Below are 144179 nucleotides of genomic sequence, written 5' to 3'. Positions count from 1 at the left end.
ATCCGTGGAGTGGCACAATGAAAACCAGGTGGAAAAATTTCCTACGTGAGCATCAAGATGCTAGCTACATAGGCCAGGAATGAGGGAAAAGCTTTCCCTACTTATAAAGGGGAAGGAGACAGCATTCTTGAAAGGGTCTCTTCTTTAATCCAACTTTTGGTACGCAATAAAATCTCTAAAGGAGCAGAGTGCAACTTTGATTGAGAAATGTCTCCAAGTTCCAGGGCAAATTCATCCTTAAAATAAAAACACCTGGGAAGATTGAAAACAGCTAGGAAGATTGCCACTCCACTCTCCCAGGTACCCTAGGTCATAAGCTAATGTAGGCCATAACATTCTAATCCTCTGGGGAAAAGCTAAAGAGAAACTGTATTAACGTTTTGAATCTGAGCAATTAGCTAGACAAATGACTACAGACCTAATTCTTATTGATGTAAAGTCTCAGGAGACCAGGACTTTTTACAGGAGAACTGATAAATCCAGAAGTTTTATTTCCCCACATAATCACCACATAGAATATTATTCAGTCATTAAAATAAAGGAACTTGAGCTATTTACCAGCTGTATTTACAGGATTCACAGAGGTGCAAAAATGCAGAGTAGTGCAAAGTGTGACCTCAGTTTTACAACATAAACAATACACTTATGAATGTACATTACATAAAAGTGTTTAAGCATGACAGAAGTATATCAGATATTTTTAGCTAATTAAAGGAGTGTGTAATATACAGTAAGGAGAGAGGAAAGAAACAAACATTCACATACCAAACTGCATTTTGAAAGAATGACAGTATGAAAATTCTCTATGATATAATACCATTTTTATAAACACAATGCTATATCCATGTGTAAACATAAATATGTTTAGATATGTCATATTTGAATTTATGAGTGTAGTTGTAGAACATTTATATTTGAGAGTGTGTATGGACATGAAGATGTGCAAATGGAGTAACCAATATATTATTGGTGGGGTTTTTTGGGTAGTAACATTTCAAAAGCTTACCATTTCTTCCTTATGTCTTTAGGAATATATCCTAACTTTAAACATACAATTAGAACTTACTCTATTTACACTACTGTTAAGTATGCTATTTACACTACGTATAAGTGTTTTTTGTTTTGCTTTGATTTTTTTGCAGTTTCCAGGCCAAACCCAGGGTCTCATGCTTGCTAGGCAATCACCCTACCACTGAGCTACATTCCCAGCCCATACAGCTATTTTTAATTCTTGAAAATATATTTCTTTAATTTGAATACCTTGAGATTACTCTCAGACTCTGCCGTTTGGAGTTGGCCTTCCATAGGCACCCCTTCTCACAATTACTTTACCAACCTGCCCTGAAATATTTGTTTATTCCATGCTCTTTTGATCTATGTGGTATCCTGAACTCAGGGAAAGATATATTAAATTCCACCATGAGACAGAAGATTTGTGACTATTAACTTTTATTTTGTATAATTTAATGCAATCAATTTCTGTATGTACTATCACTATTACATCTTGTATTACAGATCTCTAGACTTTAAAAAATATTTCAATGATTTTTTTTTTAAATATTATGGCCTTGTGAGAAAAGTCTCAATATTCCAATTGGTTAGTTAATTCTCCTTTAATTAACTAAAAGCTTAATGTAGTTTCGATTTCACAGTTTCAAATATCACTAAGATTTCTTTTTACATTGCTCCCTTTTTCCTTCTTTTTTGAGTAGAAGTTTCCTCTTCTACATTTTTTAAAGAATTTAACAAGGCAATATTTTGTTAATACACATTTAAGAATAACTGAGGAAATGCTGAAAAATAGCAGTGATGAGGAAGAACTAGATCTACAGATCATTATGGTAATACACAAAATACTAAGTTCCACCATGGAGAAGAAATAGATCTCTGGAACCAAACAGAGAATTCCAGATTCACCTTGACATTTTGCTTATAAGAAAGGAATTTTAAATAAATGTGGAAATACAGAATACTTAATAATATATTTAAATCAATGTCTAACACTTGAAAATAATAAAGCTAGAGCCTTGACTCAGTCTACCCATTAAGATGAATTTCTGATGAATCAGTGAGAAATCAAAGGGCTGAGGAAAACGCATGAGTTCATTTTTTGCTTTACTTCTCAGAATGAAGTCCTTGAAAAACATAACACAAATCCCAGAAACCATTTAGAAAAATGCTGACAATATTGAATGTGTTAAACATTTATATAGTTATTCCAGAAGAGAAACACTCTCAGTTCTTTGCTCCAAAGGTAAAATGTCCTCAACAGTTTCTAGTGTATCTTTCCATTGAGACACTCACAAATGTCTGTGAGTCTATCATGTCATTGTCCTCTCTCTCTCTCTCTCTCTATATATATATATATATATATATATATATGTATATATATATGATTCCCACTACAGACCTACCTAAAATTATAGTCCTATCTGAAATTTACTCAACTGCATTTTTTCCTCTTCCCTCAGAAAAGGAGGAGGAAGTTAGCAATTGGTTCATCAAGGCTATTCCTTAGGGCCCACATGTCCGTTCATAGGCTCAGATATGTTCTACCTCTTCATAAGCAGGTAAACAATTTCTTAATCCTTTTGTGATCACACAGGATTGAACTTATTCAATGAAATCCTATAAGTCCTCCAGGTAGTTGAGCAGTAAATCTGGATTTCCCTAAAAGCACTTTCTTTGTGGAGAGAAACCAGATAATCCCTGCAGGTGTCCAAGTGGTAAGGTGATACATGCCACAGGTGTCTCCACTGAAAAGAGGTCAACAGCAGGGCAGCTGAGTCTGTGACTTATCCTTTCCCAGTGGACAATGCAAGTCTGTAATAACATGAAATAGTATTTGCCAGAGCACACGTTCCCATAACCATTGCCAAAACATTACATCCAGAGCGAACTCTGAGACCTGAGAGAAACTACTTAACTGCAGAAGCGTTCCTGAGCTGGTCTCTCCATTGTCATTCCTGTCCCTCACGAAGGACTCTCCAACAGCAGACAGTGCACCATCTGCCCAATGGAAATCAAAACCCTGATTTTAAGCAAGGATCTAAAGCCTTCTAAGGGCTCCTTTTGATTTAGAATAAAACCCAAACTCTCACCCAGCCAAAGTGTATTTGGACTGATCCCTTCCTGCCATTCTGACCTCACCCTGTACCACCAACCCCTCAAGACCATGTAGATTTGAGCCCCTTATGATTCCTGGAGCAGATCAAGTCCTAGGTTTTGGAACATGTGGTTCCCTCTGCCTAGAAGACCCCTGCCAAGGCCTTTGCCAGCCTAGCACACCAGATCTAAATTCAACCTTCCATCAGCCTCTGAGAAAATTTCCATAATTTATGGGTGATCACTCACTGGTTTCCATCACTAGCTCTCCTTATTTTCCTTGTAACATAACACTTGATGAAATCTTGTTGTTACCTATCCCCTTGCATCAGATTGGAAGCTTCTCCACAACACTGACAATTAGGTGGTGCCTAGCACATAGGAGGTGCTCGGTCACTGTTGGATGGATGGATGGGTGGGTGGATGGGTAGGTGAACAAATGAAGCCACCCATCTACCTTTGGCATTCAGACAGAAGACTCGAGCCACCTATTTTTGAATCACCTGAATAAATGCCTATGCTCACTCCACAGTGTACACATACTCATTTGCTGTTTTCAAATGTTGAGGCCCATATGTGAGTAGCAGTCTGGTCTCCTTTTGTCATCTTCCCTCTTGGTTCCCCCATCCCTCCCATTGGCTAGTCTGGTTAGAAGTCCTAGAGCATTTGCATATGGACAGCAGAATCAATACAGCTATTGAATATTTTGTAGGTAATTTGCAATAAACATGCCTTATCATTTAAGTTCAAGGTGTGGGCCTTCGTAGTTGATGAATATTAGTAGTTTCCATAAAAGTTCAGAACGTTAAATATCCAGAAATTGCCAATAAAAAATATACTATTTCTTCCATTTTGCCTTTTTCCCTCAGAGCAAACAGTAATTGGAGTCAATTGAGGTCACAACATAGTATTTACAATTTAGAATCTTATTACTTAGAGCAAGTATCTTTAGGAGACACTTAAAATAGTTTAAAATGTGTAATTATATGCATATTCATAAACTTGGTAGGCTTTCACTATAATTTAACATAAAAATCTGAAGTATAGTTTACTTAGACAATTATATATTTTCTAATATAATTTCCTTCAAAATAAATGCTTCAAAATCTGGAGAATCCAGTAGATCAACTGGATCTAATTTTGCATATTTGAAGTAGGCATTAAGTTGCCCAAATCAGCTTTGCAGTTGAGATCTCTCTTTCTACTCTACACTGAACCACATAGTAGCTAAAAGATTTTAGGCCTCAACTGCCTGGATTCAAATCCTTCACTAGCCTCTGATTCCAGATGGGCTATTGATGCTCTCTGGACCTTAAATCCCTTACCTATAAAATAGGAAAATGATAATACCTGTCAGACAGGACTCCAGTAAAGATTTTTAAATTAGTATACTGGGCTCAATATCTATTAGCTTTTAGTGAGTGTCAGGGGATTATTGTTTGGCTTATTTCATTTGGAATCTGCAAGTCCCTGGCTATTTTTTGCTGCCTGTCAGTCAGGAGCCTGTCAAACTTTTAGAGGTGGCTGCATTCCCAGGCCCACACTTCAAAGGCACCACCAGCAGATGAAGCAGTGCTCATACTTCAGATCTCTCTGAGTCTTCTCTTGAGCCTTACCCTTCTGAAGCCTTTCTTCTTTCACATTGTTCTGATTTCTGCCACTTCTTTGGGCCTATGTGATTACATCGGGCTGCTTTGAATAGTCCAGGAAAATCTGCTTTCTATAAAGATGGATGATTATCAAAGTTAAAAAAAATGAACTTGTAAAGCCTCACAAATATAATTTTATTTTTTTGAATGCAGTTTAAACTGCATGTGGAACAAAAAACATATATAAAACAGCACTAGGAAAAAATAAAATACCAACAACAGATTTAGCAAATGTGTAAGAGTACCATGCAGTGTGTCTATGGGATATTTTATGGCAATAGAATTATATAAGACACCCAGGTAATTAAATTAAACAACAAAAAAAATTATCGGTGAGAAAATGAAATAATAAAGAAAGAAATTAAGTGTTTCACTGCATCTTTAACCATTGGCTCTCATACTTCCAAGAATATCATGTATGTCACAAACCAGGGATGACAAACAGGTTTTATCTTTTACCCAACTCTTATCAGTTGGCAGTGACTCTGATGGATGGATTCTGTGTTAAGAAGGATTCTGAGGACACATCAGGGTTCATTGGGAAAGATTTCCTAACCACTTATTAATGTACACTACACATGCAGAAGGGAAAATGATGCAGAACACTTCACATAATTACTACCTGGCTTATAATTTCAAAACCTGTAAATCAAAGTGGTTTGCCAGTACCAGGAAAAAGCAGCTGTAGGTCAGAATAGTTTGGAATCAAGGACCAGGCTGTGCTTTCAGGAAATCCCGAGTTCACAACCAGGGTTTCCATCTGTTCCTTCCTTCACCTCCCTCTTCCATTGTTCAGTGCTGCGGTTGCTTGGGTAGCCTGATCCCCGGCACACCTTAAGCAGGTCCTATATCTAGGGAAGGAAGGGCCAGGATTAATGCAAGAACTGCTCAGCAGGCCCTCCTCTGCAGGTGGCTCACTGGGGCTTTGGAACTCATGAGCTACCCTGGAAGAAGAGCTTAAAGACATCAGGAGAGTCAATAAGCAGAAAGCAAAGGTCAAGGTCTTGAGAACCACCACCTGGAATCTTGTGAGTACTGGCTGAACATCCCTAGAGTGAATGACCAGAACAGCTTTCCTCAGGGAGAACAGACAGCAAGGTCAGAAAGAAAGGAAATAATTGTTTACTTTTCAGTATAGAAGAGAAAACAATTTTTTTAGACATAAAAGAGGGAAAAAATATTTTTCTGCCTCTTGTGCAAAATTTCCCAAGGCCTCTTTCCATTGTTCTGTGGTGAACTAATCAGATTCACCGCCAAGTCTTTCTTCAAGGGTCAACTTAAGGGTCTTCTGAGCAAATCACTGCCAGGTCCTTGCCCTCCCTGTAGGAGGGAGACACCCCAGCCTACCCTCATGGAGGAAGCTGGCCTCCCAATTAAAATGTGTCTGCTCTAAGATTAGGCCAGGATCTCTTCAGTGGAGCCCACACGACAAGGGCAAGGCCCCATCAGGGTTCTCCGGCCAGCTTGCACTGCCTGTTCATAAGGATCCTATTGAGAAGAACAGAAGCATAGCCAGACAGCAGATTAAGGAGCCCAGGTAAGCAGATCGCAGAATCTGAGGACCAGGGGTTGATGGCCTTCCTTCCTTTCCTCTAGCTAGAGAGAGGGTTCCTTCCTCTTCACCAACGTTCTCAGATGAAGCTTGGGCTACACAACCACAGACACTTGCATCTAGCGGTCTGACTTCATAGGTCTCACAAAGCTCTTACCCAGGTGCACAGGAGGGCCATGCTGCAGGTGGGACCCCAGCACCTGAAGTCTTGACCCAGTCTTTATACCATGCCAAGGCCTCAGGAGAGGCAGAAGGAGGCTCTTTTGGAACTGTCAGGATCTCAGATGAACAAGGCTCAGAGGTCCCTGAAACAGTCACCCTTCACCCCAGTAACAGACTGACATGATATGAAAAAACCCCTACAGGCACTTAGGCATGAAATTGGTTTGTGGAGACAGTACCTTGTTACCTGGCAGGATCAAGTGAGTGGACTGTCCTGTGACCTCCTGGCACTCTCTAAGCTCCACTGGAATGAGAACCTCTGAGCTGGGACCCACCCCTCAGGTGAAATTGTAATGTGTAAGAAGGGACCAGGCCCCAGGGACCTCCTTGAGATCATTCCTCCAGGCCACAGCAGCAGTGTTGGCTTCTGTGGCCATCACCCTGCTTTGGAACACAGCAAAAGTCCACGAGGACACAGTAAGCATATGGAATGTGAAACAAGAACATCCCTGACCCAGTAGGGCACATTCACACCCCCAGGCGGGTGACCCGGACCAGGCCTTCTGCAGAAAGCACTCTTGTTCCCTAAGAGAGTCCTGTCTCACTCAGACCTCTACAGTCTCAGGTGTGATAGAGGCTGGATCTCGGGGGCTTGAAACACCCAGGCAGCCCAGGATGAAACCCTCTCCTTCCCAGAGAACGGGGAGCTTGCCATGTGCCAATTTCATCTTCCCATAGGGAAATCTGCTGGCCAGGGCTGTGTCCACAGCGATGATTACATGTAGCTCATTAGGCCTGGCAGGAAGCAAGCTGTAACTCAGGAAGAAAAAGATGCTCAAAGTCACTTAACAGTGACAGAAATCAGGTGTCCACTCCGTGCTGCCATAAGACCCGCCACAGAAGGACCAAGTTGCAGATGTGGATCCTGGAATTGAAAAGCAGAAACTAGTTTGCTTATAAATTTTTGTGGCCAAGTTTACTAAGTGTCACTGTTTTCCTATGTCATTGAAATTATTCTTGCTAAATTTAATGTGTTTAGAAGCACATTTAATTTAAGAATTTATTTTTAGGTACATGTTATTTATATTTTTACTCAGTCTAATAGCTTTAAACCATTTATGCAGGGAGATCCTTTCCATCAGTTTACAGACTAAAGTTTTGTTTGCTTGTTATTTTTTTTTTCCCTGAAGCCAAAAATAACAGATTAAGGAACTTCCAGTTCTGATTTTAAAAATTGGCAAGAATATTTGAAAAATCCTCCCAAGACAAAGACCAAGAAATTCTAGATGCATAAAACCATTTTTTGAAATGTGGAGTTGAGTGTAGAGGGAGAGAAGGGAATTTCAAAGTGCCCAGAATGAAGACTCCAACATCCGGGCACCGCATGGCTGGACGGGCTGCCCCACCGGGTGGGGCGGGTGTTTCATGCTCCTGAAGGTGAGGAGCGTGGGCCCTTGCAGTGAATGGAGTATGATGAGCAGCCTCGTACAAATGCAAATTCTAGAAAAGGCTCTAGAGAAAACTGGCTCCCCCACCCAATAGGGGAAAAGTAGAAATGCTCATCTGTGTAATCCTGGATGGTAAATGAAAAAGTCTGTGCTCAGAAAATGCAAGCATGGGTCTGTGCACAGATCAAATCACCAAGCTCATTTAGATCCAGCAACCCCCAAGACAATAAATTAACACACAAAAAAATCACAAGTTAGAAACATCCCTGAGCCACCTGGTCTGGTGGAGACAGAAGCCCTCAGCCAGGGCATATAGCATTCTGACTTATGTCCCCACAGAAAATGAACTTCATCCAAAATCAAAAGCCCACTCAAAAGCAGAAAGAAAAACAGCATATTGAGGCCTTCTAAAATGTCAGGCAAGGTAGCACAGATATACAGTCATTAATATTGTAAAATGTAGATTAGGCAAGACCCAAAGGAGAAGTAAGTATATGGAAAAGTAGATATAGCTGCAGAAATATCTTTTAAAAAGCTGAGCTGGCAAAACTGTAAGGGAAACCCAGAGAAATGACAAGGAAGTGAAAGTTCCCAGGTAATAGGAGGGTTCTCACTCATATAGCCAGAGGGACCGGGGGCCAGGAACCAAAGCCCAGGAGCCCAGAACATGTGGAGCTTGCTAAGGGACCAAATCCAGTGAAAACCCACCTGGGAAGAGAGGTGACAGATAGTCTCCCTCTGCCTTGGTGTGCATTTTGGAGGGAAGGAGGAAAATTCTCACTAAAACTTTGAATCATAAGCTGCCTATCCCGTGTGTAGGCAACTGACGTAACATAGTAGTCTGACAACAAATGGTACTTAGTTTTTCTCTTACCTCTTCTTAAGAAAAGTTGGGGGCAACGGGGAGTACAAAGAATACTTGTGAACCCTCTCCCAGATTTGCTTCTAGGTATTTTCTTCACATTTTCCCCTTCTGTGCTTCCTTCCCATAGTTAATGTGCGTATGTGTGTATTTGCACAAGTAAGCAAACATAGATAGGCACTATTTTACTGAACCACCTAAAGGCACCGTCAGGGCACTGCGACATTGCAGCCCTCTGCAATTCAGCTGATATCTCTAAGAGTAAGGCCGTTCTCCTCCCTCATCCTAACACTAAACATACAGTGGAGGTCTCATTTTCCAAAGTCTTCTAAAACTTTTTTTCTATTTTAGAATCCAGGACATTTCTTGCATTGCCTTTGTGTACATCTCTTTAGTCTTTCTAACCTAGGACTGTCTCCTCTGCCCAAGCCATTTTGTCAACTTTTGCTGCTTGTTGCTACATGATGTTGATTCTTTTGAAAAATCCAGGCCAGTTGTCTCACAGGATGTCCCATTCTCCAAGTGTATCCGATTATTTCCTCAGGATTAAATTCAGGTTAAACATCATTGGTAGAGCTCTTGGCATGTCCTGCTCTTGATCTGTGGTTGTCTGAAGCAGGCCCAAAATGCCAAGTCTTCCTGTTATCCAGGTGCTAATTTAAGGTGATTGTCCCCATACCTCTTCCAGAGGTTCTAGAATAGAATCTATTGCCTTGACTTTTCCAGCTTCTAAAATTCTCCTGCATTCCTTGGCTTGAGGCTCCTTCCTTCATCTCCAAACCCAGTGCCACAGCATCTGCAAATCTTCCCCAACACACACAAACCTTCCTTCTGTCTCAGTTCTTCATCTCTGTTTACCTTAACTCTGAATCTGTCCTCACATCTCCTTTTCTGACTCTGACTTCCCAGCTACTCATATAAGGCTTGTGCCCAGGATCAGCTCCTCATCTCAAGATCCTGAGCTTAATCACATTTGCAAAGCTCCTCTTTCCATGTGAGGTGACATATTCACAGGTCCGAGAGTTATGATCTGGACATCTTTGGAAGCCATTATTGTGTTCAACACTCCACTCTTCTCAGTGCTGTGGGATTGCAGAAGAAGCCATTGAAAGCACTTCCTGTTTTTTTCCTATTCAGAAAGCCAGGGCGAAGTGTGTCCCAGTGAGGAGCCATAACAGTCCCTGGCAATAGCATTCCCACCCTACAGCATAGCATTGGAAGTTCAGTCCTGGATCAAAGAAGTTATAGTGGTCCTAGGGTGAGGGGCACCCCGAGGTAATATTTATGGACACAAGGGCTCTGCTTAGTTCCATTCTTTTTATTCATTTATTTAAGATTTAGGTTACAATTTATTTAGTTTCTAAGCACATTCATGGTTAAGCCTATGTACTATACATTCCTATAAAGCATGTAGACATTGTTAAGGTGGCACTAACAATATTTTTTATAATTTATTTTTTTTTATTTTTACAGACTGCATTTTGATTCATTGTACACAAATGGGGTACAACTTTTCATTTCTATGGTTGTGCATGATGCAGATTCATACCATTTGTGTAATCATACATGTACATAGGGTAATGATGTCTGTCTCATTCCACCATCTTTTGTACTCCTGCCCCTTCTTGCTCTCACTTCCCTCTACATAATCTAAAGTTCCTCCATTCTTCTCTTATCCCCCCACCCCTCCATTCCCATTATGTATCATTATCCACTTATCAGGAAAAACATTTGGCCTTTGGATTTGGAGGATTGGCTTATTTCACATAGCATGATATTCTCTAATTTCATCCATTTATCTGCAAATGCCATAATATTCTTCTTTATGACTGAATAATATTCCATTACATACCACAGTTTCTTTATCCATTCATCTGTTGAAGGGCAACTGGGTTGGTTCCACAACCTAGCTATTGTGAATTGAGCTGCTAGAAACATTGATGTGACTGCATTATTGTAGTATGCTAATTTTAAGTCCTTTGGGTATAAACTGAGGCATGGGATAACTGGGTCAAAAGGTGAGCTCATTCCAAGTTTTCTGAGGAATCTCATACTGCTTTGATAGGCAGAATTAATATTGTCTATATGGCCATTCTACAAAAGGTGCTATACAGATTCAATGCAATTCTAATTAAAATCTCAATGATGTTCCTCACAGAAATAGAGAAAGCAATCATGAAATTCATCTAGAAGAATGAGAGGCCTTGAATAGCCAAAGCAATCTTGAGCAGAAAGAGTGAAGTAGGAGGTATCACAATACCAGAACTTAAAATATAGTACAGAGCAATAGTAACAAAAATGCCATGTATCTGCACCAAAATAGACAGGAAGACCAATGGTACAGAATAGAAGACACAGAGACAAACCCATGTAAATACAATTACCTCAAACTAGACAAAGAAGTCAAAAACATACAATGGAGGAAAGATAGCCTGTTCAACAAATGGTGCTGGGAAAACTGGAAATCCACCTGGAGTAAAATGAAATTAAACCCCTATCTCTCACCCTGCACAAAATGCAACCCAAAATGGATCAAGGACCTAGGAATTAGACCAGAGCCCCTGCACCAAATAGAAGAAAATGTAGGCCCAAAATGTAGACCCTTCATCATGTTGGCTTAAGACCAAACTTCCTTAACAAGACTCCCAAAGCACAAGAAAAATCAAAGTAAGAATCAATAAATGGAATGGATTCAAACTAAAATGCTTTTTCTCAGCAAAGTAAACATTTAACAATGTGATGATAGAGCACACAGAATGGGAGAAAATCTTTTCCACATGTACTTCAGACAGAGCACTAATCTCCAAAATTTATAAAGAACTTACAAAACTTTACACCAAAAATACAAAGAACCCAATCAATAAATAATTCCATTATTAAAACATACAAGAATTGTGAGTTGGGTCAAAGGAGATGGACAGATAATAGGTCTACATTTTCCAAATGAACAGGGTAAGTTCTTTGTGTATTCTGGGCTGCCTCCTGGTAACAGATCATTTCTGCACATCAACATGGCCTGAAACAGATCAGAGATTTTGACATCTCTGGGGATAAATGAATAATTTTGACCCCTTCAAGAACATGGTATCTGAAGTGGAAATAAAGCTATAACTGGATGACTGGGCATTAAAGACATATGGTCAAAGCTCAGTGAAGTTATATTTTAGAGAGTTTTGAAGAATGAGTTAAAGCTTGATTACCCACGAGTCATGGCACAGGCACACGCACACAAAACTAGGGTCATTAGAAAGTCTGTTTAAGACATGGAAGTAAGTTTAACGTGGGCAAAGTGTGGACCATGGGGTGGGAGTGAGACCACATGAGATGGAGTGTCTGCTGGGGACCAGAGTCTCTCTTCTCCCAGAGGCTTTCTCTAGGATAGTTGGTAGCTTGCACTTCTCCAAATTTGGAAAATTATGTCATTGTTAATATGTTAAACTTCCACTCAAACATAGAACAATTTCTAAAAGAATTCAGTTAGGATGTACCCTCCAGGGTTATGGATTCAGCTCAGTGGCAGAGCACTTGCCTAGCAAGTGCAAGGACTAAGTTCGGTCCTCAGACCTGGGGGAAAAAATGTACCCTCTATTTAGGAGGAAGAAGTAGCACTAAGGAGACATTGTCAATGGCTACCTATGTCAGCTGTGGTGGCACACTTTGTGCCTTTGAAGCCACTTCTTTTGAGATCTGTCTCCATCACCTAATGAAGCCATCCTGTCAGGGTCTGGTGACCCATTAACTTTGGCCTTAAGTAGGATCATGGAAGACTCAGAAAATATGTGTAGTGGGGCTGGGTGCCCTGAATCACACTGCCTATTTCTGAAGCATCAGTTGTACTTGCTGGTAAATATTAATAGCTATGTCATGAGGAAGACTAGAAGACATTTCATTTTTTGAAATACACTTTATTTTTAAGAGAAGTTTTAGGTTTGCAGCAAAACTGAGCAAAAAGTACAAAGAACCACATGATCCAACCCTCCCCAACCCACACCCACATGCACATCTGCCCCTCATTATCAACAGAGCAGTGCACTTGGTACAACTGACAAACCTGCCCTGATGCTTCACTGTTACACAGAGTCCGTGTTTACTTTAGGATCCACTCTGCATGTAGGACATTCCATGGGTTCTGACAACAGTGACATGGATCCACCATTGCTATATCATACAGAGCAGTCTCGCTGCCCTAAAAACCCACTGTGCTCCACCTATCTGATCCTCTTTCCCCCAATCACAGACAACCCCTGATCTTTGTGACTTCTTCACAGTTTTGCCTTTTCCAGATTGTCATAAAGTTGGAACCACACAGTGAACCGCCTTTTCAGACTGGCTTCTTTGACCTAGTGGTAAACATTTATGATGACCACATGTCTTTTTGTGGCATGATGGCCATTTCTTTCGATCATTCAATAATATTCCATTTTTACATAAAAGAAAGTTCAGGCTTTAGGTCCCTCCTCCAACTGTCCCTTCTCCTCCACTGGTGGTAAGTCTCACCTCCTCTGACCTTAGTGACGTGGATTCCTGGGAATAATTTAACACACATTAGAAGGGAAGAACAGTATCTTCAAAAGGTAGTTGTCAAGATTGGTTTTCATCCAGTCCAGAGTCCTTTTTTTCAAATGTACATGGAAACCCCAGATAGAAGACAGGTAAAAATGAACATGCTCAGGTCAAAAGGTGTTGGGAGGGCAAGACAGAACCAATCAGCTTGGGACACATCATCCAGCTCTCCCAAAGGAACTAGGGGTAGTCAGTGTCCCCCAAGCAGCTGCAGCTGCCTAGAATGACTAACCCTAAGGAATGGAATCCAGGGCTGGTAAACTTGGACCAGGAGATAGAGGCAGACTGAGGCGAAGGATGGATGTGGAGTGCCAAGACAACAAGGGAACAGCAAAAGGTGGCAGGTTCCAAAGCCAAGCTCCATTGCTCGCAGTTGCTCATGTGGGTTGACTGCTCTAAATGCTGTGATTGGGAGAAGAGGCCTCAGAGAGCGAACATCTCATAACTGAGTGGCCGTAACTCAGGAAACTGTTTATTACATGTGCAATAGCTAAGTCATAGAGAAATCCGAGTGTTAGCCTGATCCCTCATGGTGTAGACGAGAAAAGCAAAACTCAGAAACAGGAAATGAATGAAACGCCTAACACCACACCCAGTAACCTTCTCCCACCTCAAAACCCCTCTAACTAGGCAGAAGGCTATCAGGAGAATTTGGATAAAGATTTATCCCTTAAAACCTTTTAAAATCTACTTAATACAATCCTCCTCAATATTTTCACTTATATTTAATTTAATGCTCTTTTTTAAAAATCACTTTGTCTAACAATAACAAAAAGAAAAATCTTAACTATTAATCCCACAGATCTAATAAACAAGCTTATGAAGATGCTAACTCCAGTTCTTTTTAACGCTTACAAATCTGGCAAAATTGAATGAACTTTCAACCCCAAATTCTTAAATATTAAATTCTTCAATAGCATGTTGACTTTTAACTTCAAATTTCATCCATAAGACATTCCAACATACTGTTACTAAACATGACAAGAAGATTCTTAAACTTACAACAAAAATAGTAATGCTATAGTTTGATTTTCTTTATTACATTTCTATAATCAATTTAATTTTGAGATTTATGAGACTGAAACAAACTTACCTACCATAGAAACAAACATCATATCCCAAGCAAGTCAGGGTTATTCCTCCAAGCAAATAGAGGTCACAGGCTTAGCTGTTTTGGGATTTGGTATACAATCTGCGATTGTAGATATTCAGGGTGATTTCTGCCATGCACTCTGTCATGCTGTTGATGGCCACTGTCTAATGAGGAACCCCAAGAGGAGCTTGAATAATTTCTCCAAGCTCTATAGTTACTCAGGTCAAATGCAGCTTATTCACCCTCTCCCAGCCTGCCTCAGTGACAGTCAACCTAAGTTTTTATTTCATTCTGGCTTCTATGTGTTGTTCAAACCTGACAAGAGCCCATGACCTTTTTGACCCCTCTGCCATGGGCTCCTCATATCTCCACTTGTCACTCAGGCCTCAAGCAGGTAGACTCTGAAGAACCAACCCAAAGCAGCCACTTTCCCAGATCTGTTTTCCTCCCCCGTATTTATCTCTGTTTGAGATGCATTTGTGTCTTTATTATTGCTACACCCTGAAATAAAGCTATTTTAAGTGCTCTATACTTCCACAGTTTTGACTTTTCTTACTTACATGAATATTAAACATACTCATAGGCTTCTATCATGCACCTCTCCTGACTTTCTCCAAAGAAAAAAATTAAGAAGTGACTGTTCTAAGTATTAGAAATGACAAAAGTATACCTTTCTTTTAAGTGCCTGTCAAGTCCACATACTAAGATGTCCTTGGAGAAAATGAAAGATCTCCACCTGGAGGAAAAATACCTACAACCAGAAACCACAGAAATCAATGGAGTCCTCATGACCAAGATGATAAGTGATAACTGGAACAAAATCTGGAATTTCCAAGCAAAACCTGATGATCTCCTCATTGCAACCTATGCAAAGGCAGGTGAGTGTGCAGAAATAGCAGTAGGTGACATCACCTTTAGTAAAGCAGGGATACTGGAAGCTGGACTCCTAATTTTAAAAACAATGTAGGGTTTCTCCAGGACTGGTCCCTGGAAAAAATGAAAACAATGCTTACTTATGAACACAAATGCACTAGCATCCAAAGATCCTCCCTTTTATGTAGGTCCTTGGTAAAGAGCGAGATGGTCAGAATTGCAAAGGAATAGAAAAAAATTAAAAATAATGTAAGAGCACAGAATCTAAAAAATAGCGTGGAAGCTCTTCCAGTAAATCTTGGCAACCCAGGAACTCCTTCTGTGCTATTAAACTCTCCTTGAATGAACAGCAGCCCCTATCCCTGAGATATTCCTCCTAGGGAGAAGCTGACAAGGAAATGAATCCTTTCTGCCCAATAGAAACTGTGCTAAAAGAGCTGGGTCTAAAACCCACATGAGTATGGTGGGATGCATCTGGGAAGGGGCAGGTGATGTCCCCAGACTCATAAAATGAAGTGGACTATGTGGGGAAAAAATGGTCAGAAAAGGCAAAAGATACCTCAGGATTGTGCAGAGTACAGAAATAGGAAACATGGCCACCAGGAAAGATGTGATGAGGTGACTGATGATCTCCTGCATTTTCTAAATTTATAATTCCACTCTGTGTGACCAAGTGAAGCAAAGAACTGTAAGCTGGAACCAGTTTGAAAATGCCAACCTCCTGTGAGCCTTTTTATGCTTCCCAGCATGGGGAATATGCTTGCCTCTCCCCTAGCTCTTGCAGTTTCCACTCTTGGCTTGCCCTGCCTCCTCAATGGAGAGGCACATTCCATTCCCGCTTCCAGTTTTCATTCCAATTCTTACGCTTTTCTCCTCAATTAAGCCTACCGACCCGCTGCAGTAAGTTAGCCTTCCTCCCATAGTTTAACTTTCGCCTGTCCATATGTCTATTTATATCCTCTTCTATATCATTTAGAATTCAATTTGACTGCAAATGTCAGAAAACTCAAAGTAGCACAAAAGAAAAGTTGTCTGTACATTGGTAGTCCAGTACTGAAATAGTGACTGCACTCGTCATCAGCAACCCTGGCTCCTTCTAACTTTCTACTCCACCATCTTAAGGTGTAGCTTTTGAGTCTGTGGTTCTGTACAATTGCTGGAGTTCCAACCATCACATTCCAAATGGCATCCTTTAAAGACAACTTGCCAGAATTTAGTGCCTTGGCCATATCTACTTGCAAGAAAGGTTGAAAATGTAGTTTTTTACATAAATAGAGATATGTCCAGCTAATATTTGAGGATCTCTTAATTTGAGAGAAAAAAATGAATAGTAGCTAGACAAGCAGCAGTCTCTGTCATATCTCCTCTGATAAACATCGTAAGCTTGTTAGAGGAGGTTCATTGGTTAATTCATCTTTATGTCTCATTACCTTTGATTCAGTATTTATACAACCTACCTAGGTCTATCACCTGCAAATCCCTACGCTAAGTACTAGTACTTAGTACTTAATGCAGAGAACAGAAGGTGTTGCAAGGAAGCACATTATGAGCAGATTGTGGCCATGAGTATGGAGGGGCACCAGTGCTCAGAGGAGAGCCCCACACACTTTGGTTGGCACAGAGAGAAGGTGACACATGGGATGATTCTGCTCAATATTCAGAAAGAGCAAATTTAATGAATATATGAATAATCAAGGAAAATGGACCAAATTGTGCCATGAGTGGATGGAGTTGAGAATGATTGATGCCCTTAGGTACAACCTGGACACAGGAGATTGTGGACATGATCCAAAATGACGGGGATGTGCAGAAATGCCAGAGGGCCAACACCTTTGACCGGCATCCTTTCCTAGAGTGGTCATTACCTCCACCTCTCAATTCAGGTAAGTGTGCCCAACTGGGACCTAAGAGGTTGTTACCACTGTGCAGGGTCAGTGTTCACCTAAGAAGAAAATCCTCTCCCCTAGGCCTCTTAGAAAATATTTCCAAATGAAACTGAGAAGTAATTTGAAGATAATCTAAGTCAAACAACTAGGAAAAAAAGACTTCCAAATTTCTTTGCTAAGATATATGATTTGGCAGCCTCAGATGCACATTCCCTCCTTATGCTTGAGCATTTCAATGTAGAGAAGGCACGTGCTATGGTTTCGGTCAAAATGTCTCCCCAGTGTCCACACAGTGAAGGCTCGAGCCCCAGGTGGAGCTGAGAGAAGGTATAGGATCTTTGGTGGGCAGGGCCTAAGTGGGTGTGCCCTTGGAAGGGGGACCGGCCCCATGCTCTCTGTCTGGCACTTCCTGTCCACGAGGTGAGGTTTTTATGTTCCGTCACACACTGTCACCATGAGATGCTGCTTCACCACAGACCCAAAGCAAAAGGGCCAAATGGTCATGAACTGGAACCTCTAGAACTGTGATTTAAAATAAATCTTTCCTCTTTATAAGTTGATTATCTGAAGTATCTCTTTTCATGATGGAAAGCTGACTCACATAGCAGAATTGAGAACCCATAGCCCCCATTGATTAAGAACCACAGTTCTTGGTATATAGACACTGAAATATTATTCAGCCATAAAGGAGTGAAAGTCTGTCATTTGCCTCAACTTGAATGTGAACTGAAGAACATTATGTTAAGTGACAAAAGCCAGACACAGAAATACAAATATTGCATGTTCTTGCTCACATGTGGGAGTTAAAAGTTGATTTTGTAGAAATTGTAGAATACAAGTCACTAGAGGCTAGAAGGGGAACCAGATCAGATACTGAATAAGGAGCATCAAAATACAGTTAAATAGGAAGAGTTTCAGTACTCTATACAGTATAGTAGGTCATCTGCAGTTTACAACAATTTCATTATGTATCTTATAATGACTATGAAGAGTTCAAAGTTTCCAAACACAAAGAAATGATAAATTTTTAAGAAGACGGAAACGCTAATTACTTTGACTTGATGATTGCACATTGTATACAATGCTAAATTATCATAGGACCCCGTAAGAATGTACCATTTTGTGTCAATCATGTCAATTATTTTAAATGCGTTTTAGAAAGCTACATTCCTATGTCATTCTGCTGCCAGCTCATGGAAGGATTAATTCAAATGTATTTTATCTAAAATCTGTCTATCAAAGAAATGTCAAATTTATATTATAACATTATCAAAAAATGATCATGCTTCACAACAAATATACTAAGAAATGTAAGACACAGCACGCTGGAAGAGTCTGTAATGAAGTTGAGAATAAAGAACAAGTTTTATTTTTTATTTTTTTGATAAATTAGACTTTATTAAAATTAAAAATTTCTGCTCTGCTAAAGACACTGTACAGAGAATGAAAAGACAAGGCTTGGACTGGCAGATGATTTTTGCCAAACACATATCTGACAAAGGAATTGTAACCAGGATATATAAAGAACACTCAAGACTCCATTAGAACAAAGCAAACATCTCTCCCCATATTTAAAATATTTGCATGGACATTTATATTCTTTAACATTTATTTATTTAATTTATTAACTTTGTTTTTTGACACTGATAAATATTTTAAAAAAATTTTTTTTCATACATGTATATAGGGTAATGTCTGTCTCAATCTATGGTCTTCTCATCCCCCCACCCCACCTTTCCCCTCACTTACCTCTTTACAATCCAAAGTTCCTTCATTCTTCCCTACCCACCCCATTATGGATCATCATTTGCTTATCAGAGAAAATATTTGGCCTTTGGTTATTTGGGATTGACTTATATCACTTAGCAGGATCTTCTCCAGTTCCATCCATTTCCATGCAAATGCTGTAATTTCATTCTTCTTTAAGGCTAATGTTCCACTGCATATATGCACCACATTTTCTTTATTATTCATCTGTTGAAGAGCATCAAGGTTGGTTCCATAGTTTTGCTATCATGAGTTGAGCTGCTATAAACATTATGAGCTTGCACAGTATGCTGATTTTAAGTCCTTTGAGTATAAACTGAGGAGTGAGATAGCTGGGTCAAATGGTGGGTCCATTCCAAGTTTTCTTAGGAATCTCCATACTGCTTTCCAAAGTGGCTGCACCAATCTGCAGTCTCACCAACAATGTATGAGTGTGCCTTTTTCCCCCAACACTTATTCTCATCAACACTTATTGTTTGTATAATTGCTATTCTGACTGGAGTGAGATAAAATCTTAGAGCATTTTTTATTTGCATTTCTCTAATTGCAAGAGATAATGAACACTTTTTTCATATGTTTGTCGATCAATTGTATTTCTTCTTCCATGAAGTGTCTGTTCAGTTCCTTAGCCCATTTATTGATTGGGTTATTTGGGTTTTTTGGTGTTAAAATTTTTAGGTTCTCTATATGTCTTGGAGATTAGTGCAGTATCTGAGATGAGTGGGGTAAAGATTTTTTCCCATTCTGTAGGCTCTCTCTTCAAATAGTTTATTGTTTTCTCTACTGAGAAGAAGCTTTTTATTTGAGTCCATCCCATTTATTGATTCTTAATTTTACTTCTTGTGCTTTAGGAGTCTTGTTAAGGAAGTTAGATCCTAAGCTGACATAATGAAGATTTGGGCCTACTTTTTCTTCTGTTAGGCACAGGGTCTCTGTTTTAGTGTCTACATTTTTTATTCATTTTGAGTTGATTTTTGTGCAGAGTTAGAGATAGAGATTTGATTTTATTTTGTTACATATGAATTTTCTGTTTTCCCAGCACCATTTGTTGAATAGGCTATCTTTTCTCCAGTGTATATTTTTGGCACCTTTGTCTAGTATGAGATAACCATGTTTATATGGGTTTGTCTATGTGTCGTCTATTTTGTACCATTGGTCTACATGTCTATTTTGGTACCAACACCATGCATTTTTGTTACAATTGCTTTGTAGTATAATTTAAAGTCTGGTAGTGTGATGCCTCCTGCTTCACTCTTCTTGCTAAGGATTGCCTTGGCTATTCTAGGTCTCTTATTTTTCCAAATGAACTTCATGATTGCTTTTTCTATTTCTATGAAGAATGTCATTGGGATTTTTAACAGGAATTGCATTGAATCTGTATAACACTTTTCATAGTGTGGCCATTTTGACAATACTAATTCTGCCTATTCAAAAGCATGGGAGATTTTTCCATCTTCTAAGGTCTTCTTTAATTTCTTTCTTTAGTGTTCTGTAGTTTTTATTGTAGACATCTTTCACCTCTTTTGTTAGATTGATTCCCAAGTATTTTATTTTTGTTGAGGTTATTGTGAATGGAGTAGTTTTCCTAATTTCTCTTGCAGTGGATTCATCACTTATGTATAGAAATGCGTTTGATGTATGGGTATTGATTATTTATCCTGCTACTTTGCTGAATTCATTTATTAGTTCTAGAAGTTTTCTGTTGGTATTTTTAGAATCTCCTAAATATAAAATTATGTCATCAGCTGATAGTGATAGTTTGAGTTCTTCTTTTTCTATTTATATCCCTTTAATTTCTTTGGTCTGTCTGATTGTTCTGGCTGGGATTTCAAGGATGATGCTGAATAGAAGTAGTGAAAGAGGGCATCCCTGTCATGTTCCAGTTTTTAGGGGGAACGCTTTCAATTTTTCTCCATTTAGAATGATATTGGCCATGGGCTTAGCATAGATAGCTTTTAACAATGTTGAGGTATATTCTTACTATCCCTAGTTTTTCTAGTGTTTTGAACATGAAGAGGTGCTGTATTTTGTCAATCGCTTTCCCTGCCTCTATTGAGAGAATCATATGATCCTTGTCTTTAAGTCTATTGATGTGATGCATTACATTTATTGATTTCTGTATGTTGAACCATCCTTGCATTCCAGGGATGAACCCCATTTGATCATGGTGCACTATATTTTTAATATATTTCTGTATGTGATTTGCCAGAATTTTATTGAAAATTTTTGCATGTATGTTCATGAGGGATATTGGCCTGAAGTTTTCTTTCCTTGATGTGTCTTTGTCTGGTTTTGACATAAGGGTGATACTAGCCTCACAGAATGAGTTTGGAAAGTTTTCCTCCTTTTCTATTTCATGGAATAATTTGAGTAGTATTGATGTTAATTCTTCTTTGAAGGTCTTATAGAACTCGGCTGAGAATCCATCTGGTCCTGGGCTTTTCTTGGTTGGTAGACTTTTGATGGCTTCTTCTATTTCTTTGCTTGAAATTCATCTGTTTCCATTGTGTATGTCTTCCTGCATCAGTTTGGATAGATCATATGTCTCTAGAAATTTGTCACTGTCTCCAATATTTTCTATTTTATTTGAGTATAAATTTTCAATATAGTTTCTAATTATCTTCTGTATCTCGGTAGCATCTGTTGTGATATTTACTTTTACATCACAAATTTTAGTAATTTGAGTTTTCTCTCCTTTTTAGTGTGGCTAAGGGTTTATCAATTTTATTTATTTTTTAATGAACCAATTTTTTTGTTTTGCCAATTTTTTGAATTGTTTCTTTTGCTTTAATTTCATTGATTTTGGATCTAATTTTAATAATTTCCTATCTTTTGCTGCTTTTGGTGTTGATTTGTTCTTTTCTAGGACTCTGAGGTGTAATGTTAGGTCATTTATTTGTTGACTTTTTATTATTTTAATGTGTGAACTCAATGCAATGAACTTTCCTCTTAGCACTACCTTCATCCTAGTAGAAATTTTGATATGTTGTATCAGTGTCCTCATTTATTTCTAAGTATTTTTTATTTCCTCTTTGATTTCTTCTTTTATCCATTCATCATTCGATAGCATGCTATTTAGTCCCCAGGTGTTGAAGTATCTTCTATTTTTTATTTTATCATTGATTTCTAGTTTCATTCCATTATGACTTGATAGAATCCACGGTAGTATTTCTATATTTTGTATTTCCCAAGAGTTGCTTTGTGGCATAACATATGGTCTATTTTAGAGAAGGATCCTTGTGCTGCTGAGAAGAAAATGTGTTCACACATTCAGGGTTATTATTGAGATATTATTTGTATTCTGGTCATTTTTGTTTATTTTTGGTTTTTAACTTGACTTAGTTTCTCCTTTGATTGACTTTTCCTTTAGTATAGTTTCTCCTTTTGCTTTTTTTTTATTTCCTCCTCATGGGATATTTGCTGAAAATGTTCTATAATGCAGACTTTCTAGTTGTGAATTCTTTTAACTGTTGTTTATCATGGAAGGTTTTTATTTCATCTTCAAATCTGAAGCTTAATTTTGCTGGATATAAAATTCTGAGTTCAGATTCATTTTCTTTCAGAGCTTGATATTTGTTATTCCAGGATCTCCAGGCATTGAGGGTCTGGGTTGAGAAATCAGCTGAGATCTGAATTGGTTTCCCCCTATATGGAATTTGGTTTTTTTCTCTTACAGCCTTTAAAATTCTATCCTTATTCTGTACGTCAGTCATTCTCATTATAATGTGCTGTAATTTTGTACATTTGGGGTCTTATAAGCCTCTTGTACTTGATTTTCCATTTCATTCTTTAGATCTGGGAAGTTTTCTGGTATTATGTCATTAAAAAGATTGTGCATTCTTTTGATTTTATCTCCATGCCTTCATCTATTCTGATGAATCTCAAATTTGGTCTTTTCATGTTATCCCATATTTCTTGGAAGTTCTGTTCATGGTTTCTTACCATCTTCTCTGTGCGGTCAGTTTATTTTCAAGATTATATATTTTATTTTCATTGTCTGAGGTTCTGTCTTCCAAGTGGTCTAGTCTGTTAGTGATACTTTCCATTGAATTTTTTATTTGGTTCATTGTTTCTTTCACTTCAAAGATTTCTACTTGATTCCTTTTTATAATCTCTGCCTCTTTATTGAAGTGATCTTTCACTTCCTGTATTTTATCTCCAATACCATCCTTTATTTCAAAGATCAATCTAACTATGTATTTTCTAAACTCCATCTCTGACATTTATTATACTGTGTTGTCTATGGATTCTATTGTTGGAACACCTTGGTTTGTTTGAGGCACTTTGTTCCCATGTGTTTTCATGTTGCTTATGTGTCTGCTCATCTAACAGTATGGAGCTGAGGCAGTACAGATTCTACCCTGTAGCTGTTTAATGTCCCTGAAGTCTTCCAGTACCTCACCTTTAAGGGGCAGACCAATATTAACAGCACCCAATGCAAATATTATACCACTTTAAACCAAATGGCTCCTCTTAAGGTGCTTATAGTTTTTTCACAATAAACAGAAATGAGGTTTTCAATTATTGTCTACAATATAAACGGTAAGTTTGATAAAAGGGTTTACTGTTTTAAATGATGGACAATGAGGGAACAGAAGTAGTGTAGGATGTGATGTTTATGCAGAAGAGGGAGAGAAGATAGAGGTGAAAATTTATAGTAAGAGTGAGGGAGGAATTAATAGAGATGGCTTTAGTATGAGAAAAGTGAGAAAGAGAATCTAGGGAGACAGGTAGGTGAGAGAAAAAATATGTACAGGTTTTTTTTTAAGTAAAAATATAGGAATATACAAAAATATATTGTATACTATTCAGACATCCCACTCACAAATTGATGTATAAAAAATATTTGACTGGAGGAAGGAGGGACTCTATAGAGGGAAAACAGGTGGGAGGGGTGGGGGGAAGGAAAAAATAACAGAATGAATCAAACATCATTACCCTATGTAAATGTATGATTACGCAAATGGTATGCTGTTACTCCATGTACAAACAGAAACAACATGAATCCCATTTGTTTACAATAAAAATAAATCAAAATTTAAAAATATTTGAATTCAGAGTTGGTAGAGATGTGAGACAGAGGGCCAAATAAAAAAGAGGAAAGACTCAATGGAAAATTGAATTATTGCTTCCATTGGCTTTCAAAAATGTTCTCAGCTTCCCTTCTCCACAGATAGGTGGGATTGTCTGAAGTTTGATGTTAGCACCAGTCCAGTGGGTGCCAGACTGTTTGGGTGGGTTAGCTGATAGCAAGATGCACTCACACCCTCTTACCGTCTTCCCACCTGTTGTAGCTGGCCCCTTCCATCCCTGTGTACGTCAGGACTCACTCAGGTGGAGAGAGCCCAGTTTTCTTCAGTTTCTTCAACCTGTGCTCCCCCAGGGAATTGCCCATAATCTCTGACTTTCCACAGACTTGCCAGACCCAGACTGGCCCATGCAAACCCATCTGCAGTCTGATGGACCTGGGCTTCAGCTTCCCCAGGCCCTCTCTTGCTGCAATCACAAGATCTCAATGCCCTTTCAACTTGCAGAGAGGCCACCAGGCCTGTGCTCACACAACAGAGTCACCCTGAAAAGACGCAGCCAGATGGTGGCCACTACCACACCGAGCAGATAGATCTCAGGTGCAGCCAGACCTTCAGGTACCCCAATGTATCTCCAGCCCTGGCCTGAGTCTCCAGACCAAGGTGGCCATGCCCTGAGATTGCAGTGGCCAAGGCAGCAAACCTGCAGACCCTGGATGTTGCCCCAAATGGTGGCAGCCACATGTAACCAAACCTGCGGGTTCTGTGCAAATGGACTTCCAGGCAACAGCAGACAACAGGTGATCTGCTGGTGGTCTGCAGGTGTTCTGCGAGCTAATGGTGGATGGTCAGCAGGTGGATGTTGGGCCATGGGCAATGGGTAGGTGAATGGCAGGTGATGGTCAGACAAGAGACAAGCAAATGGGCAAATGGCAGATGATAGATGGCAGTCTGAGCAAACTGCACTCAAAAAGTAGGTGATATGCTGGCAGATGGCAGGTGATCCCTGTGGATAAATGGGATAAACAGCAAGGGGGTTGGTGAGCAGTGAAGACTGTCTCACAGAGAAACAGTATTTACTCTGCTCGAATCTTGAGTTATGAAGTAACAAAGAATGCAACCTCCCTCTAGTCCATCATCTTGGATCCTCCAAGAACAAGTTTTAATAAAGTACACAGTAATAAATGGGAGCTTTGGCAATAGAAGATAACCCAATGGTGAGAAGACAAAGACTTGGGAATCCAACTAGTCTGCTGAAAATGCCGGTTGAGATTCTTGATCTTGAGCAAGTTATAAAGCATCTCAAAACCTAATGCTTCTTTATTTGTAACATAATAATACCTAGTATTTATTAGAAACCTATTTATTGAGCCAATTATTCCAACCCTTGTTGAAAACCTTGTCTTTCCTTCCATTCATTTGCCTTGACCCTTTTGACAAAATCAGTAACAGTACAGCATGGCTGTATTTCTAGATTTTCCATTATGTGTCTTTTCTTTGTGTGTTTTTATTTCTGTGTTACGTGTAATCTCATTTTGATTCCTGTAGCATTATAATAATCTTGAAATGAAGTTGTAGGTCCTTCCAGGCTTTTCTTCTTTAATATTGATTTAACTATTATAGGATCTTTCACTTCCATATAAATTCTAGAATCAGCATCCTATTATTAATGTATTTCTGTTTCTCATTACATCTGTTATGTTTTGTTTTTTATGAGTGGTTACTCGGTTATTTGGTACCCAGATATTTGTTATTAGATTTTATTAATTTAACAGGGTCTTTAGTGCTATCAAGCTCCTCCTCCTTTGTTTCATATGAGAATTGAATCCTGCTTTATCTAATAGCACCACAATCCCTGCTTCTTTCGATTTGCTTGTTTTACCTCTCTTCATTGTGTTATTTTGGCCTTTAATAGTTTGTGTATCTTAGAAAGTTCTCATATTCCTCATATAATTAGATTTCCTTTTATGAGCCAATTTGAAAAATCTTAAGACTCCTTAATTTAGAAGCACTGACACTTATTGGTATGACTGATAGGTTTGATGATAATTATGTCAGAGTCAAAAATTTTATGTATTGAAATTACCATGTATTTATTATATTTGCTTTGTGTGATTTTTTCTTCTTTTAAAGTTTGTATAGGATAGAGCACTAATCTCCAAAATTTATAAAGAACTTACAAAACTTTTCACCAAAAATACAAAGAACCCAATGAATAAATGGGCCAAGGAACTGGACAGACACTTTACAGAAGAAGACACACAGGCAATTAATAAATATATAAAAAAGTGTTCAACATCTCTAGTAATTAGAGAAATGCAAATTAAAACAACTCTAAGATTTCATCTTACTCCAATTAGAATGGCTATTATCAAGAGCACAAACAATAATAGATGTTGGCATGGATGTGAGGAAAAAGGCACACCTTTACATTGCTGGGGGAGTTGTGAATTGGTGCAGCCACTCTGGAAAGCAGTGTGGAGATTCCTCAGAAAACTTGGAATGGATCCACCTTTTGACCCAGTTATCCCACTCCTTGGTTTATACCCAAAGGACTTAAAACCAGCATACTACATTAACACAGCCACATCAATGTTTATAGCAGCTCAGTTCACAATAGCTAGATTGTGGAACCAACCTAGATGCCCTTCAACAGATGAATGGATAAAGAAACTGTGGTATATATAAACAATGGAATATTATTTGGCCATAAAGAAGAATAATATTATGGCATTTGCAAATAAATGGATGGAATTGGAGAATATTGTGCTAAGTGAAATAAGCCAATCCCTAAAAACCAAAGGCCAAATGTTTTCCCTGATAAGTGGAGAATGATATATAATGGGGATGGAGGTGTGGGGAGTGAGAGAAGAATGGGGGAAATTTAGAATATGTACAAGGAAATGAAAGGGAGGAGGGTGTGAAAAATGGTGGAATGAAGCAGACATCATTGTCCTGTGTACACGTATGATTACATGAATGGTGTGAATCTACATCATGTACAACCGTAGAAATGAAATGATGTACCCCATTTGGGTACAATGAGCCAAAACACAGTCTGTAAAAAATGAAAAGATAAATTAAGAAAATGTGTGTGTAGGACTTTTTGTTTGAGTTTTTATTGTTTTGTTTTGTTGATGATTAGTAAAATTTCTGTCTTTCTTCCCAGTGGTTATCTATCTATAAATTTCTACCTTCTGTAAAATGTTAATTCTCTTTTCTCTTACTTAATCTTTTATGATCTGTTATTCTAGTTTCAAAGGAATTCTCTGATGGAAGCCAGTGATATTACTCAAATTTTTGAGTTGCATTCTTTCTACTTCATTGTAATCTATAAGATTTACACATTATTTTACCCAGGACTTCACTTGTATTTTAGTTCTAGTACTAAATAATGTGAAATATTCCCCATCAGTACTTTCAACAGTGTTCTGGGTCATTTCTTGGTTTAATGAAACTTATTCTAGAAGATAGTTAAGAAAAGGCTCCTGTGTGCTGCATTTACTGACTTCTTGACATTTAATCATTTATTCTACAACTTTGGTACTTAAAGCACAGCTGCACTGGTTACAGTATCTTTTATTCACAAGTTCTTTCCTGAAGCCTCTTTAAAATACCACGTATAATTATAAAGTCCTAATAAAAAAGTAAACAGAATTTTTTTAAAGTAAAAAGAAAATGTTGTTCCACAGTTTCCTTGTTTTTAATTCTATTTTTAAGAAGTCTGATGCAAGCTTTATTTTCTCAACTTAATGAATTATTTCATCTGTTGCCTGGAGGCCCTTTTCTTCAAATGTCATAACATAATGTTGTTTCATAATTGATCACTATAAATCTACTTCCCTGATACCCGCGGCTAAGATGTAAATTAAAGTCCTCTTTCCAGAAAGTTTGTTCAACTTATGAACTTAAAAATTAATTCCATCCCACCAGTTTTATTTACTTCTCAGGAACTCCAGTGCAGGCCAGTGTTGAAACGCCGTCACCTGTCTTCAATTTAAGTTCTTTTTACTTCTTTCCTTTTCTCATTGTCATTCTCTTAGGTATTTTCTTGTTTCCCTTCAATGACTCCTATGAAGTTTTTATTTCAATCTTTTCTCCATTTTCTACCTCATAACTTAATCTGTAGTTCGTATGGTTTTGTGGTTTTTTTTCTGTCTTTCTTGAGTTCTATCAGATCTTTTTGCATTTGTCTATCCTTTTTTTCATTTCTGTTCTTATTTTTGTATTTCTGATTTAACACATATTTTTTTAAAATTCTCAAATTTTTGTTTCAGAATATTGAAGTTAGTCTGATGGGGTTGTGACAGGGTTTTCAGCTTTCTAGTTGTTTTGGGAAGGTGTTTGGTTTGCCTTTTCTGACTTTTACAGTGGTTTGGTGTCAATACACTCAGCCCTTTTCTATATATGTTCATTTCAGAGACAGACAGCTCCTGGTTTTAAAGTACCCTCTTGCATCCGTGGTGCCTCTCCTGTGTTCTTTTGTTTGTGGATAGTGGTGGCAATGAGAAGAGGAGGAGGAAGAGGCATGAGCTGCTTTTCTTTCATTTCCATGGGATCTTTACTTTTTCTCCCTTCCCTTCCTTCCTGGATCCTTTCCCTCCATAGCTCCACCTCATGCCTCCCTTTCTCCATAGATCTGCTTCTTTGTCAGAAGGTCTGTTCTCCAGCATGGCCTCTTCTGCTTTACGTGCAAGCCCTCCTCTAAACTTCATGTAGCGTTTAGCCAATCCCAGCCTGCATTCAGTGTTTTGGCACTTAGCTTTGGACTTTCTCTTTCTAGGAATGATTTTGACTGCAACTTACTCCGTCTTGTTGACCTTGCCTGTCTCCTGTTTTTCACAGGAGCGTCACCTCTATGGCCCTCCACGCCCACAGACTGATGACTTCCCATCATGGCCCCCGCATTTGCTAATTTGGAAAAATGACTTGATCACTATAAAACTCCATTTTTCAGTTAAAAACATATCTCTGCACAGTGCTCAGTAAAGGCACAAGACAGGATCTGCTGTGATTCTTGGTTATGGAAGTAAAGTTGAAAGAAAGTTAAAACTCTAGAAAGAGCTTCTGGGACCATCAAGCTGCCCCAGTAACCTCCCTCACTTAAAGGAATAGGCAGCTCTTCTCCATTGCAGTAATAGAGAAGCCCACAGAACCAAATACCTGGAGTCTTGTTCTCACTAAACTTAAACATCCCAAAGCCTTTTGTCTGCCCACCCAAGCACACACCAATGCTCAGCAGGAGAGGGGAGCAATGCTGCCTCCATGTCTTGCTGTGCCTCATTAGTGCTGCTCTCTACCAGAATGAACAGGAAAACTGTCATCAGAGGGAAAACACAGACTACAACAACATCATTCTTTAAGGCACAGAGCCAGTCATGTGGTCAATATGATTCCCAATGTTTGACACAACACTATTGGATCCATGTAGCTGATCAGAACTGTTTGACTTATTTCCCAGGTCTGGACTTGGCCAATAAAATGCCTTCTCCTAGAACTCTGAAGACTCATCTACCTGTTCAGATGCTACCACCATCCTTCTGGAAAGAGAATTCAAAGGTAAGTTTTGCTGGGTACAACCTAAGAATGTCTCTCTCTAAGTAGTAACAATCAAAGACAGTAAAAGGACAATAACCAGAGAACTACATGGAACATGGTGGCTTTATGCCACATTCCCATACCCTCCATTCTGGATCCACCTTCCTTTCCAAACACTATTTCTGGAAATATATTGGGAATTTATTCTGATAGTCAACTAAGCCACATTCAAAGACAGTGATCAATGATCCAAAGCAGGCATTTCCTGAGGAAGGTTGGTATCTTAGTTTGGGTCCTCCAAGAAGCATAGGCCATGGAGGAGAAAGATAGGAAAGAGATCTATTTGGGGAAAAACCTGTGAGGGGGAAAAAGTGGAGACAAAGAAGTATAGAGTGGCATCAGATCATGATGCAGGACTGATCCCACGGGGAAGAGGAAAGTAAGGAACCCTGGAGACATTTGCAATGAAGCCCTGAATAAAACGCAGCCACACTGATGCAAGTCCTCCAGCCAAAGCCAACCTTCAGAGAGTCCCTGATTGCCTAGGTGTCCCCATCATGCTCACTCTTTAGCTAAGAGCAGCCTTTCAGAAATGTGGCCTTTCAAGGAACATGGTTGTGGATTCATAGTACCACAGTTTTCTGTCAATTACACTCTCCACTGTCAAAGATCTGAAGTCCATGCTCATGTTCACTCTGGCTGCTCCAATTAGATCATGCCCACTTTGATGTCCAAAACCTGGTCCCCTTCCTTTCAGGATGAGAAATCTGATTTTCTTATTATATAGAAACTTGGCCCACCCTTAAAGAGAGCATATCTGATGAAGCAAGATTCCAGATACTATTATGTCTTTATGTCCTCCTTTAAAATATTTTTGACAGTTCCTAATTCAAATTCCACAGTGTGAGTTGAATATACCAGTGCTTTCTTTTGATATTTGCTCTACCAGTGAAACTTGAAATCAATGAAATATGGAATGTAAACCAAATATCAACTTAAAATTTACAATAGAAAATACAATCACCTGACAGAATCAAATGCTAATATGAACTGGATTAGACTATTTCCTTTTGGGCAAGATTCTAGGGAAACCCAATTATTTGAAAGTTGCTAATGAAGTGAGTCAATGTAAGTTTCTCACTGCCAAGATAAGCACAAGCTCTTTCACTTTCTGCACTAAACTCAATTCCAAAACCATAAGAGTTATGTTTGTTTAGCCAGGGTACTCTCTCCTCAGTGCAGTGCCCAGATGCAAAATGCAAGTAATTGCTTTCAATTCTATTTTCTGGGTTTCTATGACTCACTGGTTCTTTATCTTGACAATCTCCTCTCTCCAAAGTACAATACCAATGAATAATTTTTCATTTTCAGAAATTCTATCCCATTCTTGTGTTGGGAAAAAGGGAGCAAGACAAAGGAGGGTAGAGAGGCTTAAGACCAGGCTCAGAAATTCTATCCCATTCCTGAATTCTTTCCCTGAGATTATACCCAAGATACTTTGACTTGTGAAAATATTTGCCTTATTCCCACAGATACTTCCATTCATGGCATGCTAATTTTGCTGCTCAAAATCTGTATCATTATCAAATCTTGTAGGCTTAGTGTCACCAATACCTTCTTTTTGTAAACTTAGGTCTTCTGAATAATGTAAAAATATCAATGGCATTATCTCCCTTTATCCACTAAGATTTGTGGGTTTTTTGAGTAGGAATGACTTTAGAGAACTTAGTATAAGCTTTTCATTTTAGGATGGTACAGTCGACTGAAGAGTGGTTGCCCAAAGATATCTGCATCTAATAAACAGTACCTGGGAATGTTATTATTACAAAATGGACCTTGTAGGTGTGATAAAATTAAGGATCTTAAGATAGGTTGATTATCCCAGATTATCTAGGCCCTAGGTATCACCACAAAGGTCTTTATAATACAGGAGGGCATCAGAAGGCAAAGAATGCAGTTACCCTCCAGAAGTCAAAAACAAGAAAATGAATTTTTCCCTAGAGTCACCAAAAGGAACCAGCCTCACTTACACCTCAACTTTAGCCCAGTGAAATCTAATCTATCTACATAAAATAATAAATCTACATTGTTTTAAGGCACTGCATTTGTGGTAACTTGTTTCAACAGCAATTCAAAACTAATACAAATCAACAGACTCTTGAAAATTGATTTAACATTGACTACACATCCCAATCTAGCCCAGGACTTACACTGTTACTCAGACCTTGAAAGCAAGAACCAACATAAGAGTAAAGAAATATCTCACAAAATATATTTACACAAGACTTTATAGTTACCTCAAACATTTTGGTTTCCTACTTACGTTCATGAACATTGTATAGAAATCCAACAGCAAGAAATGGACCAGAAAAACAATCATGCCAGGACAAAGAGAATAGTGAGTGAAATGCAGTTGGTAATGTAAGAGGTAGAACATTTCACCAAGAGGAAAATATGACTGAGTGGTTGGTTATGTTGGACACAAATTCTGTTGACAAAGTGATATGCTGGGCAAAAATGCTTGAGAAAACACTGAGCTTGAATCAGTTAGCTTTGAAATACTATAATGAAATATCTGACACATGCTACTTGTGAAGTAAAAGGAGGACTATTTTGGCTTATAATTCTGAAAGGTCAAATAGAAGACCAGGCAGCCCACTTAGTTATTGCCTCCAGTGAGGGCAATATATGGCAGGAGTGCATGCCAGAGTAAGTTGTCACATCTTTAGCTAAAAAGCACACAGAGAGAGAGAGAGTTAAAGAGAGAAAGGGAAAGAACAAGAGAGACCACAGGGTCCTACAATCCCCTCTGTGAATACACCTCCAATGACCTAAGACTTCCTTCTCACAAGGTTCAACCTGTTAAAAGTCCATAGCACCTCCCAGTAGCACTACCCTGAATACCAACTCTTTACACATGGACCTTTGGGGAACACTACCCATCCTCACACCACAGCAGTGCTCTTCCTCCCAAGCCCCACTGAGAATACATACAGCAGCACAGGTTGGAACAGAAGCCAAGGTGGTCAGAGAAGGAGGGGGACAACAAGACAAGAAGCTAAGTGACCAATTTTTCTTGGCCAGGACAAACCTTTGCCTTTCCTATGAGAAAACACCATCACAAACATCACTAAGGGCAGACTTAGCACTGTATTTAGAGGTTCTCAATCTTATTCATGAATAAAAAGTAGGAAGATAATTCATCTGTAAGCCTGGAATTCATCTTGTAGAAATGGGAAAATAAGCTCACTGCTTTAGCCCTTCCTATTTTATAATTTAAACTTCTTGCTTATAAAAATACAGGGGAGGACATTTTCTTCACATGTTATGACCCCCTCAGGTTCAAATATTGAAATTCTGATCCCCAAAGCAAAGGCTTTAGGAAAAGGGGGCTTTTGAGGGTGATTAGGTCCTGAGGTCCTGAGACCTCTTATAAAACATGGTCATCTTTGAGGAAGCAAGACCTGACCAAATACCAAGTCTGGTTACATCTTAGTTTTAGATGGTCTAACCTCTAGAATTGTGAGAAATAACTTTCTGCTGTTTCTATTGTTGACACGCACCCTATGGCATTTTTGTTAGTGCACCCAGAATGGATGTATATGCCATGGGTGGCCTCCTTATTCTCCAACTTAAGTTAGGGTGAGTACAATATTTATGTGCAAACCAAGACAATTCTAAGATAAAAAAGAGGTGCTTTCAGTAATAATACTAAGACTACCAGCTACAGATCAAAACTATTTCTAGGCAGACTGGAAGAGATGATAGCTTTGTGGGAAACATACACATGTTCAATTACTCCAATAAGATCATACAAGATTCTCCAAATGATCTTTCTAAAACTAAGGACTTCTGCACTGAATAGAGACAATTTTCTATCTTGTTTACTCTCTGCCTCTCTCTCTTTTCTGGATGATTCCAGATTATCTACGTGGCTAGAAATGCCAAGGATTGCCTGGTATCCTACTATCATTTCTCAAGAATGAATAAAATGGTGCCTGACCCTGGTACATGGGAGGAATATATTGAAACATTCAAAGCTGGAAAAGGTAAGTGAAAGGAAACTGTGGGTTCCTATTTCCTTACTCACTTAACTATTAACATCAGAAAAGAAAGTTTTTTACTGAATGATTGTATCTGTCAAGGTCCTGCAAGGAAGTAGATGTCATGAATGAGGGCACCTAGGAAACTTTAACAAACAGACTATTTACAACACTGTGGGTAGAGTTTTGGGAAACCAACAAGAGCTACTAAAGTATTCTTGAGGGAACAACAACCTGAAGATAGGAGAGGTTCCCTTCACATGAGCTGAGGCCTTTAGTGGAGGTAGCAATCAACCAAGTGAGCCAGCAGGGAGACAGCAGCAAAATAAATATATTGTTCTTCCTCTCCTCATGCTTTCAAAAGTCTTCTAATGCTTCTTGAGGTAAAGTCCACCTGTAAGTCTGAGGGAAAAGGAGCCCATGGTCACAGTCTGTGCAGGTGGACTTGCAGAGTGCTTGGCAGTATAGACAATGATAGGAGATAGAGTAGTGCTCAAAGGGACAACAAAAGACACCCAGTAAGCTTCTCTCCCTCCTATTCATCATCACTGAAAACAAAGATGTCAAAGAGCTGGTAATTACAGACTTTTTGAAATAAAAATCTTTTCAAAATCAGCATGTTAGAAACAATATTTATTGATCTACATAAGGAAGACATTTTTATTCCCTGGCCATAGACAATGTTTTATGGAGAAGTAAGTTTAAAGATGGAACTGTAACCCAGGAAATTCAGAATATTTTTCAAACTTTTCCAAACTACTTTAAAAGGACAAGTTTTCTGTCTTCTGCAAATAAGAATTCTTCTGCTCAGTATATTTGCAATTGGGTTGCATTTAGTAAGTGCCCTGTATATTTTATAAGTCATGCTCATTTGATAAGTTTTATATTGACATTGATGTCCCTTCTCTCTCCTCCTCAGTATTGTGGGGCTCCTGGTATGACCATGTGAAGGGGTGGTGGGATGTGAAGGACCAGCACCGCATTCTCTACCTCTTCTATGAGGACATGAAGGAGGTAAGAAGCAATATGATCCCTGTCACATCATCCTAAATCCTGGGATGTGGGGACCCTGGCATCTGTGCTTGACAACAGAAGAACCACTCCATGACACTCTGTCCAGTTGGATTTTCTCCTCAGAAGTTCTAACCACCATTTTTTGTCTTCAAAATTATCTTGGTTTTTGCTCACACTTTTCAAAAGACCCTTCTTCCTCAGGAAATAGCTTGTGCATGCATTCTAGCCAGATCAACTTGTTGAATACTAATACATATGAGCCATGTTTCTTTACCTACAAAATTATATCATCTCTATCTCATGAGATTATTGTGAAGATGTATGCAATCATAATTATGAAGTGTGCATAGTTGTGTTCAAGAAATTTAACTTCCTTCTCCTCTTCTATGCCCCAAACACTCTTCACTACTGGAGGTCCAGTCCATATAAAATTGGCAGAACTAGTATCACACATTGGGACAGTGAAGTGATTTCTCTATTTCATTGTGGATGTGTGGATAGCAGATTCAACCCTTGTTACTCTATAAATTAATGTTCTAGAATTACAAAACTACCTCCTATGATCATGCTAAGAGGTCCTCTAAAATTTAATCAAAAGTTGACTCCTCTTTTTGCAACTTTTTTTTATCAGAAAGAACAAGGTACAAACATGTACATTTCTGGGCTAACTGAATATCCCTTTTATTCATCCTTTTATTGGCCTTCTACTAAACTCATAAACCATTTGCTGCCAATTCTTATAGCCCAGAGACTACAGTTAAATACCACACTAACCAACATCATCCCTTATTTATTATGCCTTCCCTGATTTCCCCCGGAAGATGTCATTGCTCCTTCTCTTGAGATCTCCTGTTGCTCTCTCTGGATGCAGGAAGCATGTACTTTCTCAGTCAGGAACTGAAGTTGGTCTTTTTACACTTGATTCCCCTCCTGCAGGAGATGGTAGAAATAGTCCCAATCTTCTTCTTGCCACACATCTGGGATAGTACAGTGCCTTTCACTGATAACACTTAGGAAATATTTGTTGAATATGTTTGAATTGATTCATCAATAGATCTCTTTACAAATGCAGTTAACCTAAACAGAATATCATCCCTAATGGAAGACTCCAAAATATTTGTTTTGTGTAATTGTTTCACATACAGGACCCAAAGAGGGAAATTGAAAAGATATTGAAGTTCCTGGAGAAAGACATAGCAGAGGAAGTTCTGAATAAAATCATCTATCATACCTCATTTGATGTAATGAAGCAAAACCCAATGGCCAACTATACCACCATACCTACCAGCATTATGGACCACTCCATCTCCCCTTTTATGAGGAAAGGTAGATGAGACATATATCCTAAGAATCCAAGAGAAGCCCTGTAATTCTCATGTCTACTTGGATTTTCCTATTAGTGTTTTATGCTCCATTGCTTATTCTTGCCAGCAATTCCACTGTACGACTTGGGTGTACAGACTTCTCCCTGTACTCCTGCAGCAATCACTGAGATTTTGTCTTGTTTCAGGGATGCCTGGTGACTGGAAGAACTATTTTACTGTGGCCCAAAATGAAGAATTTGACAAGGACTACCAGAAGAAGATGGCAGGGAGCACTGTGACCTTTCGCACAGAGATCTGAGAGCAACGGGTGGGGCAGAGAGTTGCCCCAGACGTTATTATCAGATTGTACCCATTTAAGCCCCATGATATTTTAAACAAAAATATTCTTCCTCCCATCCTAAGCCATTCCACACTATCTGTAGATCCTGTACAACTATAATAATGCTTCAATATAATCAAATCCTGGTTAGAAAGTTTTAAATTAAGTTACATGGTCATTGGTGTGCACACCTGCCACATAGAAATACACTCATCTGTATGAAAGCAAAATAATTATTACTACACTCCATCACTTGTCTATAATTACCTGGTTTCTCAAAGACAAAATTTCTGAAAAGAGATTAAAAAAAATAAGAACAAAATGTCAACACAAGAGAAAAAAAATAAAACAAAGAGAATGAGAAGTACCAGGGAGAATGTGAAGAATTATTTTTATTCTTAACACTTGTCTTGGTTCATTTTGTGCTGTTATAACTGACCTCAATGATTTATAAAGAACAGAGCTTTGTTTCTGAAAATTCTGAAGAGTAAGGAGTTCAGCATTGAAGGGTCCACATCTGGCATGGTGGAAGGTATGAGGGCCAGAGACCATGAGGGGTGGGGGCTTTTCCTTTCATTAGGAACTCACTCCCAAAATAACACACCTATGTGATACCCCCAGTGACCTAATCAGTTCTAATGAAACTCTTCCTACCAATAATGTTGCAATGGGGATTAAGTATCTAACACACAAGTTTGGGAGACACATTAAACCATAGTGATGGTTAATAATGAAAAAAAATGGACTCCGGCGGTGGGCTCCTCCCACAGCGCCAGATTCTCCAGCATCTCAGAGCAGGCCCCCCCCCAGTGAGAGCCTTTCTGCACAGAACCAAGCTTCAAGTCCTTGAACCAGGGTGGTGAGTCCCTGCCCACAGTTGCTTCAGGGACCAGGACAGGGCAGCCAGAGACTTCCACAAGCAGCCCACAGCCCGGCCCCCTCCGGCAGGAAGCGCCTTTCCAGGCTAGCTTCTCGGAGCAGGCCCCCCAGTGAGAGCCTTTCCACACAGAGCCAGCTCCAAGTCCTGGAACCAGTAGAAGACTAGGGGCAGCTTTCCTTGGAAGCACTACATTATCTAGTTACTCCAAGACTTCAGGCTACTGAAGGCAGGAAGGTGATACACTGGAAATCTACAGGGACACTATACGCCAATAGAAGAATTTTGCAATATCACAAAGTCCCACTGACATCTGACCAATATGAGAAAACAAGGGAAGAAAATGTCCCAAACAAACCTAGATACTATATCAATAAAACCCAATGACAGCACAGCAGAAGAAATGTCAGAAAGGGAGTTCAGAATATACATAATTAAAACAATCAGGGAAGCAAACAAGGAGATAAAAGAGCAAATGCAGGCATTAAATGATCGCACCTATCACCAGTTAAAGAAGCAAATACGGGAAGCAAGAGATCAATTCAATAAAGAGTTAGAGATATTGACGAAAAATCAAACAGGAATCCTTGAAATGAAGGAAACAATAAACCAAGTTAAAAACTCCATAGAAAGCATAACCAATAGGATAGAACACCTGGAAGACAGAACCTCAGACATTGAAGACAAAATATTTAATCTTGAAAACAAAGTTGACCAAACAGAAAAGATGGTAAGAAATCAAGAACAGAATATACAAGAATTATGGGATTTCATGAAAATACCAAATTTAAGAATTATTGGGATTGAGGAAGGCTTAGAGAAACAAACCAAAGGAATGAACAATCTATTCAATGAAATAATATCAGGAGAATTCCCAAATCTGAAGAATGAAATGGAAAACCAAATACAAGAGGCTTATAGGACTCCAAATATACAAAATAACAACAGACCCACACCAAGGCACATTATTATGAAAATACCTAGCATACAAAATAAAGATTGACTTTTAAAGGCCACGAGAGAAAAGAATCAAATTACATTCAAGGGGAAACCAATAAGAATATCAGCAGATTTTTCAATCCAGATCCTAAAAGCTAGAAGGGCCTGAAACAACATTTACCAAGCCCTGAAAGAAACTGGATGCCAACCAATAATCTTATACCCAGTAAAAATTACTTTCAGATTTGACGATGGAATAAGATCCTTCCATGATAAACAAAAGCTAAAGGAATTTACAAAATGAAAGCCAGCATTGCAGAACACTCTCAGCAAAATATTCCATGAGGAAGAGATGAACAACAATGATGCAAATCAGCAACGGGAGGAATTAGCCTAAAGGAATAGCCAAATAAAGGAGAAACCAAATCATGTAAAAAAAAAAAAAAATATGAGTCAAATGACTAGGAATACAAATCATATCACAATAATAACCGTGAATGTTAATGGCCTGAACTCATCAATCAAAAGACATAGACTGGCAGATTGGATTAAAAAGAAAAATCCAACAATATGCTGCCTGCAAGAGACTCATCTCATAGAAAGAGATACCCATAGACTAAAGGTGAAAGGATGGGAAAAAACATACCATGCACACAGACCCAGCAAAAAATTTGGAGTATCCATCCTCATTTCAGATAATGTGGACTTCAATCCAAAACTAGTCAGAAGGGATAAAGAAGGACATTACATACTGCTTTGGGGAAGCATAAATGAGCAAGACATAACAATCATAAATATCTATGCCCCGAACATTGGCTCATCCATGTACATCAAACAAATCCTTCTCAATTCCAGAAATCAAATAGACCACAACACAATAATACTAGGCGATTTTAACACACCTCTCTCACTGCTGGATAGATCGTCCAAACAAAAATTGAATAAAGAAACCATAGATCTCAATAACACAATCAACAATTTAGACTTAACCGACTTATATAGAATATACCATCCAACAAAGAACGAATACACTTTCTTCTCAGCAGCACATGGATCCTTCTCTAAAATAGACCATGTATTATGCCACAAAGCTACTGTTAGCAAATACAAGAAGATAGAGATACTACCTTGTACTCTATCAGATCATAATGGAATGAAATTAGAAATAAATGACAGAATAAAAAACAGAAATTTCTCCAATACTTGGAGATTAAATAATACACTATTATATGATGAATGGATAACAGAAGACATCAGGAGGGAAATTAAAAAATTCTTAGAAGTAAATGAGAACAAAGATACATCATATCAAAATCTCTGGGACACTATGAAAGCAGTACTTAGAGGAAGATTTATTTCATGGGGCGCATTCAACAAAAGAAGTAGAAATCAAAAAATAAACGACTTAACACTACAGCTCAAAGCCCTAGAAAAACAAGAGCAGACCAACACCAAAAGTAGTAGAAGACAGGAAATAGTTAAAATCAGCACCGAAATCAATGAAATTGAAACAAAAGAAACAATCGGAAAAATTAACAAAATAAATAGTTGGTTCTTTGAAAAAATAAACCAAATTGATAAACCCTTAGCCACACTAACAAAAAGAAAGAGGGAGAAAACTCAAATTACTAAAATTCGGAATGAACAAGGAAATATCACAACAGACACAAGTGAAATACAAAACATAATTAGAAGCTATTTTGAAAATCTATACTCCAACAAAACAGAAAACCTCGAAGACATCAACAAGTTTCTAGAGACATATGAATTACCTAAACTGAATGAGAAGGACATACACAACTTAAATAAATCAATTTCAAGCAATGAAATAGAAGAGGTCATCAAAAGCCTACCAACAAAGAAAAGTCCGGGACCAGATGGGTTCTCAGCCGAGTTCTACAAAACCTTTAAAGAAGAGCTCATTCCAATACTTCTCAAAGTATTCCATAAAATAGAAGAGGAGGGAACCCTCCCAAACTCATTCTATGAAGCCAATATCACCCTGATACCTAAACCAGACAGAGATATATCAAGGTAAGAAAATTTCAGACCAATATCCTTAATGAACATCGACGCAAAAATTCTCAACAAAATTTTAGCAAATCGCATCAAAAAATATATTAAAAAGATAGTGCACCACGATCAAGTGGGTTTTATCCCAGGGATGCAAGGTTGGTTCAACATCCAGAAATCAATAAATGTCATTCACCATATCAACGGACTAAAAGTTAAGAATCACATAATTATTTCAATAGATGCAGAAAAAGCATTCAATAAAATACAGCATCCCTTCATGCTCAAAACACTAGAGAAAATTGGGGTAGTGGGAACATTCCTTAACATTGTAAAGGCCATCTATGCTAAGCCCATGGCCAATATCATTCTAAATGGTGAAAAACTGAAAGCATTTCCCCTAAAAACTGGAACAAGGCAGGGATGCCCTCTTTCACCACTTCTATTCAATATCGTTCTTGAGACTCGAGCCAGAGCAATTAGACAAACCAAAGAAATTAAAGGGATACAAATTAGAAAAGTGGAAATCAACCTATCCCTGTTCGCTGATGACATGATTACATATTTAGAGGAACCTGGACATTCCACCAGAAAACTTTCAGAACTCATAAGTGAATTCAGTAAATTGCAGGTTACAAGATCAATGCTCATAAATCCAATGCATTCTTATACAAAAGTGATGAATCTTCAGAAAGAGAAATTAGGAAAACTACCCATTCACAATAACACCAAAAAAAATAAAATACTTGGGAATCAATCTCACAAAAGAGGTGAAAAACCTCTACAATGACAACTTCAGAACACTAAAGAAAGAAATTAAAGAAAACCTTAGAAGATGGAAAGAACTCCCATGTTCTTGGATAGGCAGAATTAATATTGTCAAAATGGCCATACTACCAAAAGTGCTATACAGATTCAATGCAATTCCAATTAAAATCCCAATTATGTACCTCACAGAAATAGAGCAAGCAATTATGAAATTCATCTTGAAGAATAAGAAACTTACAATAGCTAAAGCAATCCTCAGTAGAAAGAGCGAAGCACGGGGTATCGCAATACCAGATCTTCAACTCTATTACAAAGCAATAGTAACAAAAACGGCATGGTATTGGTACCAAAATAGACAGGTAGATCAATGGTACAGAATACAGGACACGGACACAAACCGAAATAAATACAATTTTCTCATACTAGACAAAGGTGCCAAAAATATGCAATGGAGAAAAGATAGCCTCTTCAACAGATGGTGCTGGGAAAACTGGAAACCCATATGCAACAGAATGAAACTAAATCCCTATCTCTCACCCTGCACAAAACTCAACTCAAAATGGATCAAGGACCTCGGAATCAGACCAGAGACCCTGCATCTTATAGAAGAAAAAGTAGGTCCAAACCTTCAACTTGTTGGCTTAGGATCAGACTTCCTTACTTCCTTAACAGGACACCCATAGCACAAGAAATAAAAACTAGAATCAACCACTGGGATAGATTCAAACTAAAAAGCTTTCTCTCAGCAAAGGAAACTATCAGCAATGCGAAGAAAGAGCCTACAGAGTGGGAGAATATTTTTGCCACTCATACCTCAGATAGAGCGCTAATTTCCAGAATCTATAAAGAACTCAAAAAACTCTACACCAAGAATACAAACAATCCAATCAACAAATGGGCTAAGGAAATGAACAGACACTTCACAGAAGAAGATGTACAAGCAATCAACAGATATATGAAAAAATGTTCAACATCTCTAGTAATAAGAGAAATGCAAATCAAAACTACCCTAAGATTTCATCTCACCCCAATTAGAATGGCGATTATCAAGAATACAAGCAACAATAGGTGTTGGCGAGGATGTGGGGAAAAAGGTACACTCATACATTGCTGGTTGGCTGCAAATTAGTGCAGCCACTCTGGAAAACAGGGTGGAGATTCCTTAGAAAACTTGGAATGGACCCACCATTTGACCCAGCTATCCCACTCCTTGGCCTATACCCAAAGGTCTTAAAATCAGCATACTACAGAGACACAGCCACATCAATGTTCATAGCTGCTCAATTCACTATAGCCAGAATGTGGAACCAACTTAGATGCCCTTCCGTTGATGAATGGATAAAGAAACTGTGGCATATATATACAATGGAATATTACTCCGCCATGGAGAATGAGAAAATCATGGCATTTGCAGGCAAATGGATGAAATTGGAGGATATCATGCTAAGTGAGATAAGCCAATCTCAAAAAACTAAAGGACAAATGATCTCGCTGATATTGGATGAGGACATATAAGGGGGGGTATGAGGGGTTAGCGTTAGGGTTAGGGTTAGGTTTAGGGTTAGGGATAAGGAGGGTGGTAAGAATGGAGAAAGGAAGGACTGTATAGAGGGAAAAGAGGGGTCAAGGGTGGGGGGGGAAGGGAAAAAAATAACAGAATGAATCAAACAATATTGCCCTATGTAAATTTATGATTTTCAATTAAAATAAAAAAATAAAAAATTTTAAAAATTAAATAAAATAAATAAATAAAAATAATGAAAAAAATGGCCCAACTCTTATATTAGATTATGAGATACAAAGGATAACATGAAGAATGAAATCCAGTGAGCAGGGTCTGATCCAGGCTGACTGAAGTTGAAATGATCCCAGGTCCAAATAGAAAGGCCACTGCTGGACATTGTAGCAAATGCTTAAAAACAGGATAATCAAGAACCTCAGGCAAATTCTGTGACCAAAACAAGGCTGGAAAGCAGAAAGAGATTTTATATTCCAGATGAACATCTTAGAAAAAAAAAAAAAACTGTAATGCAGTCAAGGAAAAATAAAATATCCGGTCCTTTGTCCATTTTAAGAAAAGCTTGAATCTTATATCTCTGGGGGGAAATTTTCACTTTCCATACTTCTTTAATAAAAAATTTCTAGCAAAATTGTTCTTATTGTCAAGTTCATCAGTCACACATAAAATCTTATTCTGTTTTCTTTTTATTAAAACCTGTCTCACAAAAATGTTTGCCATAATTTGCACAAGTTATGCAAACATCTGTTCATTATTTTAAAAGAAAGTCAGCAAAATACATTTTGTGTAAGGGATGATTTCCTGTACCACTAAACAAATGATAGACAATTGTCTCCTCCACCCAGGAACAAATTAGGCCCTATCTGTGTCCTTTCACCTTTCCACTTTCCAAGGGAAACAAATCATTAACCATATGACAAACAATCCAGTAGTGTGGTCATTATGCAGTGTTGAGCAGCATCTTCAGTTCACCTCCAGGAACTTCCTAAAAATTTATGCAGAAAGTGCGTAACAACTCCCTTTCTTAACACCACGTGGGCTTGGTCATATAGGAGGTATTGGTGAAAATATAAGAAATATGTCTGATATTTTCAGCTAGGCAGAACTTACCTTTTATTTATTTATTTATTTTTTTTTTTTGGAATACTGTAAAATTCTTTTTACTTTCATTGTTGTAGAAATGAATTCCACTCTCCTAGTCTTTAAAAATTTCAATTAAAGTATTTCTGTACTTCTTTCTTTAAAAGCTTTGCTATGCCCTTTTAAATAATAAGTACTACAAAGAATAATTATCTGGCTTCCATGTTGCATGATATAATCCCAGTGATTTGGGAGCCTGAGACATTAGGATTGCAAGTTCGAGGCCAGCTTCAATATAATAATGAGACTCTCAGCAACTTAGCAAGACCCTGTCTCAAAATATAAAAATAAAAAGAACTGGCTATATAACTAAGTATTAAAGCATACCTTGGTTTAACCCCTAGTACCAAAAAAATAATAATAATAATTAATGCTTTGATTCAATTTTTAAATATCTGTAGTCCCAACCCTATAAAATAAAGATGATAGAGTCAAGGAACATCCACATAGCCTACCTAACTTAACATGCTCAATGGTCATGGGTACTTTCAAAAGAACATTTATTCTAATGAGACACTACATAGTCTCTCTCTCGGCCCTCCCCCAAAATATCAGTAGTGGAAGATCAAATTGTAAATATTTATGGATAAATTACTTGGTAACCATTCACTTACAATGAGATAAAAAAGAAATAGTAGGAAGTTTGGTCAAAAAAAATTAGAAATAAGATTAGGAGAGTCAGAAATATTTCACTATTCCACAAGCTCACTTTTTGGATGAGAAAACTAAGCATCACAGAGAGAGCAGGAGAGAGATGACCCTCAGACAGGTTATGTTGGATGCAGTTGAATAAGGATTCCCCCAGTACCCAGCTAGTGTTCCATCCCCTCCACACTATGAAAACCAGAGATTAAAAAATGCCTTAAGCTCAAGAGGTTGAAGCAGGAGGATTACAAGGATTACAAGTTCAAAAGCAGCCTCAGCAACTTAGAAAAGCCCAGAACAACTTAGTGAGACCCTGTCTCAAAATGAAAAATAAAAAGGGCTGGAGATGTGGCTCAGTAGTTAAGCACCCCTAGTACAAAAAAAAAAAAAAAAAAAAAATGCCTTCTCTTTGGACAACATTTTTCAGTTCTTTGATTCCTCTTAGCACTTAGAAGAGCACTACCACAATTTGACTGCTCTATGGATCCTTTCTGGTCATGTAACAAATGCCAAAACCTTCCCTGCAAGCTGGCTCTGGCTCTATCCCATGGTTAGTCCCTGAATTTCCCTGACTCCCAAACACCCCTGGGCTTCCACTTAACTACCCCTGAAATCTCTTCATGAAAACCAGCAACCATTTCATATTTCATCTTCACCATAACCAAAGAAAAAGAAGGGTCCTTGCTTTTTGTGAGCAACTTGGTAGCCCTCTTGGAAATCTCTTCCTCCTGGGAAATCTACCTGTGCACTGGGCCACATCTGGCCTTGTACTGGCATTGCCTCATGTTTGAAACTGGTTCTTTTTTTTTTTTTTTTTTCTTATTTAAACAGCCATTTTATAAACAAATATGTGTATAATGTACTTTTGTATCTATAACCTTTAGAAATGTATTCTATGTATGATATATTTGCTTATAACAGCACAAAGGAGGTACACAGGGGTAAGAGCATACTGAACTAAGGAAATAACAACATTGTAAAGTAAAAATTAGAACAATGTATGTTTTTAACAGGCATATATTTTGTTGTTGTTGTTTTAGATATACATGATTGAGTATAGTAGAGTATATTTTGACATATTTACATACATGGAGTACAACCTGTTCCAATTAGGATCCCATTATTGTGGTTGTACATAATGTTGTACACCAGAGTTACACCAGTGTTGTATTTGTTGAACTCAAGGAAGTGTGTCTACACCAACCACCCACACACTCTGAAAAGCAGAAATATTGGTTTGCCTAAATGTCCATCTGCCTTGAGTGACCATCACTGATTTGCTTCATCTGAGCCTCACATACAGAAACAAAATAATCAAAATATATTCAGAACATGGTTCAAGTTCAGAAAAATTTTTTAAACAAAGTCCTATCACCCTTCTCCTCTGCCCAAGAAAGGCAGTCTGGCTCAAGCTGAATTTCTGGGTGGATTCTAGCTGGATCTTCTCTGAAAGGGTGTACAGACATTCTCCAGATCTGTATTTGTGAAGATAGAAGTCCTGGTTGAGGATCACATGGAAGTTCCCAAAATCTGGAATTTATAAGAACTTTCCAATCTCTTTCCCAAAGAGAAAGGAGGAGACCTCCTGCAAAAGAGACTTTCACTAGAGAAGGGACTACCTCTGTGTGAGGATTTTGGGGGGAAACATCCAGCTGTGCAAGAAAAATTAAGGTCCAGGTCTCCAGATCTCTTGAGCTCCTGAGGTGGGTGCTGCTCCTCCATGCACCCCCATCTGGACATATCCCTTTGGAAAAGGTATACATGCCATGAGTTCCAGGAGTAAGGAAGTGGATGCAGAAGGGACCCATGGTAAATGTGGGTCAGGCTGGCAAGGACTCTGTAGTAAGGACAAGGTGTCATTTTCAAGTAGTTAAAAGGAACATGGCCTCCATCCAGGTGAGGGAGAGAATCAAGAAGAGTAGTGAGTAGTTAATGAAGAGCGCTCCATGTATTAGGTTATCCCCAGTAAACCACCAAATTGCTGAAATATTATGGGTAATCAATTTCCAAGGAGGAGTCACTGATGGTGTCCATCCAGAGTGATCAGCCCTGCATCCATAGTTTCAGAGAAAAAACTGTACTGACTAACTAGGGTTTTGTCTACCAAGGCTTAAAATTCCAGAGTCTATCATGACTTTAACCAGGAGGCCACTGTCTGCCTCACTAACCTCTGAGGTCATGAAGACCATCCCAACCACCAGCAGTGTGAGCAACAGGGAATAATGAACAGTGCCAGTGAGGGGAAGAGCAGGCCAGGCTGCCTTTCCTCAGGGTGCTCCACAGAGTGGGCTGTGATAGCCGAGCACAAGTTCAGATGCCCTTCCCAGCAACTCACATGTTTGTGAGCCCAGGACTCCTCTCCCGGCCTCCAGGAGGAGGAAGGTGGAATTTGTTGGAACTTTAGGTCACAACCTGCTTGTAATCCTGGAGGAAACCGCAATCAGCCACAGGCTGTTTAATGAGGCTACCTTCTCACAGCACTCAGGAAGCCATGTCAAACTCTGTTTAGAGTTGGGTTACCAGAAGCAGACCCTGGCAGTAAGATTTGGGTGCAAGTTCTCCCAAGAGAAAATCATCAGGGAGTGGGGAGACCATATGGATGTCAAGCAGGAGTATGGGCTCTACAAGTCCCTGCCTCAGTCTGATAGTCTAACTGTTCCAGGGAACATCCCTCCTGGAGGGAGGAACTGGGCTTCCTATTTCCACATCAATCATTGGCTGTGGGCTGCCACAAGGAGGTTCCTGGAGCCTCACAGCACAGTGACTCAATACAAAGGGCTGCACTCTGCAGGAAGACAGGCCTAGGCTACAGAGGGAAGAGCCAGACTGAGGGATGAGGCAGAGTACTGGGGCTGGTGATCCACATGCACCTGGCAGAGCACCAGCAGCATAATTCCATCTATAGGGAGCTTCAGTGAGGATGAACCCATCTATCCCACATGAACAGTCCACCACTATATGGGCACCATCAGGACCCCTGAGCTCCACATGATGACAGAGCATCCTTATGAAGTCAGAGACGGGGTAGTCAGAGGCATATAGGGTACACATGGGGGCAGGTCATACTGAGGCACAGCAGAGGCAGCACTTGTGAGATGGACATGTGAGCCCAGCATCATGAACTCCTCCCTTGCCTTTTGCCGTCCAAGCTGGGAGGTTCACAAGTGATTTCCACTTGTTAAAGAGAGCATTGTTTCCTTGAAAATTCTTGTTGATGTCCAATAATTTAAATACTAGGATATAAAGCTGAAAATGCTTAAATACTGTGGTATAAAGGCAATATGTCTCATGTTATAAAATGGGAATGAAAGAGGTAAAGACATGAACACAATATATGTGGCAGGGACATACACACACACATACACAATTACAGTCCTCAAGTCTGTAACTGATCATGTATCTAAGGGGAATTGATTCTAGTACTCCTCCATGAATACCTAAATCCACGGATTTTTAATTTTCTTACATCAAATGCTGCAGTATTTGCCTATATACATCCTCTTTTATACTTTGTCAACTCTAGATTACTTATGGTACCTAACACTGTGCAAGTGCTGTATAAATGATTTCTATACTGTATAGTCTAAGGTATAATGGACAAAAAAAAATAGTATATATTCGGTACAGACACAATTTTCAATTTATGTTTGCTTGAATCTGAAGATGCAGAAACCGTGGACATGGAGAGCCAACTGTACCTTTTTTCACTATCCATTTCATATTATTTTTGCCTCCAGCAAACATCTCAGCAGATCTTTACCTGGTGTGTGGGAGGTGATCTAAACATTTATCCCAAAGTGTCTAAGCCAATAGTAGTACTGCCTGAATTGAACTGCTGAATTTCCTCTGATTTCCACAGATCATGATAATACTAAGAGGTATCCATAATAACACTAAGAGAAAGCCTAGGGGTTCTCCTGTACTCTAGACTTGCTTTTCTTTGCCTCCATTGTAGTTTGTGAGGCCATGGACATTGAGGACAATACATCATATAATTTACTTGTACCTTCAGGACCTGCCCAATCCAATCACATATATACCTCTTCCATTCTATGACAGTGCTACACTGATGCAATCTTATGGCTTGGTGAGCTGTTAGCCAGTTTTTGATGGGCAGCTCAGGCCACATGGTAACTTGGTGGCCCATGGTTAAATGTTCAATCACTATGAAAGTCCAATATCAGGCTAAGACCTATCTCTAAAAAGGATATAGTTCTCCGAGAAGAATTTTAGTGACTTGCTCAAAAAGCTAAAGGCCTGAGTGATAATTCACCTACAGAGTCCTGCCTAAGGCTCTACTCAGCATCCCTATTACACTGACACTTCAAGCACCATTGGACCTGGTGGATCACGTGGATCTGGTGGATCAGCCTGGACCTGAGCAGAGCCTTCTCCTGCTCTGGGCCCCTCTCAAACACAGAAGCTTTTTAGGTCAACAATGTATGAACTACACTCTGCCAAGCATGCCTCACTGGAGAGCGTCAGTGGCTCTGCTCAGTGTTGAGTCCTGCAGTCAGTGGTCTCGTGGTGCTAAGTGAGGCCAAGCAGTCCCTGCTCTAGGCCCATGTCATCATGACCACAGTCCCCAAGTTGCTGCGGCAGCAGGAGGAGGACCACAACAAGCTGCAAGCTGAGGTCTGTGTCTGTGGACCTGAATGTTGATCCCTCACTTCAGATTGACATACCTGATGCACTCGGTGACAGAGATAAGGTCAAGTTTACAACGTGCACCAAGACTACACAGTCTACATTTCAGAGCCCCGAGTTTTCTGTTACAAGGCCACATGAAAACTTTGTGTGGCTACATGATACTTTTATTGAAACCACAGACTAGGCTTATTATTCCCCCTGCTCCTACAGAACCAGATTTCGATGGTCCTTGAGAAAAGATGCAGAAACTTGGAGAGGGTGAAGCATCTATGGCCAAAGAAGAATTTGCAAAGATAAAGCGAGAACTGGAAGCTGAGTATCTTGCTGTCTTTAAGAAGATTGTGTCCTCTCATGGAGCATTTCTTCAGCTGCTTTCTTCTTATCCTGTTCTCAGTAAATTGCAACTTTCATGATTTCCTGGAATATGATAAGGATCTAAGTGTTAGAAAAATACCAAAGAAATGTTTAATGGCTTCTTAACAAAGTGTAATTAAAAGTGCTGATGAAGTTCTTTTTCCTGGAGTTAAGGAGGTGGATGACTTCTTTGAGCAAGAGAAGAACTTTTAGATGAACCCATGACCATCCAAAAATACCTACTGAAATTGCTGAACTATCTGAAAAACTTAGGAAAGTAGAGGTCGAGTCTCATCAGGTGAAGATTAAAGTCAACAAAGCTTCTCCAATACAACATGTTCAACATAGAGGCTGTGAAAGATCTCTTATACAGATGCGCCCAAGGCCTCATCAACTATGAGAACTCAAACAAGGCTCTAGATAAGGCCCAGTTAAAAAGTAGAGATGTCAAGGAAGCTAAGGTACACCAGTAGCAATGCTGCCAGAAATTTGAACAGCTTTCTTATCTTCAAAAGAAGAACTTATAAATTTCAAACACAATAGAATGGCAGGGTTTAGAAAGAACCTAATTGAGATGTCTGAACTGGAAATAAAGCATGCCATAAGCAATGTCTCCCTCTTGCAGAGTTTCATTGACTTGTTCAAGAACAATTGATCTGCCTTTTCTCTGAAGGAAACAAATATGGGAATTGCATCACTTGCACTTAAATCATTACCATAAAATATGATTAGCTTTGACTTTCATTTAAAATTATAGATATTTTCATTTCCATCTAATCTTTTGCTTATACATTTAATACCTCAGAGTGGGCAGAATCTAAATACTGGATTCTCCTGTAGTTTGTCTCTAGTCACTTAAGAAAAGTTGTATAAGACATGTGCCTTCCAGAATAAATAGAAGCAATTACTGGGCCCATGTCTGTCTTCCCAATTCATGTGCCCATGTACCTACAGACTGGTTCTGTCAGGGCAGTGCCAGTTCAACAAAAACAACAGCTATTTGTTACAGCTGACAGACGTTCCGTTCTTCATTAGGTGTTTTTGGTTTTTTTCTCCTTGTTGCTCTCATGGTTCTCGAGTCACCTCAAGTGTTTGTATAATAACAAGTGTAAGAAGATCTCATTTATCTTTAAAAAAAAAAAAACCCTTTGCAGTTCTATTTTTGTAGTTGGGATATAAGTATTTGAGGGGAGAGAAGTACATAGGGGTATATATAGAAACAAACAATATGGCCTGCTTTAAAAGATGACTGCACAAGAAGGATGTAAGCTCTTTCCCTGACATTGGAGGAATGGGTGTTGGGATTTTTGTTTTTTATAAAATATACAGTAAAGTAATACATCATATTACCAAAAAAAAAAAAATGGATTGACATAACACACCCAAATGAAAACTATGATGCCTTCAATATCTCAAGAGCTCTATTCAGCATTTTTTGTCTATTGTTTTGACTGTAAGAGGGCAAAAAATTATTCTTTACCTTAGAAGGGAAATCTCAATATGCCCCATACCACTGGACACTTAGAATTTTCACTGAAACAGATTTTCATCAGAATTGTTTCCCACCTTCTCACATGTAAATGTCTTAAAATGTATAGAATATCTTTTCATTAGGTCCAACATACAGAATGGACTAACATAACATCATATGGAAGGGAAAGTGGATCAAGATTTCTGCAAATTAGTGATAACTAAGGCCTGGAGAGTTGATACAGCCCCGAGGAAGGACAAAGAATGTGTTATTTCTGGCCTTGCCAGAAAACAGCAAACTCTTTCTGGTGGACCTTAGTGACAGGAAATGGAGAAAAATAGATTTTCCAAATCAATAGCTGCATTCCAGGTGCCATGGATATGTCAGTTGTCTCAAGCAATGAAATCACATCTGGTATTGCACCTAGTTAAACTTAGAAAAATCCGTTGCAATTCTCCAAGATCCATCTGTCTTGTGCACAGACTAAACAGGAAAGTTAAATGAGGATGTGGAAATCACCACCCTTAAATCCTTCAAGTCCTTGATGGCAACACTACTCTCAGTCCCTTCAGGAACGTGGTATTGCTTTTGCTTTGTGATTTTTCTAGGAAGAGCCAGCTGTAGTGTATGACACTTGCCATTTCTGATCATAATAGTCCTCACTCCACAGGTCAGGACATGAATGTAGGGATTATTGCAGTTGATGATTATGACTGTGCCAATTATGCATACCAGAACCAGGAAAATAGTCACAGAATGAGTTTGGGAACACACTGAATGCACTAGGAGAGAGAACTAAGATAAAATTCCATTGATCACTTGACCTCCACATGCCCATCTGGTAGACCTTAGAGTTGTTTAGTCTCCTAGGATTAATGTTAGTTCAGAGCCAATGTATTCAGTTGTCTCCAAAACTTCTGATTATTTCCTTTTCCTTTGAGCAAGACTGGGAGAAACACTAACAATATAAAGTTGGTAGTGCACCAGGATCCTTTCCCTTCCATTCAAAATATTGTAAATCTGTAAACAAGCTCAAGTCTAGGAATTGATTGAGGGGCCACACATTTTTATTGTTGATTCAGGTTAGACATTTGTTCAATTGACCTAGAACTTTCCTGCTTATGCAGAACATGAATTTAGTAGACTTTCTATCTATTTAATTTCTGGGAACACCCTGATCAATTAACCAATACCATAGTCTTACCTGAGTCAGATTTTTCTGATTGTTGCTTTGACTCTGCTTTCTATTACATAATCAATCACTCCCATGTTACCTTACCATGAGTGCCTGCCACTTTTCCCCTGCAATCCTGGTATCCAGTTACTCTCATTGAATTCAGAGTTTCCAATTCAGTGACCGCAGTTCCCACAATAACATCTTGTGTACAGAGAAGAGCAATCACCGAGCTCCTCAAGAATGCCAGGACTCCCCTCACTTATTTCTCACAGTTGTTATGAAAGCTATATCCAAATATGGGTGGCTAGGTCTTCAATGACCAACCCACCCTAATATTGAAATCTAATATTGAAATCTCCTAAGCCTTTCAATCCATTTATCTACATTAAATCAAGATGGGTCTGGCATTTTTAACTCATTCACTGTGGGCTGTTTTTCAGTTCATGTTTCAGCCAACCAAACATACTTTGAAAACCTTTCCTAAGTCTCCAAGCTCTAAAATTAACTACACTTAGTAAACCCATGTCAATAAATTCAGCCAGAACCAATTTAGTGTTCCTCTCATTGTTATCCCATCCTCTTAATATTTTCTTCACATGGAAACTTTAATTTTTTTGTATGAATTAGAAAATTCAAATTGAATTTGGAGTATGGTTTGCTTCCACATGGGTCACATGTTTCATTTAACCTTCAGGCCTGCTGGTTCCAGACTCTAATTATAGACTATCATTGGAATTTAGGGATTTATTTTCTCTAGGTTCTTCAGAGTCTTTATTTATCTTCCCAATTCAACTTTAAATACCTGATTTCTTCCAAATGAATGTCTTTACATTAAGAGTAGACATCCTGGGAACCTGGTAATTCAATTTTAATTGTAATTAAATCACTTAAAGAATGAGATTCTGGGTTTGATTTTTAATGAAATCAACTCTGCAGCTATGGGAGACAGACAGAAAATCTTTTAGGTACATTTGTGTAGCCCATAGCCCTGTGCCCAACTTTTTTCTTTCCCCACTTTATTCTGTCACATCAGGAGCAAGCAAGCAACCTTATTATATACATTAACTTAGACCAAAATGTTTCCAAGTATCATATGTGTGATCACCCAGATTCTTGCTTTCTGTATTTGATTATAAGTTTAGAAAGGTGATATTTTGTATATCTTTTGTCAGATCATGCCATGGACTATCAGTACTCTCTTTACTACTGGAAAAAGACTAATTAGTCTTTAAGGCTAAATATATTAGAGAGTTGATTTTCAAAAACATAGAAGCAATTCAGGAAATTCACATTTAAGATTTGTTCTTCAAGATAAAGAAAATGTGGTATATATACACAATGGAATATTATTCAGTCATAAAGAAGAAGAATATTATGGCACTTGCAGACAAATGTATGGAACTGGAGAATATCATGATACTAAGTGAAATAAGCCAATCCCATAAAACCAAAGGCTGAATGTTTTCCCTGATAAGTGGACGATAATATATAATGGGGCTGGGGTTAGCAAAGGGGGGAAGTAAGAGAAGAATGGAGGAACGTTTGATTGTGTTGAGGGAAATGGGGCAGGAGGGGTTGGGGGAAGGACAGATAGTGGACTGAAACAGAAGTTATTACCCGACATACCTGTATGATTACATGAATGGTATAGAAACAAAAAGGTGTACCCTATTTGTGTATGACGAATCAAAATGCAGTCTGTAAAAATAAAAAAGTCATAAAAAAAGAATCACTCTCTAGAGAAAGAGAACCCATGGTACAAACATAGTTATGTGAACATAATATTTATTTATGATAGTCAAGGCACTCACACAGTCATGAAAGCTGTGAGTCCAAAATCTACAGAGCTACCACCCCGATTTATGTCCAAAGACCCCAAGACTGTCTGCAAGAGTCCCATTTCCAAGGCCATCGGGGTTGTGCTGCAGTGTGGTTCAGTGGCAGGGAACATGCACAGAGCCTGCTGTTGATGCCCAGCACTGGAAAAGAAGGAATTGGGAGAAATGGGAGAATTCTCTTCTAGTCAGATAGGAGTTAGCCTTTTGTTCTATTTAGGCCTTTAACTAATTAGATGAGGTCCAATACAACCCACTTCACACGGCCTAAATGTTACTCACATCCAAAAATGTCCTCATGGAAATATATAAAATAATGCTTGATCAAATATTTGGGCACCCCATGACCCAATCAAGTTGACATAAAAAATCTATCATCATCAGTAACTAGGATCAAAGTTGTGCGTTCTTAACTCCTCATTCTCTAGCAAGCCCCATGTTCATCGCATCACATCACATATAGTAAGGGCAACCTCTCCATAATGTTTTGACTGCTGTTTTCTCTTTCCCATTATTATCCCTGCTTCAGTAACATGTACCCCTCACCTGGGCTCTTATAGCAGCCTTTTAATTTCCCTCCCATTCTCCATAATGGTTTTTCCAGCCCATTTGGTAGTCTTCTAACATCTCCTTTAAAGGAAGCTACAAATATGCCATTCTGCCACACAAAACCCTTTTAAAGTTACCTACTGGCTATCAGACTAATCATATACTCCTTGGAACAGGATTAGAAGAGTCACCACAGTATTATGCTCATTACATTATTTAGGAGTCCAAACAGATTTTATTTAAGTGGGTTATAGTTTTCAATGTATTTTATGTCAGAAATTCAATGAGAACTTTTTGAAAACTTGATAACACACACTACTCAGTCCATCACTTCTCTGGTCATCAAAATGATGGCATCATCACACATAATAGAATTCTGAAGAACCCCAGTGCACACTCCCGAGAAAATGAGTAGGGAAAAGAAAAACGTCATCTTATTATTATGAAAATATTTTGACCCTGTGGGACTCCTGATAGGGTTTCAATTATCACCAGGATTTCAAGAGCATGCTTTGGGAACTGCTGCTCTAAACTGAAGTCAAATAAGAATGGTTGTCATTACCCAAATAGATCTCCACCTTCCAGGCTCCTTAATTTTATTCAAACTGTTTACTTTGTCTGAATCCTTTTTGATAATTTACATGCCATGCTAAAAGATATATTCTCTGAATTTGATCATGTAATTTGCAGAAAAATAAATGGAACTTGAGAGCGTTATGTTAAGTGAATAAAGCCTAATGCAGAAAGTCAAGGGTTATATGTTTTCTCTTACATGTGGAAGCTAGAAAGAAAAGAAAAATGCAAAAAGAAAAAAAACAAGGTGAGGGATTGTTAGTCAACATTTTCTCATTGTGACCAAAATACCTGAAAAGAGCAACTTAGAGGAGGGAAAGTACTTTGGCTCATTGTTCCAGAGGTTTAGTCCATGTTTAAACCATTGCTTTGGGCCCAATATGAGGAAGAATGTCGGGGAGAAAGAGTGTGATGAAAACCACAGCTATACTCACAGCATTCATAAAGCAAAGAGAGGAAAAGGTGAAAGGGTCACAGGGAGGATGAACCATTTTAGGACATGCCAAGTGACCCACCTCCCTCAACACTACACCTGTCAGTCCCTTCAAACTAGGATGAACTGATTAGGTCACAGCTCTCATCATACAATCGTTTTACCTTTGAATATTCTTTCATTAACACAGGAACTTTTGAGGGACACCTCATATCCAAACTATGGTGCCCAAAAACTCACATCTATCTCAAAACACACACAAAAAAATGCATTACTCAATCTCCAAGAGTCTCACGGTCTTAACAGTTTTAGCATTGTTCCAAAGTCTATGTCCAAAGTTTCCTCTGAGACTCAAGGCAAACTCTCGACTGTGAGTCATTGTAAAGATCAAAAAGAAGTTAATTGCTAATTCACAATAAGGCGGTGGCTAGGGGAAAAATACAGGTACTTTGGATTAGGCAGAGGGGAGCAAAGGAAGGGGTGGGGATATGGGGGTTGGAAGAATAGAATGAAATAGATATTATTACCCTATGTACATATAAGATTATTTGACCAGTATGATTCTACAACATGTACAACCAGAAGAATGAGAAGTTATACTTCATTTTATGTATGATGTGTCAAAATGCATTCTACTGTCATGTATAACCAATTAGAACAAATTAAAAAATTATCTCACCTTAAAAAGATAAATAAATAGCATTAAAAATTAAATATATCCAATATACAGTAGCACAGAGTAAACCTTCCCATTCCAAAATGGGGTATAGGGGTATAGACAAAAGAGATGAGACTAAAACAAGACCCAAACTCAGTCAAGCTAGTAAGTCCTATATCTCCACCTCTGGCATCTGGGAAACTTGGTGGTAAGATGTGATTTCCAAAGGGCTTAGTTAGCTCTGCCTCTTTAGTCCTGCCAGTTGCAACACACATATGTTCTCCATAGCTTGTGTCTCTCCACAGTCAGAAGATTTCTTTCAGTGGACAGTTCATGTTACAGGCATCTCTTAATTCTTGGGGTCTTCATTTCAGCTATGTTGTTATGATCACAACTTCATGCATCACCCATGGCCTTTAATTTGAGCCTTCTGCATTTCTGCAGAACCAGCATCCTGTAGATGATGCTAAGGTCTGCTACGCACTTGGGCAGTACCTAGACCCCTGTAATCAAAGCATCAGTTTTTTAGGTCCTACATGGCTGAGCAGTGTAAAACAATGTCCTGGGCCCCCTGGTGGAAGCAGGGTGCCACTAAGATCTTTTCTCACAGAATTTTTTTCTCTACCTCATTGACTAGCAAATGGATATTGTCTTGCAAATTCCTGAGATGTTCTCAAGCCATCTTTCCTATTATGCCAGGGCAAAGTGCTTAACGCTCTTTAGTCATCATAATCGCCTTAAAAATTACTTCTTTTTTGGTCACAGATTTACATGCACTTTTTGGTCAAGTTGAAGTTTTTGAAATTCTTCAGATTTGCTTTCTCTCCCCAAATTTTCACAGTAAACCTGGCTAAAAGCTGCCAGCAATATCCATGCCACTGACTGAATGCTGTGCTGCCTTGATATTTCCTCCATAAGATTAATTAGTCTATCATCTTTAGAAATGGTCTCATGCAAAGTCTCAGATCCTGGGCAGAATGTAACAACTTCATGGCCAGAATGGAACATGAATGGCCTCTAGTCAAATTTCCAAGGGAATCCTTATTTCCCTCTGAAACCTTATGAGCAGTTTTTATCTCTGCATTCTTGTATTCTGAACTCCCACCAGAATTGCCCATTAAGCTCTACTTATAACTTTCTAAAGTTTTTCCAGCCTGCTTCTCCAGACTTTTCAAAACTTTTCCCAAAAACCAGCTCGAAAGGCACCTGGATCATATGTCAGGTTAGTCACATCAATGACCCCACTTCTTATACTAATTTTTGTATAATAAATTTTGCATTTTTCTGACAAAAATGCCTGAAAAAACACCTTAGAGATGGGGAAGTTTACTTTTGTTCACAGTTCAAGAGGTTTAATTCATGTTCAGCTGGGTACATTGCTCTGGGCCCAAAGTGAAGCAGAACATCATAGAAGAATATGATGGAGGACCACTGCTACATTCATGGCAGCCAGGAATCAGAAATAGGAACAGGGAAAAGGGTCAGCAGGAAGGGGAAACCTTCTAGGGCACATCTCTAGTGATCCACCTTCTCCAGCCATGTCCCCCCTGCCTACAGTTACCACCCAGCCCATTCAAACTTGGATGAACTAATTAGAATAATACTCTTGCAATTCAATTCTTTTACCTCTGAATATTCCTGCATGAATATAGGAGCTTTGTAGGCACACTTCATATCTCACCCATAACAGGGGTAAATGTCATGAAAATAGAAGAGAGACCAGGAGGGTACAGGCATGGGTCCAGAGGGAGTGCTGAAAGGAGCGACAGGGGAGATACTGAAGAATGATATTGACCAAATTAAGCTGTTACATTACATGCAAGTATAATCATGCCACAACAAATCCATTAGGTATAATTTTAATGTGCCCATAAAATTATGTAGAAAGGGAAAAATAAATAAAAATATGAGTCCTAACTTCAAAGTGCTAAGTGTTTACCAATTTAAAAAAAAAAAAAAGATGTCTTTTTAGAGAAACATTGCCATTTCCTTTGTGCAAGTTTTCATGATGAATCACTGTGTGTGTGTGTGTGTGTGTATACGCACATTTGTGCATGCACATCTTTCCTCAGAACCTTAAAAGAGCTTCCTTCATGGAGTTTATATATTCCTCCTTCCATTATTGCTGTTTATGCATTTGTCTTGTTCCTTTCTGGTGTATATATATATATATTGCTTGTTACCTTTCCAATACCAATCCCCCCTTTGGCTATCAACACCCTGATTTTGCTTAGAGGAAACACCACTCCCTAAATGTAAATTCATGTAATTATCAATCTACAAACCCACTTATCCTGGCCAAGGGTAAACACATGACCCAAAGCAGGTCAGCCATATGCTCTGCTCTAGAATTTTAATTAAAAACAGAGACAAAATGTATTTGGTGCTCACTCAATTTGACAGAAGTGATTTAAAGAGAGATGGTCCCACAGTTCCAGCTTCCTAAATTCCCATAGCTGCCTCACTTCCTGTCCTGGTTCTTTCTTCTGTTTTGTGAACTATACCATATCCTTATTATTAAGTATTTTTGTTCCTTATTTAACCATGATCATTTCCTGTTTCTTACAATCAAGGAACTCTAATAAGCATTTGTCCCAATACACATATGCAATAAACACATGAACTCTCAAAATCGCATGCTCCATGACTGCAGGGAAAGTGTGATCTTACCAATTTTGTAAACTGCCCCTACCACCAATCCACCACAAACTCACTCCACAGAACCACACAAAGAAGTTAATAACTTGAAAAAGTTAAATTCCATGAAATATTTATGATCATAAATTTCTAATTTAATATCATCTCTTTGCTAGGAATGACAAGTGATTACTTAGAACCCAAAAAGGGAAAAATCTGATGCTTCTAATCATCATGCTACCTCTGAACAATTCCAACTCCAATTCCACCTACTTCTATCCAATTCTGCCTACTACCACCTTATGTCCCCAATTTCCATTAATGCCTCCATCGCTTCCAAAATAAGTTATACGTGCTGGTAAGCCAAAGTGCCATTGACCTACCAACCCTAATCAGTGATGCCAGGAGTGCACTTCTGGAATCAATTCAAAAAGGTATTCAGCTACATAAAACAGAAGAGCAGCATAAACAAGAAGTTCATTGTGATGACATTGTCCCATCCTGTCTGGCCACATTGCTGTGAACTGGAGTGGTTCAGGAGGTGTTTCAGAAATTGTTAAGTATGATGGGAACAACAAAAATCATTGATAATTATGATAAAACTTAATGCAAGTGTCCTTTGCCATGTTTCTTGTTTTAAAATGTTGATCATTCTAATGTTTTGCTTTATTTTTCACATGATAAATAATCCCTTATCTCCTTAATTTTTTTATTTCTGAGAAATATATTAGTTTATATTTCAAAGTAAACACTGTACAGTGGCTTATTTTTCACTGAAATGATCTAATTTAGTCAAATAAACCCACACTAAAAATGAACATCTTCTAGAGTAACAGATGCAATTTTTTTGACGTTTTAATTGCCCACATGATAAATTTAAATTTAAAGGAAATCACTGAGATTGAAATCTTGAGGGCAGTTATATCTTCTGAGGCTTGAGTTCATTTCCTAGTTTTATGAAAGAAAAAAGAGTATCTTGACTATATGAATCATTCAGAATGGTGTATTTAGCTTGTAGTGTTAAACACTCTTAGCAGAATTTAAATTTTAAAAATTATTTTTATTATTTTAGTATTTTAAATACTTATCTTATTCAGAAATAGGTGTCCTATAATCATCTATGAATACACAACCAGTATAACTCCACATCATGTACAATCTCAAGAATGGGAAGTTATACTCCATGTATGTATAATATGTTAAAATACACTTTACCATCATGTATATCTAAAAAGAACAAATAAACACTTTCAAAAATACTTAACTTATTTGAGTGTTTAATATTACCTTCTTTTTACTTATAAACTGTGTGGTATGGGTTTGCTTGCCTCCAAGAGTGAATACTTTTCCATGTGAAATAATCTGGATTAAACATACATGTGATTATGTAACTGTTAAGAATAAGTCTTTTTTAAAAAATGAGCAAAAAACTTGAATAGACATTTCTCCAAAATTATACAAATGCCCATCAGTGTTTGAAAAAAATTCTCACCATCTTAAATATTACATTAAGAAAATGTGAATCAAACTACAATAAAATATCACTTCATACTCACTAGGATAACTATAGTGAAAAAAAAGACATAACAAGACATGTTGGTGAGGATGTAGAGAAATTTGGAACCCTCCTCACTCATCCTGGTTAAATTGTTAGATGATGCATTTACCTGGGAAAATAGCCTAGCAGCTCCTTCAAAAGCTATACAGCAAACATTTGCTATGGTTTTACCCAAGAGGTTCATGTGCTAGAATCTTGGTTTCCAGATTTTGAGAGATGTTGGGACCTTAAGTGGTGGACCCTCATGGGAGGTAATTAGGTCATGGAGGGTACCTCCTTAGAATAAACTAATGCTGGTCTCTCAGAATGAGTTAGCTTGCAAAAGATAATACATTATAAAGTGAGGCTACCCCACATGCTTTACTCCTTTTGTACACATTGAGTTCCCTTTCCATTTCCCTGCTATGTTGTGATGCAGTCAGAGGACTAATTCCATCCTGTTTGAACCCTACAGTCATTAGACAGGAGTCAGATGAACTTCATAAAGTATCCAGCCTTGGTATGTTGTTATATCAACAGAAAACAGACTAATGCTCCATATGATCCAGAAATTCAACTCTGAATATATTCTAAAAAAAATTAAATTAAATTAAATTAAAAAACAAGAGGATAAGTCCACACAAAAAAATTTATACATAAATATGCATATGATAACATTACTCTTCATAACTTAATGGAGGAAGCAATGTACATTAACTGGTAACTAGGTTAACAAAACATAATATATTTATACAATTGATCATTTTTCAGGTATAAAAAGAAATAAAGTACTGGTACATGCTACAATCTGGATGAATCTTGAAAAGATAATGAACTTGAAATTCCAAGATTATTGTGAAAGAATCTAGTCACAAAAGGCCACATATTATGTGATTATATTTATATGAAATATCCAGAATAGGTAAATCTACACAATTATAAAGTAGATTAGTGGGTTCAAGAGCTAGGTGGGGGGTTTCAAGATGGCGGCCTAGAGGGTGGCTGCATTTCATGTTGCTCCAGGACTCAGGATTCAAAAGAGGAGATATTGAGACACTTGGGACCAACTCAAAGCAGCCAGGTGACTCTCACCCGTTGGGAAGGCGTCCCGGATGGGACGGTGGTCCCGGAACGCAGGAAATTTTGTGAAGTAGAGCTGCCGGCGAGAAGCCCCTCCCCCCGCTGGAGCAGTGAACTCGGACAACTGGGAGCGCCGTAAAGGAGGCCGCTCGGCACAGCGCTGGGACTCGGAGCAACCACTGGGGCTCCGGCGGCTGCCCAGGGGAGGAGTGGCAAGGAGAGCTGTGTGGACTCAGAGCACCGGGGCCTGCCCTGAGGAGGAGGAGGAGGAACGTGGCTGCTTGGATTCGGAGTGACTTCATCAGAGCTACAGGCGGTTGCCAGAGGAGAAGCCGCGCGGCGAGCTGTTTGGACTCAGAATAACTGCTTCTGAACCCCAGGGCCTGCCCTGAGGACGAGGAGGAGGAAGAGGAGCGCGGCCACTTGGATTCAGAGTGACTACACCAGAGCTACAGGCGGTTGCCAGAGGAGGGGCTGCGTGGCGAGCTGTTTGGACTCAGACCACTTCTGAACACCGGGGCCTGCTCGGAGGAGTAGGAGGAGGAGGAGGATGAGCGCGGCGGGTCATTTGGACTCCCAGTGACTGCATTAGCGCTCCAGGCGGCTGCTCAGAGGAGAAGGCGAGTGGTGAGTTGTTTGGACTTAAAGTGACAGCTCCTGAACACAGGGGGGCTGCCTGGAGGAGAAGCGTGGTGGGTCGCTTGGTCTTGAGTGGCCGCACCTGAGCTCCGGGGGGTTGCCCAGAGGACCCGTGCAGCGGGTCACGTGGATTCAGAGCCACTCAGAGCGACTGCTTCTGAACACCCGGGGGGTTATCTGGAGAAGGAGGAGGAACGGGGAGGGTCACTTCGACTCGGAGTGATTGATTGCCCAGGGCTACGGGTGGTTGGTGGGAGGTGGAGGCACGCAGTGAGTTTCTTGGACTCCTAGTGACCGCACCGGAATACTGGGCAGCTGTCTGGAGGAAGAGGCGTGTGGCGGGTCTCTGGGACTCAGAACGATTGTACGGGCCCCAGGTGGCTGCTCAGAGGAGGGACCGCATAGCCAGGTGATTAGGTGCAGAGCAGGGTCCCAGGATCTAGGAGGCTTCTTGGTGGAAGAGCCGCACAGAGACACGCTTAGGGCGGAGCGAAGGTTCCAGGCCTGCAGGCAGATTCTCTGAGGAGGGGCAGCCTAAGGAGATTCATCTGCGAAGGGTGAGGCTCCCAGTCCAGTAGGTAGGGCCGGGCCCCTGGGAACTTTGCAGAGGAAGGCAGCCCAGCCAAGGCGGTAGCTGTAAATTGAGGGGAACCTCTAGGAGGGAACTGACCAGTGAGACCTCCCCACCGGGTGAGTCTTCCCTGCCAGGTGAGGTTTCCCCACAAGGACGGTAAAACCAGAGACTCAGGCACAAAAAAGCCTTGCCTCAGCCCGCACCCTAGGTCCCCTTTGGATGACCATTGGTCAACAAGTGGAGGCACCTCTGCCCACTAGCAGGGAATACACCCCACCTGAAGGCCACCACTCCTAGAGAGGCAGCTTCCTTGGGGAGCACCGCATTATCAACTTCCTCCAAGTCTTCAGCCTACTGAAGGCTAAGGGGGGATATATATAGAAATCTTCAATGACATTGTAAGTCAATAGAGGAAATCTGCAATATCTCAGTGGTCCACTGATACCTGAACAATATGAGAAAACAAGGAAAGAAAATGCTGCAAACAAATCTAGATGTTACATCAATAAAACCCAATGACAGCATGGCAGAAAAAATGACAGAAAAAGAGTTCAGAATGTACATAATTAAAATGATCAGAGAAGCAAATGATGAGATGAAAGAGCAAATGCACGCACTGAATGATGAGATGAAAGAGCAAATGCAAGCATTAAATGATCGCACCAATCGACAGTTAAAAGAGCAAATACAGGAAGCAAAAGATCATTTCAATAAAGAGTTAGAGATATTGAAAAAAAAACAAACAGAAATCCTTGACATGAAGGAAACAATAAACCAAATTAAGAACTCCACAGAAAGCATATCCAATAGGATAGAACACCTGGAAGACAGAACCTCAGATATTGAAGACAAAATATTTAACCTTGAAAACAAAGTTGAACAAACAGAGAAGATGGTAAGAAATCATGAACAGAATCTACAAGAACTATGGGATATCATGAAAAGGCCAAATTTAAGAATTATTGGGATTGAGGAAGGCCTAGAGAAACAAGCCAAAGGAATGAACAATTTATTCAATGAAATAATATCAGAAAATTTCCCCAATCTGAAGAATGAAATGGAAAATCAAGTTCAAGAGGCTTATAGGACTCCAAATACACAAAATTACAACAGAACCACACCAAGGCACATTATTATGAAAATACCTAACATACAAAATAAAGACAGAATTTTAAAGGCTGTGAGAGAAAAGAACCAAATTACATTCAGGGGGAAACCAATACGCATATCAGCAGATTTTTCAATCCAGACCCTAAAAGCTAGAAGGGCCTGGAACAACATTTTTCAAGCCCTGAAAGAAAATGGATGCCAACCAAGAATCTTATACCCAGCAAAACTTACCTTCAAATTTGACGATGAAATAAAATCCTTCCATGATAAACAAAAGCTAAAAGAATTTACAAAAAGAAAGCCAGCATTATAGAACATTCTCAGCAAAATATTCCATGAGGAAGAGATGAAAAACAAAGAAGCAAATCAGCAAAGGGAGGAATTATCCTAAAGGAATTGTCAAATAAAGGAGGAAACAAGTTGTGTCAAACAAATAAATAAATAAAATTTAAAAAATGAACCAAATGACCAGGAAACCAAATCATATCTCTATAATAACCCTGAGTGTTAATGGCCTGAATTCATCAATCAAAAGACATAGACTGGCAGATTGGATTAAAAAGAAAGATCCAACAATATGTTGCCTGCAAGAGACTCACCTCATAGAAAAAGATACCCATAGACTAAAAGTGAAAGGATGGGGAAAAACATACCATGCACATGGACTCAGCAAAAAAGCTGGAGTATCCATCCTCATTTCAGATAATGTGGACTTCAAGCCAAAGTTAGTCAGAAGGGATAAAGAAGGTCATTTCATACTGCTTAAGGGAAGCATAAATCAGCAAGATATAACAATCATAAACATCTATGCCCCAAACAGTGGCTCATCCATGTATGTCAAACAAATCCTTCTCAATTTCAGAAACCAAATAGACCATAACACAATAATACTAGGTGATTTTAACACGCCTCTCTCACCACTGGACAGATCTTCCAGACAAAAATTGAACAAAGAAACCATAGATCTCAATAACACAATCAATAATTTAGACTTAACGGACATTTATAGAATATACCATCCAACCAAGAGCGAGTACACTTTCTTCTCAGCAGCGCATGGATCCTTCTCTAAAATAGACCATACATTATGCCAGAAAGCTAATGTTAGCACATACAAGAAGATAGAGACACTAGCATGTATTCTATCAGATCATAATGGATTGAAGTTAGAAATAAATGAAAGAGTAAAACACAGAAACTATTCCAACATCTGGAGATTAAACAATATGCTATTATATGATGAATGGATAACAGAAGATATTAGGAAGGAAATTAAAAAATTCTTTGAGGTAAATGAGAACAAAGAAACATCATATCAAAATCTCTGGGACACTATGAAAGCAGTACTTAGAGGGAAATTTATTTCATGGAGCGCATTTAATAAAAGAAGTAAAACTCAACAAATAAGCGACCTAACACTACAGCTCAAAGCCCTAGCAAAAGAAGAACAGAACAGCACCAAAAGTAGTAGAAGACAGGAAATAGTTAAACTCAGAGCTGAAAACAATGAAATTGAAACAAAAGAAACAATACAAAAAATTGACAAAATAAATAGTTGGTTCTTCAAAAAAATAAACAAAATTGATAAACCTTTAGCCACACTAACAAAGAGAAGACGAGAGAAAACCCAAATCCCTAAAATTCGGAATGAACAAGGAAATATCACAACAGACACGAGTGAAATACAAAACATAATTAGAAGCTAATTTGAAAATCTATACTCCAACAAAATAGAAAATTTCGAAGACATCAACAGGTTTCTAGAGACATATGAATTGCCTAAACTGAACGAGGAGGACATAAACAATTTAAATAGACCAATTTCAAGTACTGAAATAGAAGAAGTCATCAAAAGCCTACCAACAAAGAAAAGTCCGGGACCAGATGGGTTCTCAGCCGAGTTCTACAAAACCTTTAAAGAAGAGCTCATTCCAATACTTCTCAAAGTATTCCATAAAATAGAAGAGGAGAGAACCCTCCCAAACTCATTCTATGAAGCCAATATCACACTGATACCTAAACCAGACAGAGACTCATCAAGGAAAGAAAATTTCAGACCAATATCCTTAATGAACATCGACGCAAAAATTCTCAACAAAATTTTAGCAAATCGCATACAAAAACATATTAAAAAGAGAGTGCACCATGATCAAGTGGGTTTCATCCCAGGGATGCAAGGTTGGTTCAACATCAGGAAATCAATAAACATAATTCACCATATTAATAGACTTAACGTCAAGAATCACATGATTATTTCAATAGATGCAGAAAAAGCATTTGATAAAATACAGCACCCCTTCATGCTCAAAACACTAGAAAAAATAGGGATAGTGGGAACATTCCTTAACATTGTAAAGGCCATTTATGCTAAGCCCATGGCTAATATCATTCTAAATGGTGAAAAACTGAAAGCATTCCCCCTAAAAACTGGAACAAGGCAGGGATGCCCTCTTTCACCACTTCTATTCAACATCATTCTTGAGACTCTGGCCAGAGCAATTAGACAAACCAAAGAAATTAAAGGGATACGAATTGGAAAAGAAGAACTCAAACTATCCCTGTTCGCTGATGACATGATTATATATTTAGAGGAACCTGGAAATTCTACCAGAAAACTCTTAGAACTCATAAGTGAATTCAGTAAAGTAGCAGGTTACAAGATCAATGCCCATAAATCCAACGCATTTTTATACATAAGTGATGAATCTTCAGAAAGAGAAATTAGGAAAACTACCCCATTCACAATAACCTCGAAAAAAATAAAATACTTGGGAATCAATCTCACAAAAGAGGTGAAAGACCTCTACAATGAGAACTATACAACACTAAAGAAAGAAATTAAAGAACACCTTAGAAGATGGAAAGATCTTCCATGTTCTTGGATAGGAAGAATTAATATTGTCAAAATGGCCATACTACCTAAAGTGCTATACAAATTCAATGCAATTCCAATTAAAATCCCAATGACGTACCTTACAGAAATAGAGCAAGCAATTATGAAATTCATCTGGAAGAATAAGAAACCCAGAATAGCTAAAGCAATCCTTAGCAGGAAGAGTGAAACAGGGGGTATTGCAATACCAGATCTTCAACTCTACTTCAAAGCAATAGTAACCAAAACGGCATGGTATTGGTACCAAAATAGAAAGGTAGATCAATGGTACAGAATAGAGGACACGGACACAAACCCAAATAAATACAATTTTCTCATACTAGACAAAGGTGCCAAAAATATGCAAAGGAGAATAGATAGCCTCTTCAACAAATGGTGCTGGGAGAATTGGAAATCCATATGCAACAGAATGAAACTAAACCCATATCTCTCACCATGCACGAAACTAAACTCAAAATGGATTAAGGACCTCGGAATCAGACCAGAGACCCTGCAGATTATAGAAGAAAAAGTAGGTCCAAATCTTCACCTTGTTGGTCTAGGATCAGACTTCCTTAACAGGACACCCATAGCACAAGAAATAAAAGCTAGAATCAACCACTGGGATAGATTCAAACTAAAAAGCTTTCTCTCAGCTAAGGAAACTATCAGCAATGCGAAGAAAGAGCCTACAGAGTGGGAGAATATCTTTGCCAATCATACTTCAGATAGAGCACTAATCTCCAGAATCTATAAAGAACTCAAAAAACTCTACTCCAAGAATTCAAATAATCCAGTCCACAAATGGGCTAAGGAAATGAATAGACACTTCACAGGAGAAGATCTACAAGCAATCAACAAACATATGGAAAAATGTTCAACATCTCTAGTAATAAGAGAAATGCAAATCAAAACCACCCTAAGATTCCATCTCACCCCAATTAGAATGGCGATTATCAAGAATACGAGCAACAACAGGTGTTGGCGAGGATGTGGGGAGAAAGGTACACTCGTACATTGCTGGTGGGGCTGCAAATTAGTGCAGCCACTCTGGAAAGCAGTGTGGACATTCCTTAGAAAACTTGGAATGGATCCTCCATTTGACCCAGCTATCCCACTCCTTGGCCTATACCTAAAGGACTTAAAATCAGCATACTACAGAGATACAGCCACATCAATGTTCATAGCTGCTCAATTCACAATAGCCAGACTGTGGAACCAACCTAGATGCCCTTCAATTGATGAGTGGATAAAGAAACTGTGGTATATATATACAATGGAATATTACTCAGCCTTAAAGAATGATAAAATTATGGCATTTGCAGGCAAATGGATGAAATTGGAGAATATCATGCTAAGTGAGATAAGCCAATCTCAAAAAGCCAAAGGACGAATGATATCGCTAATAAGTGGAGGATGACACATAATGGGGGGGAGGGAAGGGTTAGTGTTAGGGTTAGAGTTATGGTTAGGGAGGGGGGCAAGTATGGAAGAAGGAAGTACTGTATAGAGGGTAAAGAGGGGTGGGAGGGGTGGGGGGAAGGGAAAAAATAACAGAATGAATCAAACAACATTACTGTATGTAAATTTATGATTACACAAATGGTTTGCCTTTACGCCATGTACAAACAGAAAAACAACATGTATCCCATTTGTTTACAATTAAAAAAACAAAAAAGAGCTAGGTGGGTGATAGAAGTGTTAGGGGAGGTATCTAAAGAGCATGGGGGAGTTCCTGCTGTGACTAGTCTCCCTGATGCATCTGATTGTCCTCCGCCCAGAGAGCTGGGTGCAGGCGGTCAGTCGGCCCTACCTTTCCTGGTCTGGCCTTGTTGGCAAGTGCTCCCTTTCCTTTTCGCTGGTCGAAAAGAGCAAGGGGGCTAAAGACCCCAACATCTGGCACCCAACATGGGGCCCCTCAAGGCTGATCCGCAGCCAAAGTGAAGAGGAAGCTTTGAAACTGAAAGTACAGGCGGATCGGGCCAAGTGAGTCCGTGGTAAGGGCATCCCTGAAAAGATGGGGCAATCACACACCACACATGGTGACCCTGCGCTCTCAGCTCCTAGACTCATGCTGAAGAGCAGGGGCCTTGAGTTGTCCGATACACAGGCAGAAAAAGCCTGAGACACCTTTACTCGGGTGGCCCCTTGGCTTCCTGCCACTAATCTTTTTGACTGGTCCACATGGGATCGTGTAGAACAACTTGTTAGGAAGAGGGAAATCAGTTTAGGAGAGGGTCCCCCATTGGTAGTCTACCCTACATTATCCACCTTTAAGGCCTGCTTCTCTCCAGGACCTCCCAAAGGGGGCCCTAAGTTTCCCCCCAAAGAGCTGCTGCCTAAAGAACCACCGGCTCCTCCCGTTGCATCTCCTTCCAGAAACTTGCCACATAGTAAACAACGTTGGGAGACCTTTAATGAGGAGCCCAATCCATCTCTGGCCACTCCTCCCAAGGTTGAGGAACCACAAGGGCAGCCAGCATCTACATATAGCGAGGGCCCGCTTCCGCCCCAGGGAGGCTCATTGCCACCATCTTGTATTCTGAGGCCACATAAGACTCCAATGAAAGCCCTTCCCCTCCTCCTTCCAGATGGTGGAGAATCTTCCTGGTGGCCATTTTATGATACTGGGAGAGAACTCACTGACTCTAACCTCCCCCTTCCCTGTATGACCTTTCTGGTAAATGCTAAAATGTTAGTTTGGGAATGAATGACTACCGATCACAAATTGGCCTGTGCAGGGATGAAAGATCGCTCCATGGGAAGGTGGATTGTGGCTACCAAAGATATTGGCACACAGCTTCTGTGAGTGAGCGGGCAGATGGAAAAGGATTCCTTATCTTCAAGTCTCTTCTTTCTTGTGCTTCTATGCTCTTCCTGCAAACTCAAATGCCTCCTTCTTCTCTCCCTCTTAATCCCTCCTCCTCCAACTTCAACTCAACTGTTTCTGCTTCCATTCCCTGGCCCAGCCCACCTAGTCCTCCTGCCATGAGGTCCCACATACACTGGTGTGGAGGGAGTAACCAGCCCAACCATCAGTGGCATGTCCCAGTAAGGAGTATGATATAGCAGCCCCATTCCCCACAAGTAGTGGAAGATAATGTTTAACAATTTTTTGCATCCAAATGTGAATTGATTACAAATGAGGAAAAAATGCCTAAAATGCCCTAGGCACAAAGTTTCTGCTAAAACCTGTTAGCTCCTTCCAGATGTCAGTCAAGGCTTACACTGAAATGTAAATAGAGGAAGCCTGAAGACTCAGAAGGAGACCGGTCTCAAACCCAAGGGGGAGGAAATAAAAAGGCGAAAAAAAAAAAAAAAGGCAAAAAGAGTCTTACCTGAACTCCAGCAAAATTAAATTTTATGGTGCTTTACTAAAGTAATTAATGGCCATATCATTTTTCCAGGATGCTTGTTTTCTTTTGAACTCTACATTTTTTTTTTGAGCTCATGACTTTTTTGATCAGTTCTATTTTTTATTCAACTAGAGTTTTTGAACATCTGTTACATTGCAATGGAGATTCACCTATAAAGTTACAAGGCCTTTGATTTTGTGTTATTTGTATGTCATACTGTCTGATGTCATGTTTTGTCTGTATCAAAATTCAGCACTTCTAAAATTAAAATTTAAAAATGGATCCAAATACCTTTAATTCATGTGATTTTAAAAGGTTCAATTCAAATTTGGTAAACTAATAAAAGTAAAATGTCTTTAAAAATAACTCGCAAGTCTCTAGGTGGTCAAACTAATAAAATGTTGATGTTAATAAAATGTCTAACATCAATTTTTCTAGCACTTTTCTTTCACAGGAAAGAGACAGCTAATACTGTTGGTACACTTGTTTGATATCTTTGTTTTTTTACAGTAAGATAAGTGAATTAGAGTTGACGTGTATGCGATTACTCAAATGTGTTAGAGACATCTGATTAATTTACAAAGTTAAAATGCTAATTGTTAAATAACATCAAGTACTTTTAACTCCTTGAATTCCGTGGGGTAACATACTTAAACATTATTGGTATTTTCATAGGTTGGTAAATAAAAGGGTTTAAAATTGCTTTGTGTCACCACTAAACTAAAAACAAGGTTACTAAGAGTTATGTCCTAACAGGTACAATTCTACATACAAAGGGTTCCAAAAGTTTCAACTGTGTTTCAATTAGAGTACTATAAATAACAAAATATTTAATCTTATTAAAATGGAGTAATTCATATAAATTAAGAAATTTCTTAAGAGTTTTAGAATGTGAACAAAAAGGTCAACACATAGGAAAGAAAAAATAAAAGGTTCTAGGTTGGAAATATATTTAGTGAAGAACAAAATATTTCTGGATAAAAAAGTGCTTCTGTGATGAAATACATGAGGGTCTAAGTAAGTGCTAAAAAAGTCTGTAAAGGGCAAGTTTCAACAAGTTTGCATGTAACTAAGTTGGTTGTATGTATGTGACACAGTTAAAGCTATTTAAGGTTTTTCCTAAGGTGAAATACTAATGTTCTGATATAAACCAAAGTTTAGTTCACATGGTAAAATGACAAGGATTTCTTAGAAACACTAATTCACTCTTAACTTTGTGTCTATTAAGTTTTATTCTTTAGAACAATTAGTCTTAAAAATTGGGGCTTATACAATTATGGTTAAACAACTGTTAGAGTATCATACTATGTTAGAGTCTAAATTTTTCTTTAGAAACTAAATTTGGTAATATAAAAGTGTCAAGATAATTGTATGGCCACTCTTCGTATATTACATGTGTTCATATTTTCCAGGTATACAAGTTTTTAAAACAGGAAATGTATCAAGCTGCTATTCTCCAAAATAAATTTGTCTGTAATAGTAATTTTAAACTTATAAAGAGTAAAATTTTATTGTGGATTTATTTCTATCATGTAATGTTCTATTATAGGACCTGTTATCAATAGGGTATATGTAAAATTTGTTACCTTTTACACCGAGATAAAAATTTTAAGTGTAAATGTATTTCTAAAAGTTAGAACCTGATTTGTTTAAAGGTTAAACATGAAAGCATTTTGCCACTTTGCCACACAAAAGGAAAGTTAAAAGCTCTCTCAGCCTTTCTTTAATTCATGTTTTAGATATAATGTTAAATTGTGTTAACTAATGTTCATACAGACTCAGGAGTCAATATATGTAAACTTCTTAAAATGACATTTAAGAAAGAGTGTAATGCACAGTAGCAAAAATGGGACAACAGTGATTGAGATTGGGGTCACTGACCTCATGACTTTGGACAGTGGACTTCTTTGAGAGCTACACAGAGCTCCTAACATTGCACTTTGCAGCTCTACCATCTTAGAGCTACAGGCTCAACTTGATTCCTTGGCTGCTGCCCTGCAAAATCGTTGTGGTTTGGATCTGCTAATGGCGAAGGAAGGAGGGCTTTGCCTGTTCCTTGGTGAAGAGTGCTGTTTCTACGCCAACCACTCTGGCATCGTACAAGATAAAATCAAAAGCCTACAAGAAGATCTGGAACATCATAGGAGCGAGCTCCACTCTAATTTCCTCTGGACTGGGTTACACAGGTGGCTCCGCTACCTCCTCCCGCTTATGGGACCACTAATCACCATTATCCTTGTGTTCCCCTTTGGGTCTTGCATAATCAATAAGCTTATCCATCTCCTGAAAAGCCAGGTTAAGTCTGTGCAGCTCATGGTGGTTTGACAGCATTATACTGCCCTTCATAATGATGATTGGGAGCCCTATAGGATCATGGATCACTCGTTTATCAGGACACTGGGGTCTAAGTGTCTCTCCCTTAAGCCCTGCTCCTCCTGAGGGGCCCGCCTGAAGTGTTAAGGTTGTAGTCAATGACGGGTAAGATCCTCAGAGGAGGACAACCTAAGACAGGCACACCTTCGAGTAAGGCGGACCCCCAAACTGCTAGGGTGATGTTCCATGATGGGTAAGACCCACTCAGGGGCAACCTAAGACAGACACACCCTTAATATAAAACAAAAATGGGGGAAAGGTTGGGACTAATGACCATTAACTAACTCAGGCTGACTCCTTACTCCCTGGTGAGTGAGCAAGATCAAGGCCTCAAAGGCAGTTTCAACTGTTAATGACGACCATCGTCAGGGATTGGTTAACAGCAGTTCTGTGAACGTGATCAGCTCGTGCTTGCCATATACTCCTTTGGGACTCTTGCCTGTGTGAACCCCGCCCCCCGTGCCTAGCCTTCACCCTGCATAAAAGCTGTGTGACTTCCTCAATAAATGAGTTCCTGCTGTGAAAAAAATAAAAAATTTTAAAAAAATAAAGAGCATGGGATTTCTTCTGTGAACACATTTAACTGTACATTCTAAATGGGTAAATTCTATGGTATGTAAATTATACCTAAATGAAATATTTACAAAAAAAGGACAACAACATTAAGGCCATCCATATAAGGGAGGCAGGTTGTACACAACCTGTACCACCCACTTCACTGTGCAGTATCCCATGACAGTGCAGAAGGCAGAGATGCAAGTAGGGAAAGGCTTATTCAAAGTTGCTTTTCTTTCAAGTTCAAGAATTTCCTCTTTATTCTATGTACCAGAGTGGACTAACTACAGCTTGCCACTTGTTTCTCTTTTTTTTTTTGAAATTTTTTTTATTTATTTTAATTAAAAATCATAAATTTACATAGGGCAATGTTGTTTGATTCATTCTCTTATTTTTTTCCCTCCTCCCCACCCCTCCCACCCTTCTTTTCCCTCTATACAGTCCTTCCTTCCTCCATTCTTACCACCCTCCTTATCCCTAACCCTAAACCTAACCCTAACCCTAACGCTAACCCCTCCTACCCCCCCTTATATGTCCTCATCCACTTATCAGCGAGATCATTTGTCCTTTAGTTTTTTGAGATTGGCTTATCTCACTTAGAATGATATCCTCCAATTTCATCCATTTGCCTGCAAATGCCATAATTTTATCATTCTTCATGGCAGAGTAATATTCCATTGTACACAAGAAATAAAACTAGAATTAACCACTGGGATAGATTCAAACTAAAAAGCTTTCTCTCAGCAAAGGAAACTATCAGTAATGTGAAGAGAGAGCCTACAGAGTGGGAGAATATCTTTGCCACTCATACTTCAGATAGAGCACTAATTTCCAGAATCTATAAAGAACTCAAAAAACTCTGCATCAAGAATACAAATAATCCAATCAACAAATGGGCTAAGGATATGAACAGACACTTCACAGAAAAAGATGTACAAGCAATCAACAGATATATAAAAAAATGTTCAACATCTCTAGTAATAAGAGAAATGCAAATCAAAACTACCCTAAGATTTCATCTCACCCCAATTAGAATGGCGATTATCAAGAACCATACATTGCTGGTGGGGTTGCAAATTAGTGCAGCCACTCTGGAAAGCAGTATGAAGATTCCTCAGAAAGCTTGGAATGGAACCACCATTTGACCCAGCTATCCCACTCCTTGGCCTATACCCAAAGGACTTAAAATCAGCATACTACAGAGATACAGCCACATCAATGTTCATAGCTGCTCAATTCACTATAGCCATATTGTGGAACCAACCTAGATGCCCTTCAGTTGATGAATGGATAAAGAAACTGTGCCACTTGTTTCTGTAAAAAAAAGTTTTATTGGAACGCAGCCCACTTGTAGTATTTTCTAGAGCTGCTTTCACACTGTAGTTACTGAGTTATATAGTTGCAACCTGACACCCTATGATCAAAACATCGAAATATTTACTACTTGGTCATGTACAAAGTTTTGTGACTGCTCCTGTTAAGGTTTGAGTTTATCCCCCATAAATTCTTGTGCTGGAAATTTAATCCCCACATTCATTTGTTAACAGATTTGGAGGTGGGGCCTTTGGGAGGTGAATGAGAGTAGATGAGATTATGAGGGAGGTGCCCCCATGATGGCATTGATGGCTTTATAAAAGAGAAATACCTGATCCTGCATGCTCACTCTGTCTCACTATGTGATGCTCCCTGCCATGACATAATGCAGCAAGAATACCCTCACCAGATGCTGGCACCATACTCTTTTTAACTTTCCACACTTCAGAACTTGAGCTCAATAAACATTTATTCTTTATACATTGCCCAGTATTGGGTATTTTGTTATAGAAACATAAAATGAACTAAGATATCTGCTATGTACAGGGTAAAGACCTTGAAGATTTTTAGAAAGATAACTATGTCGCCACTTAGAGGGTAGATTTGCAAAAGTAGAAACAGAAAGCACACACTTGCCCCTGTACCTTACTCCCTCTTCTCACAGGACCCCCAGAACTTGGCCTACCCTTTTCTCTTCTACAGAGCTATCACCTCTGCTTAACCTTCCTGCTTTTCTCTCTGCTCAGGACTACACACAGTCTTTATTCCAGAATTTCTGTCCCTGAGACTGAGATCACAGTCCATTTTGTGATAAGATTTTTAGAGAGCAGTAACAATTATACAGGTGCCAAGATTCTGTAAGTCATACAAAGATCTTATAAAGTTCTTATTTCTTTGTATTTTCAGTGCCTAACATGGTGATGATGATCAACTAATGCTGAATGAATGAATGACAGTTGTCAGTATCACTGTGTTCTTTCTCTTTTATTTCTGAGAGTCTTCTGGATCTTTTTCATCATAGAATTCCTGGTCTCTCCTTACCTTCTTCCAGTACCTTCTGACTTTCTATAACTGAAACATGGTTCGAGAAGCAAGTATCTAAACTAACGGCCATACCCAATAGCCATATCCAGTAGCCATACTAATAGCCATAATCAATGGGACACTTAAAATCTCTCACAAGTACAGAGAACACACTGTCCTCTCACTGTGGCCTGATTTCCATGGTACTCATGCAGTCAGTTCCTCCCACGTTGGAAAATGAATTCAGCATGTGTATACTTGTTCTTAGAGGTCAGAAATCTAACCCTGACTCTGTGCCTAGGTGTGGTCAAAAGTAAACTCACTAATCAGAGTCCAGATAGGGAAATACCAAAAAAATCAGTTCTTGAGGAAGAAAGCTATAGCAATGTATGAGCCATGCTTTGCCAAGATGTGGCCATGACACTGGGTAATTGGGAAAAAGGTGATTGGTTACCCATGCTGCCAGTAAACTTTGGGTCAGGGCACTCGAATACCCTGACGGGAGGGCCCTACTTAAAGGCCCTCTCAGAAAAACCAGGATCTGGACCCCAACCTCCTTACCTGTGATTCACTGCCTGCCTTTAAACACCAACTGTAAGTAATCAAAGAGAGACAGTCAAGAGAATGTATTTGTAGCTTTTCCCTCTGTTAGTCCTGTAGATAAAATGTATTTAAATATTGAATATAAAATATGCCATTAATTTTGCATTGTGGGTGGGTAGGATTGTTAGCCACATAAAAGACAAGAATAAAATTCAGATGACCTTTACTAACAAGAAAAATGTTTTTCTTAAAAGTGATATTGAGCTGGGATTATAGCTCAGTGATAGATGTAGCCCACATGCACGAGACTCTGAGTTCAATGCCCAGAACCAGACACACACACACACACACACACACACACACACACATACATACACACATACACACAAATGACACCACTCCATACCCCAAACAATTAAATTATCCTTAACATTTAAAATATGGGACCCCCCCAAGGATAAGAGAATAATTTCTCTAGAGGAAAAGGTGAATTATATGTTTTAAGGATGTGGCCCAGAGTTCCCTCAGATTTCTGCAGAGGGCTTCAAAAATAGGTTGTGATATATGAAAGCAGCAGAGGCCCTTTGCCTCCAGAAATATAGACTGGACGTCTAGCCTCAAGGTACAGGACCCAATGTGCTAGTCTTTTTTATTATGATTATGGCAAAATACTTGAGATAAATCAACTTTAAAAGAGGAAAGGCTATTTTGCCTCATAGTTTCAGAGCTTTCAATCCATAATCAATTGGGTCTGTAGTGAGGCAATACATTTTGGCAGTGTGTATGGTAGAAGAAACTGCTTGCTTCATGATAGTTAGGGAAGAGAGAGAGAGAGAGAGAGAGAGAGAGAGAGAGAGAGAGAGAGAGAAGAAATAGGAGGAGAAGGAGGAGGAGGAGGAGGAGGAGGAGGATATGGGGTCCACTGTCCTAATGTCTCCATCCAGGACACACCATACAATGACTTAACTTCTTCTGACTGGGCACCACCTTCAGGACCCCCAGTAACACTACAAGCTGGAGAACAAGCCTTCAGCACATGGACCTTTGGGCCTTTGGTGGACACTTATTCAAACCATATCACCCAGCAAGAAGCCCTTCTCATGCCAATCCTACTACTCTAACTTCACCAGGAACAAAGACACAGAACATGAATTTACAATGTAGGGTGGTGTGCCCAAAAACTTGAACTAGGGAAGCAGACTTCTAAGGTTCAACTATGATCTCTGATGCTGTGATCTGGAACCAAGTATGAACCCCTCAAATCCCTCAGTGTCCTTTTGGTGGGGGAACAAAAATAACTATCTCACAGGTTTGCTAAATATCTAAAGGGAAGAATAAAAATGTAAAACTTCTAGAACAGTGCCAGGCATCTATTAGAACATACTATTTTATCATCACTAATATCATAAAATGAGAGATTTTAATTTAAAGAAAGAAAGCAAACAATACGCTAAGTCAGTTTATTTACTGGAACACAGATACCTTGAAGAACAATAACTGTAGGGACCAAAAATCTCCACTTTGATTGGTTGACATCCACTTTGAGTAGAGATAAACTATGAGACTAGATGACCATACCATGTACTTGGATGGGCAAGAAATGTAGCCATGTCTGGAGGAGGTCCTAGGGTCACTGAGGCAGAAGAAGCAGTAGGCACCAAGAGTCTGCCATTAACCCCACAGAGAGTTCAGCCAGTTAGGAGCCACTCAATGTCAAATCACCCACACGACCTGCTGAGGTGTGCCAACCCAGTCTGCTGTTAGAGTTTCTGCCCTCTAGGTTGTCCTCCTCAACATGAACCTGTCAAGTCACCCAGGCCTTCTGAGAATCCCATCTGAAACCTGACATATGTATTTGTATATATCCCACAATTCTGTCTGTCCCTTTGTTTTGGATGCAGAGCTAAGAAGCATTAAGAAAGCAACACCCCACTCTGGAGAAAAAATATCATTATGCTCTGCTTACTTTTAAATACAGTATAAAATGTGGAAAATAGAGAAAAGTAGAAAAAAAGAGAAAGCAATTGAATTCCAACTTATTATCACCAAACTTTGGTATATCCTTGATTCTTGATTTTAGACATGCTGGTGATTGTAGTATGAAGTTATAATTCAATTTTAATTGAATTCAACTAAATTGATTTAATTAATGGCTTCAATAAACCTCTAAGTAATTTATTGATGTCAGCATCTACATGTATTTACTGGAGATGTTATCATTGTAAAGAACATGCTCAAGTCTTTTGCCCATTTCTTAATGTATTATCGGTCTTTTTCTCATGATTTGTAGGAGTTCATTATACGATATTGTATATATTTTTATGACATATATCACAATTTTCTTCCTTATTTGTGACTTTCTCTTAGAGGTATTTTCAAGTAACAGTGTTCTTCATTTTAATTAATACAATTTTATGATAACTTTCCTTGTTGTAAATTCATGCCACAAACTTTTTAATGAATCTTGGACTTCTCAGAGATAATATCAGTATTCCATTATTTATTTCTGAAATACTTATTATTTTACCAATCATATTTAGATCTACAATCCTCCTAGAAGTGATTTTTATGGATGGTATGTGAAATTTGTCAGACATAAAATGGGATAGCCTGTGTCAATCCTAACCAAAAATAAATAAATAAGCCTGAGAGGTTATGAAGGAAGTTTTCTCCCACATAATTGCCTGCTAGTATGCATCACACACACACACACAAAAAAAAAAACTGCTAGAATTATGGCATTTGCAGGTAAACGGATGGAGTAGAAGAATATCATGCTAAGTGAAATAAGCCAATCCCAAAATACCAAAGGCCAAATGATTTCTCTGATAGGTGGATTATGATACATAATGGTCAGGGGTGGAGGTAAGGGAAGAATGGAGGAAAGATGGATTATGTAGAGGGAAATGAGGGGTGCGGGGAAGGAAAGATAATAGAATGAGACAAACATCATTACCCTATGTACATGTATGATTAACCAAATTGTATGACTCTACTTCCTGTACAACCAGAAATAACAGTTGTACCTCATTTGTGTACAATGAATCAAAATTAAAAAAAAAAAACTGCTAGAAATATAACCTTGCACAAAGTCCACTGCAGCCTTACACAAAAAGTACTTTTGCAAATGTATCTGCCCAGCAAGTGTATTTGTTCAAACTCACAGTGGTGCCATCCTATTAATCCTTGAGCTGATGGTTATTGTTTAAAATATCTTATGTAATTTTGCTCATTCTTGCCTTACAAAAACTTTCCCTTGCCTCAGCCATTTTGAATATATTCATAGTTTACTGTGGCACATGTATCCCAATCACGATGCTCTTCCCAAATGAATACCAGTATTCTTTGGACACTCTCTTTTTCTTTGATTGATGTTTAATTTGAGAGTATACAATGGGTGAGGACTTGGCTTTTTTCCTGCTGAATATCCAATTGACCAGCACTGTTTATTGGGAAATATCACCTTTTCCCCATTCATTATTATAAATCAGGTGGCTTCTATGTCTGAATCTGTTTTTGGACTCTCCCTTCTGTTTTCCTGGTCTCTTTGTCTATACTTGCCCAAATACCACACTGTCCTCATTAACTTACTTTTACAATATAATCTTGGTATCAGGTTGTTAAATTCTCCAGTTTTCTCCTTATTAAAGACTGACTTGACTATTCTTGGCTCTTTGCTTTTTCATACCTATTTTAGAATCAGCTTCTCAATTCCACTGTAGGAAAAAACTCTGCTGCAATTTTGATAAGGATTACATAGACTCTGTAGATCAATTTGAAGAGAATTGACATCTTTACATTATTGAGTTTTCTAAAGTATTAACATGGTATATTTATCTGTTTCTTTGGGTATTGTTAACTTTCTCTTAATCAGGTCTTGTAGTTTTTTGTGTAGCAGTCTTACACATTCTTTTATAAATTTATTCCTAGATATTTAATGCTTTGCAATGCTAAGTTGTATCATTTTAAAATTTTCATGTTTTGTTGTTGCTGGTATATAGTGTGGTTGAGTAAATTGGCAAAATCTGATTGTCTACATACTTAATGGCTCACTTTGAACAATGCAGTGGAAAAATGAAACAACATACAATGCAAAAAACAAAAATAAAAACAAAACAAAAAATTCCACATGTAACAGCCTGAATAACTTTCACAAACAATGTTGGATAAAGGACAGACACAAGTAATTTCATTTTATTTGTATTACTTGGAATCAAATGAAATTGCCATTTTAAGAGACAACAATAGTTGAATATGAGCAATTTCATCTGACCCAAAAAGAATATAATGTTCACACACAGGCAACACCAGTAAGTAATGATGGAAGTCAGGATAGGGTGACCTTGAAGGAAGGAAGAGGTGGAGCACACTGAGAGAGCAGTACTCAACCCATCCTGTTCCTTAAATTCAGGCCTTAAAGTAGGAAAGGGTAGGAGAAATCTCACCTCTAGTGAACAACAGAAGCATTGCCCAAGGTTAAAATCTAATGATAGAATTAACACTACTCTCACTGAAAGTACCAGTAGATCAGTCAATTAAATAAGATGGGCATGGGACTTGTCCACCTGTGACATGAGGAACGGGATCCCTATAAACACATCACAGGAGCAGTAGGAGAAAGTAAGCTTTGATCACACCCCACAAGCAGTGATCCCCTCCACATCTGCGTTCCTTGGAGTGACACAATCCTGTCCCCAGAAATAAGCACTGTGAATATGGAGCAAAAGTTTTGATGTAAACTTTTGACACACAGGTGTTGATCTTGAAAAAGCATTTTTTAAAAAAGAGGGATTATATTGAACACATTATTTTGTGGTATCTTGTTCCACTGTTATGAGTTTATTTGCTCAATTGTTCCATGTCTTTTCATACATATAAAGCATTATCTAGTAACTTGAGAAATCCTGAAATTATGTTGGCACTATGGGCAGAACTGGTAACTTACTGGTCACCTGACTACTTTTCTGCACTTTGGAAGGGTGCAGTTTTTATCACATATCAAGGTGATAGCAAGGACTCAAACACTTGCACAGGAAGTCCCCAGTTAAAAATCAATTTGTGCTTAGAGTATACTTCAGGTCTTTTGAAACCTGAAAACCATTTTCCCAAGAAGCAATGCTGAAATGAATGGTAGGCTCTCAAGATTAGAACAAAACTATGACCTATTTGGGTAACAAGTATTATTCACTGTAAATGAACCAGAAGGAAAAAAAAAATACTACTGCCAAACTACTAGTTTTATAAATAAAATGAGAATTGCACTTATTTGGATGTTGGTGCCTTCGGAGATGACTTAGAAGAAATGGGAAGTGAAGTTGAAAACTTGGGTGGAGATTTTGAAAAGGTCTTCTGGTTATTATTTTGAAGTTTCACAAACAGATATTAGGGTTTTATGCATTAAACTGTGTCCCCTTTCCCCACCAAAAATAAAAGTTGATGTCTTAATTCCCAGTACTTGTAAATGTGACCTTATTTGGGAATAGGGTTTTTGCAGATGATCAGGTTAAGAGGAGGTCAATGTGAGCCCTAATTCAATATAAGTGATATCCTTACAAAAAGGGTAAATTGGGGCCCAGATAGGCACAAGTGAGGACATCATGTGAAGATGAGGATAGAGAAGAGGTAACGCCAGAAAACCATCGAAACTAAAAGAAAGGTCTGGAACAGATTCAACCTCACAGCCCTGCTCATGCCTTGATCTAATTTCTACACCCCCCCCCCCCAAAAACAGTGAGACAGTACATATATGTTGTTTAAATCACCCAGCCTGTGAAAATTTCTTATGCATCTCCAGGAAACTCATGCACAGGGATACTTCATTCTTTCTAGCTTTGCTTCACACCTCAGGGCATCTCTCTCCCGTAATGCACGTGTGCCATATCCCTGTGCCCACAGCCATCAGCCATGGCTGCAGTGGGACCACAAAGTGAGAGACAATGAAAGAAAAGAAATAGGATGGTCTGAAACAGACAAAGGTTTAATTTCATTACACTCCATTTATGTATGATCTATCAAAATGTATGAATGCATTCTACTGTCATGTACAACTAATGAGAAAAAATTAAAAAGTAAAAGTAAAAAAAGAAAAGAAAACCGGAAAAAAAAAAAAAAAAAGACACATAGGTCAGAAAGCACAAGCCAGGAGCTTGCTGGACTGGTCTCCCAGCTGTCTTAGCAAGACCAATAAAGTAACAAACTATCTAGGTGCGCTCAGCAATGACTAAGGGACCTGAAGAAATTGCTTCTCTGCTAAAAAAAAAAAAAAATTACAGAATCAGTTCCAGGAAGCTGACCTATAAGAGGAAGAGAGCTGAGTCAGAAGGACTGAGTTCAGGGCAGAGACTTTGTTCCTAGTCAGCCCTCTGGGACATGGATGAGGTCCTCTTTGAGCCAGTGTATGTGCAGCTTAGCTGCTTTTCCCAAGTGTAAATCACAATCAAACCCCTCATAAAATTCTTTGGTCCATTAAGTTCCAAGGTTTCAATTCCATTAACATTTCAATGAAATCGGCACAGGTGCATTAAAATACAATAGAAATCATAAGCTAGAGCTTACATGTTATGTATATTTTTGCATATATATGAATCTTTTTCAAGTACTCTAATCATCCACCTGTTACTTTTCTCAAAATAATAGAGTACTAAAATCATAATAATTATTTCAAGGTTGACATAATTACTGTGTTTTTCACTTAAATGAAATTTTTATAGGTGTTCTACATCTGGCACAAAGGTACAAAATGAGTTAGACTTTGGTAACTGTGGGACATGAATCAGAAATCAGGGGAAATCCACTTGTATGATCTTGTGCTCGAAGTAAGGCAGGGACTAGATGGGAGCCAGGCACAGAATCAAAGGAGGTGCTCGTGCTAAGGGCTTCTGTGACCCTATAATAAGCATCTAGATCTTTGTCTGCCTCACCAAGTCCCAGTCTTGGTGGAGACTAGTTTTTGTTTCATGCTTTCATTTTTCCATTTGATAACTATAGTAATCTTATTGAATGGTTAAATAATGAATCCACTGTGATCATACTACGTAGCCCATTCTGGTTGGGAGATAAGACATGTTCTTCATCTAAAAGTTACACAGATAGGAGCGAGGGGAGTAGCTCCATGGTAGAGCATATTGAGCAACTTTGAAGTCCTGGGTTTTATTCTCAGCAACACACACACACACACACACACACACACACAGAGGTAGACCTAAAGTTAGTCCCACCTAAGTTTCAATAGTAAAGCTAAGAAAACTGGGGGCACTGGCACTGGGAAGTTAGTGATTTTCTCTTTAAAATAAAAGGGGGAACTGCTATTAAGGAAAGGCAGATTAGACATGTTATCTTAGTCTGCTTCATGCTACTATTACAGAATACCTGAGACTAGCAATTTGTAAAGAATAGAGATGTATTTTTTATGGCTCTGGAGGTGTGGAAGTCCAAGTTCGAGGGCTCACAACTGGAGAGGACCTTCTTGTTTTGTGATAATATGGCAGAAGGCATCACATGATGTGAGACAGCAAGAGGAGGTGAATTTTACTTTTACAACACACAATAGTGTCATGAAAACAATAATCAGGACTAAATCACTTCTTAAATGTCCTGCCTCTCAAAACAATTACACTGGGGACTACATTTCAAATAATAAACTTTGGGGGACACATTCAAGTAATAGCATATGTAGACTACATATTGTGTGATACCATTTATATTTATTTGTATAAAATATCCAAAATAAACAACTCAATGGTGATATAAAATAAATTAATGGCTACCTAAAGCTGATGATTAGGGGGAATGAAGTATAACCATTAACTGGTGCAGGGCTTCTGCCACCTCCTCCTGCTCCTCCTCTTCCTCCCCTTTCTTTTTCTCTCTTCCACCTTCTTCTTCAGTGTGTGTATGTGTGTGTGTGTGTGTGTGTGTGTGTGTGTGTGTGTGCACGCATGCCCATTGCTGCTGGGGACGGAACCCAGGCCTTCAAGTATGCTAGGCAAGTGCCATAAGTGCCATACCACTGAGCCACACACCCAGGGTTTCCTTATGGGATTATAAAAATGCTCTAAAATTGTTTGTGGTGATGGATACACAACTAAAATCACTTTAAATGGGTGGAGTGAATTAGAACTCAATAAAACTGTGATTCTTAAAATAAAGAATAAGAGCTGGTTCCTAGCACAGATTACTTTCTGATGGAAACTTGAAGCGAGGCTTCAAGAAAAATGTGATATTAAAGCTGATACATTTGACTTTATGGAAATTGATTAAACAAAATTATGTACCCCATTTATGTACAATGAATCAAAATGCAGTCTGTAAAAATTAAAAAAAAAATACATTTTAAAAAAGAATATTTTGGACAAGGAGAATAACAGGACTAAAGCAAAGAGGTAGGAAATTATGAGGGGCTTCCAGGGAACATTATGTTGTTCAATTCAGTCATGGATGGAATCATGTTAAAGAAGACCTTGAATTCCAGATGGAAGCACCAGACTTTGGGCCCTACAGGATGATGGGTAACTGCTCTGGACTGAGCTTAATTTATATGCCGAACACAGGAAAGACCAGAAGGAAAGAGATTGGGAAAAAGGAGAGCTGTTAGAAAGTTCTGCAGTGTCTCAGTTCATTGATATAAATGCACAGGGAGAAATCAGAGCAGTAGTTACTAACTATAAATTCTGCAGTTGTAAGAACTATGGGTTTGTTTCTTTTCTTTTTAAATTTCATTTTAATTAGTTATACATGACAGTAGAATGCATTTTGACACATTACACATACATGGAGTATAACTTCTCATTCTTCTGATTGTGCATGACATAGATTTACACCACCATGTAATCATATATGTACACAGGGTAAAAATGTCCGATTCATTCTACTATCCTTCTTACCCCCATACTACCTCCTCTCTTGTCACTTCCCTCTGTCTAACCCAAAGTAACTCTATTCTTCCCTAGAAACCCCCCACCCTCATTGTAAATTAGTATCTGCATATCAGAGAAAACATTCGGACTTTGGTTCCTTGGGATTGGCTTATTTTGTTTAGCATAATATTCCTCAGTTCAATTCACTTACCAGCAAATGCCATAATTTCATTATTCTTTAAGGCTGAGTAATATTCCACATTTTCTTCACCCATTCACCTGTTGAAGGGTACCTAGATTGGTCCCATTGTATAACTATTATGAGTTGAGCTGCTATAAACATTGATGTGGCTGTATCACTGTAGTATGCTGATTTTAAGTCCTTTGAGTATAAACTGAGGATTGGGATAGCTGGGTCAAATGGTGATTCCATTCCAAGTTTTCTGTTCCATATTGCTTTCCAGAGTGGTTGCACTAATTTAAGCCCCACCATCAATACATGAGCTTACCTTTTTCCACACATCTTCACCAATGCTTATTGACGCTTGTATTGATAATTGCCATTTTGAATAGACTGAGATGAAATCTCAATGTAATTTTTATTTGCTTTTCTCTAATTGCTAGAGGTGTTGAAAATTTTTTCATATATTTGTTGACCAATTGTATTTCTTTTCCTGTAAAGTATCTGTTCAGTTACTTAGCCCATTTATTGATTGGGTTATTTGTTTTTTTGGTGTTAAGGTTTTTGGAGTTCTTTATATGGTTTATTTCTTATTTATAGTTATTCTCAATAAATATGTATTAATTTAATAAATGATACTATAAGGTAGGTGAAGAATCCAAGGTCTGAGAGATGGCAGCCCAATGACCTGAAAGGAAATGAGGCAAGGTATTGAGGTAAGAGAGGAGTGGCACCCATGCAGGTGGCTCTGGCATTGTAGACACCCACATAGTTGGACATGGTACTTTAACTGCAGAGAAAGATCATGAATTAGCCCTAAGAACATGTGAGTCAACCAAATGAGGTTGAGTGTTGACGGCTCTAGAATAAGTGAATTGGAAAGAGAGTAGAAGGAAAAGTAGATTGCAATTAAACAAAGAAAATCCCCTTTGGAAAAGGGAAGGGAGAAGATATGTCTGATGTCAGTACAGGTTAAAGATGTCAAACGTTGGCAGGACAGGCAGATGGGCACACAGTTACATCACTGGAGAATAGATTCTCTGGGGAAGGGTCCATGGATTTCCCAGAGCGGAGGGAGAACTTGACTCAGGACCAGCTGGGTTCTTGGCATCCATGATGGAAAAGGATTTCAGCGCATGCCAAATGGAGGCACAGACAGAGGTTTATTTAGGAAAGTAGATACATATTCAAAAGAGAATGAGGTAAGATGAAATCTTAGAGTTGTTTTAATTTGCATTTCTCTAATTACTAGAGATGTTGAACACTTTTTCATTTATTTATTAATTGCCTGTGTGTCTTCTTCTGTAAAGTGTCTGTCCAGGTCCTTGGTCCATTTATTGATTGGGTTCTTTGTATTTTTGTTGTAACATTTTGTAAGTTCTTTATAAATTTGGGAGATAAGTGCTGGATGTGAAGTGCATGTGGGAAAGATTTTCTCCCACTCTGTAGGCTCTCTCTTCACATTCTTGATTGTATCCTTTGCTGAGAAAAAGCTTTTTAGTTTGAGTCCATCCCATTTATTGATTCTTGCTTTGATTTCTTATGCTTTGGGAGTCTTATTGAGGAAGTCTGATCCTGAGTCAACATGATGAAGGTTCAGGCCTACTTTATCTTCTATTAGGTGCAGGGTCTCTGATCTAATTCCTGTCTTTGATCCATTTTGAGTTGAGTTTTGTGCAAGGTGAGAGGTAGAGGTTTAATTTCTTTTTACTGCATGTGGATTTCCAGTTTTGCCAGCACTATTTGTTGAACAGGCTATCTTTTCTCCATGGTATGTTTTTGGCTGCTTTGTCTAGTATGAGGTGACTGTATTTATGTAGTTTTGTCTCTGTGTTTTCTATTCTGTACCCTTGGTCTGCCTGTCTATTTTGGTGTCAATACCAAGCTGTTTTTGTTACGATTGCTCTATAGTATAGTTTAATGTCTAGTATTGTGATACCTCCTGTTTCACTTTTTCTATTCCGGATTGTTTTGGCTATTCGAGGTCTCTTGTTCTTCCAGATGAAGTTCATGATTGCTTTCTCTATTTCTATGAAGAATGTCATTGGTATTCTAATTGGAATTGCATTGAATCTGTATAGTGCCTTTGGTAAATGGCCATTTTGACAATGTTAATTCTGCCTATCCAAGAACATGGGAGATCTTTCCATCTTCTAAGGTTTTCTTCAATTTCTTTCTTTAATGTTCTGTAGTTTTCATTGTACAGGTCTTTCACCTCTTTTGTTAGATTAATTCCCAAGTATTTTATTTTTATTTTTTCGATGCTACTGTGAATGGAGGGGTTTTCCTAATTTCTCTTTCAGAGGATTCATCACTTATGAATAGAAATGCATTAGACTTATGTGTATTGATTTTATATCCTGCTACTTTGCTGAATTCATTTATTAGTTCTAGAAGTTTTCTTTCTAGTGGAGTTTTTTGGATCTTCTAAATATAGGATCATGTCATCAGCAAATAGTGACAGCTTTAGTTCTTCTTTTCCTATTTGTATCCCTTTAATTTCTTTGGTCTGTCTAATTGCTCTGGCAAGTGTTTCAAGGACGATGTTGAATAGAAGTGGTGAAAGAGGGCATACTTGTCTTGTTCCAGTTTTTAGAGGAAATGCTTTCAGTTTTTCTCCATTAAGAATGATGTTGGCCATGGGCTTAGCATAGCTAGCCTTTACAATGTTGAGGTACGTTCCTACTATTCCTATTTTTTCTAGTGTTTTAAGCACGAAGGGGTGCTGTATTTTATCAAATGCTTTCTCAGCATCAATTAAAATAATCATGTGATCCTTAACTTTAAGTCTATTGATGTGGTGAATTACATTTATTGATTTCTGCATGTTGAACCAACCTTGCATCCCATTTGATCATGGTGCACTATCTTTTTAATATATTTTTGTATGCGATTTGCCAGTATTTTGTTAAGGATTTTTTCATCTATGTTCATCAGGGATATTGGTCTAAAGTTTTCTTTCTTTGATGTGTCTTTATCTGGTTTTGGTATAAGAGTGATATAGCCTCATACATCTTACTCCAATTAAAATGGCTTTTATCAAGAACACAAACAATAATAGATGTTGGCATGGATATGGGGGGCACACTTTTACATTGCTGGTGGAGTTGCAAATTGGTGCAGCCACTCTGGAAAGCAGTATGGAGAATCCTAAGAAAATGTGGAATGGACCCACCTTTTGACCCAGTTATCCCACTCCTCAGTTTATACCCAAAGGACCTAAAATCAGCAAACTACAGTAACACAGCCTCATCAATGTTTATAGCAGCTCAGTTCACAATAACTAGATTGTGGAACCAACCTAGATGCCCTTCAACAGATAAATGGATAAAGAAACTCTGGTATATATACACAATGGAATACTATTCAGGCATAAAGAAGAATAATATTATGGCATTTGCAAATAAATGGATGGAATTGGAGAATATCATGCTAAGTGAAATAAGCCAAGCCCAAAAAACCAAAGACCGAATGTTTCCCTGATAAGTGGAGGATGATATATAATGGGGGTGGGGTGGGGAATGAGAGAATAATGGGGGAACTTTAGAATATGTAGGAGAAAATGAGAGGGAGGGGGGGTATGAAAAATGGTGGAATGAGACAGACATCATTGCCCTATGTACATGTATGATTACACGAATGGTATGAATCTACATTGTGTACAACCATAGATATGAAATTATGTATGCCATTTGTGTACAATGAATCAAAATGCAGTCTGTAAAAAATTAAAAGCTAAATAAAAATAATTTTAAAGAAAGAGAATGAGGGCAATCTCAAGAGACGTGTTTGGGGGTAAAGGAAGGAATGAACACACATTCAAGGGAGAATGCAGGCTATAGCCAGAGGAAAATATACAACCCATTGGTGTGGGGTGTTAATATTTATAGCAGACCTATGCTAATGGCTGGACTGGAGGTGGAGCCAGGGCAGAATTACATAATTTTGCACAAGTTTTCCTGTGCTTGAGAATTTCCCTCATTTTGTAAGGATAATGACAAAAGGCAAGTTGTTTAAGCATTACAACTATTCCTGAGTGCATTTGGCATTTTGATGGCTTACAGACATGAGACTCAGTGTACCTTTGAGACTCAGTGTACCTTTCTTTTATCCTAAACCCCTTTCTCTGTTGCACTTATATCCCAGAAGGAAAAGTACTGGGTCAAGAACAAGGTTGAAGTTGGCAGAAGAGTAGCAGTCAGGGAATATTCAATGCATGATCAGCTTGATTTCCCAGGTAGCCTTACCAAGCCACCAAGAATTAATCTGTCTTCATAAAAGTAGACCTTTTTTAAGATAAGGCAAGTTGTACATAAATGCACATCTAAATTTTGCACTTTTGATGTCTTCTCTGCATGTAGGTGTTGATGAATACTGTTCAAGAAAAAAGGAAAGGAGCACCAGAATGTGTAAGCAGGATGTGCTGGGAAGGATGTTTTCACTATCATTATTGTTTTTAAGCTTAAAGCAGCAATTGGAGATGAGCTCCATCACCTACATTTATAGATGCAGAAAGTGAACCTCCAGCTAAGGAGATCACCAAAGGAGCAGAAACCTATTTGGTGCCCCATTAATGAACTCAAGTCCATTTGCTCACCACTCATAAAGGGCCCAATGAATTGAGGACAAATTGACAGGGCAAGGATAAAGATTTATTTGGTAAGCTAGCAAAACTGAGAAGATGATGGACTAGAAACCTGAAAACCCCTCTTAACACAGGTTTTAAGTACCTTTTATCTTTAGGTAAAGGGAAAAGAAGAGGGACTTAGGTTAGGAAATTATTGATAAAACTGAATGACTGGTTTGGCAGATGATCATGGCATCCTCAGTAGTGAAAGGGGAGGAGAGAGTCAGAGAAGTCAACTTTGGGCTGCTAGTTTAAATGATTAACAAGGGCTATGTGCTCATAGACTTTGACTAGTAAAGGAGAGGACCTGAAGGCCATGGGACTGTTTTCTCTGAACCATAAGCCTGGCTACACCCCATTTCCCTGCCCACTGTGGATTCTCTGCCAGTCTGAGGAGGGAGGAGCCAGATCCATGGAAGTGCTGGCTTTTGCTGGAGAACTGTGGGAGCCCACAGACGTGGCCCCTGGGAGATCATAGAAAGAAAGGAGTGGTCTGCTTACTGCCATGCATTCCTCCAAACAGCCTTGAGTTTCCACCTCAAGAAAGCTGAAATTTGCAGAGCAGTCAAGGCCACAGTTGAGTGATCGCTGTACAATGAAAGGTGATTCTTCATCAGGAAGATAGCAACAGGGCTTTTTCCTACACAGTCAGACTCTTTCAGGAATGACTGCAATGTACCACACCCACAGGAAAACCTCCCAATGTGCCTTCTACCGGCTGAAGGTCATTCAGCACAGAGGTAATTTGAGCCTCTGTGATTGCCATATCCAGGGTACACCACCCTTTTTCTTGGAATGTAATTTCTGTGCCTACTGACCCTTGCTCAGGTCTTTGGGCTGCTGACTCTCTGCTGGAGCTTAAAGGTAAGAATATGGCTTAAAAGAAATGCTGTACTTATCTCATTATACTTTTTCATCTTTGTCATGTAGGTGTTACTGTACAGGTTAACTCAAGCAGTAAAGGTCCTAAGGAAACTGAAAAAAATAGCATAAAAGATGTGTGTAACAGACACCAGCGTAACTATGTTAGATCTAGAAATTCAGGTAATAACCCTCCAAAACTTTCTCCCTGCAATACCATCTCTCTCCTCCACCAGTGCTTATGCAGCCAAGCAAGGGATCTGAAGGAGGGTGAAAAGGGCTTGAAATTTCTCCCTGGCAGGTCCCTTTGCTCCCCAGCATGACCCATCTGGTCTCCACATTCCTGCTGAACCTCCTTTCCTGAGCTTCAGTCTGGTTGCACCATGCCCTGTGAAGGCCTCCAACGCAGTCAGGCAGTGGGCAAGATAGCACATTAGACAGCCCCATCTCTAACTTCCCTAGTCCTCGGAGAAGCATTGTTCTCACTACCCTGCATACTGTGGCCTGTTGAGCTCCAGGTGCCCTTCCATATACGGATGCTGATTTAGGATGGGGTTATATCTTGATAAATTCACCATGATTAAAATGCATTGATACAACCAATATCATAGATTAAAATGCATTGATACAACCTAACCTACCAACCATCCTAGCTCAGCAACACAGCACACTGTAGAGCATCAGTTGTGATCATGGGGCTGGCTGTGGTTGGGGCTCTTTGCCATTGTCCAGCATCTTGAGAGGATTTTATCACATACTGTAACCCTGGGAAATGATTCAAATTCAAAATTCAAAGTAGAATTTCTACTGAATGTCTATGGTTATTTCCTCCTCATAAAGTCATAATTTGTCAGTTGAATTCAGTTAGGAACTCCCTCTTAGCTCACATGCTGTCCTGGGCATCTTGGCCTTCAGCGCCTGCCTCACTATAATGTCAGCAGCAGGGTTGGATGATATGCTGACTGATGAATGACTCTCAAATCATGCCCTGACCAGAGCTCTAAACCCACCTATATACCTGCCCAAGGGTTCCAGATGTAGAGGACCCACAGGTAGCTCAGAGCCCACCCTCAACTTGAACCTAGCCCATGCAAAGTCTGCTCACCTCCAGTGCTCCCATTTGCAACAGAAAGACTCTCTGACTCCCCGTTCACAAGCTTGACTTTCCCTGACCTCCCCTCCACCTCACATTAATCAGTAAGTACTATTGACTCTACCTCCCAAAGATCTCTTCAGTCCACTCATGTCTCACTGTCCCCATTGCCACACCACTAAGCAAGGATATGACCACTGTACTGGTCAGCTTTTTCGCTGCTGTGACTAAATGACTCAATCGGCACAACTGTAGAGGAGGAAAGGTTTATTTGAGGGCTCACAGTTTCAGAGGTCTTAGTCCATAGAAGGCCTGCTCCATTCTTTGGGACTCCAGGTGAGGAGAAGAGCATGGCAGAGGGAAGCAGCTCGCATCATCAGGAAGCAAAGAGAGAGAGTCTCCACTCACCAATGCAAAATATATACCCCAAAGTCACGCCCCAATTCCAATCTCCTCCAGCCACACCCTACCACTTCAATTAATCCAGCCACACCTCACCACTTCAATTAATCCCACCAGGGATTAATTTGCTGATTGGGTTAAGACTCCTACAATCCAACCATTTCTCCTTTGAACCTTCCTGCATTGTCTCACATGCGAGCTTTTGGGGGACACCTCACAACTAAACCATAACATCCACCAACCCTTTCTGAATTTCTGCAGAACTTTCCCACTGGGCTCCATTCCAGTCCTTCCAGTAGGTCACCCAGAGTAACCTTTCTAAAGTGCAGTGTGTCACCTTGGGCAGTCTCCAGCTTCACCCTGTTTGGTGACCTCTTATTGCCCTTAGGATAGAAAGCATACCCTGAAAGATCCTTGATAAAGTTTGAATGTGATGTGTGCCTCCACCCCCTACTCATGTAGGTGTTTGAGCTCCAAAGTATTGTGTTAATAATTAATATTATTAATAATATTAATAATTTTCACCTTTTAAATAAAAAGTGGAAACTTTATCTCACTATAGTATTTAGAGGTAGAAACTTGGAAAGTGATCAGATTAGGTTAGGTCATTAGGATGGAGTCCCCAGTCAAATTTCAGTGGCTTTATAAGAAGAGGTAGAGAGACCACACAGAGAAATACACATATACTTCCTCTGTGATATGTTACAGCCTGAGTTGACCCTTATAAGAACCTGTCCAACATTGGTTGGACTTCCAGCCTCCAGAACTGTAAGTTAAACAAACCCATTTTCTTTACACAGTAATCTACCTTAGATATTTATTAATAATAACGCAAGCTGACTAATACAGCCCTCACCTGCTTCTCTGTCTGAATATGCCAGTCTCTTCCCATGATACTATCTAGATTTCTATTCTGAATTCTCTATCTCTATATACATATATAGATATTTTATATACATATTTACTAGATTAATGCACAGTTTAATACACGACTATAAAGTAAACATCCTTGTATCCGGCACCCAGGACAGAATATATGAAAACTTCCTGACTTAAAAAGAAGCCACCATTTGCTCTGTCCCTACCTCTTCAGAAGTAGCCACTGTCTTAACACTTAGGATAATCACTTCCTTTCTTCAAAGTTCTTTTTGTTTACTTTTTTATTATTGGTTTCTTCTTTTTTTTTTTTTTTTTTTTTTCCTTTTGTGCAATACTGGAGCGTTAACCTGTGGTCTCCTGTATACTAGGCAAGCACTATACCACTGAGCTATGTACTCTCTCCCTTCTTTAGTTTCTTCATAGTCTAATCCCCAAAGTGAACATCCCTGTACATGTCTCTTCTTTAATATGTTCTATTAGCTTGTGTTTTAATCTAATGACTCCTCTTTATCTTTTATTTCAAATACCTTGCAATTTATTTGAAGTGTGTGTATTATTGTCCTGTAGGCTTTCATGTGGTTTACATTTTTAATTGATTTATTTTTTAATTGGTGTATTATAATTATACATAAAAGCAAAATTCATTTTGATATATTCATATGTGCACATGACAGAGTTGGGTTAATTTCATTCTGTTATTCCTCCCCTTTCCCATCCCTCTTCCCCTCTCCTAATTCCCCTTCCACTGTTCTCCCTTCTATTGTCCTGAGATTTATGGTTAAGTAAAATTAAATTGTATGTATGTAAGTATGTGTGTGTATAGATGATGATAGATAGATAAATGATAGATAGATAGATCACATTTTCTTTATCCAATTTTCTGTTGACAGGCACCTGGAATTATTCCATAACTTGGTTATTGTAAGTTGTGCTGCTAAAATATTGGTATGGATGCATTGCTATAATATGCTGATCTTACTTATTTTGGATAAAAACCCAGGAGTAGGATAGCTTGGTCATGGAGTGGGTTCATTCCTATTCTTTTGGGGAATCTGCATATTGCTTTCCAAAGTGGTTGTACTATTTTACAGTCCCATCTACAATGTATAACTATACATTTTTCCTCACAACCTCATCAGCATGCATTATTTATATTTTTGATGGTTATCATTCTAAGTGGAGTGAAACAAAATCTCACTGTAATTTAGTTTGCATTTCCCTGATCACTAAGGCTATTGAACATTTTTTTTTCCACATAGTTGTTGGTCATTTGTATTTCTTCTTTTGAGGATATCTTTTAATTAATTTTTAATCTGTCTATTGATTGGGTTGTTTGATTTCTGTTTGGGTGTTTTTTGAGGTCTCTCTGTATTCTGCATAATAAACTCCTGTCGAAAGAGTAACTAGCAAAGATTTTCTCCTGTAGGTGCTCTCTTCATGTTCTTAATTGTTTCCTTTGCTGTGCTGAGGTTTTTTCAATTTGAAGCAATGCCACTTATTGATTCCTGGTTTCATATCTTTGTCTACATTTTTATTTCATTGTTGTGATATATTTTACCATGAATTTCCTTTAAACAAATAATTGCTTACTGATTTGAGTTCAATGTTTTTGGAAGGAATACTTCATAAGTCATATGTTTTCCACTAAGAGGCATACACCATCCAATTGTCTTTCATTTCATGATGTGAGAATAGAGACGATGTTTACATCCAGGGCTTGTCTCTCTGGGAGTGGAAGGCAATGTGAAAGCTTGGCCTGGCCAAGCTGGGCTCCCAGGGCCCTCACCATTCCATGGAGTGACTGAGCCAGCTTCTTTTATTCAATTTCCAACAATCATTTACTATTACATTTTCTGTAAGGACCCTTTCATCTCTAAAGTTCTGTCATTTATACTATGCAAGAATTAATATAAACTCACTTATACAGGCATTCAGTCCAGCACATGACAAATTAAATTGTTTGATAAATGCTGGGCTTTGACTATTATCATTTTATTAGTAGCAGTATTAATAAATACCTTCTGAAATCCCCAGAGTCAGTTATTCTTCAGTAATAGTGGTCCACTCCTCCTGCCCTCCCCCTTTTGTGTATTTAAAAGTCGTCTTTTCAATACAACTTCTTTCAAAATAACAACAAATGCAAAAATGGGCAAAGACTTTGAAAAGACATTTCTACAAATTAATGATTAACCCATGAGAATATGCTCAATATCATTAGTCATTAGGGATATGCAAATCAAAACCACAATGAGATATAACCTCATCCTTGTCAGGGTAAAAAATCCAGAAAATATTAAGAGTCGGTGACAATTCAGAGAAATTGGAGCATGTTTACTGCAAGTGAGAATTTGAAATGATGGAGCCACTGTTGAAAAATGGTATAATCATTTTTCCCCAAGTTAAACATATAATCCAGCAATTTCATTTCTGGGTATATATGCCAAAGTATGAACAATGGGAATTCAAAGAGATATTTATATACCCATCTTCATAGCAGCATCAATTACAATCACGAAAGGTGGAAACAATCCAAGCATCCATGGATGAATGAATGGATAATCAAAACACAGAGTATCATTCAGCTTCAAAAAGGAGGAAATTCCTGTAACATTTCACAACTAAGTTAATCTTGAAACCATTCAGCTAAGTTAAGTCATTCACAAAAAGACAAATACTGATTGACTTTACTTAAGTAATACATCTAGCGTTTGTGGAAACAAACACTGTGGTGGTTGCCAGTGATTGAGGAATGGGGAACGAAGAGTTAGTGATTAATGGGTTTGGATTTTCCATTTAGGAAAAAGAAAACATTCTAGAGGTAGGTAGCAGTGATGGGTGCACAACAATGTGAATGTAATTAGTGCCACTAAATTATACAGTTAAATGGCTAAAATGGTCAATTTTCTGTTATGTGTATTTTACTACAATATTTTAAAGAAAGGCAGCTCTTTTCTTTTCCCAAAAGGACCCTCCATCCCAAGATACTATGGCCCTGACCTCAGATTTGAAGAAACAATCACAACTGAAAGAGGTAGCAGGGATCCCCCTGCAGACTGCAACTGTAGACAACTGGAGCCAGATTCAGAACTTTGAGGCCAAGCCGGATGATCTTCTCATCTGTACCTATCCTAAAGCAGGTGACTGTGGGACAGGGAGACAGCACAGACCTCACCCTGCTAAGTCAAAAAGGGCAACTCCACATAAGTCAGAATTCCCCATGATGGAAAACTTGCTCCTTGCTCTTCTAGGGTGGGGCTTACCCTTGGAATGCCTGGTATCCCCGGATTACCCAGGAGGGGATGTTGAAGCAGGGATGTCTGCAGCATAGCAATGTTGCAGGCCCATCTGCTGTGCTCTGCCATGCTCTGCTCTTGGGTGGTTGTGAGATTTTCCTCTGCTGCTCTGCTCCAAGTAGAGACCCAAAGTCTGGATATACATCTCTCATGGTGAACAGGATCCTGGACTGAGAGGGGGTGGAAGTCAACAAGTCTCCATGTCCCTCCATCCTTTCCCTCAGGAAACTTCAAGAAGATCATCTAATAGTTTTCTGCTTATTGTCTTTCTCTTCTGACCTTCAGGGACAACGTGGATTCAGGAAATTGTGGACATGATTGAACAAGATGCAGATGTGGAGAAGTGCCAGCGAGCCGTCATCCAACACCGCCACCCTTTCATTGAGTGGGCTCGGCCTCCCCAGCCCTCTGGTGAGTCCCTCCTTCCTGCCCTATCTCTCTTCTTTCCTTCTCCATCTCTCCTGTCTCTGTCTTTGCCCTCTCTCTTCTGCTTATTCATATCTTTGATAGCTTTTTCCTATCTCTCTTTCTCTTTTCTCTCCCCTCCATTCCTATATCCATGTGTTTTCTCCTTTTATCTTTCTATCCTCCTCTTTCTACATATTAGCTGAGATTTTCTGCCAGCAGTGAATCACCAGGTAAGAAGAACGTATGCAAGCAACAGATTCTGCCTTATTTTCATTTTCTGTCCTCCCTCTTGTCCCATGTGACTGTAGAACATACAGTGAAGGCAGAAAACTGTTCATGAGCAACTCATTCCCCACTTCTTTCCATACCATCCTCACAGTGACCTGGTTCAACCAGGGGAGAAAGCTCCTGATAGTTTATGTGCACACACACACACACACACACACACACACACACACACACACTTCCCTGAGCTTAGCATTGCAGAGATTCATGGAATAGGAACTTGGGAACACAAATAATAGAGTTATGAAAAGGAAGCAGTGCAACTCTTACATGGAAACCTGGAGTTCTTAGAAAATTGCTGGTGGTGTTCTGATAAACCTTTCCAATGCCTTAAGAAATGAAGTTTCTTGTCTGATTGATATGCATAAGAACTTGTGACCTGGTCTAGGGTGTATCTCCAAGTCAGGATGCCTTCAAGGTCCACCCCCTTGATCCATGTGACAATGTAGGTGACACTAACTTTGCAACCCAAAGCCTGATGTTCTTCTCTTAATTATCTGTGGGTTGCTGACACCATACACAGGCTAAATTCTGTTTGCCTAACTGGGATCCTCTCCACGTGCAATCAAGATCTTCCATTTTCTTCATCTCTGATTCTGACTCCAGATTATGATAAATCTAGACAACTGGGGTTCAAATCCTGACTATGTTACTTATCCCATGACTTTTAGCAAGTTATTTAACCTCTCTCTTGCAATTTCCTCAGCTACAAAATAGCCACAGAATTTAGCACCTACCTCAATTTGTGGCAAGGATTAAGTGAGTTAATATATTTAAAAAGCTTGAAACAGAGCCTGTCATACATAAGATAGTGTCTCAGTGTTAAGTATTATTACAGCTACCTCTCCAGGATGTATCCCTTGCCTCATGATGCCATCTGGTTCTGAAAGCATCCAAACCAACTTTTGAATTTGTTTCTACATCCTGCCCCAGTCACCTTTGTTTAATCTCTGACAATTTGGGAGATTAAAGAGAAAGAGAATCCTTAGCAAGATTTCTAATGAGGTTTCTTGGCAGTAGGTGTCGCTGGCTCTTTGCGGTACAAAATCTGTGGATATTTGTCACCACTTGCAGCAACAAGTTGCATGGGTCTTATGGGTGGTGGACTGGAAACTGAGCTACTTCTATCTTTCTCTTTAGTGCACTGCTTTCTTGCTTGTTTATAGGGGATAGAGGAAATGAGGTTTACTTGCTTTGAGAGAGAGAGAGACTTTGCTTATCAGAGAGAAAGAGACTTTGCTTAAGAGAGACTTTGAGAGAAGGACAGGCTTTGTTAGAGCTTAGAGGAAGAGAGACTTGCTACGCCTCCCTTAAGGTCTGCTTCTTCTTACTGGTGCGTCCTGCATCCTGTGAACTAAGGGTGTGTCTACCTAAGGTGCTTTAGTGATGCGTCTCAGTTCTCCGTTCTGTGATCTGCCTTCTGCCGCTGCCCCTACTCGCTGCTTCTATCGGCTAGCCACTTCCTTTCTTCTGGCTGCTGCTGCGTGTGTTTTGCTGCTTCCGTGCTATCTCCTTCTGCTTACGCTTATATCACCTCCAGGAGGCCTAGAGCAGGGCCACGCCTCTTATGCAAAGATTAGCAAGACGCTAGATGTCCAAGCAGGCACAATTAGGAGCGCTTGAGAACACATGCGCATACATTGTGTGCGTGGATGATAAATCACCTGAGTGTGCTTATGTCAATTAACCTCCTCGCTGCTGATGTGATCAGGTGCCACTCTGGCGTGGTCAACATGGCACAGCCCCCAACAATAGGGAGCAGAATTTCCCATTGCTAAGTCAGTAAAAAAGCAAAATAGAGCCTCCCTCGGGTCAACCCCAGTAGTCGTAGAATTTTTAGGCAGCATGGTAACCAATCACCCAGTTTGGCATGTCATATAGAAGCCATGATGGTTCTTTATGAATCAAGGTGTTGTGAGTTCGAGGAGTAGCAAAACAGTCTCTGGTTTTGTGGTCTTCCCAGCCACAGGCAGATGGATACTCAGTGGAGACTCACCTGTGAATTGGTTTTATTTCAGGACAGTCTCTGCCCAAGAGGTGAAATGTACTCCTGAAAGGAGGAGGGTAACTGATGACATGGACTCATGCACATGAGTCAAGGGTCAAATCAACCTCTGAAGTGGATGGGCACCACTGGACAATGAACCAACTAGTCAGTCTCCTTCCCAAGCCCCCTTCCACCCTGTGACCAAATCCCAGGTATAGAAACATTTCACAACAAAAGCATAGAGTCTAAAAGGAATAGGTTTGGGAAGACTGAAAACATGTGTGTACATGTGTGTGAACTGCATACAGATGAAATCGAGGAATAACCCACTGAGTTCAACAAACACTCGTCATGGGTCCTGGACAGCTAAAAGGCAGGTGCAATATCAAGACCAGGGGAAGGAAGGGTTCTCAATACAGCATTACAAAACAAAGAGGAAACCAACTCCATGACTTAGAAAAAATTTGTGCGGTAGAATTAAACCCCTAAAACCTCAGTAGAGATGAAGGCTCAGAAGAAGTTGAACATCCACTGGCCCTCAAGAAGTTATGGTTCCAGGGAAGAGATAAATGCAGATGATATGTATGTCACGAGCAGTGGAGGTTAGCATGGAATACTGTGGGAAGAATGAGGGGAACATGGCCAAAGAACACTCCTGGAGGGGACCAGAATGATCAGCTGTTACTGTCCTCTCTCTTCTACCAGACCACAAGCTCGCTGAAGACAAGAACTATTTAACTATTAACTATTAGCTATTTAACTTTGTACTCCCTGAGGCTATTCCCACAATACTAGCTGAACTATTTCTCTCACAAAAACACATGATATATGGCTCAAATCCCAGAGCTAGGACCTCAGAGCACATGATGAAGGCCAAAAATGACTGGCTCCATGTGGCCCCTGCTCCCTGCCAGTGAAGTGGAAATGGGCTTCCTGGCCTAAGGTGTGCCCTTGTCCTTGCACCCTGTGCTTCCCAACCCAGGCTCTGAGCAACCAGGGGAGTGTCCTGGGGAGGCATGAAATAACCAGCAAATTCCCTGGAGCGCTGAGAAGAGGGAGAGGAGAAAATGTAAATGAAGCTCTGGTGACTGATTTATGTAAGGCCACAACCCCACAGAAGCTCTCTCTCCTGCAGGGGCTCTTTGGAAGAAGAGTTATGAAACTCTTGAAGTTGGGCCAAATCCACCAGGAGGACTGGTTCAGGAGGAGGAGGAGTGCTGTCAACTGTCACTGGGGGAGGTAGTGGTGATGACTAAATATAGGCTTCCCAGTTAGAAGATGGCATTAAATTAGGCATGGTAGGAGAAAGTTGAGAGTCACACATACAGGAAAGAAAGAAACAAGCCTGCAGGGCTGACTTCCTGGCAGATTGCCTGGGTCTTGCTCCCCAGATGGGAACTGACAGTCCAACCACCTGTAACTTTCCTTCCTGCCTTCATGTTATGCACCTGGTCAGTCATACTCATTCTTCCAAAACCTCTTCAGGCATTTCCATTTTTGGGGATACAGTGGTTTGGACATTACAAGGACCTCTTAGGACCTCTTCTTTTAGAAGACACCTATAAATTCAAATTAAAGCACCACATATGTGCTTTCACATATATAACTAGGGTTACAAGAAAACAGGGGTGACATAGGGACCAAGTGAAGAGGGAGCTACAAGAAGAACAGAGGCAGATGAAAGTTTAGATGACAGCTAAAAGGCAGGTGCAATATCAAGACCAGGGGAAGGAAGGGTTCTCAATACAACATTACAAAACAAAGAGGAAACCAACTCCATGACTTAGAAAAAATTTGTGGGGTAGAATTAAACCAACCTCAATAGAGATGAAGGCAGAAAGGAAGACATATGTCCTCTCTACAGGGGGCCTGGAGCAGTGGGGCCCATGTGACCAGAGGGGGCCGAGTTTGAGCAGGAGGCCAGACAGGACCTGAGGAAAGAGATGAAAGGCAGGACAAGTTTTAAAGTTCCTACTGAGAAGTATGACTTTAAAGGCCTCTAAAAGTGGTTTTCCAACTTTCTTTATAGTACTAGAATGCTCTCTTATTTTAAAAAAATTGTTGGAACTATAGCAATTTCACTTCTAGGCAAATATCTAAAAGAATTGAAAACAGACTGTAATAGAGTTTATAGCAGCACTAGTCACAATAATCAAGAGGTAGAAGCAACCTAAGTGTGCACTCCAGATGACTGGATAAAGAAAATGTAGTATACATATACAATGCAGCACAATTCTGACATATGCTATAACATGATGAACACGGAAGACATGTTAAGTGAAATCAACTAGATGTAAAAAGACAAATACTGTGATCCCACTTACGTGAATATTTAAAGTAGTCAAATACAAAGAGACAGGGAGCAGAATTGCAGTTGCCAGAGACTTGGAGAAGAATTGTGGAGTTAGTTTGAAAGGGCACAGAGATTCAGTTTGGGGAAATAAAAAAGTTCAGGAGATGGATAGTTATACAGCAATGAAAACATACTTAAAGTCACTGATATGTACACTTTGAAATGGTTTAGATGGGGTTTGGAGTGTAGCTTAGTGGTAGAACATGTGCCTAGCATGCCCAGGGTCCTGGGTTCAATCCCAGGCACACACACAAAAAGGTTAAGATGGTTGTTGTGTGTATTTTATCATAATTTCCTAAAATGTTATTGGAGATTCCCATAAATAAAATTGAGATGATCAGAATGTTAAAGTCAATGTTAATGCTAATGCTAAATTGAAAGTTTGGGAAGAAAGTGTGAAGAACTGTGGAGATGAGAGATCATGCCAGGCTTCCAAGCAGAACTGTTCCTCAATCATAGTTGCTTAAAAGCAGCCATGATTTAAAGGCACTAGGTCTGCATGCTTCAAGGTGGAACAAGAATGTCAGCTCCAGACCTGACCCCTCCCTGTTGAAGGGATCCGTACCCATTCTCTTTCCTAGTAGAGAGACTCCCTACTCGTCAAGGCCAGCAGAACCACCATTCCCATAAAGATTACCCAATAACATGGTTTATAGCATGGAGAGAAGTTTGCACTCAGAACAATATTCCCAGCATCACAATTTTTAAAAGGCAGAATATGATTTACAGGTGTGCCCAGGACAAAGAACAAGAAGAACAGAGAGGCATCATTTCCACAGGTTCCTTCCTGACCCAGGTTCATCCTTGAAAAACAGGCACTGAGAGAAGAGGGCCTAGCTTCTCAGTGGACTTGAGGGTGCTTAGACTACAGGCTTCAAACAGGAGACCTGATCACTTGCCAGACCTCACACTATGCAAAATGGGAGTTTGTGTGAAAGGCTACTTCTAAGCATAACTTCCTGCTGCACATTTAAAGTAGAATGTTATATCATTTTTTATTTCTTTATTTTAGAAATACCCTCCTTTCTGTGGTCAGCTTTCCTGACCCTTCATGGAAATGAATCTCTACCCATCAGATACAAGTCAGTGTCCAAATTCAAGTGTGCCTCCTAACAACATCAATTTACTCCAGATCCTTAGAGCACTTTTGAGTCTCAGTGTTAACTCCTTTGACTCTCCCCTGGTGATTTAGATAAGCCTCTGACTGCTACACTAGAGTTGAAACTCCTTAGATAGAAGGTGTTTGTTTTCTTTGTTGCCTTTTCCTGTAACCTCAATTTCGACACAATATTTCATAGAGCAAATATCCAATAAGATTTATAAATGAAAGAGTAGAAATCATCATGACTCACATGCCAGCAAATATCTATGGTTTTAGAGATAAAGAAAAGTGCTTGGGGCAAGACCAGTCACAGGGGATGGCCCTGACTGGCTGGGCAGTGAGAGCCCTGCTCTCTGGTCCTGATGGGCTCCATCTCAACAAGATATAATTGTCCATCTCCTTATCTTTGAAGTGAGAGAATAGGTTAACTCAAAGTTCCCTTATAGCTCTCAGGTTGTCATTCTACAAAAGTGAAAGTAATATTAATAATCTGTGAAATCTCAAAAGAAAGTCAAGAAACAAACAGAGAGATAAGTGGGTAATGGAATATTCTGGACAGAGCCTAGAACTTAAGGTCTCCACACAGTGCTTACACCATACAGATGTATTCTCTTGAATTATTTTAAAGGTGTGGATAAAGCCAATGAGATGCCTGCTCCACGGATACTAAGAACTCACCTTCCTACTCAGTTATTGCCACCATCTTTCTGGGAAAACAACTGTAAGGTAGGATCACTTCAGCCCCCTAGTGGCAGGAGGAGAGGAAGCCCACCCAAAGTGAGGCCTCCAGACCCCAATTCAGAACTTCTTCCTCCATATCTTTACCTCTACTTCTGAAGGGTTGACAGCTTATCAACAGAAAGGAAAAATGCAAAGTTCTATACTCAGCAGGATATTCACTTGAACAGTTTCAAACAAGACTTGAAGGCAGAAGCTATACTAAATTGCTAGAGAGAATGAGACATGGGGAGGCATGAGCATCCACTGCTCTGAAGAGCAAGACTGGCTATGAAAGGAAAAGGGGGAACAGAGGCCACAGGCTGGGTCGTGGGGAGGGAGGAAAGGGGGATAAAAAAAAACTTTGCAAATTGTTCAAAAAGGAAAATTGATGGACAGATGGAGCAATGTTCTTGAGTAAGCACTTGCCCACAGTCTCTGGGATCCTTGTTTTATTCATTCTCATACTTTATTTATCATGTACATCAGATTCTGGTAAATTTCTGTCACAATAGAGGCAGGAAAATATGCTTGTTGAATCTATAAAAGATAAGAACTGTGTAGCCAAGGGGAGGAAAGAGCACAAATTAAATATTTAACCTTGCTAAGAAAATGGGGCATTGTTTTCTCAGAGGTGGAAATGAAGAGGTGGGAATGACTAAGAAGGTAATTTCTGTATGACAGGTGTGCAGGTGGCAGGACTCACATCAAATGACATGACTCCCTTTTGGTAAAACTGAGTAAGGGATGAGAACTTTTGATTCCAGGAAGATGGTAGACCAGATATCCTAAATACATTTGTGTACAACACCAACGAATGCTTCAAGACATAAGAAAATTTCCTTTTAAAATGCCTAACTGAGATAGTTTAAAAAGTAAGGAAAGTCCCTAAGTTCTAAAAATGAGGGAAGTAAAACTCAAGAGAAGTTAATTAGGCCTGGACATGTCCTGGGGGAAATTTAAAGACTTGGATAATCCAGAAACTTGAGTTTTAATGGTTGCAAAGGCACAAGGCCAAAGCACAAAGTATAAGGAACCAGAAGGAGAAGGAGAAGAAGCTGGGACACTGAAAGGTTGAATCCTCAATGGGTGGGTGTATAAGGTGAAGGAGACCCCAGGGAGAAGACCCCAGGGAGCCTGTCTTGAGCAGGCTCCCCGACTCCCATGAGAATGTGTGGCTAGCCCTTCTTTCCTAAAACTTTGAGATTCCATTTGTCCTTCCTTTTGTTATTCAAGAAAATACAAATTGACTAATCAGCATAAAATAAACCCTACTGCCAGTGTCCCCAGGATGCCTGGCAGGAGCATTGCCTGGAGGAATACAGTTTCTGTCCAGGCCCCATGAGATTCTCACCTGAGCTCACCAGCCCACATTACAAAATACAGAAATGACCAAGCTACTGAGATAGAGATAGAAAGACAAATTGTAAGGCCCCCAAAAAGGAAACCCCAACTCTGTCCCATGGATCGACGGCAACCTCAATCAACCGCAGGAGGCGTCACTTGATGCAAATCGCAAGAGGTGTTTATTCCAGCGCGCTGGGACCCAACTCGTGACTCACCCAGGAGTCCAGGAGTCGAGTCCCTAGCAGAAAATCTTGTAGGTTTATAAAGGCAGAAACCACACATCGGGAGGGGTCACACATGAAAGGGAGAAAGGGGGGGGGAGGAAAAATGAGGAGCAAAGCTGCCGGGAAATTTCAAAGGGGGTCTGGGTTTGCTGATAACATACAACATGTTTCACAATGTTTTACAACAGATTCTGGTCAATAGTTTCTGGTAATCCTACTGTTTGAGCACTATCTGGCTATCAGGCTCAATTTACTCTTTTACTCTGTTTGGGGCTGTTTCCTGGAATGGCTTTAAGGGCTTTGTTCCCATTACTGGGAGGGAGACCTTAGGGAGTTGAGATAAAACAGACAGCTTAAAAAAATGTCCATTCTTTCATTTCCCATTTTCTTTTCTGGTAAGTTCTAATCATGGAACTTCTGTCTCTATATACTCTTCTCCAAAGCTATTTCCTTGGCGGAGGGACTGGTATTGTTGCCTGAGCATTAGTACCTGTACAGCACTTACTCTCTCCCTGATGAAGGTGACTCTGTGAAGGAGATGTTCAGAGGGTTACACCACCCTTGGTTGTTACATTTGGCTGCCGTAAGATTTTGCTGTACAGTTATCAAATCCCAGGAGGAAGTGGGGCGCCAATAAGTGTTGCCAGTAGTTTCATACCCCCATGCGGAGCAATAATAATGGTCTATACCTCCACATGTTCTTGCCATATTCCGTGACCTCCCATCCCGGGGGCAGACATAGAAAGGGGTCTCTTTTAGATTGTCACGGGAGCGTGGGTAGTTACATCCTGGGTTGTACCCTTCAACTAGGCGGTATTCTGTTCTCCCGAAAGGCCTGGGTAATGTTGGCCAAGGTTTATGGGCCTCCTCAGAAGTCAGGGTAGGGATATCCCAATTATCTAACCCAGCTACTAAGGCGCAGATGTCTGGAGTTAGGGATGGCCACCAAGCCCAAAGGGGTTTCTCCCTGGTGGTGCTCCATATTATATCTCCAGTCTGGGAGAGGACCTGCCATGTTAGTCATTGGGGGGCATGAGGGTTGGGACTACTTATCTACTTATCGGCGGGAGGTGCGTTAACAGGAGCAGGAACACGGTGGATGCGGAGCTTGAGGGGGTTGTCCAATTTTTCCACTTTCCACGTTGGGTCTGGTGGTGGTGCAGGCTTGACATGCGAAGCGTGAATCCAGGCGGCGATGCCATCAACTTTTCAGGCAGGCAAGGGCCCAGGGGGCACCAATTAGCAGCCCCTTGTTTGCAGTCCTTGATAAACAGTCCTTGATAAAGGCAGGTAAATTTGGTAATCAATGGCCTCCGGAGATCCTTGACATTCCATTCTTCCAGGGGCAGTCTCCAACTTGCAGAGGCAGATGACTTTATGGCTTCATTTCCTCGATTTGACCCGATTCCCTATTTCTACACTAACTACCTGTCCTTAATTCTGGCTTCATTCCCCTCTTTAGCTGTAGGAACCCCTAACTGCTTGTTAAGGAAATGAAAAGGGGCATCGGTCATTCTGGCTGCTTCGAAGCTGAATGGGGGCAGCGAGGGGCAAGCAGTTTGGAGTTCCTTTTTTTTTAAAAAGTCGGGTCAATCGAGGGATCCCAGGAAGAAGCCTGGTTGGGGAAGAGCAGGTTGTAAAGTCATCTAGGGGTGGGTGCTTCTATGATAGAAGAACAAAAAGACATGAGTACTGAAATGAGATTAGTACAAAGTAAATGTTGCAGCATCTGAAACATGCCACTGAGTATCACGAAAATGACAGAAGTTAATCTCTCACCAGGAGGTGAAAGAACTGAGAAATTGTTCCCATAACTAGGCCTAGCAAAGGCTGGAGAGGACAAGGCCTTTATTTGGGGACTTTAACATTGTCCAGGTTATCAGGAATGTAAACACAACATTTAACTCTTAATGTCATAGATGTCCCCAGAAAATACAGTTAAGCTACTTAATGTCACCTGATTTTGTAAAATATCCCTTTATTAGTATAACCTGTGTTTACTAGTGATCTCTATACTTCTGTTACTTAGGAATAGATAATCATACTGGCGAACATAGATTAAGTCTATCTGTGTAGCTCAGGAAGGTCTGCAGGCCTTAAACTGACTAAAAACTTCTGACTCTGGCAGTTTCTCTTGATAGTTATCAGGCACATTTGCTGAAGAATCTTTCTCTCATTTGTAGCTTCCAGTCTACTCTAGTGGGCTAGTACAAGTGTACATCTTAAGTTACATTTAACTATTATTTCCTTTAAATGCCCAAGAATGGCTATATTTTGGTTTTAACTGTTTTGCTGGGTATCTAAGATCAAGCTGGTCAAATTGACCTGGTTCCTGTCTTGTTAAAGAGTCAGCTGAGTTCCTACAGGGGTCACTCATAGAGAACTTAAGAGCGGCTTCCTAGTTCCACCAGTGACTTTGGTTAGGCAGGGTCTCTTGATGGGGTGACTTCCTTTGGAAGTATCAAGGGATATTTCCCTTTTTCCATGACCCTCCTCTGCAGCAGATGCACTGAGTGATTTTTCATCCTCTAGTCTCAACAGTCTCCTTGATCAGGAGGTTGTGTGACCCAGAGTTGCAACGCTCCTTAGAGAAGTCCTCTTATTCCCTGGGTTCAGGCTGACGTTGAGGGCAAGACCCAAATATGGACTTTTCTTGACCTCTGTATTTAACTCCAATCTCTAAGTTTGATCTTAATTATCCAGCAAGCCAGTCTCACCAGTCATAAAGTAAGAGTACTGGGCTTTAACTTCAATGTCTATAACTTTACAGTTATTTACCCTTTTATCTAACTGGAGTCTGCATTAGTACTGGAAGTTACCACTATCTATTCTATAGGTGATGGCTTATTATCACAAGTTACCTAGGTTGTGTGTTCTTGGAGCAGCTACTTCTGCAAAACATTAACAGGTAACAGTTTTACAAAATGAAATTAGCAAGAGTAAAAATATATTCAGCTTGTATAATAGCTATCTTGAATTTCGATTGAGAACTACATTCTATCCCCTATTTGAGATCACAGTACTTTTACAACAAGAACCAATCTTTTGACTATAACTTTAAATAAGCTGAAGTCTGACTTATTTTGGAGTCACTCTAACATGCAGTAAGGTGGGAGGCAGAGCCTTATCTCAGGTAAGGCAGGGCTCTTTACAGATCTTAAGTGTTCTAATTCTGATGTTGATCTTTGCTTCTTCCTTAAATGTCATTAAATAGTTTACATATACTGTTTCCTGAGTCTATATAAACTTTATAATTAACACAATTTAACATAGTATCTAAAACATGAATCAAAGAAAGGCTGAGAGAGCTTTTAACTTTCCTTTCATGTGATTAAGTGGCAAAATATTTTCATTTTCTTTCATGTTTCACAATATTAACCTTTAAACAAATCAGACTCTAATGTTTAGAAATACATTTACAGTGAAATTCTTTATCTCAGTGTAAAAAGTGACAAATTTTACACATACCCTATTGATAGCAGGTAATATAATAGAATGTTAAATGATAGAAATAAATCCCCAATAAAATTTACTCTTTATAAGTTTAAGATTACCATTACAGACAAGTTTAATCTGGAGAATAGCAGAGCTTGATAAATTCCCTGCTTTAAAAACTTGTGGTCCTGAAAAGTATGAACACATTTAATATACAACTAGTGACCATTTCACAATTACCTTGACACTTTTATCTTACCAAATTTAGTTTTTAAAGAAAAATGTAGACTCTGTAACATAGTACAATACTCTATAACAGTTGTTTAACCATAATTGTATACACCCCAATTTTTAAGACTAATTGTTCTAAAGAAAAAACTTAATAGACACAAAGTTAAGAGTAAATTAGTGTTTTAAATCCTTGTCATTTTACCATGTCATTTTATCATATAGATTAAACTTTGGTTTATATCAGAACATTAGTATTTCACCTTAGGAAAAACCTTAAATAGTTTTAGCTGACTCACATACATATAACCAACTTAGTTACACACAAACTTGTTGAAACTTGCCCTTTACTTACACAGACTTTCTTAGCACTTACTTAGACCCTCATGTATTTCATCACACAAGCACTTTCTTATCCAGAAACATTTCCTTTTTCCTTTTACTAAATATATTTCCATACCCAGAACCTTTTATTTTCTTTTTTCCTTTCTGTCGACACCTTTTTGTTTACATTCTGAAACAACTCTTATGAAATTTCTGAATTTAGATAAATTACTCTATTTTAATAAGATTAAATATTCTGTTGTTTATAGTACGCTAATTGAAACACAGTTGAAACTTTTGGGACCCTTTGTATATAGAATTGCACTTGTTAGGACATTACTCTTAGTAACCTTGTTTTTAGTTTAGTGATGACACAAAGCAAGTTTAAACCCTTTTATTTACCAACCTATGAAAACACCAATAATGTTTAAGTATGATACCCCATGGAATTTAAGGAGTTAAAAGTACTCAATGTTATTTAACAATTAGCATTTTAACTTTGTAAATTAATCAGATGTCTCTACAAACACATTAGAGTAATCCCATACATGTTAACTCTAATTCACTTATTCTGTAAAACCCAAGATATCAGACAAGTGTCCTGTACAGTATTTGCTGTCTCTTTCCTGTTGAAGAAAAGTCCTAGAAACAATTGATATTAGACACTTTATTAACATCAATATTTTATTAGCTTGACCACCTAGAGACTTGTGAGTTATTTTCAAAGACATTTTGCTTTTATTAGTTTACCCAATTTGAACCTTTTTAAATCACGTGAATTAAAAGTATCTGGATCCATTATTAAATTTTAATTTTAGGAGTGCTCACTTTTGATACAGACAAAACATGACATTAGACAGTATAACATACAAATAACACAAAATCAAGGCCTTGTAACTTTATAGGTGAATCTCCATTGCAATGTAACAGATGTTCAAAAACTCTAGTTGAATAAAAATAGAACTGATCAAAAAATCATGAGCTCAAAAAAACATATAATTAAAAATATAGCATTTACTTTGCTGGAGTTTTAAAGACTCTTTTTACCTTTTCTTTCCCTGGGTTTGAGACCGGTCTCCTACTGAGCCTTTAGGCTTTTTTTATTTATATTTCAATGTAAGCCTTGACTGAGATCTGGAAGGATCTAACAGGTTTTAACAGAAACTTTGTGTCTAAGGCATTTTAGCCATCTCATCAGGACAGGTTGGATGTTAAAGAAAATCATGAGACCTTATTTTTCATTACTTTTGAGACTGAAGCTACTTTGCTAAGTTACCCTTCAGGGCTGTTGGGAGGCGGAGTCCAGAGAAGGAACCTTTGGGGTCCATCCGAGAGTAGCCCGGGCCAAGAACCCCGAAGTTGTTCCAACCCTTCCTCCACCTCCGCCACAAACACACAACAGAACTAGATACAGACAGGCGCCAATCTCTGATCCACCAATTGAACCCAATCAGCGCCCTTACCGACGGAGACTACCAGGCGTCCCTGGCTCTCCTCCACCCTTAGGGCGTCCCCCAGGGCTGCAACCTGTGGCCCCCCAGGCACGTCTACCGACCACTGTTCGGCCACTCTCACGAGTCACCTAATGGCTGCCACCGAAACCGAAAGCGTGCTCGCAGAACCAGACCAACTAACAAAACACAAGACAAAGACAGACAACTTCGGGGTACCCCTTCTTACCTCCAAGGTCGACTCCGCGGATGAGGGGGGGCCGTCTTATCCCGGACAAGCCCCCAAAAAGGAAACCCCAACTCTGTCCCATTGGATGGATGGCAACCCCAATCAACCGCAGGAGGCGTCACTTGATGCAAATCGCAAGAGGTGTTTATTCCAGCGCACTGGGACCCGACTCGTGACTCACGCAGGAGTCCAGGAGTCGAGTCCCTAGCAGAAAATCTTGTAGGTTTATAAAGGCAGAAACCACACATCGGGAGGGGTCGCACATGAAAGGGGGAAAAGGGGGGGGAAAAAAGGAAAAATGAGGAACAAAGCTGCGGGGAAATTTCAAAGGGGGTCTGGGTTTGCTGATAACATACAACATGTTTCACAATGTTTTACAACAGGGTGTAGATTCTGGTCAATAGTTTCTGGTAATCCTACTGTTTGAGCACTATCTAGCTATCAGGCTCAATTTACTCTTTTACTCTCTGTTTGGGGCTGTTTCCTGGAACAGCTTTAAGGGCTTTGTTCCCATTACTGGGAGGGAGACCTTAGGGAGTTGAGATAAAACAGACAGCTTAAAAAAATGTCCATTCTTTCAAAATGATAGATAGTTATATAGGTAGATAGATAGATAGATAACAAGCAGCAGAGTTAGACCTTAAGAACGTTAGGTAACAATTTATCAAGTACAGAAATGAGAGAAGAGGACTGAGGATGTAGCATAGTGTTAAGGTGTTTGCCTAGCATACACGGTCCTGGTTTCAATGACCAGCAATGGAAAGAAAAAACAAAGAGAAGAGAAGAGAGAAAGAAGGAAAGAAGGAAAGAAGGAAGGAAAAAAGAATAAGTTGTGTAAAAAAAATAAAAGATTTAATCAAAATTAAGTACAGGAATAAGATATAATTAGAAACAAATATTTAAAAATGGGGTTTATAAACTGAATATATATCATTTATTGAATTTTAAAACCCAACAATAGGCTAATATGCAGTATAAATACAGATAAATATAAAATTCATGAACTTAGGGAATGGATGAAGGTTTGGGGAGAGGGAAGAGTGACTGAAAGTCAAAAATATGAGATGAGACTCACAAACTGGCAAGCAACAAGGAAGTGAAAGACAACTGAGGTTAAAAGGCCTAAGAATTCAGGTGCTTTTTTAAAGATCAACATTTTTAAAAAACTTGTTCATTGGTGCTTGGCAGTTTGGTAAGTTGGAGAAGATGGATACTGGACTTAGACAACAGTGGTACAGGAACCAATTTTGCAAGCAGGTCTTCTCAATCTCAGCATTTATTTTATAATTTTTTTGCTTAAGACACATGGGATTTGTCTAATTGGGTATGATAAATAATGCAGACATGGAAATGACTGTCAAGAAGAGAGTTTTGTGCTCATAGTTTCCTAGAAACAGGAGCACAGCATGCCACATAGAGCCATATGGAGAAGTGTGCCAGGGTCAGGCAGGAAGCAAAGAGATGAGAAAAAAATACATTATTGTAGTTTCTGCAGGATGGGGACAGCAGATGCAAGGTAGGCAGGCTTGGGGTTGGTGATTTGAACAATTTCAGCAGACTCTGAGGCATAGTTCTGTGTCTAATTGTTTGGTACCTGGTCCTGTGTTGAGTGGGCAGGTGGAAAGTGGTTCAGAGTATGAGGGCTTCCTAAAGGAGGTGGTGGAGCTGTGGGTTCTGAATTGGTTGGTTGTATATTTACTATCATTAGGAATGAGCTACTCCTGGAAAAGAAAAGTCCCCTAAAAACAGGAAGGTTCCAAGCTGCCAAAACATCATAATAGAGAATATAAAAGATGTTTTAATACAAGTAAATATACACTACTGACATTTTGAGCCAGATAATTCTTTCCTGTGGGTGGGAGCAGGCCTCTCCTTTGTATTGTGGAGTATTGTACAGCATCCCTGGTCTTTACTCACTAGATGCCAGCATCACTGTCCCCAGTGTCACAACTAAAAATGTCTCTAGTGATTGATAAATGTCTTCTAGTGGGAAAAATTATTGCTGATTGTGAAGCACTGCTTTAAGGTAAAAATCAGCACAGCACTGAAATAACTGTGCATGGATCCTGGGTGCCTAGTTGAGAGACCACTTTGGAGTTGATACAATCAAAGTAAGTTTACCTACCTATCTCATTTTACCATAATGAGACAAAACTTGGTTAAAGGAAAGGTTGTGAAGAGGAGGATGTGAAGTTGTGGTTAAAGTGAAACCTAAAGCAATGCTGTGTAGGGGCAGAGCTGAAGTGATTAGAGAAAGAAATAATAAAGTTGGAGAGGCCAAAAGGAAGGTATAACTATTTTCTTGTTTCACAGTCTAAACTCTAACCACGAAGCTATCCTGATTTACCAGGAAACCAAGATGAGGTTGTTAAAAGGTTCATCCACCTGCATGTGGCATTTTTTTTTTTTTTTTAGCCACATGACAGTTCAAACTTTCTAAATAAGGATTTTGCCCCTGCAACCAAGTGGGAAATCGGGGATCAGGCTAATTGATTAAAGAATTAATAGGACCAGGTTGGAAACAGAGCATAATTGTCACAGAAGCATAGAGAGTGGGCAGGGAGGTTACAAAGCCAAGTCACATTGCCAGCTCAGAAAAGCTAAACAGGTGTGTGCAGACATTCTCACACACTCACTTGAAGACTAAATCCAAGTGAGTTCTGTGAAAATCCATTTTTATACCATTTTTCATCCATCTGCTTCCTTACCCTAAAGTTTCTTTATGTAGCTCGAAATGCCAAAGACTGTATGGTTTCCTACTACTATTTCCAAAGGATGAATCAAGTGCTACCTGACCCTGGCACCTGGGAAGAGTATTTTGAAGCCTTCATTGATGGAAAAGGTAAAAGAGGGTGCTTCACAAACCTGTATTCCCTTCTAGTGAGACTGACTCCAGAGAATCAGACATATATTTGACTCTTTAGAACTTTATGTGCCTCTTTAGGTAAGTCCTGCCATGGACTGGGACTAGGTGGAGCAGCTTGGCCGTTTTTCTACTATAGACCCACAGTCCTCAGCAAATATCTCCCACCTGATCTGAAAGCCTTTATTCCGGGTCAGATGTGCTGTAGAGGCACTCTCATTCCAAAGGGTATCCCTGTCTCAGGGCACACATGTTTGTACCATGAAAACTCTTTAGGTAGCAAATAACCCCAAGCCTATCTCAGTCCACATGACCCTCAAAATCAAACAGATCAGGACCCTTAGGAGGTATCTGATCCAGAGTTTGTCCTCTCTCTTCAGTGCACTTCAGATCAATGAACCCCTGACCCTCAGATGGTTTTGTACCATCCCTATGTAGACTGCTCTTTTTGTCTCTTCCAGTGGGTTGGGGTTCCTGGTTTGACCATGTGAAAGGATGGTGGGAGAAGAAAGACAGATATCAGGTTCTCTTCCTCTTCTATGAGGACATAAAGAAGGTGAGTAAAGAACCACTTCAGGCACAGGGTCAGAGAAACCTAAAGCTGTTCAGCGCTGTACTTCTGAGAAGGAAGTCTGGAAGAAAGGAATGATATCTTTCTGCCACTCTCCTCCATTCCAATCCTATGTCACCCTCACCACAGGACCCAAAACATGAAATTCAGAAGGTGGCACAGTTCATGGGAAAGAACTTGGATGAAACTGTGCTGGATAAAATTGTCCAGGAGACATCATTTGAGAAAATGAAGGAAAATCCCATGACAAATCGTTCTACAGTTCCCAAATCTATCCTGGACCAGTCCATTTCCCCCTTCATGAGAAAAGGTGTGTGGAGCCTCTTTATCAAATGATTAGCTTGTCTAGTAACATTGCCAAGATGATATTGGGTTTCATTAATTTCAAAGCAACACATTGACTACTCATTGTCGACTCTAGTAAGGCTGGGTACTTGATCTCATTGTAGAAGACAGAGTTTTACAAACAGCAAAGGAAATGCAATCTTGTAAATGACTAAGGGCAGGAGCCACTGTTGATCCAGAATTCACAGGGAGACCTGAACCTGAGCATCTGGGACCTCAGCAGCAGGAGGTCACAGCTATTTGCTTTAAGACTCCATCACTTAAAAGGCTCAGCTACTGTCCACATCTATGCATGTCTTCTGTCATGACCAGTGTCCTGTGTCTTTGCCCATTGTGCCTTTATTCTACCTATGCTATAGCTTCTGCTGCCTCAATTTCTGCTCATACCTTGGTCTTGACCATATCCCAAACCTGCCCTACATCATGATTTTCAACTGCAACTACTGCTGACAACTGCCTCCTCTTAGTTATTTCTTGCTTCCAATTCTCAAAAGATAGATTCTAATTGGTCCAGCTTAAATTTTTCAAAGAAAAAAACTTCATCATTTTTAAGAAATAATACATTAAAATTGTTTAAAGTTAAATCAATTCAATACTATCTCTTTAAAGAAAATCTCCACCAAATTCCACTGCCCAAAAGTCCTTTTGCTCTGTTTTATAATCACACTCTTTTCTTTTTTTACAACAGTTGAACTATGGTGCGCATACTTGTGCATGCTATTTTGTGATGTCTTTTCTTCCTCCCCCCTTTTTTTTTGATAAGCAACTGAAATTATTTCATTGCACTTTTCAATCTAAAAGAGTACTTGATGCTTCAGAAACAAATCAAATGATTCCACATCTTTTCAAATAATGGTGGTGATTTGGCAAATAGCCCTTCTTCAGGCCCTTATATACCCACTTTCTATACACACTTTTCCTTCAGTCTCATACAAACACATATGTGTTTGTATGTGGTTATCCTATACAAATTTGCCTACCAGAATGTGAGGCATCCTTTCAGAGCAAGGCATATAGATCCAGTTCCCTCACTGCTTTTTAAAAGTCCCAGGTTATACCAAAGTGGCATAACAACTCATAATTCACCCAACTGTGAATAGACCCTTCAGTTATCATTGCCTTCAGTTTTCATTATGAATAATGCTACAATGAAAATTCTGTGCATGTGTTCTTATTTCCTGATGCTTTTCTGTTACATAATTTTTTGGAAGAGACATTGGTGGGACAAAGAATATTTCCTAATCTAAAATTATTTTAATTACTGCTATGTGAAAATAGTATCTCATTCTAGCTGATTTCAAATTATTTTATGTTGTTGTATAATCTACATGGATCTTAAGAACACGGTTTAATAAACTTTGATAAATATATGTAGCCATACATCCAGCACCCCAATCAAGATGTCAGACATTTTCACTACCCTATAAGGGACCCTCTCATATCCTGTTTTGATCAATCTTAGCTGCAGAGACAACTGCTATTCTCATCTCCATGCTGCAGATTGATTATACTTGTTCTTAAATGTCATATGCATGGAACCACACAGTACACTTTCTTATGTCTGGGGCCTTTGGTCAGCATAACATCTTGAGATTCCTTCAGTTGGTGTATTTCCATAGTTCATTTATTAATTTATTTATTTTTGTCTCTATAGTGCCCAATGTGTGAGTATACCACAGGTGGGCTGGGTCATGCCAGGTCACCAGCTCCTGGTACCAGTTGTGATTAGATTTAGAAGCCCATTCTTCTGCACAGAGTCCCATAGGGCTGCTTCTCATAGCAGATAGCTGCAGATGGAAGGGAATCCATTGACGGCAATTGGATGAGTCAGGCTATGGACAAGCCAAGCCTAATGTGGGGCCCCACTGCTTAACTCGGGGCTGCTCAACCTGTCAATAAGATAATGACATGCCTCTCTGGTTTCCATCTTCTAGGAACTGTGGGGGATTGGAAAAACCACTTCACAGTGGCCCAGAATGAAAAATTTGATGAAATCTATAGGAAGAAGATGGAAGGAATCACCATAAACTTCTGCCTGGAACTCTGAGCAGGTAGTAAAGGGTGGAAGACAAGAACACAAATGCTATCTTCAATTCTCTGCCCCAGCCAAACAAATCTCTGAAAGCACATTGTGAATATTCATGATTATGGTACAAACCGTGTTTGTGATTATGAACAGTATTCACAACTTTGCCAAAAGGATCATATCTACGGCCTATTTTCTCCTCTATTCTTTCCAAAGAATAAGACATCTTAATAAACTAGGTAAATATAAGAATTAAATACTACAAGGATCTTTTAATCCCCATTCTTTTTGGAAGTGTATTCATTTTCTAGACTGTAATATAACAACACCTGAAGAACAAGTGCACAATATTAGATAAAATATACACTAACAACATGAAATTTCTGATGTCTGACCTAACCACTTAGGGAACACTGGTCTGGGCTCAGTCCTGGGGTTCTTCCTGGTCATAATGGGAAGGGATATAACCCCAGTGCAGCCAGTACTAAAAACAATGTGTTCTGAGCACCCTGACTATAAGCAGGGAAAGGTCACAGAGTAAGTGTTGAACATGAAAAGCCAAATTAAGAGACACCTGGTGCTAGGTCATTTAGCAAACAAAAAACATGAGGGTGGTATTTGTGAGCCCAGGTTGGATCCTGGTAAAGGCAGAAAATAGGAGACACGACTGGAGTCAACAATGTCAGTCCAGGTGTGGTGCTAAACTTGGAGACACCTGGACCTGAGCTTCACTGCTATACACTCTGGGGAACACTTTCTAACCGAGTTAGGTGTCCTTTTCACCCAGTTCCCATATTTGTCCCCGTTGCTCTGCATTTATTCATCCATTTACTTATCTGTATGTCCCACTACATTGTAAACCCCTTGGGGTTCAGTTCCATGTCTTATTCACCATTTTACTTCTGGTGCCTAAAGAGCTTAGCATATGCCAATAAAAACTTGTTGCATGAGCAAATGAAAGCACAGATTACAGGAAGATAGGCACATTTAAAGTTACTAAGTGCCAACTTTGACCCTTTCCTTTAAGACCCAAATCAGAGGGTGCACTAAGCCAAATAAATTATGGATTTCTTTTAATCACTGCTGAAGTTTGGACCTGGATTCTCCCACAAAGTTCCATGAGTTAAAGGCTTGGATTTCAGTATATCCCTGTTGGGATGTTGTGGACCTTTTAAGAGGAAAGGCTTAGTGGGGGGTCTCCAGGGCATTGGGAATATGCTTTCAAAGAGGATAGTGGGACCCCAGGCTCTTCTTCCTCTCTTACTTCTTGGCCATGAGGTGAGCAATATCTCTCTGCCATGCACTCCCACCATGCTGCCTCCTTACCAGAGACCTAAAAATAATGTGTCTACCCAATCATGGACTAAAACCTCAAATGCATGAATCAAAATTTACCTGATTGTATAAGGTATTTTTTACAGTGATGGGAAGCTGATTAACAGAATCACCATGCACTGGCAATTCTAAATGATGTCAGTGGTAAAACACACCCCTCTGGAAAAAAAAGAAAAGAATCTTCCATTGGACCAACTCCTAAGCAATTGTTTAGAATTAAATTTATACAGTTAAAAGCACTCAGTTTTAAACATATGTATGTAAGATTCAAATTAACATTTTTATTATGTTAAAAAAAAGTTACCTGTATCCTCACTGGATTATAAAATTTATTGGTTCTATGTCTTATTCACCTTTGTATGGAATTTGATTCAGAGATTCACCTGGTAAAATCTTCCATAATACACAGAAGCCATGAGAATTCATAACCAGAAATAAAGCCTGTACTACAAAGCATACTCAAGGGACTATTTCATGAAGAAAAAAAGAAAAATAAAAGTAAAAACCAGCATCCCTGGTTTGATAATGATAAAAGAACCAAGTCTGATTTACACATAAGAAATAAATCAGAATGGCAAGAAAAAAGGAAAGAAGCAAATGAAGGAAATAGGAGAGGCAGCTCAACAATAACCACACTTGTATTTGGGACAAACCTGCAGATGGGGGCCCAGTGGAGACTGAGACTCATCTTCCACTTACAGCCTGGAGTAGATATAGGGGCATAAGGGAGTGGAGGAATTTGGGTGTTTAGGTCATTGCTAGGAGGTTGTCAGGGAAGAGTCCTCTTGGTCATCAGCAGTATTATTTGAGGTGGTCACTGTTTCTTGTGGAACCAGGTGTTTTCAGAATTCCAATCTCAGATAGCAATTCCATTTCTCTGTATGATGATGAAGTATTACTTGGGATTTCTTTGCATGATGGTAGAGTATTGTCTGGGGTTTAATGTCAGGCTAAGTCAGAGTGACCAAATGGTGACTCTTATTCTAAGATGGGGGATATATTTTGAAATGGTGTTGCCTGTGTCAAGTTCCACCTAATATTCCTGCCTTTTTCTTTTTATTTGATAAGAAAGAAGTGAGGGAGGGGTGAAGTGAGAAGAGGCAGTGATGTTTCTTCCACTACTTCCCACTGAGAGAGGACATCAATTGAAGACTCCTGTAGGCATTTATATTGAACAATCCTAATGGAGCTCAGCAGGAGAATGCTCTGGATTATGTGGTCAGTATTGGCATTGATGGTTCTCTGTGAAAAGGAGGTGAAGAGCTGAAACAGGGAGGGCCCAATAGCAAGGTCAATAATTATACAGAGAATTGGGAAGAGGAAAGGGGCTATCCAAGAAAACATAGCTAGGGAAGAAGGCCATCACAAGTTCCATGAGGAGGAGTACTGCTCAAACTTGGTAGCCTGTTCTCTTAATTTTTATTGCCAATCCTCCCCAGACCAGATTTGCTAGTGTAAAAGCAGCAGATTTCTTGTAGAAAGACACAGATACCTCATCTATGGTTAATAAATCTGGACATCCTCTGTTTTGGAGGACAGTTGCTGCCAATGAATCTATTTGGTCCTGAAGCATAAATAGTTGCTTTGCGATTTCTCTAAGGCCGCCAGCCATTTCTTTAGATAGTACTGCAAAATGAGGGTGGAAACTCCTACTCCTGCCTCCTGTGCCCACTGCTGTACTTAAGCCCAGGCCTATCAGAAGAGGAGTAAAAGGGATAGCTCATTGTGTTCTGAGTAAGGTATATGCTGGGATAGGAGTGGGTCCTTCTCAGTGGAATATAGGAGGGGTGGTGTGAGAAAGGCCGGGGTGCAGTTAGTGGGTAAGCAGACGTAAGTGTTATTTTCACATAGGATGAAGTTTCCTTGATTATATTCAAGACAACCAGGGAGGTGATAGGAGACTACTTGTTTTAGATGGAGACTACTGTGGTCCCATGTCCACCCCTGGTAAAAGGTAAAGGTGGTAGCCCCAAGAGTCTGGAGACCAGTACTGGTGTTTGAAAGATGAAACTTTTCAAATAAAATTTGGTGTGTTGGGAGATTTAAGAATACCCACCCAGGTAGAGGAAGGAGTTTTTAGTGGTCTAGATGGTAGGGGGTAGGTTTTAGTTTAGTAGAGGCACATTGGTTAGTGGACCTCTACCTTGGCAGAACAAGGACTGGGTTTTGGTTAGAGGTAAATTCCAAAGAGCACAGAGAATGAAGGCTCTCATAAATTTGCTTGTGGGCCTCTTACAGTTAATGTGTTCAAAAGTGGGATTGGAAAGAGAAAAGGTAGAGTTACACAAAGAAGAAGGAAGCCCACTGGAGTTTCCTTTTCTGTACACTGGATACAAAGAGGAGTCTGAGAAATAGGGGGTTAAGTAAGGGCACCCATCTGACCTGTTATGGGGATAATAATGCATGAGACAAAGTATTTGACAGTCATATATCAAAAAGTGATGTTGATTCTCTGAATTCTGTTCTGTCTTCTCAGTGCATGTGAAGGAATCCTTTGGTGTTTGCTTATGTGGTAAGAGGAGCTGGCTGGGCTTCATACCCTGGTGCCCATAGGGGTAAACAGATCCAGCAGGAGGTACTGGATGTGTTAGTGGAATTTAATTTACCAGCAGGTCAACAGAGGTTTTAATAAGTGCAGACATGTAATGAGGTATTGGGGCCAGATAAAAGGAGGCAGAAAAGAGAAGGAAAGCTGAAGATGTGAGAAGTCCCAATAAGTTCCTTGAAGCCATGGTTCATGCATGAATTTGAAAAATTGAGCTGGAGTGTTCAGGGGTTTGGGAACAGATACCAAGCAAAGTCCTGTCTAGTGGGGATAATAAATTGGCAAAAGTTGGGACAGCAAAGAGATGGGTAATAAAGAGACATAAGTTTATAAGGCAGAATCTTGGTTCTCTAGGTCTTCATCTGGGTCAAGTGTATATAAGTGGGGCTTATGAAAAAGAAAGAATATTTTATAGAGCAAGAAGGAGTGTGGGGGAGATGAATTGTGTGCTGATGAGTGGAGATGTTGCCTTTTTAAGCTTGGATGGTATATCTGATGTGGGAATGATTTCAGTTTGGCTGCTGTGGTGTTGTCAGGGCTACCTGATGTGGACTGACCTGTTCTGGGTTAAGGGGAGTAGGAGAGTATGTTCTCCACACCAGGTCTCCTGGCTGTAGTTATTGGTGGATATGGAAAAAGATAAGCCCCAAAATAATATGGCCTAGGGAGAAGGAATGAGGGAGTCACTTTCTTTCCCAGTAACAAGACAGGCCCTAGGGAGGAAATTTCCACCAATTCTGAAATGACAGCTTCTGAGAAGAGGCCAAAGCATTGATGCAACCCTAAAACTGACCCCACACCTTCCATGTGGCCCAGTAAAGATAGCCCAAACAGACATGCTCATTAATTGAGTCACCTCTCAGTGTAACCTATATAAACCTAACCTTCCCCCATTTTGGCCAGTGGCTCATCTTCCACTAGGAAAATGGGTCTATCAGTGGTGTTGCTCTGTTCCTGAATAAAAGCTGCATTGAGCTAATCTGTAAAGTTGGCATCCAGCCTGGTCCTTTTGTGCTAACAGTTACAATGGAGTCTCATAATTGTCAATAGGTTTAGGAAAGAATTTTTCTGCATGCTGTCTGCTTAGGTGTTGCCTCAGGTGTAAGGCTGGTCAGGTATCAGGAATGGGAGGGGCTGAGAAAGAGAAAAACCCTGGAGCTCAAAGGGACAGTCTTAGAGAAGCTTGAAAGGGCTTAGCTTGAGAGGTTTTCAGAGGAGGATCCATAAATGAAGAAGAGCCAAGGGGAGAAATTTGGTTCAGGGAAGTTTAGTTTCATGCATTAGTCTGGTCAGGTGCAGTTTTAGGAGGGCATTTACACATTCTACCTTTCCTGAGGATTGATCCTGGGGGCAGCATGGGATATGGAGACAGTGATTTACAATCCAAAAGGTAGGGACCCCCTGGCTAATTAGGTTTCCTGAAGAAGGGCTGACAGAAGAGGAGGGGAACTGACCTTTTACCCAGTCATTGATTTCTTTCTATAACATTTTTATAATTTCATTTTACAATCAAGTCTGGTTTTGCCATCACAAATAGGTGAAAAAAAGGGGCAAATATCCTGAGTGAAATCGGAAATGGAAAACCAAAAGAATAGATTGGGGGTCAGGGGCACTGAGGAGAATCATTTTTTGGTGATCTATTAGAAACCAGCCATTTTTTACGGGGCGTCCCAGATGAGAATACATACATACATATATATATATATATATATATATATATATATATATATATATATTTTTTTTTTTTTTTTTTTTTTAATTTTCTGAGGCAGAATAAGATGGAGTAGGGAAGAGAAAATAGGGAGTATGGAGAGGTGTGATGGGGACTATTTAAGGTTTTGTGTAAGAACAGTGGTGGCCAGTCAGGGAAGGGTCTTGTCAGCAGCCTGCTGTGCTGCTACACCTGCTAATGCATTACCTTTGCCTATCAGGCTAGTTGATCCTTGGTGTCCTTTGCAATGAATGACTGCTACTGCCATCCATTTTGCAGCCTTAAGTGGGTTGTGAATGAGATGGCTGTTAATGATGGGTGTCCCTCTGGTGGTTAAAAATTTTTCCTCTTGCCAGATCACGGTATGAAAGTGAAGCATGTGAAAGGCACACTGGAGTCAGTGTACAGGTTTGCTCTCTGTCCCTGACATAAAGTAAGTGCATTGGTTACAGATATTAATTCAGCCTATTGGGAGGTGGTTTGGGGAGGTAAGGCACCTGGTTGTATAATCTAGCTATTAGATATTGTGGCATATCCTGCTTTAGGATGAGGATTTCTGAAGGAACTTCCATCAATAAACCATGAAGGGGCATTGCGTAAAGGAATATCTAAGATATGGGAAAAGTGGGAAATATGAGATCTAGAAGGTCAAGATGAGTGAGAGGGAAGAGGGTCTGAGTTACCTGAGAGAAGAGGTAGAAGGGTGGCTGGGTTAATGGTTTACAGTGATGGAAAGATATCAGTGGATTGTCTACAAAGAAAGCATGTATTTGTTGGAGTCTGAATTGGGGGAGGGATAGGACACAGAGATGGCCATTTGGTTCCTTTAGGTTATGAGAGGAAAGGACAGTAATATGTTGATGTAGAGTTAATTTGTTGGCCTCTGAGGCTAAAAGGGCCGCAGCTCCAAGTGCATTTAGACAAAGGGGGCCAGCCTTGAATTGCTGAGTCTAATTATTTTGCGAGATAAGCCACTGCCTTGGGGAAATTTCCAAACATCTTACATAGGAGGCCCAAGGCTATGTTCTGGACTGCGAAGACATATAGAGAAAAAAAATGGTTATTGTGGGTCTGAAAGACCCAAAGCGGGGGCCTGTAGGAGGGCCTGCTTTAACTTTTGGAAGGAGTATTAATGGGAAGAGAAGGTTGTGTGGCTCAGAAAGGTCACTGTGAGAAGCAGATAGGAGGGCTTACAATAAAGCCAAAGTTAGGAAACCAGAGGTGGAAATAATCTGCTACCCCAGAAAAGAGAGAAATTCCTATTTGGTAGTAGGGTCAAGAAGGTCCTCCATGAGTTGTTTACAGGCAGTGGGAATGACTCAAAACTGAGGAGTGAAAGTGAGGGAAGGCGCAGCAGCCTCATTTATTTAGAAAATTTAAAAGGAGGCTAATGTATTTGATAGAAAGTTCATGGGAGGGACTACAGAAAAGTAGATCATCTATATACTGCAGAAAGAGACTAGGGAGAGGTTAAGATTAGTTAGGTCATGACATAAGGCCTGGCTGAACAAGTGGGGCTGTCTCTAAAGCCCTGAAGAAGGACGTGCAGGTCAGCTGGGTATCAAAATGAGTATCAGGGTCCATCCACATAAAAGCAAATAGATCTTAAGAAGAAGGATCTAATGGGATAGTGAAGAAGGCATCTTTAAGATCAAGCACTGAGGATTGAGTTGTAATTGAGGGAATATGAGAGAGCAGGGTGCAAGGGTTAGGGATTTCAGGATAAATTGTGACGGCAGCCTGATTAATCAGACAGAGGTCCTGGACTAGTCAGAAGTACCATGAGTTTTTTGACAGCCAGGATTGGGGTGCTATGAGGGGAGTTGATGGGTCAAGGACTGTTAGCCTTGAGAAGACAAGAAATGATGGATTGGAGACCTCAAAGGCTGTGGGCCTGAGGAGATATTGGGATTATCACAAGGAGGAGGCAGGTTCTTCGAGGGAAATCTTAACAGAAGTGTGGTGGGTGGTCACAGGGGGCTTGGAGGTATCCCATGCTGTGAATGACACCTTAGGGAGGAGCACTGACAGAGATGTTAGAGGGGAAGGAAGAGCATCTGGTCAGTTTAAGAGGATAAAGGAAGCAGAGGAGTGTGGGTAGTTATGGTGGTTTTGTTGGAAATTAAAAGAATGGAAGCATTGAGTTTGGTTAGGATGTCCCCACCAGGGTTGGGAATTGGGGTACAATTAGGAAGGTGTGAGAGAATAGAGTGTCAAATAGGTTATAGAATAAAGGACCTGTTTGTCCAGGGGTACTAGGTTTTCTGCCAATGCCAACAATAGAAGTGGAGGAATATTAGAGGGGACAGGAAAATTCTGGTAGCACTGAAAGATTTGCTCTCATGTCCAGTAAGAAAGAGATAGGCTTACCAGATACTGACAGCATTACCCTGAGCTCAGACTGAGTGATGGTAGTCAGGGTGATGAGTCCAGGTGGCCATCAGTCTTCTGCTGATAGGCTGTCCACTGTCGGGTGGAGGATGTTTGCCAACCTGGGTTTTGTGTCCAGAGACCTGTGGGAATTGGAAGTGATCAAATGAGAGGGAAGAGTCTTGCTGAGTGCATTCCAATTTCCAGTGTCCCTTTAGTAGCAGACAGGGCATGGCCCAGGCAGAGGTTTAGGGTTAGGGCATACATTGACCCAGTGTCCCTGTTTACCACATTTGAAGTATGTTTGTAAGGTCCTTGGGACCCTCGTCTGAGTGTATCTGCCAGCATTTGGTATTTAGCTTGATCTCGTTTGAGTTTTTGTGTTTTTCATTCCTTTTCTCTGTTTTGTATAGCTTAAAGGCTGATTTAACAAGTTTATGTTGAAGGGTCTGTGTCCCTTCTCCAGTTTTTGTAGTTTTTTTCTGATATCTGAGGCACACTAGGAGATGAAATGTAAATGAAGATAGAATCTGCCATCTTCTGAGTTAGTGTTAAGGTTAGTATATTTAATCATTTCTTTCTGAGGTGCAAGAGAAAGAGGGCAAGGTTTTCATCATTGCCTTGGGTGATTTCATTAATCTTTTCATGGTTGACTACCTTTAGGGCAGCCTTTTCCATGCCTGTCAGTATGCAGGTGAAACCAGAATTCAAGACAGGCAGTTAGTGTAAAATAGGCGATCTGGTGGGATGGAGAAAATGGAGGCCAATTTGAGTTGAAACCAACCTTGGGAGATTGGAATGTTCATGTCTCCAGAGCCCTCTGATACCACCACTTCCAAAAAGGTTGTTAATGGAGCAACTCCTGAGCAGACAGGGAGCTGCTAATCAATGCCTCTAAGCTGCTGCTCCATTCCTGCCTAGCACTCTACCTTGGTCCTTCCAGTCCACTTGCTAACCCCCAACATCTCCCAGTCACTATGCAGGTTGAAGGGAAATGAACAAGATAAGGGAGAAGAACACAGGAGAACAAAGGAAACTTTAATCTATAAAAGGGCAGGGCCCTCTCACTTCTTGGGATACCAGAATACCAGCTATGACCCTCTTCTCCCTCCCAGGAGGAGTCTGTGTTACTACTCTTAAATAAAACCTGCTTTATATGCTTGCCTCAGTATGCTTCTCTAATGCTCAAACTTCAACATTTGAGGAAGCAGAACTTGTCACTGATAACTAGAGGTATCACGGGTAATTAGGTGACCTAACTTACTCTGTCAGCAGAATTGCTCTGATCTAGTTAGGGTCACTGTGGGGGAACTGCTGTGGTACCAATGGGGATTTGGGTGGTGGAAGGTGTCTGAATGGGCCTCAGCTGATGACAAGATGCGATCCTTATCCTCAGGAGAAAGAAAGGAAGAAAGGATGGCATAAATGTCACACCAGGTGAGGTCATAGGACTGGGTAATGTGTAAGAATTCTTTTCAAAATGTGGTGGGGTTTGAAGCAAAAGAGCCTAATGTTTTTCTAGCTAACGTCCATTTAATGGGACATGGACACATATAATACCTTCTGCTCCTGCCATCTCATGGAGGGGAGGGACCTTGGAGGGAGCAGAAGTGTTCACTGGGGGAATCCCATGGGTGTGAGTGTGGTGCAGGGGAAAAAGGGGTGAAGGTGGGGGAGGAGGGGAATAAGAGGTAGTTGATTCTGAGACTGAGGGGGAAGTGGTTCATCTGCAGGGTCAAAATCAATGGCTAAGGAAGAAGTTAAGGAAGCAGAGTTAGCTGAGGGAACTGAGGGAGGGGTGCATCTCAACAGATACAGAAAGAGCGTTGGACAAACTCACATTCATGTTTAAAACACTAGAAAGACTAAGGATAGAAGAAACTCACGTCAGCATTGTAACCCAAAACCATCATCATATGGAGAAAAACTGAAACATCTCCTCTAAAAATGGGAACAAGACAGGATGCCCACTTTCACCACTCCTATTCAACATAGCCCGTGAAACTATGCAGAGCAATCAGGCAAGAGAAGAAAATTAAAGAGATACAAATAGGAAAAGAAGAGCTCAAATTATCTCTGTTTGCTGATGACATGATCCTCTATTTAGAAGACTCAAACACCACCAGAAGACTTCTAGCACTGATAAACAAATTTAGTAAAGTGTAGCAGGATACAAGATCAGCATACAAAAATCAATCACTTTTCCATACTCCAATGACAAACTCACTGAAAATAAAATTACAAAAACTATTTCACTAACAATAACCTCAAAAGAAATTAAATACTTTGGGATTCATCTAACATAGTATGTTAAGGGCTGCTATAATGAAAACTATAGAACACTGAAGAAATCAATGAAGGAGAGCTTAGAAGATGCAAAGACCTAGGCAGAATTAATATTCTTAAAATGATCACAAATCAAAAGCATTACACAGACTTAAAGCAATTCCCACCAAAATATCTAAGACATTCTTCACAGAAGTAGCAAAAAAATATAAAATTTATTTAGGAGAATATGCAAAGCAATCCTGAACAAAAAGAGTGATTCTGGCAGCATCGTAATACCAGACCTCAAAATATGCTACAGAGTTATAGCAACAAAAATATATGATACTGGCACCAAACCAGACATGAAGACCAATGGAATGGAATAGAAGATACAGAGATAAACCCACATAACTACAATTATCTAATACTAAACAAATGTGCCAAAAACATTTGTTGGAGAAAAGAGACTTTTAAGCAAATGGTAGTGAGAAAACTGAAAACCCATATGTAAAAGAATGAAACTTAACCTCATTGCTCACCCTGCTTTAAAGTCAACTCAATGTGGATCAAAAACTTAAGAATCATACCAGAAAATCTGCAACTACTAGAACAAAGTAAAGGCTAACATTCCAACAAGTTGGCACAGGAAACAATTTTCTTAACAAGACTCCAAAAACTCAAGTAATAAAATAAAAAATCAGTAAGTGGAATGTCTTCAAATTAAAAAGCTTCTGAACAGCGAAGGAAATAATTAAAGGCATGAAGAGAGAGCCTACAGAATGGGAGAAAATTTTTGCCACCTACTCCTCAGAGAGAGCATTAATATCTAGAATATGTAAAGAACTCAAAAAACTTGACACACAAAAATATCCAAATAAGCCAATTAATACATGGGCAAAAGAACTAAATAGTTCTCAAAAGAAGAAATACAATTGATAAACAAATATATTTAAAAAAATGTTCAATGCCTCTGGCAATCAAGGAAATGCAAATCAAAACTACACTAAGATTTCATCTTGCTCTGCTCAGAATGGCAATTATCAAGAAAGAAATAATAAAAAAGCATTGGCAAAAATGTGGGGGGAAATGTATACTCATTTATTATTAGTGGGAATGAAAATTAGTACACCCACTGTGGAAAGCAGTATGGAGATTTCTCAAAAAAATAAGAATGAAATCACCATATGATCCAACTATCCCACTCCTCAGTATACATCCAAAATATCTAAATTTAGCAAACTTTAGGGATACAGTCACATCAATTTGCATAGTAACACAATATCCAATCTAAAGAACCAACCAAGGTGTCCTTCAACAGATGAATGGATAAAGAAAATGTGGTATATGCAGAAGGGAGTATTACTCAGTCACAAAGAAGAATGAAATTATGTCATTTGCACATAAATGGATGGAACTGGATACTGTCATGCTAAGTGAAATATGCCAGACTTGGAAAGTCAATGGTCAAGTATTTTCTCTTATGCATAAGGGAGTCCAAAATAAGCGGGAAAAAGAAAGAGAGAAAGGGGAAGGGGTGCATCCACCAAAATAGAAGAGAGACTGGTGGACCAGATGAAGGGGCCTGTTGGGGAGGGAGAAGGGATGAGAAAGGGAAGAACAGCAGAATGAACCAGACCTACCTTTTCCAAGTCCTTATATGAAATGCCACGGTGAATCTCATCATATGTGTATCCGAAAGACACTAAATAAAAAAGAAAAAAAGTGAATAACAGAAACATCAGTAGAGGAGAAGAAAGAATGGACAGGGAGAAGGTGAGGGAAAGGGAAAATATTGTAGACTGAATAATTAAATTATATTGCACTCTGTCCAAATGAATCCTAATATTATGCATAACTAAAAAGAGCCAATTTTTTAAAAGATGCAAAAAGAAAGAAAGAAAGAAAACTGGAGAGAGGCCTGCCTCAACTACTACTGTCCAAATAGTAACAGGTTGGTATTTTTCTTTCTTTGTCCTGCTTATTTCACAGAATATAAATACCAATTGGTTTTCACTGTGGAATCTGAAAAGCTGATCTCACAAAAGTAAGGCACAGATAGATGGTCACCAGAACCCTGGGTGGGGAAGGAAAAAATAGGGAAAGTCTGATGGACAACTACAAAATTACAGTTAGGAGAAGTAACGTTTTGTATTGTATTGAACAGCAGAGTTGTTGCAGATAACAATAATGTTACAAAACTTTACACCAAAAATACAAAGAACCCAATCAATAAATGGGCCAAGGAACTGGACAGACACTTTACAGAAGAAGACACACAGGCAATTAATAAATATATGAAAAGGTGTTCAACATCTCCACTAATTAGGGAAATGCAAACTCCAATATTAAAACAACTCCAAGATTTCATCTTACTCCAATTAGAATGACTATTATCAAGAACACAAACAATAATAGATGTTGGCATGGATGTGGGGGAAAAGGCACACTTTTACATTGCTGGTGGAGTTGCAAATTGGTGCAGCCATTCTGGAAAGCAATATGGAGAATCCTCAGAAAACTTGGAATGGACCCACCTTTTGACCCAGTTATCCCACTCCTCGGTTTATACCCAAAGGACTTAAAATCAGCAAACTACAGTAACACAGCCTCATCAATGTTTATAGCAGCTCAGTTCACAATAACTAGATTGTGGAACCAACCTAGATGCCCTTCAACAGGTGAATGGAGAAAGAAACTCTGGTATATATACACAATGGAATACTATTCAGCCATAAAGAAGAATAATATTTTGGCATTTGCAAATAAGTGAATGGATTTGGAGAATATCATGCTACGTGAAATAAGCCAAGCCCAAGGCAATGAGAGGAAGAGGGGTATGAAAAATGGTGGAATGAGACAGACATCATTACCCTGTGTACATGTATGATCACACAAATGGTATGAATCTACATCGTGTACAACCATAGAAATGAAATGATGTACCCTATTTGTGTACAATGAATCAAAATGCAGTCTGTAAAAAAAATTAAAAGATAAATAAATTTTAAAAAATAAGTAAAATAGCTAGAAGGGAGGATTTTGATTACTCTCAGCACAAATAAATGAGCAATATTTAAAGTGATGGATATACAATTACTCTGATTTGATTACTACATGATGTCCACATGCATAGAAATTTCACATTATACTCCATAAGTATATACAGATATCATGTCAATTAAAGTGCAATAAAAATAAATGGGATGGATTCAAACTAAAAAGCTTCTTCTCAGCAAAGAAAACTATCAATAACGTGAAGAGAGAGCTTAGAGAATGGAACAAACATGAAAAAATGTTCATCACCTCTAGCAATTAGAGAAATGCAAATCAAAACCACTATAAGATTTCTTCTCACTCCAGTCATAATGGCAATTATCAAGAATACAAGCAACAAGGAATGTTAACAAGGATCTGGGGGAAAAGGTTCATGCATACATTGCTGGTGGGACTGCAACTTGGTCAGCCACTGTGGAAAGCAGTATGCAGATTCCTTAGAAAATTTGGAATGGAACCACCATTTGACCCAGCTATTCCACTCCTCAGTTTATACCCAAGGGGCTTAAAATCAACATACTACAGCGACACAGCCACATCAATGTTTATAGCAGCTCAACTCACAGTAGGTAAACTATGGAACCAACCTAGATGCCCTTCAGCTGATGAATGGATAAATAAAATGTGGTACATATACACAATGTAGTATTACTCAATCTTAGAGAAGAATGAAATTATGGCATTTGCATGTAAATGAATGCAGCTGGAGAATATCATGCTAAGAGATATAAACCAAACCCAAAAAACAAAGACCAAATGTCTTCTCTGATAAGCAAATGATGATACATAATGTGGGGCTTAGGGAAGAGTGAAGGAACTTTGGATTGGGCAGAAGTGAGTGAGGGGACGGGAGGGGTACAAGGGAGGGAAGGAAGGACAGTGGAATGAAACAAACATTATTACCCTATATATATGTATGCTTACCCTACTAGTGTGACTCTGCACCATGTACAGCCAGAGTAATGAGAAGTTGTGCTCCATGTGTGTACAATGTGTCAAAATGCATTCTGCTGTCATGTATAACTAATTAGGATTTTTTTAAAAAAGTATAGTGATATAAATACAACCAGAAAAAATGCAATAAAACGTTAAAAACCTTAAAAAAATTCTAATGTTAAGATGTTAAGAAAAAACAGAGAAGCAAGTATAAGCCAGAGCTAGGAGAACAAAAGTGGAGGGAATGACTCCAATTAATGCTTTAAACCATTACAAGAAACACAATCAATTGGGTTGAGGATACAATACTGGTTATTAGAGTAACAGCTATCAAATCAAGATGAAGAGTGATAGACATACAATCCAAGTTAGCATTAGAGCTATTTAAAGTAAATCATGTTAAGGTGAAAAGAATTCTTACTGAGTATTGATTTGGATTTTATCAGGATTGAGACCTTTTGAAGAGGTCCATCATTCTTTGGCTTTAGATCCCTCTGTGTTGGGGCACAGGAGCCACCTTCCGGTTGCTATGGACCTCCTACCTGCCAGTTCTCATTTTTCCGCCCAGAGTCCTGAAGCTTGGGAATTATAACGTTGTATCTGCTGGCTGTTTCTGTCATGTGCAGGAGCTCAGGACACAGGGCACTGTGTTGTCATGAATCAGAGTACCTGCTTTCCTCTACAGGATATTCTCGAAGTGGCATGTGGTTGTGAATTCTCAGTGGTCTCCGTTTCCCGTGGCTAACGCAGCTCACTGGAATTCTGTCACTACTTCTGAGTAAAGACTCAGCTGCCTCACCTAGGTTCAAGTTTCCACTGCCCCAGGTTATGAACCATGGGCACCACTTCCCTCTGGTGACTCTGACCGAGTCAGCCAGCGTCCAAACACTCACCAGCTCTGGCCAAAAGTCCATCCAGGAGCCGCAGCTCCCTGCTTTTCCAGACTCCGGCAGCTTCCCACTTTCACCAACCTCCCATGGACTACAGTTGCCACTCAGGTACCATCCATTTACACTTCCTGGGACTCGGGCAACTTCCTTCCATGACTGGTTTCCCACCGGCTACTGCCAAAATCCAGAGACAGTCCCTCTATATTGTTGGGGTTACAGTTTCCTGCTGTGGAGGGCCTCTTGGCAGAGCAGCAATTCAGACATCACCCTTTCCTTTGCCTGGGACCAAAACTACCTTTCCACGTGGCTTTGAGCTCCTGCTTCCAACTTCCAGAATTGCCAGTAATAGTTAGGTAAAATGAGAAACCCCAAGATAATGTGGCCTGGGGAAAAGGAAGTGAAAAAGAAGGCCATGCTCTGAGGCCTTCATCGCCCAAGACAAATGTTTTCCAGGTGCCTGTTGCCAACAGGAGGAGGTGTTTTATCACCCCTAAAATAACAGTCTCTAGGAGGTGTTAATCTCCTTCAAAGTAAATCCTCTCCAGACACTGCCCACAGACCCCTGACCCAAAAAAGTCCAAATTCCTTAGTGCCCAAAAAAACTGGTATGCTCACTAGACCACCCTTCAAAATAACTTACATAAACCCAGTTCGGTGGTTCACTTTCCACCAGGCAAGTGGGTCCACTGGCACCATTTCATTCCTGCATCCCCCTGTTCCAGTGAGAAACTTTGTTCCTAAATAAGCAGCCGAGATGATCTGTGAGGTTTGCATCCTTCCTGGTCTTTTTGCACTCACAGCCAGCATCTCCTAAGTTTCTGCCTAGGCTCCCACATGGGCTGTGCAAAGTACTGGATTAGGCTAGCAGTTCCCACGACATGGAGGCTCCACACCAATCTCCTTGTTCCTTGGGGGGCGGGGGAGGGCTCACAACTTTTGGATAGTAGCTATAACTCTACAAGTTCTTTCTAGATGGATTCTTAAAGCGATCCCACCACAAGTTTACTAATTCTGGTTCAATCCCACACAAAACTCCACTCACTGTGGATCCTTAGGCACTAGAACAGAGACCCTGTGACTACTGGAAGAAAAAGTAGGCCCAAATCTTCACCCTGTCAGCCTTGGGACTGACTTCCTTAACAAGACCCCTAAAGTGCAAGAAGTTAAATCAAGAATCAATAAATGGAATGAACTCAAACTAAAAAACTTCTTTTCAGCAAAAGAAACAATCAATAACCTGGAGAGCCTACAGAGTGGGAGAAAACCTTTACCACATGCACCTCAGATAAAGCAGTAATCCCTGATCACTTTGCAATGACCCCACTGCTCCTGTTGCCTTTTAATTTGATCTACTTTTCTTTCCAGCTCTTGTTAAGGGGTGAACTTATGTGCTTTTCCTCTCCTGCTCTGTTTCCCTTCCCTCATTCCCCCACCCTGTACTGGATTGGGACTTAGGGAATTCTGCCCTTATATTTTACTCCAGTAACCAAATTTCAAGTCAGACTGTGTAACATTGGAGCTTGGAGCAATTATTCTGTCACCCTCCTCTCAGTTCATGTTCCCTCACTGCATCCTCTCTGTGTTGTGGAGAGACCTGGGATCACTACCTAGCTCCATTCTGTCACTTTATATCTCCCCTCCTTCTGTGTCTGAAATTTGTAGAAACATTTTTTCCAGTATTTCCTTTCAGAGTAACCTATAATATTTGTGAGTATAATATCACTTCAATCATTTCTGGAAATACTAAAGGGAATATGTTTAAGTTTTCTGGTTTCCTAAATTAACTGTTTCCTGAGCAGATATTTAGTAGTTGTTCTTCTTAGTTCTCCATACCATTAACAAATATCTGGTGAGTTTTAGTTATCCAATCAAATTTGTGAATGAGAATTATTTCTGGATAGTGTACTAAAGTCTCTGGGTCCTCTGCAATGAATGACTGGATGAATGCTGAGCCCTGGCTATGGAAAGAGGACAGAAGAATGTAGCCAGGAACTTGCTTTCAGAAAGTGAGGGTCTGTGTCCATTTTGGTAGCTAGAATCTGAATGGTCTTTGAAGCCAGTGTTCATATTGACATCCCATCCCTCAAGAGAGGACCTACACCCACAGTGTACTAAAACCAAGATTATCTCTAACTACTGCATGGAGGTGGAATGCCCATCTGGGAATTCTTTGAGCTTGACCCAGCTCTAGGCTTTTTGGAATTAACAACCCCATCCTGTCCCCTACAGACCACTCTTACCCACTGCCTTCTCTACCCAATTTCCCTAAAAACTCTTTTCTCAGAGGGGTTTTCAAAGTTCTTTGGAGAGAACACAGTTTGCAATAGTTCCTTCCTCCACTCTATTGTTTTTGAGAGTTGTTTACATCTTTCTGAAATTCCTCATTCTCTTTGGTCTAGTGATGACAATAGGAATATCATTCAGTGCTGCCAAGATTAAAGTGTGAACTGAGATGTCAGCCACTCGAATCAGAATTGCTATTCATCATTTAAATGCTCTCAAGTGTTGCCTAATTTAATAAATACTTACTGTTCCCCTTTTAAGTAGCTGATGACATGTACCTCCTCTAGGTCTCATCATTCACTCACATTTTACTCCAGTCCACAAAAGTCCATTGCAAGTGCCATTTCCAAAGTCACGGAGGTCCTTCTTGCCACTCAAGTCATGAACACATGTAAGTCCACATCTTTCTTGACTCATCTGCAACCTTTGATAGTGTAACTGTCATTTCTTTCTTTAAATGGTCTCATCCCTCAACTTCTCTCATAAAAAACATCCCAGATAAAAAACATCTCCTACCTCTATAGTAGTATTTTCTCATCTGCTCTCATATTCTTCCTCAGGAACTTTTAAAATTCTCCTCCCTCTTTTTTTACTGCTGTTTCTTTGTTTTGTTGTTTCGTTTTAATTCTATCCACTCTTTGAGACATTCACTCAGTGCTTCCAATTCTCTGATGACTCTTAGATATGTATCTTTAGTCTAAATCTCATTCTTGGGCATATTAAACTACTGTTTGGATTCCCATTAACTTCTTGAATTCAGCTCATCTAAAACTGAACTTATCACTTTGGATCATTAAATGTATTTTGTTTGGTTTACTATTTTATCAAATAGACTACCAGTATCCAAGGCAAAACATCTTCCCTCATTTTCCAACACATTTACCTTCTTAATATTTCATAAACCCTCCTGCTTCCTTCTATTCCAACTGAGTAGTACTTAGTTGGTTTCATACTCAGCATCTACTTCCTCTTCATTCTTCCTATTGAATAGAATTCTAGTGTTCACCCTTCTCCATGAAGCTCTTTTGCACCTCAGAGGAAATTGAGCTCAACCCCAACTCGAGGAGCTAACTTGATTGGCCCAGAATAAACCCACTCTGCTGGGCAGTGGTCAGGGGAGGAGCAAGCCTTGATTATTCTTTGGATAATAAGAGCTGGGGAGAGGCAATCAGAGAATTCTGACATGTATGACATTTCTCACTCTTCTGGAAAGATTTCAAGAAATGACCTTATAACTTCCTCTGGAAATCTAAGCTCCAATTTTAGATGGAAATATGTCACAATAATTGCCAAAAGTTTTCATCAGGAATAAAGTGCACTTATTGGGCAAATATCTATTATGTACAGAGCACTATGTGGGACTATCCCAGATTGGAAGAAACATCAAAGAGAACGGTCATTCTTACTGCTTTCCTGACCCCAAGTTCCACTTACCTTGGGAAGTTCTTGATTTTATTAGCAATCATCATATCACTAAAATGAAACCAAGATTTAAAAAATACATAGACAGGCATAGTGGCACACACCTATAATCCCAGCAACTCAGGAAGCTGAGGCAGGAGGACAGTCTTGTCCCAAATTAAAATATAAAAAGTGCTGGGGATGTAGCTCAGTGGTTAAGTGCCCCTGGGTTCAAACCCTAGTAAAATAAATAATAAAAAAATTACAGAAATATAACATGAATGTAGTTTGTTTTACACTAAATTATGTGTACATTACTAGGAAAATTAATTCCTCTATCCTAATAAAGGCAAACTGTGATCAAACAGGCCAATAGTATTTTAAATATACCAATCCCATGCTCCTAACATTAGAAGTTCCAAAACATTAAAAGTTGGAGTTTATGTATTTCCTTCATTTTGAGCAGCATACAGGAAAGTACTTGATCTTAACCGAAAGACAGATACCTAAAGCATTGCACGTGCAATTCTTACTCTCCTAGATCACAGCAGACAGGTGAAGGGCAATCAAAGAACAGGAGTAGGAGTGGCAATACTGAGAGGAAGTGAACAAATATTGTCTCGAACACGGCTTAATTACTCGGTGACTTTGGGTAACCGACTTTCTCTTCTCAGAGCCTATTTGTTCATCTTTAAGATAGGATTAAGAATGGTGATTAAGAATATAGGTCCTGACAAATACTGAAGTTCTTTAGAGTAAAATGATCACATCTGGTATTTGCACTAAATTATTTCAGGGAAAAGATGACATACCTAGATAAGTGGAGATCAATAGATGAAACAAGAGCAACTACAAGTTAGTAACTATTGAAGAGGGTTCGTTGGGTACATGGGAATTCAAACTTTGTATGTATTGGAAGCCTTGCAAAATAAAAAAATAAGTAAATATTCAACACTTAAAATATCAATAGTTTCTGGAGTTAGACTGGATTTTATTTCTAGTTCTTCTGTTTGCAAGATTTATGACTTTAAGTATGTTATACAGTCTCTCTAAATTTGTTTCCCCCTATGTAAAAGGAATATATCAGTAATACATGCCTAGCTTTTTTATAATAATTAAATGGAATGAAATAAACATTGTGCTCAAAGTATAATGCCTAGAAAGAATTAATTACCCAGAAAATGTTATTCACTGGGCACAGTGGCACATGACTCTAATTCCAGTGACTCAGGAGACTGACGGTTGCAAGCTCCCAGCCAACCTGGGCAACTTAGTGAGACCCCGTGTCAAAATAAAAAGTAAAAAGGGATGGTGACATAAATTAGTGACAAAGTGCCCCTGGATTCAATTCCCAGTACTATAAAACAGTCATTTAAAAAAGAAACATTATTTTTCCTCCCCCAAACTAAGATTCTCTTGCCAGATTTTACTAGTATTGATTGTATCCATTCCTTCTTTCTCTGGCAGTTGCTTTCTTACTAGCCTGGCCTCTATCATTTGACTTTGCATAGGTGCTTCTTACTAGCCTGGCCTCTATCATTTGACTTTGCATGGGTGCTTCAATCACCATGCTGAAAATTCATTCCTTTATCATTTTCTAGGCCCAAGTTTTGAGTATAAAACTGCACAGTATCCCCTCCTGCCTTTGAGTTATTAAGATTTGTTCAGAATTATGCTGTTCAGTCCATGACTGTTGTCTACCTATCCTCATTTGGGAACTTGCTGACCCTTTGTAGCCCCCACGTAACAACTCTCCAAACTTCTCACAATAACTGTTTCAAACATTTTCCACTTCTTTACCATCTTCTCAACATTTTTTTCTCTTGACAAAAATAAAGTGAAGTGTATATGGGGGGGGGGGGGGAGAATCAAACTTATTCTAAGGAGATGATCTTGCTCCCACCTTATTGAAATCAAAGCACCACAAATACCCTACCATCTATTTTCTAGAAGAGGGCTCAATATCCCCTAAACTTGAGATACATATCCGACTGCTTTCTTGGCCTCTCCAGTTGGATATAAATGGCATTTATGAAATATCCTATATAATTACTAATTTTCCAAATGGGTTCTATTGCCTTTTCTGTTCCTTGGGAAAAGAGACCAACCCAACAATTAACTACCTTCAAGGCAAAATTCCTCTTCTTTCCCCTTGTCCTGCTCTTCCTCTAGTTCTTGCTAATTCAATACATGGGTCAATGACTGTTCTGTGACTACTAAATTTTCAACATGTCCCAACTGCACATACATGCATGATGAGCAGGTTCTTGATGCAAGGGGACTTTTTGAGAAGCCCAAGGAGAGAAATTAAGAAGTATAGCAACAAACATCTGGCAACATGCTGTAAAGATATTCCTGTGGAGCTGGAGTCTGCTTGGTACTGGAGGTTATGCTAGGGATCCAGTAAAAGTGAGGAAAAAGGATTTTGAGTGGCATATGTCAAGAATTGAGGATTTGAGATTTTTTTTCCTATTTGCAAATAAATCCTGCCACAGTTTAAAGGATGCTGGCAGAAGAAAACAGACTCTGGGGTCAGAGACAAAGAACACTTTTTTTCATAAGAATAACAGTAGCGAATATAAGAGAATTTGCCTAAAAGTCAATTCCCATGGACAATGGGAAAACTAATTCTTAGCAGTGAACTGTATCATAATAAAGGACTATGAACTTAACAGGCTTTAATTTTTAGTAATGATCAGTAAGTCTGTCTCTTCTTTCCTTAAGAAAGAGGCATTGCCTTCTAAAGTTGTTCACTCTATATTCTTTTAAAAATAATCTAGAACATATGCAGACTTCTTGCAAAAGGGTAAAACCATAAAGATCTATGGAAAAATGTAGCACAACAGTGTATTGGAAGTAACCTATAAAATTACTAAAATATGAGTATGTACCCTAGCTCCCATCTTTTGCTCTAGGGGAAGAGATTGTGTTTTTTTCTTCTCTGAATGTCCCAACAATAATTAGTTAAATGTAAACAATTAATCTGTGAATTCTGACACTCTATGCACATGCACACACACGTACATACACACCTCAAAAAAAGAAAACAACTTAATCTCAGGCTACACAAAAGATAGCAAGCTGATTACCTCAGAAAAGGGAAGGACCTTATTCTTATATCTCAGAATGACAAACAGTATCTGGCACCTAGTAGGACCTCAGAATATATTAGTTTAATTTATACTTGAATGAGGTCTAGACTAAGAGAAATAGTCGTCTCTTTCTTACTGCTCAGACCAAATCTAGAGTACTGTGTTTAGTTGGATGAATCATTCAAAATGTAGATTTTTAATCTGTGAAACTACAAAAGTTTCTAAATGCTGAAAGCCCAGGAAATTCATAACATGAAAAAAAATTAAGATACAAATAAATATGGCTTCACATATGTTAGGCTTACAGTGAAGATCTCCAGAAATGAAAAAGAAATTGGCCAAGAGCCCCAACCTCCTCTGCCTGAATCCCACGTTCCTGTCAGGATCCCTCATTCCATTTCTCACTGCCATGATCACTGTGCTCCCAAGGACTTGCTCCTTCCCTTCACAACACTGGCGACCTGCCAAAACTGCTTCCTTGCATCTGAGACAAACTTCAGCTTTTAAAAAGTGTTCAAATGACTAAGAAAAAAAAAAAAAAAAAAAAAAAAAAAAAAACAACTTTGTGCAGATTACAGTTTGTTCCTACACTGTTAATTCTGAGGGTCCCAGGCTACTCAAGCTAGCAACACTCTACTCCCTGATACCTTCAGTTCCCAGCTCCCTGCCTGTCCTCACCAGCTGAGCAGTTCCATTTCTTTGAAGGGAGCTTTTGATACAGTCTTGGCCTCTTCTTAAGGTCATGACCATGTTACTAACCTCCTTAAACCTGCTGCCTTTTCATTCCATTCTAGCCAATTATTCAGTATAGTCAAAAATATTTATTGAATTCTATTTCATGCAAAGCACTGTCCTAGGCATTGAAGATATAACCAAGACCAAATAAACACAGAAATACATTTTCCTAATGATCTGTTTTGTGTCCTAGAAAGCATAAAAAAAAAAAAAAAACAATGTTAAGTATTGCTTTGGACTTTTTTTTTTTTTAAACATGTGTAAGTATACACTTGTGTGCACTTGAGTAACAATGTGAAATTATACTTCTTATTAAGGACTGAGGCTTAAATTTTTGCAGACCAGTAAAGAAGAAAGTGCAGAGAGTAAATGAGGGTTGAAATACCAAATGGGATGATCACAGAAAACCTCACAGAGAAGATGACATTTCAGGAAAGACCAAAATGTTGAGCCATGTGAGTACTAAAGGAAACATAATCCAGCAGAGGAAATAGCAAGTGAGAATGGGCAGAAAGAGGTGAGAGTTAAGTCCACAAAGGTGACTGGGAGGTAGAGCATGTGGCCTTGTAAACCACCATCAGGACTCTGGATTTTGATAAAGGATTTTGGTGGAATAGTGAATGGCATTTTACTAAAGTTTGTAGATTGTATACTCACAACATCGATGTTGATTTTCTGACTTTGATTATTGCATTATGATTACATAGGGCAATGTCTTTTCTGAGGACATATACTGAAGTATGTAGGGATAAATGAACATATCTGCAATTTGTTCTCCATACTATAGAAAAGAGCATGACATATAAACATCAAGAGAGGATGATAAAGCAAATTAGTAATTGTTCATTAGGGTGAAAGGTGTACAGAAATTCTTTACTGTTTTTACAAATTTTCTTTTAAGTCTGAAGGACTAAGTAAAATGGTGACTTATAGTGTAGGAAGAAAGATATTCCATTTGTGAGTGTCAACAGCCAACAGCTTTCCTCTGCTCCTGCCTCTGGCAGCCCCTTACTCTGCTCTCAACCATGGAAGCATTACCACTGCTGTTCTTTGGCCTCATCATCTCTATTTCTCTTGAGGCATATATTTCTGAATCTCATAGACTTAGAATTGCCTTTTTAAGATAATAATTTCTATAGCTTGAATTATATCCCCCAAAATTCACATGCTAAAGTCTTAACTCATAGGGTATTCTGACTGTGACCTTATTTGGAGATGAAGTCTTTACAGAGGTAACAAAGTATTAAGGTTTAGATATCAGCTATTCCCCAAAAGCTTGTGTGAGACAATACAAGAGAGTTTAGAGGCAAAATGATTGGGTTATGAGGCTTAACTTAATCTGCGTGTTAATCCCCTAATAGGGTTTAACTGAATCATGACTAGAGAAAGATAGGGTATGACTAGGCCCCTCTCCCTCTCCCTCTCCCCATCTCCTTCCAGGTGCCATGTTTCCAGCTGCTTTCTTCTACCACACTCTTTTTCCATGATGTTCTGCGTCACTTTGGACCCCAAAGAATGGAGTCAGTCATCTTTGGACTAAGACCTCTGAAACCATGAAACTCCAAATAAACTTTTGCTTGAAAATGTTCTTGTCCGTTCTTTAAGTCACGGTGGCAAAAAAGCTGACTAAAATACCAAGATACTATATGCAGTCATTAAGGGAGACCCTTATCCAATATAAATGAAGAAAAAAGGGAGAAGTTTGGCCACAGAAATATGCGAAGGGAAAGATAGCATTTTACAAGTCAAGGAGTGAGGCCAAGAACAGATGCTTCCTTCACAGCCTCTTAGACAACCCAGTCTACAAATCCTTTTGGACTCTTGGTCTCTGGAATTGTGAGACAGTGCATGTCTTTGGTCTAAGCCATCCATTCTGGGATGCTTTATTACAGAAGCCCTAGAAAACTAATAATCCTTTAACCTGACTCAGTAAACATATAGAATCCCATCATGACTTAAAGTAGAAAATAGAATTGACTACTATGGACACCTGAGAATCATAGATATTTGTGTTCAAAATTGTCATAAAAATTTAATAAATTAAAATATAATGCTGACTGACTACAGCATGTTCATGCTACTCCAGAGTATAATACCAGATAGCTATTTTTTTTGTGTGTCATGGAAACAAAAGCATTGTACTGAGAGTCAGGAGTCCTCAGTTCTGGCTCCATCCCTACCAGTGTCCATTTTGGACTTTAGCAAGTACCTTAAACTCTGGTTTCAGTTTCTTATGAGGTATAAGGATCTGGAGGTTGGAAAAGATAAACCAAATCCAATCCACTTCTATCCTAAGCATTATATATATCAAAAATATTTAAAATACATAAGGTGGCTAAAGCACATCAATACATGCATACTAGCTTTATTCATGCTTACATTAAAAGTTGTAACTAAAGCTTTATAAAGAGTCAAGGACTGAGTTTTCTACATAAAATTTATTACTGTATTCACAACAAAAAAGGTCAGGTATCTCCCTGGATCCTCCCTAAATAACAGGTACATTTTAATAAAATTCTTTTGGAAATGATGGAATGGTGTCACCATATCAAGTTGGTACATATTTTTACCTATGTAGGGTCTCATAACTTCCCTAATTTATATTATGTTATAATATTATATCTTGGGAGGACTGTTTGTTAACATAGAGCAGTCTCCATCTCTTAAAGTGCCAAGTACCACAGTATGTATTATTGAAAACTTCACTGTCCCTATGCTTTGTTTCCTTAACATGAAAGGTAATTTTTATCTTTTTAAGATTTTCCTGTAATTTCCAGATATTCTTCAATAAACCTGTGTAACTTTTATGGATGGAAGGAAACTTTCATTGAATACATTATATATAGATGTGTTAAGCTAAAATATTCTAAAAACATGAGCTAATATCTAGTTGATAGGATCTGAAATATAAAGAAGAGTATATTTCTAAAATCAAAATAAGGACTGCCAGGTGTAGTGGTGCCTGTTATCCTAGTGGCTCAGGATGCTGAGGCAGAATTGTGAGTTCAAAGCCAACCTCAGCAGCTTAGTGAGGCCCTGAGCAACTTAGCAAGACCCTGCCTCAAAAATGAAAAACAGAGACTGACCACAGACCGCTAGTGGAGAACCAGCTGCCTGCTGTTGCCTGGAAGTTCACTGTCACAGTACCTGCAGGTTTGATTACACATGGCTGCCGCCATTTTGAGACAACAGCCAGGCCCTGTAGGACCCCTGGCCAGACTGACTGAGCCCTGTCTCCAGGATCACTCAGCCCGACTGATCACTCCCTGCCTTTGGACCCTCACATCAACTGATTGCTCCCTGCTGCCAGGACCCCCAGACCAACTGACTGCGCCCTATCCCCGGGAACCCAGACCGACTGATTGCACCAGGCCTCGAGGATCCCACAACCACACCAAACACACTGGACCTCCAGGACCCCTGCTGGACCAACTGCATCCTATCTACAGGACCTCCAGCTGACCACGTCCACCCCTGAGCTGCAACTCCCCATTTGCCAACACATTTCGAAGCCAGAGTGGCCATCTTGGATAATCCTGGAAGCCTGAGCTCCGATCTTTGGTTGGGGCAAATCCCATCCTGAGATGCCTGCTGGAGGCTTGAAGCTCATTGTCAGGTACTTCTCATGCATCAGGCTACTGAACACTGGGAGGTTTCATTAGTATATGACTGATATACAGTAGATTTTCTTTTTTCTCCTTTTTAAAAAAATTTAAGTATTTCTTTACTTTCCTTGCTTTCTTTTCCTTTTGTTTACCTGTTCCCTCAGAGTCTCTTTCTCCCTTTTTTGCATGCCAACATCTGATTTCTTTGATTACACTCTCACCCTTTCTGTTTTCTAGAACTTCTGTATATTCTTTTCTTATCCCATTAACAGCCACATTCTACTTCCCTCTGCATCTTCTTTGTCCTCCATTAGAAACTGCAGACCTTATTGCAAACCTGTTTGTTTTACCAAAGATAACATTTGAACTCATTTTGTTTATTATGACAATTTTGTTATTGTCCCCATAGGGGCTATTTGGTCTAGGATTCCATAGTGTCTGATTTGGGCACTGCTAATATTGATCTCCCCTTAAAGAAAGGGTTTTGGAAACCTATGGGGCCACTATAAGCCTATAGGGGGAAATCTTCAATAACGCAGATCTGCACTGCTAGAGGGGAAGATATATGAACAACATGAAAAAACAAGGGAAGAAAATGATCCAAACAAATCTAGATTCTACAGTAATAGAATCCAAAGACAGTATGTTAGAAGAAATGTCAGAAAAGGACTTCAGATTATACATGATTAAGATAATTCCTGGGTTTTCAAAATGGCGGCCTAGAGGGTGGCTGCATTACGTGTTGCTCCAGAACTCAGGATTCAAGAGAGGAAATATTGAGACGCTTGGGACCAACTCAAAGTAGCCGGGTGACTCTCACCCCCTGGGGGGGCATCCCGGATGGGACGGGGGTCCCGGAACGCAGGAAACTTGGTGAAGTAGAACTGCCGGCGAGACGCCCCTCCCCCCGCTGGAGCGCCATAGAGGAGGCCGCTCGGCACAGCGCTGGGACTCGGAGCAGCCACTGGGGCTCCGGCGGCTGCCCGGGGGAGGAGTGGCGGGGAGAACTGTGTGGACTCAGGACACCGGGGCCTGCCCTGAGGAGGAGGAGAGGAGCGTGGCCACTTGGATTCGGAGAGACTGCGCCAGAGCTGCAGGCGGTTGCCAGAGGAGAAGCCGCGCGGCGAGCTGTTTGGAATCAGAACGACGCTTCTGAACACCGGGGCCTGCCCTGAGGACGAGGAGGAAGAGGAGCGGCCGCTTGGATTCGGGTGACTATACGGGAACTACAGGCGGTTGCCAGAGAAGGGGCTGCGTGGCGAGCTGTTTGGACCCTGACCACTTCTGAACCCCGGGGCCTGCCCGGAGGAGTAGGAGGAGGAGGAGAAGGAGCGCGGCGGGTCCTTTGGACTCGCAGTGACTGCATTAGCGCTCCAGGCGGCGGCTCAGAGGAGAAGGCGAGTGGTGAGTTGTTTGGTCTTAAAGTGACAGCTCCTGAACACAGGGGGGCTGCCTGGAGGAGAAGCGTGGTGGGACGCTTGGTCTTGAGGGACCACACCAGAGCTCCGGGCGGTTGCCCAGAGGACCCGTGCAGCGGGTCACGTGGATTCAGAGCCACTCAGAGGGACTGCTCCTGAACACCCGGGGGGTTATCTGGAGAAGGAGGAGGAACGGGCAGGGTCACTTCGACTCGGAGTGATTGATTGCCCCGGGCTACGGGTGGTTGGTGGGAGGAGGAGGCACGAAGTGAGTTTCTTGGACTCCTAGTGACCGCACCGGCATACTGGGCGGCTGTCTGGAGGAAGAGGCCTGTGGCGGGTCTCTGGGACTCAGAGCGATTGTTCGGGGCCACAGGTGGCTGCTCAGAGGAGGGGCCACGCAGCCAGGCGATTAGGTGCAGAACAGGGTCCCAGGATCTAGGAGGCTTCTGGGTGGAAGAGCCGCACAGAGACAGGCTTAGGGCGGAGCGAAGGTTCCAGGCCTATGGGCAAATTCTCTGAGGAGGGGCAGCCTAAGGAGATTCATCTGCGAAGGGTGAGGCTCCCAGGCCCAGGAGGTAGGGCCGGGCCCCTGGAAACTTTGCAGAGGAAGGCAGCCCAGCCCAGGCAGTAGCTGTAAATTGAGGGGAACCTCTAGGAGGAAACTGACCAGCGAGACCTCCCCACCGGGTGAGTCTTCCCTGCTGGGTGAGGTTTCCCACAAGGACGGTAAAACCAGAGGCTCAGGCCCAAACAGGCCTTGCCTCAGCCCACAGCCTAGGTCCCCTTTGGATGACCATTGGTCAACAAGTGGAGGCACCTCTGCCCACTAGCAGGGAATATACCCCAGCTGAAGGCCACCACTCCTAGAGAGGCAGCTTCCTTGTGGAGCACCGCATTATCGACCTCCTCCAAGACTTCAGCCTACTGAAGGCTAAGAGGGGATATATATAGAAATCTTCAGGGTCATTGTAAATCAACAGAGGAAATCTGCAATATCTCACCGGTCC

At 39.6% G+C, this 144179-nt stretch overlaps 2 protein-coding genes and 1 pseudogene across 7 annotated transcripts; all 3 read left to right on the top strand.

Moving 5' to 3' along the window:
• The first annotated feature begins 6091 nt into the window (after positions 1–6091).
• SULT1C3 (sulfotransferase family 1C member 3) lies at positions 6092–42918 on the top strand. 3 transcript variants are annotated; one of them, XM_079110280.1, is made up of 9 exons: positions 6092–6291; positions 15117–15312; positions 17062–17190; positions 29449–29546; positions 33448–33574; positions 34488–34582; positions 35728–35908; positions 36093–36214; positions 42611–42918. In XM_079110280.1, exons 2-8 carry the CDS (start codon positions 15141–15143, stop codon positions 36203–36205), a joined length of 915 nt encoding a protein of 304 aa, XP_078966406.1. In that variant the 5' UTR covers positions 6092–6291; positions 15117–15140; the 3' UTR covers positions 36206–36214; positions 42611–42918. The 3 variants fall into 3 exon arrangements, with proteins under 3 accessions (XP_078966406.1, XP_078966405.1, XP_078966407.1); XM_079110279.1 differs by lacking the exon at positions 42611–42918 and having other exon boundaries at positions 36093–36742; XM_079110281.1 differs by lacking the exons at positions 6092–6291; positions 42611–42918 and having other exon boundaries at positions 15121–15312; positions 36093–36743.
• A 5781-nt stretch (positions 42919–48699) lies between these two features.
• LOC306643927 (sorting nexin-5-like) lies at positions 48700–49786 on the top strand (annotated as a pseudogene). The gene has a single exon. The product of its transcript is annotated as a sorting nexin-5-like (transcript).
• Positions 49787–89564: 39778 nt separating this feature from the next.
• On the top strand, positions 89565–139717 carry SULT1C2 (sulfotransferase family 1C member 2). 3 transcript variants are annotated; one of them, XM_079110277.1, is made up of 8 exons: positions 89565–89967; positions 95304–95475; positions 95917–96042; positions 102395–102492; positions 112437–112563; positions 113046–113140; positions 113285–113465; positions 115435–118657. In XM_079110277.1, the coding sequence occupies exons 2-8, from the start codon at positions 95325–95327 to the stop codon at positions 115545–115547; spliced, it is 891 nt and encodes a 296-aa protein (XP_078966403.1). In that variant the 5' UTR covers positions 89565–89967; positions 95304–95324; the 3' UTR covers positions 115548–118657. The 3 variants fall into 3 exon arrangements, with proteins under 3 accessions (XP_078966403.1, XP_078966404.1, XP_078966402.1); XM_079110278.1 differs by lacking the exon at positions 89565–89967 and adding an exon at positions 93259–93283 and having other exon boundaries at positions 115435–118658; XM_079110276.1 differs by lacking the exon at positions 89565–89967 and adding an exon at positions 139587–139717 and having other exon boundaries at positions 115435–115551.
• The last annotated feature ends 4462 nt before the right edge of the window (positions 139718–144179 follow it).

This window comes from Sciurus vulgaris (genome assembly GCF_902686455.1).
Source record: "Sciurus vulgaris genome assembly, chromosome: 14".
NCBI lineage: Eukaryota > Metazoa > Chordata > Mammalia > Rodentia > Sciuridae > Sciurus > Sciurus vulgaris.
The sequence above is the reverse complement of the archived record's forward strand: the minus strand, read 5'-3'. Positions and strand labels throughout refer to the sequence as shown.

Bases quoted from the DNA above. Each gene is read 5' to 3' on its own strand.
- SULT1C3 (XM_079110280.1), top strand. From the start codon at position 15,141: ATGTCCTTGGAGAAAATGAAAGATCTCCACCTGGAGGAAAAATACCTA. The intron at 15,313-17,061 runs GTGAGTGTGCAG...TGATGCCCTTAG, and splicing joins TGCAACCTATGCAAAGGCAG to GTACAACCTGGACACAGGAG. The intron at 34,583-35,727 runs GTAAGAAGCAAT...TTTCACATACAG, and splicing joins TCTATGAGGACATGAAGGAG to GACCCAAAGAGGGAAATTGA.
- SULT1C2 (XM_079110276.1), top strand. From the start codon at position 95,325: ATGGCCCTGACCTCAGATTTGAAGAAACAATCACAACTGAAAGAGGTA. The intron at 95,476-95,916 runs GTGACTGTGGGA...TCTGACCTTCAG, and splicing joins CTGTACCTATCCTAAAGCAG to GGACAACGTGGATTCAGGAA. The intron at 113,141-113,284 runs GTGAGTAAAGAA...CCCTCACCACAG, and splicing joins TCTATGAGGACATAAAGAAG to GACCCAAAACATGAAATTCA.